This window comes from Vidua chalybeata, chromosome 9, assembly GCF_026979565.1.
Source record: "Vidua chalybeata isolate OUT-0048 chromosome 9, bVidCha1 merged haplotype, whole genome shotgun sequence".
Lineage (NCBI taxonomy): Eukaryota > Metazoa > Chordata > Aves > Passeriformes > Viduidae > Vidua > Vidua chalybeata.
In genome coordinates this window covers 8,175,413-8,318,687 of record NC_071538.1, presented here as the reverse complement: position 1 = coordinate 8,318,687, position 143,275 = coordinate 8,175,413, and the positions used below count along the sequence as shown (strand labels likewise).

General features: G+C 42.2%; 5 protein-coding genes and 1 long non-coding RNA gene across 17 annotated transcripts; 1 reads left to right on the top strand and 5 right to left on the bottom strand.

Moving 5' to 3' along the window:
* Positions 1 to 4,566: 4,566 nt before the first annotated feature.
* OMA1 (OMA1 zinc metallopeptidase) lies at positions 4,567 to 50,083 on the bottom strand. Of its 10 annotated transcripts, none has more exons than XR_008432427.1 (11): positions 49,881 to 50,082; positions 49,345 to 49,481; positions 48,598 to 49,129; positions 47,992 to 48,220; positions 47,354 to 47,527; positions 47,160 to 47,267; positions 45,864 to 45,992; positions 42,399 to 42,473; positions 40,617 to 40,766; positions 29,108 to 29,175; positions 4,567 to 4,625 (listed from the first exon to the last, which is right to left on the bottom strand). XR_008432427.1 is itself a non-coding variant. In XM_053950975.1 (11 exons), the coding sequence occupies exons 3-11, from the start codon at positions 49,107 to 49,109 to the stop codon at positions 4,615 to 4,617; spliced, it is 1,467 nt and encodes a 488-aa protein (XP_053806950.1). In that variant the 5' UTR covers positions 49,110 to 49,129; positions 49,345 to 49,481; positions 49,881 to 50,083; the 3' UTR covers positions 4,567 to 4,614. The 10 variants fall into 10 exon arrangements, 9 of the variants coding, with proteins under 9 accessions (XP_053806950.1, XP_053806956.1, XP_053806955.1 ...); XM_053950975.1 differs by having other exon boundaries at positions 29,108 to 29,186; positions 49,881 to 50,083; XM_053950981.1 differs by lacking the exon at positions 29,108 to 29,175.
* A 7,211-nt stretch (positions 50,084 to 57,294) lies between these two features.
* On the bottom strand, positions 57,295 to 58,663 carry TACSTD2 (tumor associated calcium signal transducer 2). The gene has a single exon (XM_053950910.1). It carries the CDS (start codon positions 58,661 to 58,663, stop codon positions 57,734 to 57,736), a length of 930 nt encoding a protein of 309 aa, XP_053806885.1. The 3' UTR covers positions 57,295 to 57,733.
* Positions 58,664 to 61,366: 2,703 nt separating this feature from the next.
* On the bottom strand, positions 61,367 to 79,497 carry MYSM1 (Myb like, SWIRM and MPN domains 1). The gene is made up of 20 exons (XM_053950003.1): positions 79,435 to 79,497; positions 77,508 to 77,583; positions 77,244 to 77,314; positions 76,899 to 76,976; positions 76,745 to 76,771; positions 76,173 to 76,251; positions 75,583 to 75,681; positions 74,235 to 74,989; positions 73,293 to 73,423; positions 72,357 to 72,460; positions 71,413 to 71,490; positions 70,261 to 70,349; positions 69,886 to 69,940; positions 69,757 to 69,807; positions 68,847 to 68,921; positions 67,668 to 67,856; positions 67,352 to 67,484; positions 65,458 to 65,563; positions 65,281 to 65,338; positions 61,367 to 64,475 (listed from the first exon to the last, which is right to left on the bottom strand). Exons 1-20 carry the CDS (start codon positions 79,491 to 79,493, stop codon positions 64,317 to 64,319), a joined length of 2,472 nt encoding a protein of 823 aa, XP_053805978.1. The 5' UTR covers positions 79,494 to 79,497; the 3' UTR covers positions 61,367 to 64,316.
* LOC128791996 (uncharacterized) lies at positions 79,498 to 116,760 on the top strand. Of its 3 annotated transcripts, XR_008432265.1 has the most exons (7): positions 79,498 to 79,577; positions 106,161 to 106,245; positions 108,714 to 108,848; positions 109,332 to 109,561; positions 110,565 to 112,491; positions 112,599 to 112,864; positions 116,519 to 116,760. It is a non-coding gene; the product is annotated as an uncharacterized LOC128791996 (long non-coding RNA). The 3 variants fall into 3 exon arrangements; XR_008432266.1 differs by having other exon boundaries at positions 110,565 to 112,715; XR_008432264.1 differs by having other exon boundaries at positions 110,565 to 112,864.
* On the bottom strand, positions 81,532 to 83,793 carry LOC128791994 (CARD- and ANK-domain containing inflammasome adapter protein-like). Its single transcript, XM_053950004.1, has one exon. It carries the CDS (start codon positions 83,791 to 83,793, stop codon positions 81,532 to 81,534), a length of 2,262 nt encoding a protein of 753 aa, XP_053805979.1.
* Positions 101,432 to 103,311, bottom strand: JUN (Jun proto-oncogene, AP-1 transcription factor subunit). The gene has a single exon (XM_053950005.1). It carries the CDS (start codon positions 103,051 to 103,053, stop codon positions 102,109 to 102,111), a length of 945 nt encoding a protein of 314 aa, XP_053805980.1. The 5' UTR covers positions 103,054 to 103,311; the 3' UTR covers positions 101,432 to 102,108.
* Positions 116,761 to 143,275: the final 26,515 nt, after the last annotated feature.

Here is a 143,275-nt window from a genome sequence, read left to right as displayed (position 1 = left end):
TTCCAGCCTCTCCAGAAGCACCAGCAAAGGAAGAAGCTGCTATTCCCACAAAAGAGAAAGAATTCCTTGTGGCTGGTGCAGGAGCAGAGGTGAAAGAGGCAAAGCAAGCTGGGTGTTCCCCAGCCACAGCCACACTCATCCCCAGATCCTGCACGGGTCACAAGGCAGAAATTAAGATGTTTTGCACAGACAGGTGCAGGCACTGCTGTGATTAATCAAACCATAATTAGGGACCTGTCGGCAGGCACTAAATATATGTTCTAGGGCTTCAACCCTCTTAGAAATCTGGGGATGGAAAACTTGCCAGGCAGGAAATTTATAAAAACAGTGAGTCTTTGGATGACGAATGCATGCAAGAAAGGAAACTTTCACCAGACTATGATAATGACAAGTCTCTCTATTGCTTCCCATCTATATTTTTTTTCTTTCTATTTCTCTGAGTTTATTCAAGTATTTTAGTATCAATTGATGACATGGTTTAACAGATAAATCCCACTCTCTCTTCAGTAAAACAGGCTCAGTTTTAACACCTGCAGAGGAATGCTGGTTTTAGAGTTTTACCCTGAGCAACCTGTGAGTCTGTGGAACACCAGATACACTCCAAGAACAAAACTTGTCTCCTCCTCCACTGCCCTCACCTGCCATAGGTGTTTGCACCCAGGTAAAGGTAAAATACCTCCATTTTACAGTGGGCAGGGGGTAAAATGTGGCATTTTATAATCTACATATGAATTAGTGCAAAGTCAAGGCTTGAGATATTGTACTTATTTCCATGGAAATGCAATAGGTGATCTCCCTTCACAGAGCACTACATCACCCTGGGGCTGAACTGCTCAGAACCCCACTGAGGAAACTCACGGGGTTTGGGGAAAGAAAGGCAAGTAAATCTTGCTCAGACTTGAGAAGTACCATAAGACAGGAGCAGGGGAAGCCCACCAAATGAAACAAAGTGATTTGAGGAGTCTTAGCCAGCTAATGCTGCCCTATTCAAGATACAGCAGCTGAGGGGCTGATGTCACCAGTTTACAGCCAGCCCTCTCACAGATTTTAAATTTTCCCATGGATATTCTCCTTGCTCTGATCAATAAAACACATTTCTGTCTCCATATGAACCAGCTCCTTTACATTTTAAGACAATTCCTGTGGGCTGCTCTGAGGTACAGACACATCTCAGTCACAGCAGCTCACGGATGAGCTGCCAATAGCACAGAGGTGCCAGATGAGGAAAGTCAGTGCTTAACAAAGTGTCCAGCCATTCAGCTTCTCGGGGGTTTGCAGCAGGTGCTGAATTTACAGTGTTTTATTCTGTGGCTAGTGGTTAAAATATTTTGAGGAAGACAGAGGGTGTCTGGTGGAGCTCAGCATTATTAAATGTGAGGGGAAGTCATCTAATGTTTGTTTAATTGTAGCTGTCTTTGGTGAGTAATATTGATGATTAATCAATTGACCAAAGGGGACAAGCTGAGAGGGGGAACTGGGCTGAATCAATGTGCAGGAGAGGATGGGAAGGAAGATGGACTCTGAATCAATGGTGTTGCTACTTGCTCCGTTGGGCTGGAGATTGGGATGTGCCCCGTGCACGAGCTCAAGAGCAATGCAAAGGGGTTGCTTCACAACAAAGACATTTCACTGCTTTTTATTTATATTGATTTCCCAGTGAAGTGTGTCTTGGCATTAGGGATTCCCACTGAGCAAGGAAGAAAGATCAGCTTCTTTCCTCAGAGGGTCAAGAAATCCTGAGTGATGGATCTTGTCTTCTCAGAAAAAGAGACAGGAGCAGAGGTTTGGCTGTACGTTACCTACTAGAAAGAAAGAATTGAAAGTGTGTCATTAAAAGGGAGGAAAATATGAAAGTATCTGAAACTGAAAAGCTGTGATTAGGAGGGGCAATGTGTAAAAAAAAATTTGAGTGAAAGATAGATTGATGAGGTCAGAGCTGTCAAAGGGATTATTATCTGAGACAGTGAAATTTGATTTTGTATTTATTCAGGGCTGCTGTACTTCAGACAGGCGCTTCAGACACCAAAATATCACAGGCATAAGAGCTTCCTTCCCAGCCTGCTCCCAGCCAAGCAGCAAACCCCGAGCAGAGCTGGAAGAAGTGCTGGCCTCTGCTGGAAGGAATTCCCGCGGCTCAGCTGGGTCGGAGCCCCCGAGTCAATGCTTGAAAACCTCTGCCCGCTGCCAAAGCAGGAGGGAAGGGTGCTCCACTGGGCTGCATTGCACTTCGGGAATATTGGGCACTAACTCTAAAACACTACATGGCTGTGGAGTTGTTTCAAGACCTTCCCCCTTTCTTACTGATGGAGAAATTGGATTAAATACAGAATTAATGGCAAAACTAAGACTGGCCCAGGCATCCAGCTCCTATAAAGTACCCAAACAGCACCAGACTGGGAAGAGCCCCAGTAATTCTGATAAATCACTCAGATGATGCTACAAATGAAGACACTGTTAACACTGAACTCTGCCTTGCTGCTTTCCTGTACTTGCTGTAAGCCTTGGCTGGTTTAAAGGAGGAAATGTTACACTGCAGGTAAAACAGGCCTGTGAGTAACTGTGCTTCCCTGAGGAGCTCATGAGAATAAACAAAACGGGCTTGGGACTTTTCCCAGCCTCTCTTGCCAGGTGATTTTCAACCTCTGGATAATCCTGAGGCCTCACATGTGACTTAAATCTTGCAGAGTTTGCGTGTTCATGCCCTGTGGAATATTTCCCCTGTGGTAATAGATCCTAAACTTCTCCCTTTCACTGCTCCTGAATGTCATTCCACAGCCACCTATCCTACACACCAGAACAAATGAATATGGATATTGCTCTCCCTTTTTTGTTTCCCATCTGCATGAAACATATGCCATGTGCACTGATTCCAAAAGATCAGAACAGGGTCTTTAGTCCACATGCTAAAATTCGTAATAAAATATGCATGACAAAACCTTGCAGAGGAAATCACATTTCAGCCCAGGAAAAGAGCCCTCCTTTTTAATGAGGGTTTAATTAATGTCAGATGGGCTCAGTTGGTAACATTCTTGCCTCTGGTGTAGAAGGTCATGGTTTTGAGCCCTACATTAGGCCCCGGGCTCATAACCAATGCTGACACTGCAATGTTCTTCTGCTACACTGTTGGAGGTTCTGACCTTCAAATGAGGTGTTTAAACTGAGATTCCTCCTGCTACTCTCTGGTGGTTCTTCCAGCTGGAAGCTAAAGATGTCCTGGCACTTTTTAAGCAGCCCAGGGAATAGCCCTCGCATCCTAACTCACCCTTGCTTAATAAAGTAGGTTATTATATACAAAGCTGCAACTCTCAGGCATTGCTGACAGCTGACAGCCCCCACTAATGAGCCTGGTGTGTTTATTTATGTGCTGACTCCACTCGGCACCCAGGGAAAGCTCACTGCTTTGTCACAAAACAGTGAAGGACTTTTGCTCCGTGCTTGAAGAGGAGAAATATAGGGAAGACATTAAAATAACGTTAAAAGGGATGATTTCCAAAATGAGAATGCTCTGTGTGTTTTCCAAGAAAAATGGTGACACTTAGAAAAGGTGAATATTTTTTGGCAAGGAGAGACAGAGGAGGCAAGGGAAAAAACAAGTGAGGCTTGGGAAGTAGGTTACAGCTGTTCCAAGATTTCTTGCAAAGTTGCATTAAAACCAAGACTGACCTTCAGCAGAAATAGGGTTAAAAACCTCAGGAAATTTATTCATGAAACAGCAGTTAGATTGGTGCCAATCTGTGTGATCCTGCTAATCAGCTGTCATCACCAAAGACATCCTAGAAACCCATCTGGAAATTAAGATCTTTATGATCTGTCCATTCTGACCATCACACATGATTTAGAACTGAATACCAGAACTGCATTTCCAGCTTTGCCAACCCTCCTCACCCCTGCCCTCCACCCCTCCTCCCATCACAAAAAATGTTCTGATTTCAGCTCCAATGTGACTTTCTTACCTAAAGCAAGTCTATTACTGCAAAGTATTAAACTAGAAAGAGAGAAAAAGCAACAGCAAAGCCCAGAACTTCATCTTGGTGTTCCCCCTGAGAACATTTGCTAAATCTTTTTTTTTTTAATATTAGATATCAAAGCTATCAAAGGTTTGATTGATGAAACCAAATAGAGGCTTTCTAACATGAACCTCACTGTTTGTGGTACCCTGGTGTCCCTGAGCAGCAGGCACAGAGTGCTGCAGGACAGATAATCTTACCAAAACACCTTTCAGCAACACCAAACCTTCCCTGTTTACTCCAGCTTGGCTTGGGAGGAAAGCAAAATGCGTTATAAAGCCAGATCTTGTACACTGTGCCTCCCACAAAACAACTTGTTGGGAATAATCAAATATACTCCAGCAAGCCAAAGTTTGGATTATCTAGAATCTGGTTTATGTCTGGGTAAATAAAATACAATCAATCCACACACAGAAATTTAATTGGATTTATTTCTAAGACATCCTGCCTCCTGCCTTTTGTTCACTCTGCTGGGCTACTGCCACTTGTGCAGAGAAAAATTGAAATTATGCCATCTACCTTTATGGAATTACATCTAAGATATTTACAGAGGCTCATGTCATGGAGATGGGCTTCTTTTTATTCTTCAGTAAATCATTCCTGGTCTTCAGGTAACACCTGTAATGTTACAAAGGCCAGAAAGTAATTTATTACTCTGAAAACCAGAGAAATTTGAAAAGAACATATATTTTTAAAGCAGATAAGCTATAATCCTACACATCCCAGCTGAGCTCCCCCCAGCCTGCTGTGGGGATTCAGTCCCAAAGCCTTTGTATGGCGGTGTTATTCAGGACTCTGAGCAGTGATCATGTCGTAATGCTGATAGCATCTCTATAATTCCAGGTATAGTTGGTCTTGGTGCAGGAGAAACATTGCTCCCAGCTATATTTCCTGTGATTTTGTACACAATGTAGCGTTGTATCAGCTTCTGAAAAGGCACAAGGTTCAAGCACAAAACTTTACTGCATGAGTAAGGAACTTGATGTCTCAAATTAGAGAAGAAGAATTAATCCTTGACTATCTAAGCTGCATGGGTGGAGTGCAAACAACATTACTGCTGTCAGAGAAAGTGAAAAGCAGCTGGCTGGAGCCACAGTGCCCCTCCGAGCAAGGCATGAACCAACAGCCTGGGGCAGGATGTGGCCCCTGCTGATGAGCTGTGGGCTGGCCAGCTGGCAAGGGCACCCCAGGGGATGTGTCTCACCTCATATTTTAGTCTAAATGAGCTGCCAAGGCTCTTTAGTGAAGAGAGAATAGGGGCCTCCCCAAAGCTCTTCCCTTCTAAAATGAGTGGGGTGAATTGTTCTGTGTAGCTGCCTGTTTCCATCCACTAACTCCCAAGGGAATCCAAAAAGGTGGAAGAGGACCTTAAGGACAAGTCTGACGACAGCACATCCTAAAGATGTGCTAAAGAGAAGCTTGGCCAGGTTGGAGCAACCTGGTTTAGTGGAAGGTGTCCCTGCTCATGGCAGGGGGGTTCGGTTATCTTTAGGTTATCTTTAATTCCCTGCCGACCCAAACCATGCTGTGATTCCAATATAAGGCAGGAAATTTTCCCTAGAAAGTGTTGCCTTTTCCTTGTGCTCTTTCCTGCAGAGTGAACTCAATGCAGAAATGAAAATGCAGTGCAGGAAACTCCAGGATCCCCAGCTTTGGACACCTGCCCCTTTCAGCAGTGCCTCTCAGACTGGTGCAATCACTGGGGGCTCACAGATCTACTTTCATCCTTACAATGAAGTCTCTTTTAAGCAATGGCACATCCTGCTAAACTCCAGCCAGGCTTTCCCATGGCTTTTTTTTTTTTTTTTTCTTTTAGACATGGTAACTACAGCAACAGGAACCCAAACAAGTCTGTTCCCTGCGTGATGTGGCTTTGTTGGGTGTTTCTTACAGCTGTGATCAAATGTCCAGGTGCAGCTCTGCTGAGGAGGTCTAACACACACCCAGCAGGACCTAATAAAGCTGCAAGGAAACCTGAGGAGATCAGAGCAGTGGGAGCTGCAGGAAACACAGACAGATTCCAGAGCACTGCCAGCCCCACACTGCACAGGGAGGAAATCAATCGCTGTGGCACTAAATGAAGATTACAAATAGGAGATTCTTCATCAAAGTGTGTAACATGAATCCTTTTTAGTGCGCTCTTTTATTGAAATGTGCTCTGGCTTTCAATGAAAGTGGCTGCTGTGCTTGTAAGAAGGGCCATGGGGAAATGCCAAGGGCCATTTCTTTGGTGAAAATCTATAAATGGTTGAAGACTCTGTGCCTTGGTGGCTTTTTCTGAAGGCCACTGTCCTTGTCCTGCTGTCATGGCTCACTGGCACTGCCTGCAAGCAGTGAGCAGGGCAGTGCCTTGTGTTCATCTCTTGGGAACAGGAAATTTCAGCAGAAAACGTTGCCTTTTCCTTGTGCTCTTTCCTGCAGGATGAATTCAATGCAGAAATGAAAATGTAGTGCAGAAAACTCCAGGATTCTCAGCTTTGGACACCTGCCCCTTTCAGCAGTGTGTGTTATACAGGTATTGATTGAGCAGGCTGCAGGGCAGGCAGACTGATGGCAGCAAGCTGCTTTTACAGTGTGGCTCACAAGCATGACAGTGAAATCTTCTTTATCCTTGATCATCACTTCTGTCAGTGCATTTTAAAGCAAAGTTACAAGATTTAGCATTTGATCACCAAAGTGTGTTTAACATCCAAACACTGAAATAAAAATACATTCTAAAGCATTTAGAATAAACAAACAAATAGGTAATTATTCAACAATTCACTGGTATCCTCTAACAAACCTACAGGGCCTTTTGCTTGGAAATTCTCCTTAAGAGGAAGCTCTGCAGCTGAGTTGTTCTTCCCAGGCTGTGGGAACACGAAGGCTGAACAGATTCCTCTCTGGAAGATGCAGCCACCTCTAGATAGAATATGGGGCAACCACATCTTTCTTTGGAATTGAGTGGCCACACACTCAAACACCCAGGCCTGGAGTCAGGTGTCAGAAGGGAGACATACAAAATGTAAAAAGATGGAGTCAAATGATCATATTTTTAAGTTCTTTTTTTAGAAATCTAAATCCTGAAGAGTAGGTCAAAAAGGGCTGCAGAACAGGACAGCTTATTGACTACAGAACATCTTTGAATATTTCCAGTCCTTCCCAAATTACAAATAAAGATATATCTGTGTCTGACACTGCTATTGCATAAAAAACTGCCCAAAACTTGGTGCACCCAATCCCACACTTTCAGCTTGATGCCTCCCTGTAGATTCCACAAGCCAGGGGCATGAACCCACTCATTAAGCACAAGCACTACCCAGCCTCAATCTAATGCAGCAAACAATACCAAATTGGCCATAATTGACACGTGAAACTCCTGTTATGGTGTGATTCATTTATTCTGCATTCATGCTTGTAGCTAATAAAAATAACTTCCACTGATAAATAACTCCTCCCAGGTTCACTGCAGTGAGAACAGGTGTAGCCCATGTCCCCTAAATTTTCCTGGAGGTGAGTTTTAATTTGCCATAAATACTTCATGCTGCATCCTTTACTACTGTATTATTAATTTTCTAGCAAAATGTGAGGCGAGTAATTGCACATGGGAAAAGACAGCAGACAGATATTAGCTGGGATTTTTTAACTTTTCCAGTCAGCCTTCAGGGTTTTCTGGAAAGCAGGTAGGACTGCTGCTACTGAGAGAAGTGGCAACATCCCAAAAAATTTGGGAAATATTTCAACGTTTTTTTACTTTTGCTAATCCAGATAACAACAGAAAGTTAAGATGTGAATTATATAAGAGAATAAAGTCCCTCAGCCCTGGGAAACATTTAATTTAGATTTCAAATATTCTTGCTTCAATAAAAACTCCAAAAGGAGTCATCGTTTCACACTAAAAAAACCCTAAAACTATTCATTTTCAAAAGTATGTAACAGTTTTGTGTTTCTCCTCAGAACTTTACCCTAAACCAAACTATGCTCTAATGAACAAAAATTTTCCATAATACTAAATTGTTGTCAATTGTTGTGGAAATATTTTGTTTTGTTGATGCAAATCATTCCTTTAAGAACTCCTAAACTCAACAATTTGGACCTCTTGCTCTATTCTTCCTCAATTAATTTAACCCTAATAATCTAAAGAATTTTAGGCAGCTCACAGTGGAACAGAATTGAGTGGTGAACACAGCCCTGGGCAGGAAAGTGATCTGCTTTTCCAGGAGGAAATTCTTGATTTAATATTCTTTTTTTCCTGACAAGAAGCACATTAGACATAGCTCAAAGAGCACCGAAGCTGTTTAGATTGGTTTTTATCTGATTATCAGGACCTAAATGGATTTCCTGAAAATAAAGTAAAATAAAATAAACCCCTGACGTTTCCTAACAAACAAGGAACCTTCAGTGACGGGGCTCAGAAGATGTACCAAAGTTGAGACCTTACAAAGCACTCTCAAATCTCCTGCTCTTTCCCCTCTCCTGCTCAGATCCCCCTCCTCCCCCTCCTCTGGAAAAACTGTGTGCAGAGCCTCCCCTCAGCAGTGTCACAGAGTCCACCCTTGTCACAGCCCACAAATCTGCACATCTCAGCTGGGCAGCCTTTGGAAGCAGACAGGAAATAAAAGGATCATAAAAACAACAAGAGAAAAAAGGGACTCCAGGATCCTGCTCCAGTCCTGCTGAAATTTGTTCTGTTTGAGCTAAAGGTGCAGGTCCTGTAAGAGCTTTTCAGAATAACTGACAAGAACAAAGCCCACAATTATTAACCTTTCCACTTGTTCCCATAGTTTATTGTGACAAGACAATGCAATAAGCTTGAAGGTAATCAAAAAGCAATTTTGTAGTAGTGAGCTTAAAATGACAAACCTTTCCTTTTCTAAATAAATCATCATTATTCCCACATGGTCCATACTTGACAAGTTTGTTTCCTTAGTAACAGAGTACTTAAACAGGGTTTGTGTGCAAAGATTATACCTTTAGCCACAGAAGTGAAAGAGGAGACAATAGGACAGAAATTGGTCCGCCCACCTGAGTGTGTGATTCCAATGTTTAAGGACAGAATCCAAGGCTGTGCAGAAGCCCAGGGATGCCTCTTCCCTCTGTGCATTTTGTGGACTTTCTGGAGTGTGTGGACTCAGAGGGGTTTTCAACCCCCAGTGCCTAAACTGAATGTAACACTCCCTGATGTTTGTTCAATAGCTCACCTAATGTTGAGGTCAGCTGTCTTATAAATTATTGAGCACATTAACAGTGTTAGGACTACAATATAAATAAAGGGCGTGTGCCAGGCAGAGAAGACAGTCCAGGGTGTCTGGCTCAAAGACAAAAGAGGTAACAGACAGAAGAAAAGACTAATGTGCCCTGGATATGTCCAAGAGCTTTCTGCTTGCTTTCATCAGTAATTAAATGACTGATTGCTTTGTAATAGTGAATGTGTTTGTCTGGGTACACAAAACCTGATGTCATGTACTGAGCTCAGTCCAATGCTGGAGAAAATTCTCCAGTGCCTAATTCCTAACTTTTTGCCATCAAAATGGTGAAATCAAGTAAACACTGCATGGCCAGGCCTTAGAGTAATTGAGCTTGCTCAGTAATTAAAGGAGGACAGCTTTTCTAGCCACAAGTTAAGTCAGTGCAAAAGAGACTGATTTTAAGTCTTTCAGCAATTTTTAATACGTTTTCCCCATTGTTAGATGATGGGTTTCAAATTCCCCTTGATGAGCCCTAAAAGTCTCTACACAGGCAGCATGCTGATAACCCTAAATCAGATCATATGAGGTAAACACACCTACCAAAAATCCCTGCATATTCAAAGTACAATTCCCACTTCCCTCCTCACCCAACCATTTCAGCAGCTGTCCCCAAGAGCCAACTCACAGCAGTTTGTCAAGTGCCAAGTAACTTGATAACCAAAGAACAAGAAAGGGAATATTTCTATTTCCTGCATCAACATCAACACTTGAAAGGCAGTGTTGCTAACTCTAGGTAGCAGAGATTGTTTCTGCAGAGAAATTGTCTGCTTGAGTTTAAGCTGAGATTCAGAACTTAATTTCAGATAAAGCTGGTGAGGTAGTAATGATGATGAATTTTCTCTGTGGTTTATAAGTAAATTTTCTCAGCACATGTAGATGGGTGTTTATAAATGAATATTAAACTTTGATTTATACAAAAGTATGGCAGTAGATATTCTGACAGACACAGCTAATTTTAGATTTCAATCAAAAGCAGCAGACTCCAGCACTCATTATGGCTTGAATTGATGTTCATCAACACTTTGAAATGACCAGGATGAACAGGATTCCCCCACTTTCTTACCCTTCCCAGGAGCTGTACAGCTTACAGGCTTGAACAGGCTCCTCAGGATTGTAAACTGAGTGCTGCCATTCTCAGAATTGTTGTAAATTCTGCTGGCCAAGAGGCAAACAGATGGGTGGGGTTGAAGGTCACCTGCTGGTTACTCTTGAGGAGACAGTTCTGCCCTTCACTAAAGTCATCTGAAGTGTAGAGATGAGAAGGATTTAGGCAATTCCCTTTTATTCAATCAGGAATTTTCTCAAAATGGCCCAGAAAACAACCAAGAGTCACTACTGGAGATATCAGGAGTGCAGAAATGTTAGTCCAACAATCAGAACCTTATTTTCATCTTTCTCCTGCCTCGTGAGCACCCACCCTCCCTCTTGCATCCTTCAGTGTAAACAACATTCAGTACTGAGATACAGGATGAACATCAATCCAGGGTTTTGCTAGTTAAACAATTTACCTCTGTTGATGGGGAATAGTGAGCCCAATTCCTTTAACTCTGGAAATTAGGCTGCCTTATTTTGAAATGTACTGAAACATGAAACTCGCTAAAACTAAATTACTGGCTTAATAATATATTTGCCCAAACATTCTTGGATGAAATATCAGTTTGGAAGAGGCGCCAGATTAGATTCATCAGAAAACATGTTGCAGAGCAATTTACAAAATATTAAAATGTCAACAATCTCTCCAATCCTGCCTCTGAAATGCAAGAGAGGATTTGCTCAGTAATTCTGTAGCTTTGTTTCCTTTTTCCTCTTTCCACATTATGTTCTTTTCTAATTGTCTCCTGTTACAAGAGAGGAGGAAAGTGATCCATTATTAAATGTTTTGCTGAGTGTTTTATCTTTACCCTTTCTGATCAGGAGTGAAGCTTTCCCTCCAAGTACAACTTCTATGTTCTCAAACCACCCACTGAGATTAAATTCTGTTGTTCTACACACTCAGAAAGAACCTAACAAAACCCAAAATGGTTGCACAGTTTTTAAGAAATAAAATGTTGATATTCCATCTGTAACAACAAGATTCGGGAAGTCTTTCAGTAAGAAAGTAGCATTCTGCATTACAGAGCTGAAATTGATAGATGTATTTGCAAAAAAAAAAAATTGCTGTTTGCACAAACTTCAAGCACTGCAGTGCAGATTTATGCATTTCCTACTGGTAATTTGCATTAGCAATAATCAGATGAAAAAAGCAGAGGCTGTAAGAATGACATTTCCTTCTGCACTTAAGAAATCATGTGTGCAAAGCTATTTCCTAACATTTTTAAAAGATGGTTTTAATCCCATCTATGATAGTCAAAGGTACCCTCAAACTACATATTTAACCTGTGGTTTAGAATGCTTTTTCTTTAACCTTGGTTTACTTATTTTATGGAACTGGTAAAGCTGAATCTTGAGCCAAGCAAAGACTCATATTCCCATTTCTCACTTGTTCCACAGTTGTCCTGTGTGATCTTTGGTAGATTACTCCCCTCATCTTTAGACATGAGTATTTCCACCAAGTAACTGTGCAGAGTATTCAGAACCTTTAATCACAGAAAGGACAACCCATGTTCAGATGGTCATCAGGAAGCCTGTGAGTTCTACTGATAGGATTTAACCTCTGATATGGAAATCCTGACACAATTGGGAAAATAATAAACTATTAAAATGGTAGGCCTGAATCTTTGACCCTTTGACTACAGACTATTGATGCCAGTGTCAGGAGAGACAATATTTAAACTGACAAATATTTATTCAATATTTAAATGCAAATATTTAAATATTTAAACTGCAAATATTTAAACTGACACAGGGCAGGTTTAGGATGGACATTAGGAAGCAATTCCTGGCTGTGCAGGTGGTGAGGCCCTGGCACAGGGTGCCCAGAGAAGCTGTGGCTGCCCCTGGATCCCTGGAAGTGCCCAAAGCCAAGTTGGATGGGGATTGGAGCAACCTGGGATGGTGGAAGGTGCTGAAAAGAACTTGCATAGAAGGAAGATTCATCATTTGTGTTTGGGCCTTTGAAGACTCAGTGCCAATTAGGAACTTCAGCATCCCATGGTGGGTTTTGTAGGCCCCTGTGGTAGGAGCCTGTCCCTCTCCAGTCAGTGAGAAATAAACTGCTTTTGGCAGGCATCACTCAATCACTAAACTACTTTGCTTGCTGGCCAGAGAGAGGATAATCTCTTGCAGCTTGAGTGCTCTGCTTCACCTCTTGTAAGATCAAAATCCTCTATTTACACACAGAAACATCTGAAATCTGCAAAGTTGTGTTTTAATCTCAGCCATCATAACTGCACTTCACAGGAACTAAGGTGTGTGGCAGGAACTGAAGTTTATAGACAGATCAGGGGCACCAGGTTATTAATTACCTCCTGTCTGTGAGTCTCTTTGAAATGCAAAGTGTAAGCTCTTAGATTTATTAAAAAATTCCCAGTTACCTCGCTGATGTGCAGTTCAAATGGTTAGAATAAACTGTTACTCTGCTTATTATTCAAATCACTAGGATAAACTGTAAAACCCTGGAATAGCATTACTGAGTGGCTGGCTGGAATCTAATGTGTTTTACAACTTGAAGTCCTGATAATCTGTTCTAAATGCAGCTGCTATGGTGGTGTCCATCTGAATCTGCAGATACCCTGAGACACCAGTTCTGAGAGATGTGAGCATCCACAGCTTCAAGACTTGTTCCTTGGCAGGTTCATCAGGAGGACTGGCACACACACAGAGCACAGTGACATCAGGGCTGCCAGCCCAGTCCAAAGGGACAATTCCTGGGTCTCCCTGAGGCTCAGTGAGCCCAAAGCAGAGGAGGATGCTGCAACCCTGCCTCTGTTAGGGAGCACGGCAGCAGGGAAGGATCAAACAGATGCACAAGGGCTGAATCACTGCAGAGATCTCCAGCCTGTAGAGTCCCTGAAACCCTGAATTGCTTTAGTAATCACTTTAGACCCAACTGCTTTTAGTGAGCACTTCAGCCTCCTGTGCCAGCATTTCTTACGCAGATATACAATTTTAGATTAATTTCTTGATTAGAAGCTCATAGTTATCCAAGTCCTTTGCTCATCAGTAGTGTGACATTCACAATCTGCCAACACACCACTCTGGGAGATTAAGTAGAATAGATTTTAAATAGTATGTTATTGACATTTCAATTATTTGAGTTTCAGAAGAAAGTGACCAGATGAGGTTTAGATTCTATGATTTGTCTCTCAGAACAGTTCTGCTGGAAAGGAGCAGATAAAAAAAATGGGCAAGAGGTAGCTGAGGTACCTATAGATCATGGCTGAGGAGAAGAGGGAGACAAGTTGGAGATTCACTAAGGGGATGGATCCAAAAGTGCTTTATGAAATAGTCAAAGGGATAGAAATGGTTTTCCTAATTACCTCAGCAAGACAAAATACCTCAAAGAAGAAGCGCGAAGCAAAAGGGCACTAGCAGCAAGAATGCAATGAAAGGGCATTATTAGCCCCAAAATTATTGGTATAAATCAGCCACCAGCAAAATGAGGACGTTTGGTTCTGTTCTTCATGAGAAGAGCAAGATTCTGGAATAACTCCAGTGGAGGCAAGACAACCTAACTATTTGTGAATGGATTGCAGCTCATGCTTGCCAAAGGCAGCAACAGGTAGGGCTCAGGAACTCAGGAAATCTTTTCTAACCCCATTTTCCTAAGCATTCCATTAAAACTAATCATCATATTACTGTTAGGAAAGTGTGAGATGTAAAAGTGCAAGTGATGTAAAGGCCTGAGATTCCTGCTGATAAAAATGAACAGGGAATATCTCAGGGTTAGACAATGTTCTGTGTGACAGCACCTGCATTCTGGCTGGAAAACCCCAAGCACAAAATGTCAGAACCACTGAAAATCTGTCATTACATGTAACAATCTGCCTCAGTTTCCTTAAATCCTTCTAATAGCAAATAATATTAATTAATAATAATAATAATAGTAAAATAATAATAATAAATGTCCTGTGTTGTAAAAGATCAAAACACCTGGCCAGCAATATTTGTATTCTTCTTACTAATTACATGTAAGCCAGACAGAATCAGATTGTCCCTCTGAACAGGAATAAAATGCACGAGGTTTCGGATTTTCATCTACTAAAGAACCTTTCTATTCCCAAATAGGCATAGACATGCTAAACCTCTTGATGACAGCTGCAGGGTGGGAAGAAGTAGGGAAGTATTTGGGGGTTCTGTAGTACTAATTATAATAATTAAGACTGTCACTGGTAAGCACATGATGGCCAAAATGTTCAGCCATTAATGACTTCATGCAGACATCTAATTCCAAATCCAGCCATAGGAGCAGGGGACTCCTTTTTTAGCTGAGCATCTCTGGTTCCTCTGGGGCTGATCAAAAGAATCCCAATGATCATCCTATTGCTGAATAACTGCTTAATCACTTGTCTTTTGAGGGAAACACTTCAGCACATGCTTAAGTGCTGATGTAAATTGGGACATTATTTGGGAAATTAACCAGAGTTTGGTGCCTAATTTTAAACACACAAGTTGAAACACTTTGGCATAAATTGTACATTTCTGCAAAGGCACTCTTGCTCAATAAACAACAAATCAGGCTTTTTTTTTTAATGCTGTAAAACCTCTTGCCAAAGTGTGAAGATGAGAATATTCTTTTCAATTTTTAGAGAATATCTGAGGCACATTTACTGCCAGGCTAGGAAGAACACTCTGGCAAGAAAAAGGGGAAGATTTTCCAAATTTTATTCCTGGGGAGAAGGTTTATCATGTTACCTGAAGTCATGAAAAGAAAACAGTAAATATAATGCAGCATTAACACCCATCAGGCAGCATGTTTATAGGCAATTGTCTGCTTCACACACCTTGAGTTGTATAATGAGACACAGTGAGTTTTACTACCTCTGAAGTAGAGCAATCATCCTCAAATGAGCTGCCTGGAAAGTATTATTGCTGTTATGAAGTGGAATTTATATGTAAAAATAACAAAACAGATTCAAGTATTAGGTAGGTCCTTGTTGACACGACTGAAAACAATGAAGCCAACCAAAAATAGCCTGTGATTTATCAAAAAGGAGAGTGAGATCAGGGAAACCACTTTGCACTCTTATACAGACCCTGAAACATTTATTTTTTTATCTTGAATCTTCATTTATATATCACCCTTAGGGCACCATGAAGTTTCCATTAGTAGCTAATTGCAAACTTGTCCCTACCTCAAAATTAGTAAATTCCTCTTTGGTCTTAGCTCCAACTGTATTTTTAGAAGCCTTAAAACAGGTTCATAAAGCAGCCAGTGGGAGAGGCTCAGTCTCCAAGAGGTGCAGCAAGGTCCCCTCCTATCCCCATCTGGAGAGCCTGGAGCAGGTCAAGGGCAGCAGCTCAGCACCAATCCAAAACTGGCAGCATCACAGGCGTGGGTGTAAGACAGATTTTGGCTACAGGACCAGACAGCACTTTCAGAGCTTTCTCCAGAAGGAGGACTGAGATTCAGGGGTGAATAAATGAAGGGGTCTGGGTGTGATGAACCAGCAGCTCAGATGTTGAAACCACTCTTTCCCCCTGGTGTTTCTCTCCTGTTTCTCTCCTGTCACAGAAAGATCAGGCACAGACAACCATAAAATGTTTAACCACTGGTTATTCAGGGTGTAAAGATGGGAAAGCATTTTCCTGCAAAACCTTCCCTTTGTAAGTGCAAAGGAATAAAATCTGGGATTGGACTGCATAACAGATGTCTGATTCCATCTCCTCTGTGGTGAGTGCACTTCAGAGAGAATAACTAAGAAGGGCATCTCTACATGGAGAGCAGCAGGCGAGTAAATATGAAAAAATGTGTAAGTGATGACATTTTGCCCCACATGTGGCACTCTGCACAATTACAGATTTTCTTTATAGGAACAGAAAAGGAACCTGAGCGTTCTGTGAGCTGGGCCAGCTGTCGTATGATCTCATACATGCAGCCCAGAGGATTTGTTCTCCTAAACAAACTTGCAATCATCTGTCTTTTTAAATATAACTTCTGTGACACACAGAGGAAAATCAGAAAGCGATGCTGAACGCTTTCTATGCTCTATTAATTTTATTATGTAAATCCACTCCCCAATTGATATTTTCATTCAAAACCAGCACAAGATCCGTCATTATTCCTGGATGTAAAGGGAAGCAAAACAACTAGTATTCAAACAAGTACTCTCACTCAGATTATTATTTTAATACAGCAGTATTGTCTGTAGGTAATTTTTAAAGCATGTTTGCAGAGCAATTTAAGGCTTCTTCTTCCCAGAGACTATTTAGCTCTGTCAATATTTATTAATATTGCTTTTGTAAATACGATAGAAAGCAGAAGTGTTTGACTTAAACCTAATAAGCAGATTTTGAGAAATGGACAACATTGCTTTTTGAGTTACCTGTCTCCATTCCTAATAAAGCAGCAGCAAAGGGAAAGCAAAGGTCACAAAGACCGAAGCCCCATGGAAACATGTGCAAGGCATCTTCAGTGTTTGAACATCAGGTCTGCTGCCAGAGGTGAGCATTAATAGTTGGTTAAAAAATGCTTTTAATGTAGTTAATACAACACTCTCACCTAGTCTATGGATATTCAGACAAGTGTATGCATTTCCTTTAAACACCACATTCCTTAAGTACTTGTAGGAAGTGTTCCACACGGTCCTGGTCTATGATTGCACTTGGTCTGAAGGCCAAACATGGAGTTTGCTGTGGATACTGGAGCTCAGTTTCTCAAACCAACACAAACATAAAGAAGTTAATTGGAATTGCTAACAAATGAAAGCAAACAGAAACTCTTTTTCCCCTGCAGAAACATATTAGTTGTGTTTTCTCCAAAAACACTATCCAATTGTGATTCATAGAACAGAAGCACCAGCATTTTCAGGCACAGTTTTGACTGAGCGTTCCAAATAGAGAGCAGGAATTAATCCCCAAAGCAAAGAACTTCAAAGCAAAAAAAGACAGTTACAGTGGGGAAATCAAAGCAACAGAAAGGCAACGTGGTGTGCTCCAGCCAGGAACAGACCCACACACCAGTTCTGTGTGCTCTTTCTGACAACTTCGGGAATCAAAGTTGAATCACATTTGATAGTTTCAAACCTTTACAGATTTATTGAAGCACAGTTTACCACGAGGGAGAGCTTTACCATTTCCTGAGGGAATTTACCAGCACCTGGCAGTGGATCTGCCAGGCTGTCCTGTAGGCTCCTTCAGCTATTGGAAGGCTGCAGTTAGATCACTCTGAAGATTTTCTTCCTCACTCCAATGTCCCCGTTTGGCCCTGGGAACTCAACACTATCATATTTTTCATGGTTCTGCTTTCAGCTAGATTCAAATAGAGCTTAGTTGCTTATAGTTGCATTTTGCTTATTCTTAAATGCTAGGAGCATGTTTTGGGTGTCTGGATTTTATGGCTGTTATTTTCCTATGGAAACACTACAATAGGTCCATGTTTTACCAAAGGAATAAAGGCAAGTAAATTTTCCAATTATCGAGGTAATGTAGCACTTGTGCATATCATCATGAAGCTGTTAACAAAAATGCTACATTTTCATTAGCTAAAAAGCTATTTATTCCTAATGGGTTGTTAAAGACTGAGGGCAAAATTCCATTTTTGGTTACACCAGCATAAATCTGTAATCCATTCATATGTCTCTGGATTTATATTGGTGCCAGTGAAAGAAGAATTTGCCCTGAATGTTTTAAATGTTTCTATTTAAGAAAGTTATTATTCACCAGTAAGGACCAATCAATAACAGTAATCAAAGGAACTTCTTCCCCCCACCATTAGATTTAATGGGTCAAAGTATTAAAGAGAAGCTGCAGTGGCAAAGATTTTAAGAATCCATAAAAAGTTCAACTTTCTGATGGTGTGAACACTGTATTCACAATATTTGTTGGGAAGTCTGTTGGCTCTAGAGAAGACTTAAGCCAAGGATATCTGGCCACCCAAGCATTCCAGGTTGCATTTTTGCTCTTTGCAGAGGGCTAAGCAGCCTTTGGTCTCTCAGTCTGACCTTGTGGCAGCAAACCTAACAGGTCTGTTCTGTACAGAAAGTTTTGGAGGCAAAGATAAAGTCTCTTTGCTGTCCTGAATTCTTGTACAGTGACAGAAGTAACCAAAAAGCATCACATTCTTGCTTGCCCCGCTTTTTAAAAGCCAGCAGATTGTTGCTAATACATGTTTTTCCTTCTGTGATTGATTCTTCTATTCATCTATTGATTCATCTATTCCTTTTATCTACTTTCATCTATGGAAGCATTTGCCATCAGTAAACAAATAATATAAATATAATTAAATACAAAAAGGAAGGGAGATGCCTTGCATTGTATGAATTATCACCCAGGAATACATTATAATAAGCATGAATAAAACAATGTTTACTGTGAAAGAAGTAGAAACATGCAGCTGTATAAACACTTCTCAGTAGTAGTAAAAGTAGGATTTCTCACTCTCCTTTTTTTCATTTAGTTGAGTTTAACTCTATAATCCCATAAGCCACTAAGCACTGGAAAGCATAAATAAAAGTAGAGTCACAGAGGGCCAGCATTAATTCACATTACATGGCATGGTAAAATATTAATTTACAATGAAACACAGGGTTTAGGAATCAATGATTCCTAGTCCAGTCTGAATATCTGCATGGAGTAATGGAGCAGATGGGGGAAAAAAGCCTTTTCAAGTATGAGTTAAGAGAGGAGGTCCTTGTGACAATGGCAGTATTTCAAGATGAAATGTCCCAGCATATTCCTCCCAAAATATTTTTAACCTTCTCTTGTTTTGATTGACAAGAACATAAAGTTGCAAGCCAATAGGGACTAATACCATGATAGCACCAAGCACCTTGTGGTCCTTGTCCACAGCAATCAGCTCTACAACATGTGTTTTCCTGTCCTTTAGAGGTAAGGAAACAGTGACATGACTTGCTGTGCTGGACTGGAGCACAACTACAGGAACTCAATTGCCTGGATTTGTCAGTAGGAAACCTGTGACAAAGCAATGAAATTAATCCAGAACTCCTGGGTATAATCCTGGGGCTGTTTCCACTCTCTGGGGTGAAAGGGTGGGAAAGCAAATCTATTTCTTTGATAGTCTCTAAGGAAGCAAAAGGGAACCCAGCACATGAGCTCATGAGGTTTAGGGTTTTGGTCATTTGTGTTACTGGAGGGTTTGCCCACTGCAGAACACGTATTCATCTGTCACACGTTTTCAGTCTTGGCTGAAATTCACCTTTCTTTAGTTTCTACTTGCTCGTTTCTCTTTTTTTTTATCCTTACTCCCTTTGCCATCTGGGGTGCAGCCTTTTTTCTTCCCTTTATTCACTGTTCTCCCTTTTAGCATGTTTATCACATCAAGCCAGTGGAGGAACTGTGCACCTGCTGCTGATGTGTGGTGTACATGGAAGGTAAAATAATCCCACTCTTCTCTGTGTCCTGGATATCTGAGTCAGGGATGAATTAGGAATTGAGCAATTCCTGGCTCCCATAGCTAAATAACTTGTATATTGTGTTTTAGAGTCCTGGGAGAATTTACTTTCTAATTCAATGAGGAAAAAGCAGATTCAGTATTTTCTCATTGAGGAAAATGATGTTTTTAAAGCCACAGGGCATGAAGCTCAAGCCTTTACTATTTCCACATTGTGATGAATACGAATGTCACAGAGAATTAGCAGATACTCTTTGGAAAGCATGAGGGAAAAGATAGCCTTGAAAGACAGCCCATGAAAGTAAGGACCTTGTAAGTGAGCAAAAGTACTTTAAAATCAATATAAAATATCAGTCATAACAAAATTCAGTTTTCAGAACTGCACTTGGGCCTGATGTGAAAAGTGAAGTCTGGAATCAAACCACCAAACTAACTGTAATTTAAAACTTAGAAGAAGATTTGACCCTGGGCCTCTCAAGTCAAAGACTAGTGCAGCAATCTGTCCCTTATATTGTTTGTATTCCTTCCCCATTCACTTTAACTTCCAAGTCTCATGTGACCTTTCAAAAGCATCATTTCTTCATCTCTAATCTTAAAGCACTTGCATGGGCTTCTGAATGCCCTCAGCACTTCATCAGTCAGCCAGGCTTGTTCCAAAGCATCATCCCAAGCCCTTTTAGTTTGTGTCTCTCTACACTTACTTTCCCATTAGTCCATGGGCCAGAATAAAAAGCAGCCTCCACTGAACATACTCCTTGCACAAGTCCATGAAATGCAGCCTATTTCCCACGAGGATCTTAGCACATTTACTTTAAAAGCTGAATCCTATTATTGATATGCCACTGATTTATATCAGGAAGGCTCAACACCCAGATATAATTTATCTTAGCCCAGTGTTTGGAAAATGAAGCATTCAATATTGTGTCCTTTGACAAATGCACATAGGCACTGGATCCCAGAGGTAGCTCTAACAAATGGTCTTATTCTTGCATCATTCTAGAAATGCCTAAACCCAGCAGCTTCTCAGAATTGCTTTTGTAGGTTCACACCAAGTAGTCTCACTGCTGTTGGAGAGAATTAAAATCAAGCCACCAACCCTCAAGCTCAAAAGCTGCAGAGCTCATTCATTTTTAAACAAAATAATTAAAAGAAAAACACTAACCACAAAGACTTCACCTTTAGAGTCAAAGAGCTTGATTGACTTTTTCCCTGGAAATCTTATAGCAGTAGGGAAATAAACACATTAAAGCCAGGGCTTCCTTTCAGAGTGAATGTTCCATCAAGAAGTGAAAATCTCTCTTTGCTTTCGATGCAGTCATGTGTCTAATCTAACCATAAATACTGCATGACTGTGTTAGACTGATTTAATGGCAGCTCTATAAATAAAAAACCCTTTGACCTAAAGTACAGGCTGTGCTGCTGCCATGAAGAGGCTTGCTGGAGCTGAGGGTGTGGGATAAAGTCCCAGAGCTGTGTCCTGGCCTTGGAGACAGGCTGTGGACAGTGGGAACTTGGATCCCTCCTTCCCCAGTGGCTCAGGCTGAGCTGGGAGAGGGTGCTCTAGCACAGTTTTCCACGTGGCAGGACAGCATTTGGGAGTTGTTTGTGAAATGCTGAGTGCACACAGACGTACAGGGATTGCCACTGGGATGCTGACATTTCCAGCTGGCAGTGCTTTGTGTTACTGAGCTATTCAGGGCACACAGGGCACTGCAGGAACTCTGTGTGTGTTTCTCACAGGGCTCAGGGCATCTGCTCACTCATGTCTGCTTGTTCTTGGCTCCAGAACAGCCAGGTGAGAGGACAGAGACACCCACATTCCATGGCATCTAGGGGATGGATTCACACCTCCCTGCAAAATGGGATTTTTGCAGGTAGCTTTGACCATGACAAGACACAACAGCAAATTCTCCACTGGCTCTAGCCATGGAGCAAGAGCTGTTGCAGTAAGGTAGAAAAATTATAAAGAAAAGCCTTATAAAATCAGGCCTGCTCTGGCTGGCCTACCATTTCTTCTAAGTCAAGCAAGCACGTTGCAAGCTCCCATGTGAAAGCAATCCTGTTGTGAGCAGTTTGTTAACATAACAATTTATTTCTGGGTGAAAAAAAAAAACCAGCTTTACACCTTTAGATAGAAAAATGAAAACTCTCTCTCACAAACACCTTTTCTTGCACATACAAACCTAGAGTTTGAGTGACCAAGCAATACAGAATAACAACTTGTTACTAACCAATAAAGTAATTGGCAAGAAAACTACTGACCAACTGGAGTCCCACACGAGGTCTGTAAAACTGTATAAAAAGGAGTTATACAAATAAAGAACGGCCTTTTCCCAGCATGAAGAAAATGGAGTCCTGTGTGATTTATTGCCATAAGAGTGGCATGAGAACCTGCCCTGCCTGTGTCCTGTCCCAGCTACTGCTGACCTGCACATGACCAAAGCAATCACCTTTCCCAGAGGCTGTATTTCCCATACACATTCAGTGTCTGCCAGTGGCAGGGGGAACTGGCTCAAAGGATATAAAAATCCATTTTGTGATCAGTCCAGAGAAAAGGCTGGGTTGGGAAATGGAAGCTGAGCTTGCTGTGCAGCACAGCCATGTGTCAGCTGATGGCCCTGCCTGGGCATTAGCTCTGAATTCTCCAGGCAGCCTCAAAACACCTCTGTGGAGGTGACATCATGATATCAAAATGAAATGAGACTATTTAAATGCAAGACTATCATGGTGCCAGTACAATGTGAAAATGAAACTGAGTCAATGTAACCCCACAGGGAGCAAGTTACAGTTTGAGAGAGAAATAAAACAATGTAAATGGATGTTACACTGGACTTAAAGAGCCCGCTGAGGCCAGGGTCTGTTGCTGAATTTGTTTGGGCATTCAGCTTAATTTGTGCCATATATCTTGAGCTGGATGCATTGTTTTACTGAATAGCTATTAACTAAAATTAACATGCAGCCAAGTATATTAGTGTGCAGGCAGGGTTTGACCTAAACTGTGAAAAGCAAAGACACCATGGAAGTCTGGCATTTCCCTCCTAAGTGGGAAATGTCACTGAAACAACTCAATGATACAGAATCTACACAATTATGAGTATCCTGGCATTGTCAAAGAAAGACGTTTACAAACTCACTGGAAACTAAAATGTGAAAGCATAAATGATATGGGTGTGTTGGGATTCAGTGTGAATCAAGCCTGAATTCAGGGCAGGCAGGGGGAAGGGAAAATGCAGTGTCATCATCAAGTATCTGAAGTGTATGCAAGAGCAAAAAGCAAGTTTTAGTCCTTAGGGGAGCTATTGAGGGGTAATGACACAAAATTGAGGATAAGAACTATCAGTCTGATTACCAGAAGAGTCCTGCATTAGTGGGATCTGCTGGGCTGTGACAGGATCTCCCTTGGAAACAGCAGATTTCATCTGGATGTCTGCAAGGAGTGCTGGGATTCCTAATACAGGCCTGCCTGCTCCTGTGCTGCTGAGAGTAACAGCGCTGACGCACTCGCGAAGCACATCCTGCAGCTGCCCTAAGCAAGGGCTAAGAAATATAAGAAAAACTTGGCTTTTTGGCAGCCATGTTTCAGGAGATGCTCTGGACTCTCCTCCAGACATCTGGAGGTGTTAAGGCCTGCCCAAGCAAAATCTCCAGCTGGAAAAAGGGACATAAGCAGGTAGATGCAGAGGCATGGACATCCTCCCACTGCAATGCACTCATCGCTCACTGTTTTTCTAGATGTGATAGCAACAAAAATGCAATTCCCCAGATGATCACGAACCTTAAATGAATTAATCAGCAACTTGTGTACAAGACACACAAATGTTTCATCATAATTTTTTGAAGAAGAACCTGAGATTTATCAGCAGACTCACAGGAATAAGAAGGGGCACTAAAATTTCCCCTTTGTTTCCTATAGTGACAAAATGGAGGAATGGAGAGATGCATGATTGAAATGTCCTAGGTCACCCTAATTCTTTTATTGACACTCATTACTGCAGTGACAGAATACAAATGCTCCCAAAGAAGTATTATATTCTACCAAGCCTATAATGTCAATAATCTTCAGGGAATCTGTAATCCAAATAACCAGGCTTATTTTAGCTGGTCCTAAAGAGCACTTAGTCTATAGCAACTGGCCTTACTACAAAATCCCTGAGAAATTTTGGCTTAGAACTACATGTAGCAACTACACAATTCCTGCTCTGTAGCAGGAACTTAGTAAGGTCTACAAAAAAATGCAGCTGAAGGCATAGAACAGTGTCAGGAAAGGATGTAAAAGTCTTAGCTTTCTAGTAGGCAGAAATATGGAAGAAAATTATGGGCCACAAAAAACTGCACCTTGTAACTCATGCAGCTTTTTTGGCATCTGAGAGAGCTTGGCAAAAGCTCTGGCACTGGGGCAGGGATTCACTCCAGGTAGTGCAGCTTTCTTAGCACTTCTGCCTGGTTTGCCTACACATCAGCCCGAGTTTGTAACATGAGTTCTATGCCTTTCCTGCAACTCTCCTAAAAAACACAGCAGACTGCTACTTTAGAGAAATAATTCCAAAATCAGTTAGTTGAAGTGAGTGCCACAATTCTTGGATATTGATGGAAAAATAAGGCAAAAACCAGAGCTGCAGGCTGGTGCCTACCCTCCAACTTGGAGAGAGCCAGACTTTCCAACTGCACACCTTGCACCAGGCCCAGCACCCCCGCTCAAAGCAGCAAGGCTGCTCTCAGGTGCAGCAAGCCTGCTTCCAAGGCCTGGATGGATCAGGCTCTGGGAAGATTCTGATCTGGGGGGATGTGACAGTTACAAATGGCCTGTGCAGGCCCTGTGACAGGCTGCTCACTGGGTAACTGATGAGCTGGTGTCCCGCCGAGCAGAGCCCATGTATTTAGCGAATGACAGAAGTGCGATGTTGATCGAATCTATGTGAATAGCAAAGAAAAGCAAATACAGGCTCTGCTCTAAATGCCCATGATGGATAGATTCGTCTTGCTGTGTGCTATTCTGATTCCAATGTATTCATTCAAACTACACATGTAATTCAAAATTTTCCTTGAATTTATTCTTGTTTACAGGAACTCTGAAGCACTGTGCTTCCAAGTGTTTGCAAATGACAAAGTACTCCACTCTGCTCCGGGGAAGGATTTGAGTCCATATCCTGAATTAAGTCTATAGCACACTCTTGCTAGCTGCAATAAATAAAGGGTAGGCTTTGGTTTGTCTACATGACAGTGTAAATCAAAGGAAGTAGAGGGAACAAAGCCCCAACCACATGGCACCTATGAAATGAGAAGAGGAGGGGTGGAGAACTTGGTTCGGCTTCTACCACAAAGATTTGGCCAAAATCTAATTGGCTTTGAAAGAGGAAAAAGCTCAAACCTCCTGCTTGGAGAGACCTCAGACCCTTCACCTTTGTGTTTCACACACAGTGTACAAATCCACATATTTTACTGAAATAATCACAATACTGAGGTTTTTAAAAAATGTTTATACTAAAGGAGAGAATTCTGAAATATTTTAAGTTTCCTAGGTGACTAGTTTTGGGTTTTTGAAGCCCAGCTGTGAGGATGACAGTTACAGATATAGACTCTTTTTTTCCTTTTTTATATTTTATTCTTTCCTTTCTATAAATCACAACAGCTTCATGATGGACCTTTGCACCAAAATGTCTAAAGCATCGGGAAGCTTGTGGAAGCTGTATTTTGCCAAGGATTTGGGAGTTGATTTTTATTTTTGTATTCTCAATGTAGGCAATTCTTGTAGAAGCAAAATACTGTAATTAAATTGTCTTAGTATTGACAGTTTCTTTGTTGCATTTTTCCTATTCCCTTTTCACTAGGTCACCCTGATGGACTGGAGGAGATTAAAAACATGAATTCCAGGAAGTACTGCAATCCAAACCTATCAGCACTAACCTGAGAACGCTCTGCTCCATATTATTCAATACAATTTAAAGAGATGCAGGACTTCCTAGGTTAGGAAACTAACAAAGATACAGAATATCATTGAAAACATGAAATCACTCCTCTCTGCTTCCAAGACTGGCTTCAGAATTGGGATTTGCACAGGCCAAGTTGCTCATCAGTCCGTGTGACCTAGCAAAGGTCATCCTCTTGGTGGAGGAATTTTCTGACCTCCTAAAGATGGGGGAATCAGGTTCACTAAGCAGCTCCAACACAAGCCTTTCATCCCTGACCTCCAGGCTGGATTCCTGCAACTCATTAGACAGTTACAGTGAAAGATGCTAATAGATTGCACATTCAGAGTCACTGATGCCTCAGCACCTGGGGTGAAAGTCTCTGCAGGCACAGTTCAAGATGCCACACATTACTTGCAGCCACTGCCACATGCCATAGGTTAAGTCACCTCAGCTCACCTGGGCTCTCAGCTCTCAAAGCTTTTCTTGTTATTTGGAAACAGAGGCAGAACAGAGTATCAGACAGACTAATAATCTGGATTTATCTTTACAGTTTTCACAAGCAGCCAAGTTTTAAGTACAAAAGCAGGGTATAAGAAAAAAGGTTAGGAGGAAGAAGCTTCAGAGGAAGGCAGAGATCACAAAGCAGCTCTGCCTAGTGGTAGAGAGGAAGAGCTGTGCCTGCAGCTCCTGCAGTAGATGAGTAAATATTTGTGTTTTATTCCAGGAGACAGAATTGTGTACACACTCTATAAAAATGACACCAAGTCCAAATTACTATAAGGAACATTTTTTTGACATATGAAAATTTGTATACTATTAGAGCAGAGTGTTTCTACGCAAAGTTATATATGGCAAAATGTATTATTAGTGGAATAAAATAAGCAAAACTGGTATAAATATTGTGTTGGGGTGTTTTTCCTCTAAAAATAACTATGCTTTTATTATGGCATCTTGGTCTGACCCTTCTGCTTATCAGCACCCAAATCCCTCCACACCCATGCCTGACTGATGCTGGCAACCAGTTACAGCCTGACTCCACCTCAGTGGGAATAAAAGGGAAAGTTTAAAGACACACAAATCTGTTATTGTTCAGGAAAATGATAAGTGTTATCAGTTATCAATGCATGAAAACCTTCTGAATATTTCTCTCTGCTAATGCTGTGCTCATTTTACAGGCTGTCTTTTTTTATCCCTATCAAATTCAAGGTCCTCCTTCTAAAGTCCTAGATGGATCAGGTCATGAAGGCCATTCAGAAACATCCTCCAAGATGTGATGCCTCTTGACATACATGTCCCACAGGCACCATGAAACATTAAAGTGACAAAACTGCAAGTATAAAGTTAAGATGGAGATTTCTTCAGGGATAGCCTGACAGACTGGGACCTACTCACAGAGAAAATCCAGAGCTCTGCAGGTGTCAGTGGCTTCCACAGCCACATGGAAAAGTTATTTCAGGGGATCCTCACTCGCATAATACTGACAACAAAGAAAGAGAGGTCAGCATGTCAGAAGTTACTAACAAATCAGTTTGCCAGAACAGCAAGAGAGACCAAACAGCCACGAGGAGTTGAAGCACATTTAAGTTCTACACCCCAAGACAACCATGAGAAGTTCTCTAATTGAATACAGGGACATATGTGATGTGCGTGATGTTTGCTATGCCTACAAACACCTCTGGTCCCTGAAGCTGCAGCTGAGGCAGAACAGAGCTGTAACAGGTGTGGGAGTGATGATGCAGAACCATTCCTGCCATTCACTGCTGAAGATGGGCAGCACTCAGCATAGCTCCAAGACACACTTCAGCTACAGCACAATGTGTCTTTTCATGACAGAGATCACAACTCACTACAGCATCCAAAACTGTGTCCATCACAGTTACTCACAATAATAAAGATTTCAGAGAAAGCACTTAAAGCCTTGCACTTATCCAAACTCTGCCTTAAGGGTTATGTGTGACCAAATTGTGCCATCATGAATCACATCCTGAAGGAGCACACATGAGGAATGCCTGATATCCGTGACTCTGACACACATCACCAACAGTGTGCAGCTACCTCATCTGGGTTCAAAAATAATACACATCATTTGGGGACGTGCTAGTTTCCTTGTCACCAAATCAACATAATTAATTTAACCACTATCATTATAGCTGAACTTTCCAGCCCAGTCAAATTGAAATAAGTCAATTCCATCTGTGTACTTTTTTTTGGATGTTTTCCTTCCTCAGTGGCTAATTATTGAAGATTTTCTTCTAAGCCCTAATTCATGCCTCCTTCCTGCTGACTGCAGATAAAATGTCATCTGTGCAGGAGCTCATAATCAGCTGATTCTGACAAGCAGAGGATAAAGCACAAAAGGAAGAATATTGTTTTAAGGAGGGAGAAATCCAGATCTAACTACTGGGACTTTTGCCAGCGATCTCAATTTGAACAGAATAGAGGCCTCATTTAGACAGTGGAAATTAGACCCTGTTGCTTCTCAAGGGTTTTGTTTCCTTCTAGCTTTTTGGATGAAAAGATGATGAAACAGAGCAGTGTAGCCTCATCAGCATGATCAAAGCAAAGGGAAGGTGATAAAGCTAAAGGATACAGCAATGGAGAGGGTAAAACCCCACCAGACAGGGTCTGAGGTCTTGAGCACTTTGAGGATCGTCTGCCATTTTGTTCAAGCGCTTAAAAAAAACATAGAAACCTTCTCCAGGCTCAGAATTTCAAGATGCTCTTCATATATCTGGCAGTCTCTGAAATCTAAGAGATACATGTTCAACTCCTTGAAACACCAAGATCAGTTACTGCCCTTCAGATTCTTAGTTCAAGAAATACCTCACATGCAATGGGGAGGGGGGAGGGTGGAAAGCGAGAACACCGAGCTTTGAAATCAGAGAACAAAATCAGAGTCCTCCCATTTCATCCCTCCTGAACATGTAAGTCTGGCTGACCTCTTATTCTCTCCATTATCCTTCATCCTCTAAGAAGAGAAATCTAGAGAAGAAAACAAGAACAACCCAGCCTAATACGTTCGTTTTCTCCTCCTGATGTTTCGAGTTCTCTCCAGGGAGGAGTCACTGCCGTTAACACTGAGGGAAGACCGGCAGGATAATTTACTGAATCCGGGCTGAAGCCGCAGGTGTTGCATCCATCGGCCGGAGCCCGGCTCGGGCAGCCCAGCCGCCACCTGGTGACTGAAAACTCACACTGCGTTATTCCCTCAGCACTTACTCCTCCGTTACTTATTCCAGATATGCATGGAATAAATCTGACAATTTATCCCAAGGAGTACGGAGCTCCGATTCTCTAGAGCTCAAATATACAATATAGATCCATTTTAGAAGGGAAAAAAAAAAGGATAAATTTAATAAACTCAAGCCTTAGATTGCAGAGAGTGGTCGGAGGAGGAGTGGCTGGGTTGAATCTAAATTCAGGTACTACTCAAGAGCTTCCTCACATCTGTGCCTCTACTGACTTTCCACAGGAAGGAAGCAGCAAAATGACCACATTCCAAAGATCCATTACCTTTCTCTTTGCTTGTCCCCTGCTGTCCCAGCTGGCACCACTGTCCTGAACTGTCACACAGACTTGCTCTGAAACAAGACTTCAGTAAAAAGATTTGCAAGCTGAAAGCAGGAAAAGCAGGAAAATAGATTTCTATAACATGGACTATGGTGGTATGACCAAAAAGTGCTTTCAGTCAATATTTTAATAAGCTGTAACAAAATGTTTAGGACCATCATTTTTAGAAGGCAATATATATTAACAAACAGAAGACTGCTTGAAAAATGTTTATGCTTAAAATATAATGACTACTGCACATATTCTTTTCAACTTTTATGCTCTAGTCAATGTATTATAATTGAGCTCTACTGAATTACTTTTCTAGTGGATAAATACTGTACACGCTGTACTGTGAAGAGACATCATGTAATGTATACTAATTAAGCCATTATATCTGTAGAGAAGATAGTATCTGAAATATCAAATTAGCAGGAATTAAACATCTCAGAGGATTAATGAAATGTTATGGAGCCATTCACTTCCAGGTCAACAGGTTCAATTTCAGCTTAGTTTAATAGTTATAATGAATTTATGTGCTGGAGATAACAATTCTCTGCATATGTCCATAAATCAGGGTTAGAGCCCCTAGCTCATACCAAGAGCAGCAGGCTTGAACCAGCACAGGCAGAACAAGGGAGCCAGGAATATTCTGCTAGGCCTGGGTTTGGCACACAGCCTGGGGCTTCAGGAGATCAAAGAGCACATTTCCTGCATGGCTGCAATGTGTGTAGGCAGCAGCGAGCGACACCAGAGACACTCAGTCAGTTCTCTTTACAGACCTGCCAACAATTGTCAGCCCCAGCAATAAAGTTATCACAGGAACAACATCCAGCCCCATCTCTTCTTTGACTCAGTGAGGAGCCTCTTCTGCTTATCCTGATTTCTCTCTCAGCAGCCCTTGCTCTTTCCAGCAGAGACACCTGCAGCTCTAGGAAAAGGTGGAGATGGGGCATGGGGCATAAACTTCTACAAGGCTTTATCTTATTTTTATTTACAATAAATATACAAAACAATCCCTGGTTTTGTTGTGGAAACACAAATTTGAGACCAAACTTATTTGAGATTAAATAACCAGCATGTCAAGATATGTAGGCATCAGCTCCTTAGTGATGATGGGCAGTGAGCAAACAACAACCAGTTTATGCATAAGAGAAAGTAGCTCAGAAATAACCACATTAAGAACAAATAACTGTAACCTAGCAGAGTATGAACAAAGAGGCACCTCGAAACTCTGCAGACAAACATTGAAAGGAGACAAACTTAAAAATGCAGAGATCATCCAAAGCCCATCACTTCAATTTGCTATGAGGACACAAACATTTTAAGCTAAGGTCCTGCTCCAGATTTTTTTCTGGAGTTTCTGTGGAGCTTGGCTAAAATCTTCATCTTACTGACTCCAATATCTCCAACAGAACTGCTAGAAGGATCATCTATGCAGATATTATGGAAAAACTGTATTTAGGAGATACTTCAGGTGATTTAGAAATGCCAGTTCTTAACATCAGTTCTTCCTGTGAGTGTTTAGCCCACACTCTGCAATATGGACAGGAAACCTCATGAAAAAACCCTGTACTGCTGACAGAAAAGTTATCCTGTCACCTCTACCATCACCACACTTTGGGATCATCTTGCTTCCCTTTCAAATGCTCCCAAGATCTGGAGAAACAAAGATCTTCACCAGAGAGTAACTGGATGGATGTAAAATAGCTTACATGACTATTACAGAGAAAGCAGTTTTTCAACCAAGGGTATTGAGATACAAACATCACACCAGGAAAAAAAAAGCTCTGGCAGCCTACATAATATGAGGAAAAAGCATCAAGCTTGCAGGATTGGTCTCTTTTAGAGACTACAAACAGAACTGAAGAACAAAGAGCATTCTAACAGCTGTTTGCTTTGCTTTCCTGGCACTTCTGTATTTCAAGTTTAAAGAAAAAAAAACTGAAAAAAAACATACCTAACCAAAACAAAAGAGTAAACTTGATAAACCAAAGGTAAAAAGAGCCATTTTTATTGCAGGACTGCCTTCAATGCACCTCCCCTGCTCACAAAATCTCTCAATATTTTCACTACAGTAGATGCATTAAGAGTGAAATTTGTACCATGTATTTACTCTTCCAGCAGGAGGCTGTGAAGCGCAGCACAAAGTACAGGAGGTGGAAATCCAGATGAATTTTTACTGGGCTATCTTAGCTTTTTTCACTTTAGCCACTATTCTCCCTCTTACATACTGTGTTTTCCAAGCACTGAATTCCTTCAACAGAACTTCTAGATCTGCTCTTCCTGTGCCATAGTGAGTTACAATTGCAATGGGAAGTTTCTACAGATAATCAGAAGCTTGCAATCACAGCATTTTTTTAAGGGATATAGCTTGAAATTCTATTTTAATGATTAATAACATAATAATATATTACAATTTATCTATTGATATATTATGTATATTATTATATATGCCCACACAAAATCATTGTATGTTCTTTGAATTTAAAAGTGAAATGTTTACTATGGAAGGCAACAATTTTTTCTGTTCAAGAAAGAAAAAAGAAAATGCTTTAGCAATATAGGCAGATCCACAATAGAGTATTCAGCAAGAATTTAAGAAAAAAGTGCCCTCCAAGAGGCAGATGAACATAAGGCATTTTCTGTGTTGGACACAAGCAAAGTAGAAAGGAGAAACCCTTTCCAAAGCACTTGAGAAAAGTATTAGGGATGAATTAAAATGTAAATTAAAACCTGAATTTTTCAGCATCCCATCTTGTATGTAAAACTATACATTTGAAACAATTGAAACAGTATTTAAATACACAGTGTTCTAGTGTTGAGGCCTAACTCTTGTGTGTCTTGTGTGTGCACTTTATATTTGTGTGTATATGTTTGGAAAAAGAGGGGTGTGTTTTATTAGATGAGTATAGTTGGAAAAAATACATAATCCCCTTGTCAGTCTAATATAAGCTATTACCCCTCCCTTGAAACCTTTTCTCTCACATCACCATGATCACGGTTACAAGACTATTTACTTACAAATTTTAAAAAAGCTCCCTTGGTGAACTTGAAAATTTTATCTCCTGCCTTCAACTGCAGTACTTCAGTCACTTAAAACAGACAGCAGAAATATGAAATTTGTGTGGTTTCATACTTCATCCTGAATGCTATAAAAACTCTTGTTTGTTCTCCTTAGTCCTACCAGACACAAGCATCAAGTTGCATGTCAAGCAGCAGCCCTGGATAACAAAACAAGCTGTGACACTGGAGGAGAGAGAGGCAGCAGCATTGGGGTTTTGGTGCTGCAGGATAAACTCTTGAGGTCCACAGGGAAATCTAAATGGTGTATTTTTCTGTTTCCCTTCAGGTGACAATGTCCAAATGCTGCAACACATCACTGAGCATCTGTTACAAAAACTCCTGTCACCAAGAATAAAAATGGATGGATGAATAATGGTCAGGCTGGACCTTCTGCCTCCTGCCAGCAGGATTGAGCAGATATTTAAAAACAGCTTGTAAGCAATATGCAGCCAATCTAGACCTATATAATCAGACCTAGAATCATCAGCATTACACACACATCAACTTACCTCTGAACAGAGACAAGGGACTTGCTAGTGTTTCTCAAAGGACCCAGCTTCATTGACTGAAGTCATTGAAAGCATTACTTGTTTCACAATCTGTTTTTCCAACTAAAGTCACTGACAGCACTGAATAGGTTATTTTTTCCTTCTTAAAAGTTTGCATTCTGATGTAACTGAAGAAATATGATTAAGCCTACCCTTCTTCATATAGAAAAAGAATGTTTCAAAATAGGATAACCTGTAAATATTTTGGATGTTTTCTTCAAGTAAGACATTACCATTTATGAAAGAGATGTTTGTTTTGATCAAATGAGTAACAAAAAGCATAACAGCAAATACATCTTAACAGATGAAGGAACAGGATTTCCCTTTTTTATTTTCATTCACTGCCAGCTCTTTCTACATCTTCCTGCAAGATCAACATTTCAGTATTTCCATCAACTGCGAAGCAAGGACAATTCAAACATGTGCAAACAGAGATTAACATGCTGGGTACAGTGGGTCACCCATCCTGAAAGGCAGAGCTTTACCTACATTGCCCATATTTGTCTCCAGGGTATAAAAAGTGTGGCTTCAAGGGGAGGGAGGGAGGGATGCTCAGCTTTAGATGCCAGTTTCCTGACGAGAAGTCACTTTCATGATAAAGTCATCTGCAAAAGCTGTGCAGTCAAAAAACCTTGTATTTGTCTCCTATGTAATACACTACACATCAGCAATCATTTCTATCCAAATGGATATATCCAAATCAAATGTTGGGGCAGCAAACCTGCCCCCTGATGAGGCACCCTGGTCATTTAAAAAAGACAAGAGGCATCTTTGTAAAGCATTTGGTGTTACCACGATTCTTTCAGTGCTTCTTCCAGAAGGAAGACTCCCCTGAAAGTTATTTCTCTCTATATTTTAAACTGAACTTGGTGCAACCCTTTCAGGTTACTTTGAAGAAAAATGTTGAATCAATCCACATTCTAAAATGCCTCAGAAAGAAGCAAAATCCCAGCAGTAAATCCACCTAATTAAGTGAGGGTGTATCTAGCCCATAGCTATTATCCCTTCCCAGCTTAATATTTTTAAACACCCTGTATGTGGAGCAGGCAGTAAGCTCTTCTCATTATTTCTCAAATGAAGCTGAGTAGATCTAACCCAAATTATGGCAAGATAAACCAGACAACTTAAGTGATGAAAATTGTACTTTTCCCTCTGCTTTAGGGACGCTTCTGGCTCATCTGTCCTCTGATCAAGGTGAGCCTGATAAAGCTGAAAATTACACTGTGTGACTGGATTGTATGAGATTATCTTTCCCCTGAGAAGTGATTTATTTTAGTAACTCTTAATGAATAAGGAACTTTCTGCTCCAGCACGCTGCTCTTCTTGTGTGGGCATGGTTCCTTATTGCTTTGAGTGAGAGATCACATAAAAGAAATGGAGAATCTGAGTGGCTACATCTTCTTCATGGTTCAAAGACAATTTTGTGTTGTAAGATAGACCTTCAGGGACCACCAGTTCCATAAAAAGTGAAAATTAAAGTCATCAGTTCGTGGGTTTAACTGCAAAAGTCACTGGCATATCTTCCACTTTTTGAGTGTGAGGAAAGTCTAGCTTTGGTTTTGAGGGATCTTGCTTGGTAGAATTTGGGGGTCCGCGACCTTTAGATGATTCCAGGAGATGTTGCATGTTAAGTTTGAAAATAAGGCGAGGATCTGGTCCAGAAAGAGATGGGCAATTGCAGCTCTCTCTTATTTTAAGAGCCTGTGAACACATAGGAAAACAAACCAAATAGGAAAAACAAGAAAGGTTTCAGTCAGTGACTTTGGCCTTCCAGTCAGGTTTGCATTTGCACATTGGTTAGAGTAATGAGCCTAAATTCTTACTGAACAACTTCTCAACAGAAACCAAGAATTCCTGTGACAAAATGGAGCAATATGGTAAAACAATGAGAAAAATGAAGAGTGAAATTATATTCTCACACCACGGTCTCCAAGGATGGATACTCTAAAAGGTACAACATAATTAGATAGGCAGTTCTCCAGTGTTTTCTGTGATACTTGTGCAGATCAGTACCTTTAATTTACATTCACATATAAACTAAACTTTTTGTAGCCCTTTCAGGGTACTTTGAAGAAAAATGTTGAATCAATCCATATTATAAAATGCCTCAGAAAGAAGAAAAATCCCAGCAGGGAATCCACTTAATTAAGTGGGGGTGTATCCAGCCCACAGCCCACACTGCACTCATATATTTATATTTACATTCAAATGTAAATGAAAATTACTGCATCAAGAAAAAAGAAAGGGCTCTGAATAATTTACTTCCTCAGACATGTTCTATTATTGAAGTAACAATACACAGACATCTGACTCAAGAAAGGAGAGAAAATCTCCAATAACATAATGGACTTTTAACTGTTTGGCACAGAGATCCAGATTCATCAGTATAGTTAAACTCCTGTTACACAAGTGATCTCATCTCCAAGAAGCATTTGGAGTATTCCAAGTTTCCAAGTATTATGAGAAAATAATGTCACAAGAAAATAATTTTCTCTAGAATGTAACAATTTCTATGGGTAAAAAGATCAGCAGTAAGAGACCAAACTTTAAGTTAGTCCTGCTCACTGAGTAAGTGTCATTGCTTGCATTTTACAAGTAAGAAAGTAGGGGCACAAAGGAGCCAGAGAATCTCCCAGAGAACCAAAATTCATTAGCACAAGCACATTCCCCCAGACCATCCTGTCTGCCTGGCAATCTGAGAAAGGAATGGCAGTGGGTGAATCTCACACCTCAAAGGCTCTGTGGAGATACTGATACTAACCTGTTCAAAGTTAAGTGTTTTAAAGGATGCTTAAGTTGTGTTCACTGCCACAAAGCTGAACTTACCTTAATCAGACCACACAAACTGGCAGCTCCTGTGTTTGGCACACAACTCATGCAGTGCTTTTTAAGCAGCTGTACACAGAACTACTGGGATCCATGGAACCTCCTATAACTCATTTCAACCAATTAAGAAAAGTAGACCCTATGTATCATATAGCAAAATATTACATGTAGAACTCTAGAGGGTTCTACATCACCACTGAGAACTACTTTTCGAGATCTGCCAAATGAAACACCAAGACCAAAACAAGTCTGATGGTTACCATTAATCAACGGTCACTGTGGGATTGTCACATTTGTTCAATATTGTCCTGGCCTCAATTAACAGCATAAACCATGGCCAGATTTACATCCAGTTCTGGTTTTTATCCTTTCATAGAAAAACCAGTTCAAAAGTGCATTTTATTCCACTTCACAATCATGGATTCCTGAAAAGCAATGGCCAGAGCTGTCCTGAGTTGTAGCCAGGTGCAGTATTTGTAGTACAGGCCAGTATTTGGGGCTGTCAGCAGAAAACACATGCTGATTAATTTGTTATAGATGGATTCATGAGGAGGAAGAAAATAACACAGTTTTCACAGCAGTCCTAGTATTGCATTGTAGAAAGAACAGAAATTTTAAATCTGCTTTATATCCACTAGCTTTGTCTGAAATATCAAATCAAATATTCCAGTACAGCTCTGCATAAGCCTTTACCCATCATTTTGAAACACTTTGATATTCTTCCACAGGAGGCACTGGAAACATCTTCCTGCAGCAGATTTTGAAATAGAAGAGCAGAGCTTAACTCATTTTTTTGTGTAAGGAGGTTCCAAAACATATTTCTCCTCTAACTTTACTACAGTGAACTGATAAGAGTTTGCTGTAAATGGCTAGAAACAAACAGAATTCAAAATTAACAAATGGTTTTGGAAAAAGACACATTTGAAAAATGTAGCAAGAGTTACTCCAGTTGTTTCTTGCTGAAATGTAAAATTGAAATTACTGGAGACACAAGTCTGGATTAGGCATGCAAATATTGTTCCTGTCTAAGTTCTTAAAAATATAACTAAAGCTTTCAGAGCTTGTTTTTCTACAGCATGATCGTCCATGTAGTCACCAAATGTAACTGTACTGCTGAACACTCTTCTGCTTCAGTGACCAATACATTTCTAAGCTGGCATTTATGATAAACCAAGTGTTTTCTGTTGTTGTCTTCTAGAACATAAGCTGCTACAAGACTGCATTAATGTCAAGCAGTGTTATTCAAGGCAAATGGGAATACAGAGATTTAGGTTGTATCCTGGAAAAGGCAACATAATCCTCTTTTAAACTAAATTAGCAAATTTGTATCTCTGCGTTTTCCTGGCTATACAGTGCCTGACCTATTTCCATGGTTTCATTGAAGTCCCAACAGCAAAGATAAAAACCAGTACTTCAGGTGAACATTTTTACCCTGTGGATATCTGAGTTCTTGCTAGACATAAAGCTGTGCAAGGGGGTAGAAGGCAGCGATTCAACATCATCACCTCACATGCCACTGAAAAACTCCAGATATGGAAAGGAAAGCCAAGTTAACTTGTCACCTCTCTGCTCAGGACAGCTGGAACTACACATTCCAGCGAGGGCAGCCACCTGCCTGCTTACTGGTTCATGAGATCCCAAATAAACCATCCAAACTCTTGCTTGTAAGTCACAAAGGTGAAGCTGTTTTTCTTATGAATACAATCACAGTCACCTCCTGCAATGTTTGGGAGCAGGGAAGGCAGAAGAAAGGTCTCCCTCATCCTATCACCTTCATGTAAAACTACCAGCAGAGAGAAATAGAGAAATATGTAATTTTTAGTTCCCAATATTAATCCTTCACACTGTCACAGACACCAGACTACCTGCTGGTCTCAAGCCCTTACAGTCTTAATGAAGTAGCAGTAAAAAGATGATTAAAGGAATTGATAGACTTTACTGGATAGAAAAGAAAAGCAGCTTATATATAATGTTAATACTTCCAACCTTCCACTGATGTTGGCATAGGAAAGAAAAATTGTGACAAAATATTTAATAACTTTATAAGGAGGATAGAAATGCAGATAGAAATGTGGTTTTTATTCTTGTTTCCACCTTGATAGGGATTAATTAACATATTCTAGTACTAGAATTATCTGAAGTAATGTTCACATCGTAAGCAAAGGGCAAATATACCAACCCACTTTTGAAAAGGAAGGAAAATAAATGTATCTCCTGTATCAAAAGGCAGCAGAGGAAAAAGTATTAACTGCACAAAAATTAATAAAAAATAATAAGTAGCCAATGTGGATTTGACAAAAACATGTGCTTCCAAAAGTAAATGAATTAACTTTTTTTGACAAGTTGACTATCTAGCAAACAAGACAAGCAGTGCAATTGATATATCCCAACTTATAATTTATCTCCAAATGATCTCACCGTGGCATTTCCACAAGAAAGTGGAAACTGGACTTACAGTGAATCAAAAACGGAATCTGAGCCAACAACATGATGCTAAAAAAGCAAATGTCACATCAAGATGAACTTTTGTACCACAGGCAAGGCTCAGGAGATAACCTTCTGCTTTATTCAGTTTAGCTGAGGCTGCCACTGATGTACAGTGATGCATTTCAACAGCACACTTGGAAACAGACACTGCCCCAAGTCAGAGAACACAAAAATAAACTACTGAGATGAACTAGAACATCCTGTAGCTTCTCTCTAGCACTACACTCCCACAGTCTCTCTGTCTCCAGAACAATGATCATCCTCACCCTTATACAGAATCATTTCAAGATTTCATTTTCTGAAAATAAAACAATCTCTCCAGCCTCCAAGCAGGAATTCCAAGAGATTTCTGTTTCCTATTTAGGAGTATACTCTATTTTCTTCGTTTACTATCCTAACACCTCCCTTTCTGAGGGGAATTACTTTTAAAACACAGCAAAACTTTTTTATTTGTTTTATTTCATTTCCAGGACAGCACTACTTTTTAAATGCTTATAGCTCTCTTGTTTACTGATTCCTCAGCACGGCTGTAGCTTCCAACTTGCTCAGAAAACCAGATGTAACATCTTTAACCCTCATTTGATTTGCTCTCAGTCTTTTAATGACTTGAAAGGGATCCCTGTGATAGTTCCCCTTTAATTTACACTTCCTGAGACTGTTCAGTCACCTCATTGAGATGTGACATTTCATTACCTGAAGAAAAATTCTCACTTTATATGATTGCATCTTATTGTGAACCTGCTTAGAAGTCGGTAGAGAAAGATTAGAGAAGTCCAAAATCTTGTCCCTATTTGTTCCAGCTATAGCAGCTGGTCTAATAAGAGATGTATTGTCCTGAAAACCATTTCAGCTCCAAAACCAGCAGCACATGACACCCAATAATAGTCATGATGGATCTGCCACTGAGTCTTAAGAAGTACCAGTTTCTTCACAGAGAGGTACTAAAGATAAAAAGGTCTTTTCTGATAACCTGGCTTCTCTCCTGGGCTCTGAGTATCTAATGGCAATTAATAAAAAATAATGGTATTAATAAAAAATGGTATTAATAAAATAATGGTATTAATAAAAACTTAATGGTATTAATAAAAATATGGTCAACATTCTGTTCTAAAAAGCTCAAAGAATGTGAACAATGAAACAAAAAGGAGCTGATATTGAGCAACAATATCATGAGATTCCCTTTCCATGCCTGAAATCCAGCCTGAAGGCAGCAGCTCCCACAAGAAGGGGAGTCAATGTTTCAGACAAGAAGCCTCCTCTACCCATTTTCTTTCATCTTTATTCCAGTTTTGTAGTGCCAACCTCACTTATCTTGTGAACTTGCTAAAAACAGGAAGCCTTCACCCCCTGTTTTCTCATCCTACTCCAAAGAACATTTAATGTAAAAGGCAAACAAAAACATCTCCCCTCAATTATCTTCTGGAAGATCTTCCCAGCCTTCACTGCTCTTGGAAGTTGAGAGGAGCTGTAAAAAGATGAGGGCTGCTCCACCTGCTAAACTATGAGAGATGAGACAGAAATAACAGTTCTACACAGTTGCTCAGTTATTTATTTGCTCAGGCCTGGGGTAGAACATAAGAAGTAATTTATTTCATTACCTCTTTATAAGCCAGTCAACAACTCTATGAAAATAAACGATTCTGAACCCTTTATGTTCAATCTAGCTAAAACTGAGGCTCCACAACAAAAATCATTTTCTATTCAGCTGCTCAAATGTGTTCGAAAATCCATCAAAAACATTTTCCCAGCCTGCTTTTGCAAAGTACAAACTTTGTGTATATTAATTTGAAATATCCAGTCTAGCCACTCTCCAGCCTCCTATCCCTAATGCTGACTTTGATTTATGCCACCATTTGGAATATTTACTGTATTCATTCTCATCAAAGGATTCATGAAACTCTTTTTTTTCTCCTTTGAAGTCAGCAAACACCTCAATATTTTAGTGCTCCCTCTGCCAATAAATCTTCAAGTGTCTTTACAGTTTGGAACTGACAAAAGACTTAAAGTGACAGAGAGTTAAAAAAAAAAAAAAAAAGAATAGTTGGTGATAAAAAAGAACATTTCCAAACACAGTTCAGCTTGCTGAAAAAGAGTGTCGCAGTGGAGTGCTTTAACACTCTATTTTATTTTTTCATTTGCTACAAAAGCAAGAGAAGTCAAGAAAATTTAGGGCTCCAACTTAAAAACTGCCTTTCCAAAATGGCAAAAAAATAGAAAGAGTGGATGAGACCTGTGGCACTGTCACATCTATATCAAAAGGCCATTCAAAGAAAAAAAATTACACTTTGATCAGAAAAAAAAACCCAAACCACTTGGAATATGATTACAGTTTATCTCTGCTATCTTACTTTTTCCTCATTTAATAAAACCTTTAAGGTTGAAAGCTTTGCAATGGAGAATTTCTGTAAGGATAAAGAGAAAGGTAAGCATGGTGCTATGAGAGTAAATTGTGAATCAATACCAAAGCAGCTAATTAATCAATTAATACCAAACTACTTCTGGCAAGTTTCCTAAGAGGAAAAGCCATTTCCCTGAGCCCTGCTCACCTCTGGGATGAGGCGGTCCAAGTGCTCAGCTCTGTTTTCATGGGAAGGGTGTGTGGAGAGCCACTCCGGCAGCTTGGGCTGCCCCTGGATGGTTTCTGCCAATTCCATCTGCTGCCAAAAGACGCTGCTGGCTCTGACATCCACACAAGCCTGAGAACAGAAGGGAAATGGAAACACCACTGGATGCTTAAAGTAATAAATGCACAGTCTGATACTGAATTACAAAAGACGTCTTAAATTTTAAGTTTCTAAAGACTGTTTAGATGGTCCTTATATCTGACAGTAAAAAGCTGTTCCAAAATATCTAAAAGTGAGAAAAAACTCATGCATTCCTTTTAACACCTATGCCTTAAAAAAATTACACCTGAATTAAGAAAATCGAGGAAGGAAAGGTTTACAATTTCTGGCATATACTTGTTCTTTAAAAAAAAGCTCAGCTGCAAATTCAAGTTATATTTACTAGGATAAATTAATCATCTCCACAGTTTTAGGCAAAGTTACAGGAAGAAGCTGAGAGTCAAAAATACAAGGTGATAATAGTTCATACATAAATATACCTAAACAGTAACTGGAAATGCTTTCTGTAATTGATTACACGGCCTTTCATGGGTGATCTGTGGAGTCCATGACACAATAAAACAGTAATTCTGTAGAATTCCTGACTCTCTTCAAGAAGCATATGTTTAACTATAGAAAGTCATAGAACAGTAACTTTTAGAATTGCTTTTGTGTATCACCACAGACTTCTCTGTTTTTACATTTAAGTATAGAAGAAAAATAAAGAAGATTTCTTACACTGACCTTTATTTGCTAAGAAAAAAAGAGGGACAAGTAGTCAGAAGATAAGAAAATTACTTCTTTCCATTCCCTCACCCAGGAATAGATGTGGTGCTTTATCCTTTGAATTTATTTATTTAAATTATTATTATAAAAAGGTTATCTGCACAAGCAGAGAAATGCTCATATGTCACTTCACTTATTTCTTTTTTGATATGGCCATACTTTTTCAGTATTAGAAAGCAGTGAGCACAAACACAGCAATTACATTCTTTAATGGATTGTATTATTCTTGACAACTACAAATTACAAATGCAGTTTTAATCTCACAATCAAAGTTAATTTTAAAAACCCTTCCTTAAAGAAACATTAGTAAGTATTAAAAGGAAATTTGGCTAATGAAATATTAACACTAGATGGTGCTGCTCTCACTAGTATCTCACACATAAGTCTATGGCACTTGGCCAGAAATCAAAGAGTTGGTTCAGTTCCTTTAATATAGACTTAAATTCCCCAGCAGGAAAAAAAAAAGTAATTGAAAAATAAACTATGAAAAAATGCTGCGTAGCTTCTGACCAAATTTTTGCATTACTTTAGCAAAGCTGTTTTGTTGTTATGGCTGTATTTTACTTAAATCTTTAAATCTTCACATATAATTAAATCCTACTTATGGAAGATCCCTATTTAGAGTTCTCCTCTTTACAAATACATGGAGTTTTCTTCCAATAGCAACAAACTACACAGAAAGGAGACTGTGCAGGTAATGCACAGCTTTACACACTTCAGTGTATTACACACAATTAGCCACAATGACTTTGTCTTTCCCTAAAAAGTATTTTATTTCCCACCACTTCATAAAACTACGTATCTTCAAAAACTTACAGTTTACCTCCATGTGAAGAAGGAAACTCCCTCTGATTATAACAGAAACTGAAAGATGTCTGGTACTTTTTTTTTTTGCTAATTTCTTTTTTATTGCTAATAAAACCAATCAGTTGTAGTTACCTTTGCAGCAAACTGAAGTCCCACTTTATCAGCTTCAGCCTCCAGGGTTCTGCTGTAGGGTCTATCAAACATGAACTGCAATGAAACACATCAAACCTCTGTTCCTGGGTCTGGAATGTGTACAAAGATGGAGCCTCATAGCTGTCTTTTAACCTTCTCATAAGAAGTGGGGTTTATCTATCATGCTCACATTGCATGTGATCAGTATTAATTTTCTTAATGTAATCTCTAATTCCATTATGTGTAACTCATTGATCCTGTATTCAGTTGAAATTAATTCAAATTAGTTATATTTTCATGGGCACTATCAGCAGCCAATCTCATTTTGCAGAAACTGAAAGCTAAATACCAACTTTTCACCAGAATATTTTCATTTCACTCTTCCATTGACATCAAGATTTTCTTGCAGCAGCTGTATATAAAAAATCCCAGTGGTTCCCTAAACTTTTATGATGCTTTTAAGCATGGTATCATCTATTTCATATGGCAAACTGCCCACAATAAGGAATGTAGCTATAAATATTTGCATGCAGAAATCACTCCTTTGCCATGACTATCCCTAACACAATCTGCAAATTGCCCTTGAGAAATCAAACTAGAAGACATAAAGCTGACCAAACTTCTCTCCCATTTTTCTAGAGCATTACCACACCCTAAGAGGCAGTGGTGGTTTTCTCAAATGTAATTCGTGTAGATTTGGGCAGTCTCTCATGTTATAGTAAATGCAAATCAGGACTTGTTTAAACAGCCTGCTCCTGCAGAGATAAGGAACCTGTCACAACATCCTGGTTTAGTCATCCATTAGGAAATGTGGACTGAGCAATGGCAAATGTGCAAGGTTAGAGAAGAGGGAAAGGTCTATCAGCTCAAAAAGGTTCTATCAGCTCTTTATCTGGCTATAGAAATTTGTCCTCCTTAGAAGTTTCAGGGGAAAAAACACCAAAAACCAACCAACAAACCACAAAGCAGTTTGAAATGAAGAGCACCAAGGAAGTGCTCCAGTCCCTTGAATACATAAAGGTAACTGTAACTTTTTGCTACTTTCCCAAGTCAAAAATAGAAGCCAACCAAAGCCAGCTTTAAAAGACAAACATGCTGGTTTAGAAGTCAGCAGAGATGAGGGCACTTTCTAAATTCTTCGTTTCCACACAGACCATAAACATTGCAATTATAAAAATATTTTTTAAATCCTCTGATGATAAAGTAATTCCTTGAAGTGGAATTCATGTTTTTATTGCCCTGAAAAGTCCTCCAGGTCTGTTGGTGCACATATATTCACTAAACAGCAAAGAAACCCCTGGCTAGTCTGTCAGATATTCCTGAAGCACCATTTCCTAGTTAGCCATATAAACTATTTGATTAATTATTACACATTTTTTAGACAGAGATAAAATTTGTAACCTACAAAAGAGTCCTGAGGTATCTAGCATACAGTGGTATTCATCAGCTACAGAAAAATGGAATTGTTTAAAAAATCTTTTGTGAATGTGCTACAGTGAAAAATTAGAACTTCAAACTCTGATCTAAAATCCTTGTCAGAAATTGGACACAAAAAAAGATTAATTTGATTTTTCAGTTTGATTATCAGAGCTACCTGTGTATGTTGAAGAAAAGGGAGTTCCAAGGATGCTGAATGCCCAAAATCACCAGTTTTCACATGAAATACAAATCCTATGGCATGAGGTGGACAAGAAAGAAATATGAAGTACTGTATCTGTACCTACTGGTGTGTGGGGCACGAGTAAAACTCAGAGCCATGCTTGGTGTTAATTCCAAGAATAATTCCTAGGCTTTAGTTCCCATAAGAAATAACTGCTGCTCTATAACAAAGCCAATATGCTCCAGTCCAGAAATACATGCTTAAGGAAAAACCCCAAATAAATGTAATAAGAAAAGTTAACAATTTATTAAGGAAAGAAAATCCATTATCTTTGGGGGAAAGGCAGAACTGGAGCTCACATGCCCGAAGCCCTACAAAGAATCACTGGAAAACACTTAGAGTCAATAATAAAAAATACACAGTAGTCACCAGGTCAAAAAGTCAAGCCTCTAAGGACTTAAGAGAAAAACAAATATTGAAACAGAAGCAAGTACCACAGCATGGCTTAAATAACCCTTTCACAGAATGGGATGCTAAAGCTTTGAAAAGCAAAATACCATTATGGAAGAAGAGGAAGAGAAACATCCTGAGAAAATGTGCAGAAAAATTCACTTTCATGTAAGCACAGCAGGCAAATACTGAATGAGAGAAACACACACTGCACTCCTGGGTGACTATAAAAACTAAGTTTCCTATTCAGCTTCTTTTGTCTATGGGATGAAAGCTTTGCAAGTATTTATCACTTCAACATTATTGGAGCTTGATCAGCCTTTTAAACCAGGACAGTATCCCATAGATGATGTTTCCTTTGCACAGGACTTGGAGCTTAAACCCAGATTTCCTTTCCAACCTAAAGTACAACTCCAACCCATGATGCCAAAGTACCCATTCTCTGTGGAGAGGAGAAGAGATGCTGACAGGGAGTTGAATTTTGCTGTCTAAATTATGAGTAGTCTCAAGATTCATTCACACTTTGTTTTTGCCAAATTCAGCTCTTCAAAATGCTGGCTAGAATTCATCAATGTATTGGTTTCTTAGCTACTTGTGCAAATATCCAAGCTCTTAAGAGATAATTTATGTTCAGAATCCACACATCTACCCATTAGCATAAGAACTACCAAAACAGATTGGTTATGTTTAACTTCATGTTTTTGAGGAACTGAGGAAAAGCATCAAGTCAAAGAAACCAAAGAGATCTTTCACTTCAATTCAGATTCCAGTTTTATGATCTAAGCAAATTTCTATTTAAAAATATACTTTTTAAAAAAAATAAATGGATCAGTAATTGTCCAAGGAGTAAATTAAACTGCTGAAGAAAACTGGCACCAGAAAGCCTCTGAATTTTACTTTGCTGAAATATTTGCTGGCTGAAAAGATTATTTTAGTAACTTGTACTATAGCATGGTTTATATAAAGGGTGTTTAGATTCTCAATTTTTTAATCTTGGAAACCATTCTTACCACCAACAATATATTTAAAGAATTCCATATATTTTACTTGATTTAGGATGAATTTAACAACTACTTAAAATAAAAACATGCCATTTTACTACATACAACTTTAAAGGGCAAGTTACCTTTCTAAAAGACAATCATCTGTCTTAACTGGCAAGCAGGTTCCTGCAGCCTGTGCAACTAAATCCAGTCATTTAGGGAAACCTAAAGTTCTTCAACATGACAAATGAAAATCAGCATCAACTAAAGCAGAATCCAATTTATAAAAACATATTACATAACACTCAAATATTAATTTTTGTTACATTTCTCCTCTTGCCTTTCTCCCCAAACTTATTATTTAGTGTAGCAAAAAATTAACATTATCTTTTCAAGGAAATCAGGAAGGACAGTAGAAAACATCAGTCTTACCTCCTGCAACTTGCTCTGAATCCACTGGCCAACAACTGCCAAACTATCACGAGGACAGATGGCCCAAATCATAGTGAGAAAGATGAGTGAGAGAAAATCCAAGAAATGAACCAGGCTGGCTTTCTCTGCCTGCAAACAGAAATTTTCATTCCTTACTGTCTGACATTTCTTTAGAACATAAAACAGAATTTGGAAACACTTTAAAAGTCACTGATTTTTTTTTTTCCTGTGGAGCCACAGGAAGAGGGGCAAGCACAACATTCCCTGCTTGTATCAAAACAAACAAACAAAAAATCCAGTTGGATACAAGGTACTTTCAGGCCAGAATTCACGTAAGCTGCATACAGCTGGAACAAATACATTCTGTCTCTCAGACTCTGAGAGATTCAAAGGTTGAGGTAGGATGGAGGCAACAAGCAGAAAAAGTTCTTCAGTAAAAAGGCCAGGAAACACCTCAGTGTGAATAAAAAGTCTATAAAAATAACTCAAAGACTGTTCTTTACATTAATTTGAAAAGAGATAACACATCACTGAAACAGGATCACTAATGGCATAAGGGGACAGTACACAGAATGTATTTATCTTTTATTTTCTGCTGCTTTCCTTTAAATTTAGAATCCAAGAGATTATTCTGTTTTCCAGAGCTCTATTTGACATTGATCAGAGCATTTACAAACAGGATCATGCAATACTTCTCTCTGTGCCAGCTGGGAGACACTGATTCCATACAAACAAGATAAGTTCTTTATTGTCAGAAATATTTTTTTAGGAGTTTAAAGGGTTGTTTGGCTGAACCGAGCCCAAGAAACCATGATGTGAACTGTTGCTCACCCAAAATCATACAAGAACCAAGCTCTGGGTATTCTAGAATTTGACATTTTAAAACTGTGTGCTCCAATAATAACAGCATCAAGTATTTTGAGATGCACTTCTGCAGGTATTAACAGTTATAGGAGTAACAGAGCTGCTGAGTACCTCCAGTTCTTTATGTCTGTGCTATAAGAGAGGGATCTGCAGACCAAGCTCTAAATGACTCTTGAAAGTGAGTCATAATTTACCTGTACAACTGTGAATAAAGCCCTGGCAACCTTTGTGTTAACAGGTCTTCTGACAGTTATTAAGTGCCACACAAATAATGAGGATCTACTGTAGCAGGCTACTCATTTCAAACTCAATTTTGCATTAATTAGATAGAGTCACACTGAAAACTTGCTTGGTAATGATAGGAAAAATCATAACTAGAGTAATTAGAATTAATAATTTAAGAACATTAGACAGCTTTCTTTAAAGACTTACTGCATGTTCCAGCACAGCATGAGCTATTTCATGTCCTAAAATAAATGACAGCTGATGAATATCAGAAACTGCATCCAGTAACCCAGTAAAAACAAACACTTGACCATTCTGTAAACAAAGAGAACAAAAATTAAGTGGGAGACATATCAAGCGCTATTTCGATATCTTTTGTGTGTGTGTGGTGTACGACTTACTGGAAGCACAAAAGCATTTACACCTGGTTCATCCACCACGTGGATAACCCACTTGAGAGCTGAGACTTGGGGGACGTCCTTGTTGCTTTCAGACAAATGCCCAACAACTCTCTCCACAACCTGGTAGCGTGCATCTGTCTCAGGTAACATCTGATTTTTGAACTGCTCCATCCACTGAAAAAAAATTCATTGGTCCTAATTTTTAAGGTGGACAAAATGTATACAAAACATGTAATTTGAAAATATCCTGTACTTGTTCTGTTCTTATCTCGTGTCTCTGACAGACGGGAATATGGATACATTTGGATATGGCTTATCAAGTTTCACTTTACAACAGGAAATCACAGAACTCAAAATTACAGGGACTAGTTCAATGGACAAGAAATAGTTAAGAATGTTTGCTACATGCATGTTATATGCTTTGTAGCCATTATGTGCTTCTCCTGGAAAGGGAATTCTAAAAAACGATGGGGACAAGATCAGGAGGTAACAGGGGACCCTGCAGGGTTCTGAGCATGAAGTTCAAAACTCATCAAGGACACTACTCGGTTTGTTTGCCCATTTCATTAACAGGACTATCTCATCACTAAAACAGCAACAATTTTTGAGTACTTTCAATTTCTTGTCTAGAATCTTACCATATCATACTCCATCTGTGACAGCTCCCTAAAATGCTCTTTGCCAAACACCAACAGTCGAGCACGCCCAGTGATGGGTGTCTCCTCCAAGTGGGTAAAATAAAACATGACAAATACAACTCCCAAGCTGCTGAGACCCAGCAGGATCTTCCATTTGTTTTTTCTTGCACTTTCTTTGAAGAGTTCGCGTTTATTAGGAGGAAGTGCCTTCCACCACTTTCTTATGCTCCTGTAAGATACAAACAGTGTTAACTTAGGGCATATTTGAAAAGGAATTTGTTACTGTATTCTCTATTACAGCCTCATGTCATGTAGGAGCTTATGGGGGGGGTTATACTTTAACTGGCTTCCACTCCACTGCCTTTCTTCCCTCCCACAGAAGAAGGAATGTCCCTGAGTGTCTTGGCTCATCTCCCTCTACAACATGTAAATTAGAAGGAAAAGAGCAAAAAAATACATCGAACACCTCTGATAATGGAAAAAAAACACCTCTTGCTGAGCAAACTGTCAGTCAAACAACACTACAAACATACCTGCCATCCCTCCCCACACTCACACTTTGCACGATGGGTCTTGTGCTGGGAAGAAAGTAACACAGTATTTTACCTGCCAAGAATGATGGCAAATAATTTCTGAGCTGGCTTCACAATAATCCAGAAAAGAGGAACTGGTGCAGCCTGAAGTGCTGGTGATGCGTGAAAAGACCTGTTGATCTGAATGTTCCAAGCAGGAAAGTGACGTGGGGGTTGCCCTACAGAACTGATCAGGAGGGATGGGATCTTCTCCCCCAGTGACTGCGAAGACTGGGAGAAAAACCTTCCCAAACTATGGTTTGCATTCCTGTACACTTCCTGCCCACTTGTATGTGGGGCATCCAAAAGACATCTCAGTCCTTTACCAACCAAGTTTCTATAGGAGTCAGGATTTCCAGTCAAAAAACAGTTTATAGTATTTCCACTCAAATTCAACCTTTGGCATCTACTTCTGTCACCCTGACTTTGGCACCATCCTGTGTAAGACCGAGAGAGATTACTGCACTTCCCCTGCTTGCACAAAGAAGCCAAATGAGACAAAATACAGTTTCTACCCGACAGCTTTAGACCACAGATGATATTCATAACTTCTTTGGTTGGTTACCCTGAAAAAAAAAGGAAAAAAAAAAAAATAGCAGACTGGTATTAAGAAGCCCACCCAAAAAAGAAACTCTGCTTCGTTATTTCATTTTCCCCTGAACGGATACTATGTATTAGTTTGACAACATGTGCATTGCACAAAAAAAGGTCACAGTCACAACTACATCCGGTTACAGTTGTAAGACATCCATCTGCTTCCCACTGTGAAAGATATCCGTACCTTGCATCACTGAAAATAAAACAAGGCGTGATTTCTTTTTCTCCTTTCACTTTTATTACCACCAGATCAGAGTGACCGCAGATGTCCCTTGTGGGTCATCACCTTTCCGTGCGGGGCTCCTGCCCCCAGTGTCATTCCTATACATGAGGAAAACCAGGATCTGTGAGCACACTGCTCGTACTTTACTGGCCTAGAAACAAAACACTGCCAAAACAAGTCTCCCCCAGCCGGGAGCCTCTAGCTCACGGACGTGGAAATGCCTTGGCACGGAACAGACCCAGGCCCTACTGCCTGAGGGGCCCCTCTCTGGCTCCAATCGCGGCCTCTGCTTCTCCCCCAGCCCCGCCACCCTCGGGTGTAACCGCGATTATCCTGACATGGGCTGCTGCGAGGAGCCGGGAATGAGGCAGACGAGTCACTCTGAGGCGCCCGCCCTGGTAATGGCGGGCGGGGAGGCGGGGGACAGCTCCGGCCGCCTCCCAGCTGCGCGTCCCAGGGGCCGGGAACGACCTCCTCCACCGGGCTCCCCTACTCACCACCGCAGGAGGCGGCGGCGGAGGGGCCGGACCGCGGAGCCGGTGTCGATACGGAGCCGGGTGGAGAGCGGGAGGAGGGACGGGCGCAGCGGCCGCCGGGGTCCCGCGTCCCTTCCCTCTGGCGGGGCCGCCGCCGCTCCCGCCGCTCCCCTCAGGCGCCGCCCGCCATTTTGTGGCGGCGCGGGGAGCAGGGGCGTCCCTCTTCAGGCGCAGAGCCCATTCTCCTGAGTGCCGTAACTCTGGCTTTGCCCGCGCTGTTTCCGTGTCACCTGGCTGCAAAATGTGGAATACGTCAGGGTTATTTTAAATCAGGGTGTTCTTTGATGTAAGATCTTTGTATGCTTTCAAGCCTAAGTCAGCTTCCCCCAGTCAAGGACATCCAGGAACTGAGAAGGTTTAAGGATGTAGCAAATCGAGGTGTTGATGTATATCTGTGTATACATTGCTAACTCGTCAGAGTAATGTGTATGTAAATTAGTAATCAATCATAATAGAAGGGCTGTGCTTGGAAAATTACTAACTCTGAATTCCTGCCTATAAGTAATGGTGGGAAAAGTCTGGTGGTCCTGCTTGATTTGTGGACTCCCAGAACCGGAGTGCAGCTCTGAAATAAAAAGTACCTCAGGTGTGCAGTTATTGCCTTGTTGCACACCAGGTTACAATCCCATTTTGCGGGCAACAACCTGATGGCTGAGAGCAGCCCTGAGTCGGGACCTTCTCACTTGGCAGCCAGGTGGAGGTCAGTCTTTCTCCCAAGTCACAAGTGTCAGGACAAGACAGAATGGCCTCAGGTTGTGACAGAGGAAGTTCAGGTTGGACATGAAGATTAATTTCTTCACAGAAAAGGTGACTAAACATCGGAGTGGGCTGCCCAAGGAGGGGTTCAAGGAAGGACTGGATGTGGCACTCAGTGCTCTGGGCTGGTTGACAAGGTGGCATCTGTCACAGGTTGAACTCGATTTCTGAGATCTTTTTCCAACCTGATTGATTCTGCAATTCTGTTTTGGGGCCTGAAATGAGAAGTGGCTCCTGCTGCCAAAGGGCTGGTGGCGCTCCCCGGCAGGGAGCAGTCAGATCTGCTGCCGTGGTAGGAGCAGAGGTGATGTTTTTCCCAAGAAAATAGCAAGCTGCTAACTTAATGTGTAGCTCTTGTCCTGCTCCTCTGGCTGACAAATACATCTTGATCGATGTGATGCAAAAAACAAGTAATTTTCTGAGGGAGGGTGAGGCTGGGATGTGTGGTAATGACAGGGCAGCCCAGGCTGCACATAAGCCCTGGTGCCTTGAATGTAAACAGAATCCCTGTTGTTGTGGGAGGTAAAGAAACACAAATCTTTGCCTTCCAGAGCCACATCCTCTGTGTATGAGCACAGCTGAGTATTGTTCAGTGTTTGTTGAGGTACTCCTTATTCCACCTTTTTTTTATTACCAGAGCCCTCGTGACAGTTCTTAAGCATCGATGGTCATTGCCAAGGGAAATTCATAGTGACCACTTGTTGCAGCCCAGGCCAAGAAAAAACTTTATTTAGTGCTAATCCTAAAATTTCCTCTGACACAGTCAGTCAGTCACACAGCATTAATTTTTGTGACTGTCTGCTCCAGTCACAAAACCAGCTGAGCTGTAGCAGCAGAAAAGCACTTTGTCTAACCCAAGGCTTGTGTGTGTCCCAGCTGTCAGGAAATGAAGAACTGAGATGAAAGCTCTCATTAATGTCCTAACTAGACTTGATATTTGCTTACTTTTCTTGTTTTCTCCATCTAGAATTCTCCATTCCTAAGCCATTCAGGCCTTCTACCATTTTTTCTACAATTTTTCCACCTTAGTGTCTCCACTTTTTATTGAGTCTGCTGAAAACACACTGGTTTGGGGTTTTTTCTTTGTGTGTTTCTTTTTGCAATTATTTGTTTCTCCAATGCATTGTTTAACTCTGTCTGCATACAGGATATAGGAGCTTTTCCTGCATTCCTACTTTGCTAAATTCTTCTTAAAATCAATGGGTGCTTTGAGTGTGCAAGAATGGGGCTAAAAGTTGTGCTCTACATTCTGCACTTCTAAAGTTTCCCTAAGCATCACTGCTTGCAATTAAAACTCCAAAGCAGACAAGCAGCAAATACAGCACAGGTAATTATAGGATCTATCAAATACCAGCACTAAATATATCTCTAGATGAAAATCTGGTAAACAGTTGAGCAATTGGAAAGTCGTAGAGTGAGGTTTTTTTCCTCTAAATAGATGAGTAGTGGAAAAAACATTGTAACTTGTAATTTATATTATTGCTTCCCTTGAATTTTAATGAAGATGTGTGCATGCAACTTTTTTTTTCTTTGTGGAAATAAAATATTCTATGGTAAAGAGAGGTATGTTAAGACAGTTTTGTAGCTGAGTTTTTGCTGACAAGCCTCATCTTTTCTACCAAAAAAACCTATACTTCTCATTGCAGAAGAAGACCAGAAAGCAAATTTAAAAATTTTAAGACTGTAGAAGACCTATTTAGAGGTCATAAGTGATTTCCTAAGTCCAATTAAACAATTAACACCTTAACAGGTACAATTTTCCTATGTGGGTGTGTCCATTAGTATTTGTGTTTCTCTTTATATAAGTAGTTGTTCTGAACTAAATGAGGTTTTGTATATGTATGAAATTACTCACACAAGCAAATGCCAAATCCAATAAAAGTAATGAAAAGTAGTTTAACTCTGAATATAAAAAATATTTTTCTGTGTTTGGTATACAGATACTTCAGTATTTGGTACTGTATTTGGTAAAGTCTCTCTGCTACCAATTTTGATCATCACAATTAAAAAGTTGTCAGTTACAATATACAGTCTTCAGCTTCAAATGAAAAAACTCACTATAAAATAGTAAAATATTTGGGTTTTATATTAATCCAAGGAAAAACTAATTATTAATTGATAGTATTGTAATTCAACTTTCAGTGTAATTCACTTCTGTTCATGAATGCTGGGCTAAAATCCTGGCTGAAAAAATGCACTCCATCACCTTCAGCAAGTCAGAAATTGGAATAAATTCCATTTAGTCTGTTTGGCCAGTTGAAATATCAGGAGTTCACATTGATTTAAAAGATCAGACAATGCTTTTTATTAATGTTGAGTTTTTTTCCAAATGTTGTGCACTAGAGTATCCTGCCTTGATCCACTGAGTGTGTTGTGTTATGTACTAACTGTCCTTTTCCCTCCCCTTCCCCACTGGGATACAAGTTAGAGCATACTCTTTAAGAATTTAATAGTTGTTGACTATTGTTGCATATTATCTCTGTCGTTGATATTTTTTAAAAAGTAGATTTAAAATCCAGAAAATGAAGTTACTGAACCAAGCAGAAATTTACTGTAAAACTGTTCCTCTAAAAGTTGTTATAAAATTCAATGCCAAATTGAATTCCAAAACACATGTGAAGAGGCTGGAAATAAGGAGTGCTCTTTTCACTGCCTTCTAATTGTTCCAAGCAGCTTTTCTGGGTGCAACCAGAGCAGCAAAAGTGCTAAGATTTCTCACTTCAAGCCTTACAAGGACAGGCATTGATCTCAAAAGATAAATTTGTCAAAAATTAGTCTCAAAAGAACCACCTGAAAAAGGTTGGGTGCATATACCACCAGTACTGCTGGGCCCACATGTAGAAACCTCAGTGGAAAATTAGCAGTGCACATTTCCATAATTCAGTCTTTCATTTAGATAATGCAAAGTCTCCCTAATTGTTTCTGTGGCGCTTGATTGGAGCTGGAGTGGGGCTGTAGGAGTGTTATCCCTCAGGGACCAGAGATCATCTTGCAAATGAGATGTGGATCTTGTCAGGCTGCCTGGCATGGATGAAATTTTAACTAGGTGCAGCCTGGTACAAGAGATTTGGTTAGAACTGCTGAAAAATAATAGTAAAAGTTCTGGAAGCTCATTTTTCCTGCTTTGATAGCAATGGTAATGACTAAAGATTAATTTTAGCATTGACAAAAAAAAAAAAAAAAAAAAAGTAATTGCAGTATTTAAAACCCTGAGGCAAATCAGTGGAAATGCTTTGGAAAGGATAATTATACCTGCACAAGGAAGATCTGCTTAATACCATTAACTGGCCCAATTAAGGAGAAGTGGAGGAAGGGCCAATCTGTTACTTCTTTAAATGTTCACTGAAAAAGTGGTTTCAATATTTGAGCAGTAAATATTGGTTTGGCTTTTTCCAGGGTGATTCCCCAAGGTTTAAACATTTTAAGAAGTATTGAAGAGATCTTGTCTCCAGTTGTCAATAACATCCCAGAGGTGCAGTGTTTCAAGAGGGACCTCGGTGTATTTACACGGCAGTTGTTAAGATTCTCATCAGTAACCTCATCTGGCATAATCCCAGTCTAAACATCCCTAAAAGGTTATTCTTAAGTGGGAGAAGATGGGACAAAAAGAGGATTCTTTGCTGTTCCACAACAGCAGCAGATTTGACTGTTTTGCCACTGCTAAGAACTAAGTGGTGAGTGGCTAAAAGCAGAGTGGTGAGTACGGAGGAGGATCTGCTGCCCCGACTTTGCCCGAGGGCTTCCCTGCTCTGACAGACAGTGATGTGTGTGTTTTTAATGCAGGTGTGGAACACACAGGTGTGTGCACACACCAACACCTACAGACCAACACGGGCATTTTGTGTCAGAGAATTCCAGGGCACATACTCAGAGATGCAGGCGGACACGGGTTTTACCAGGGGGAGTAGAGAGAACAGAGTTTAAGAGGGTTTTAATCCTAATCTTTCATTTCCTTGCTGTAGTGCTGCCATTGCTTCTGGCACTGTCTTCAGATCGTGAGTGGTACAAAAGTTGTAGTTGAAAGTGAAGGCCAGAGCTCACTTTGTGCAGTTGCCCAGGGGTAGTGGCACTGTGTGCAAAGGGCAGCACTGGCCTCTTCAGAGTTGCAGTGCAGAGAGGGGATTTTTTTTTCTCTGCACGTGTTTAATTTGAGCTTTCCAAGGCAGCCAGTTGGAACTGCAGAACATAATTTAGGCAACAGCCAGCTCTGGCATTGTTAAAGCAAGCACACCTCCCTTTATAAGCCAAGTAGGCAGCAGCACAAAGGCACTCTCTGCTATCACCCACAGAACCCAGAACTGCAGAGAGCACAGGGCCTATTTACTTAAATAAAATGAGCAAACATTCCATTAAAACAGGATGATATAATCAGGAAAGGGATAGCTAGAAATTTTAGAGTTAACAGCCTCAAAATCTGAATAATAAAAAGCATTTTCATTTTGCAAAGTTTAGAGCTGAAAAGAGCTCATTGTCTCTTTTTCAGTGAGAACATCAGGGGTGGTAAGAAGGTCAAACAGGCAGAATGTGATGGACTGTTACAGTAAAATAGAAGATCTTCCATGTGCAAAAAAGATTTGGTGTGAGAGGTGGCAGGAGAGAAATGAGTACTCAGCAGGGGCAGTGGGTCTGTTTGGTTTATTCAAGTCCACATCCTACAGTTGCTCTACACAGTTTTATTCAAGTAGAATGATCTAGTCCAAGGAGAGGCTCTCTGCGCTTCAATTAATCTCATTTTCTTGATTAACTGCAGATACCTCATCCCTCCTATTAACCAACCCTAGTGCATTTCCAGTCCCTGACCAGTGTGCAGTGCACTGTGCTGAAGGACTAGCAAAGAAATAACCAACCACAACTTAGGGCTTTCATGGGGCACTGCTGTAATGAATAATAAAAATTTGAATGGCACCACAACAGCCTCTCTTCTCAATCTCAGCTACTAAAAAGAAAAGCAGGAGCCAAGGAAAGATGCTGACACTGTTACCTGTTAAGATTTTTTTCAACAATTAGTCACTTTTGCCTTTCCTACTGAATGTTATGTCTAAATGTTTATATTATAATATAAAATCTCATAATTCACCTTGAAAATAATATTTTTTCCTATGATGGAAAAGAGAAAAATGCAGGGATTTTAAAAGACTGGTGAAAGCCACTGTAGATGTCCAGAAAAGGCTGTGCATCTCATGATCCCTGATCGAAGGACAGCACCAGCCTCTCAAACACATGGCTTTGATCTGCTCTGCATAAGTTAAGAAATTGGTTAAGCAATGTACTTGGAAAATTTTTATTCTCATCCTAGATTTCTTCAGCTGGGGGCTGCTCAGCTCTAGATTTTTAATTTAGTCTGTTTTATAAATGGCTGCTTGCAAAATTGTGTGGAGTTAGGCTAAGTCCTGAGTTTTCCTATGACATGGAAAGATCCAGCCTAGATCTCAAATTCTCACTTCATCTTCTCTCAGACAAGTGTGTATTCCTGACTTGACAAACAACCAGCTTTGATGTGTCGCTGTAAGGCACACAATGAATTATAGACCCTGCTCCAAAACTGTGAGTGTATTAATGCTGCTGCTGCAATTGCATAAAAATCTTATTTTGGGAAAATATGATGCATCTGCCCCAAAGTATGTACCCAGAATTTTCCAGCAGGTAAGTGAACAAGTGAGGTGAAATGGAAATGGTGTATGTTGAACCAAATGTTATTACCCAACAGCGTCTATAAACAAAGGCAGAATCAGAATCAAAGCCTCTTTTTCCCCTCATATCCTTTCCATTCAGTAGAACTTAGCTGCATTTTGGTGGTTTGCTGTGGAAGCAGCACATTCCTGACTGTTGTTAGAATTACAAATGAGCAACACTGAAACTAATTCAGAGAAGAAAAGAGCTGCTGGCCCTGTAGCAGTGCCCTGGTGGAGCAGGTGCTGCTGCAGGAAACAGAGGAGAGTGATGGACTTAGACATCCACATGCAGCACAGAGAATGGAACCGACAATATCCCAACATTCAACAACCAGCATTATTTTCTTTAAAATGTCCTTCACGGTGAGTATGACTCTCCAAACCTGGAATGCAGCAGATGAGTAGGTAGCAAAGCAGTCCAGTTGTGTGTCGGCCAAATTCCAAGTTCAGTAATTACACTCTGCTCTTAAATCCCCCCCCCCCCCAGCTCAATTGGAATAAAGCTCTTTTTCTGCCTGTCCCAGAGCATTGTGCAGTGTTTCTGTGAAGCTGTACAACACTGAAAAATATCTCATCCCATTAAAATTGCCCAGGGAATTTAGGTAGACAGGAAGCTGTTACCAGAGTTGGAATGTGGACAAAGCACCAAGGTTAACTTACACTTGCATGGGGATCAAGGGATCTTTGCTGACAAGGAGTGTCAGACCCTTACTAAAGAGCACAAGTGGGAATAGCTCACTGTGCTGCCTGGATACAAACCTGGGAACTGGGGATCTCTGCACCTGGAAGAGACCCAACACCTGGGATGTTTCCTAACAAATCACTCTATAAAAGCCTCTGATGTTGCAAAACATCTTATCATTATATTATATGGTTATTTAGTAATATTCATGAAATTATTTGCTGATAAAAAAAGTTCCAGAAACTTTTATTTTTCAAAGCCCCCATGAACTAAAAACACACTGCATTTTAAAACAGTCTACCATGAGAAAAGCAGCAATATAGCCCAAATATGCTGAGGCAAGTGTTTTAATTTCAGTAAATAGATACACCAAGAACCCCACAGAGTATTTAAGTATTTAAGCAATCTGAGCCAGGCCTGTAGCAGGAGTGAAAGCCTTCTGTGTTATGTTAAATAGACAGCTGTAACAGTTTTCTTACCCTCCAAAGCAGGAGTCATTTAAAATATTTAGGTAACTGACTCCCAAATTCATTTATATGCCAAAAATTTATTCTTACTAAACAAGAATAATTTAGAACATTCACTGTACAAATTCCTGTAGGAAGGAAAAAACTACAAATCCATCACATATACAGAGTCTGTTCTTTGTATTTTACACCTTGTTTTTTTCCTTTTCTTCCTGTAGTTGCCGTTCTTCTTTCAGCTCAGGGCAGTTCTAAGCTTGGGGCTTTAATTTCCTTCATTTCTTTACACTCAAATTTTTTGTATGTCCTTGTGCGCAGCCACCTGAGGAGGAGCAGCGCGGCGATGCCAATGCCAGCAGTGAGGACCACCACGGTGACCACAGCACTAATGCCAGCTGCCAGCTGCCTCATGCAGAACTCTGGGGGCTTTTCATCCACATAGTAAATCCAGAGCTTTTCAATAGCCAGAGCATCTCCATTGACTGACACAGTTAATTTACTGTTGGAAGGAAACACGGAGTCATTGTACACGTCTTTTTCAAAGTAATAGGCCACGTCAGCTATATCTACATCCCACCTGGGTTTCTTGTTCTGGTCCAGGCGGATTTGGATAAGGGGGGGGTCGTACTTGATGGCTGCGATGTACTTGGGGTGCAGCTTGTACCTGCTCTCAAACAGCTGGGTCAGGGCCTTTGCCACATCGGGAACGCCAAAGGCCCTGGAGCTCCTCTTGTGTGTCAGCTCAATGTAGATCCACCTTGTCCGCACCAGCTCACTGCAGCTCAGGCTCCTGCCTCCCTTCTCTGTCCTCCGCACGCCCGCGGTGTTCACGCACCAGCAGGTGCTGGACTGATTGCACTGCCTGGCTTTAAAGTCACCGCTGTCCTCACAGTCAGGGTTGTAAATGCCGTCGCTGTCTGACACCCCGTGGGGAGGTCTCCAGAGGCGCTTCTCCTTCAGGGGGATCATTTCTGCCTTCATCAGGAAGCACTTAGAAGTCAGGGTTGAGCAGTCTACAGGGTGATCTGAACCTGCCAGCCTGCAGGTGCAGTTCCCTGGGCCGTCCTGGGCACACACTGCCCACTTGTTGGTCGCACAGGTACAGGTGTCGTGGGCTGGTGAAGCGACTGCCAGAATCAAACCCAGCACAACCCCAAACAGAGGCTCCATAGTGCAGGAGAAAAGCACAGATAAAGTCCTGAGCGACAGCAGGTAGCATCCAAAGCTTTAATCTACTGATGGAGGCTGCTCATTCCTACACACTGGCGTGCTGCTCCCTTTATTGATTCAAATCAGACCCACCAAACAGGTTCTTCTTCCAAAACAACTGGCATCTCCTTCCCAAATCCCAGTCAACAGCTTCCCAGCTCCCTGTTACTTCTCAGGGAGTGGCACCTGCCTCCAGCTGCCTCCCTCGCTCCTGCTTGGTGAGGAAACAACAAGGAAGAAAGAGACAGCAGCCAAGCTCCTGCCATGGGCTTCCGTTATGGATTAAAGACAAGCAGCTGGCCCTTTTCCTTCTTTAGACTTTGCATGGACTGTATGCAAATGGCTGTTTAAGGAGTTTCTTCCACTTCTGCAGGAAATCCTACTCCTCCACTTCCATCATGGTTGTTCCTGTGTCTTTCACTGCACAGCATCTCTATCATTCCACTATCTAGATTCTTATCAGTTATGGACTTTCTACTTTCATAGCTTTATTAAATAAAGCCTTTGGGAGTTTGATGGTTGCTGCCTGGAGCAGCTGCTGTTTCAGAGGAACCACAGCTGACCAGGTTGATGGCTGCAGTCCTGCAGAGAGCAGCCTCATTTTCCAGCATCGAAAGCTTCTCTTCAACCTTCCCTTTGGCACATGCTCATCCTAAGGCAGCACTAATAATACTGATTTTCATGCTTATGTTACCCTGAAAAAGTTGTTTGTTATTTCTTAAGAAATTTTTCAATCTGAACTGTAATAATGCCTTTCACAGAACACTCCAGTGGCTCCCAAGCCTCCCAGTGATCTACAAACCTGTATTACCATTTCCATGTGCTTTGGCAGCAGCTGACAAAGATTTTCCAGTTTGCATTAAGTCAGTCCCATTCATCTGATTTGTCAAACCCTGTCAGACTCTTTATAAATCATTATTTTGAGACCAGTAATGACCACAGAGCAGTGTGTGCACTGCACTCCCAGCCATGTGCCTTGCAGTCAGCTCCTACCTGTGTGCTGCTCACCTGAGCACTGCCCCACTTCCAGTGCCTGCCAGCTCCTGCACTTGTGGCTCTGTGCACACTGGGAAGGACCCTGCCTGCCAGGGAATAGGTGTAAAATCAGAGCTCCACATGGAAATGGGATGTAAATACCCTCTGCCAAAGCAGGACACAATCTGGATATTCCTTCAGGTAATAATAACTCCAGTTAGCTTTCTTGGAAAATAATTGAGAACTACAGCTAAAACGATTATTAAAACTGCCAGGTAAGTCAATTTGTCATGTTGATGATTCTATAATAGTTTAGCAACTCTTTTCCCATTTCTAAGTCATTCATTTACCCACACTACAATAATGTCCTTTTTTCTTTTAATTTTCACATCCCTCCTTCAAAGTCAAAATCCATTTAGCTATCACCTAGCTCCTCATATCTTGTCTATATTTTATTTCACATTATTTAAATGCCAAATGTGAAATATAGTTCAAAATAAAAGTGCACTTCTTCACTGACTTTTTCTTTTACTGGTGGATTTTCCCCTTTCTAAATAAGGAAGGAATGGACTTACTTTAAAGACAAGTTTTTCCAACTATATATAGATCCAACTATTTATATATATTAAAAAATGTAATGCCTCTATGACACCAAAAAACGTATTATTTCTTTTAATCCATGCTAAGCTGCAACAGTACTACAAGAGTTAATTATTTAGAACAGCAGGCTGTAAAAGGAATAATCCTGTAGGAAATGTGGAGTGCATTATTTCTTTAGTGATCTCTGCTTCCATGGAAACAATTTCTCAGCACAATTCTAAACCTTGTAAAAGTAGGGCAGTAGGTCTATGTAAAGCAGCAATTAAACAACCCGAATACTTTTATCTAGGCCATTAAATACTTTGTCCAGCATCACATGTGATTACAGTGTTCACTGGGATGTTAAACCACTGGCTGCTTCCCGTGGGGATGGATGAAGTCTTTATCCCTCACTTCCTCGGGGGTGCACAGCACCAGCACCAGCACAGCGCCTCTCCCTCCCCGTGCAGACACTTGGGGTGCTCAGCTGTGCCACACCGTCCTTTTGGGGGGCACTGCTGGGCCACACCCTCCTTTTGGGGGGCACTGTCCTCTCCACAGCCTCTCTTCCCCCTGCAGCCCTCACGGCTCAGCCCTGCCCAGCAGAGTGAATCCTCTCCAGCACAGCAGGAAGGGCTCTGGTAGCAGGGCTGGAACCAGCACACTTGGATCGGATCGGCTCGGGGGAAGGGAATGTGGCTGATGGAGAGGGATCTGCTGGGCACCTCCAGGATGAGCCTCTGCAAACCCCTCACACTGCAGATTCAGGACTGTGACGGGTGTGCCAAACACGGGGTACCATCCCAGCATCCCTGCCCCCAGCACCACCGGATCATCGTCTGAGGGAGACTAAAGCAGAGCGCGTGTAAAATAATGAGGGAAACACCTCCCTGGCGAGGCACTCCTGCCCTGGACGCGCCCCTGGCCGCAGGTTTACACACACTCGTAAGAACAGTTTTGCTCCGAGTCCCGAACCTCTCCCGCAGCGCTGTGACAAAGCTCCCTCTGCTGGAACCGAGCTTCACTCTGTCACTCGGTCCGTGCCACCGACACGGAACAAAGACATTCAGACTCGGCTCGGAGACAAGCTGTTACAAATACAGACACATCTTTCTGGGTATTGCATGTACAGCCTTTATTAGTAGACTCTTGTCTATCACCAGGCAAAAATAGCAGAGAAGCAAGCAAAGAAAAAAGTACTGAATGAGTATCAACAGCGTTGACTTTTTACTTGGTTTTATTTATTTCAACTGAATTGTTTTTGGTAACTTGGTTAGTTCAAAAAAAGTAAAATTAGGGATGTTCCCTCTCCTTGAACACAAGATCTGCATCCCTGTGAGGCAGCACTGCTGGTACCTGGAAGAGCAAAACATGATTCAGCCAACAAATGCCCATAGGGATATTTACCAGAAGTGATACCTTGGGAGGGGTTGTTTGGGTTTATTTTGTGGTTTTTTATTAATTTATCTTTTCTCTTCTAACATGCTGAATTCCAGTTTTAATTGCATCATATTACTCACTCCTCAACAATTTCTCATGTCCTGAGCAACAACTTGGTAAGGTGTAACACTGGTCCTATGGAAAGGAACAGCAGGTTAGTCTGCACAGGTCCACAGAAACAAAGCCTGGATGGGGGGAAAAAAAAGCTTTTTCATTAAAAAAAATGGCATGCCGAAAATGTGTTTGGTAGAACTGGTCTATTAAACAGATTTTTATTTCCTGGGAAGCATGCAACTTCCAAACTTGTATCATTAACAACTCAGTGAAACTAAATGATGAAAAGTAGGTTATGTTCTTTTCTTCCCCTGCCTCCTGTCAACAAAATCATTGCTCAGCATCACAGCTGTGCTCTTTCCAATTCCTGTAGGATTCTGTGTGCTATACTGGATCCTGATGGTACAAGCATTGTATTTTCTCCACACCACCCTGCAACAAACACTTGGAACTCCGGAGCCTTTATGTGCATGTCAAAGGCTCAATCCTGCCCCATGTCCTCAGAAAAATCGCTTCAAGTGTCTGGGTTACTCAAAAATTTCCTTACATAACACCACTGTTAAATACAACAATACAACTGTGTGGCTTTACCTCAGTGGTCATTAAAGAGGGAAGCAGCCAGGACATTGTTACCACTACCTGGGTAATCCTGACTCATCCCTAAAGGGCTGGGAATAGGGTGTGGATAAGGAGCAGTATCTACTTCATGGTGCTGTGACAATAGAGATTCAAAATCTTCCTCCTAGCAGCTCTAACTAGAACTGTCAGCACATTGGCACTGGGGGATTTTCCAGAAAACTGCAAAACTGCAACCCAACACCCCATCACTGATAAGCAGGAATGCCCTCCCACCTGCAGTGTAGTTCAGCCAGGAATCCATGCAAGAGTGGTGGTCAGGAAACCCCAGAGATGAGAGTTTAGAGTAAATGCAGACTGAGCCAAGAGACCAGAGGGAGATGGATACACCAAGTGGTAAATTACACACAGCAATGGGACCTACAGCTGTGCACCAGCACATCTGAACATAGAGAGAGCACACAACACCCACCAGAACTTTTGAGTCCACAGCTCTTAAATGTGGGAAAATCACTGAGTTTAAAGGCCTCACATTTTCACCTGATTGGGTTCTGCTCCTTCCCCTTAGTGACAGAGAGACTCATGAGGCCTGATAAAAATAGAACATCAACTTCCGCGAAGGAGTTCCCTCCTTGGGATGCAACTCTATGATTTTAAAGCTTTTCAAACTCTTTATACAAACAAAAAGTTAAAACATACAAAATCTCAAAATTCCATTTATGTTATGTAGAACTATATATATACACACATTTTCTTAAAATAAAAATTGGGTCCATTGTCTCCCCTCTAGATATAAACTCCAAGTCTTGCTTGAAACTTTCAAATATATTTTAGACCTCTCTGAGAAACTCTGCCCAAGATAAACATGTGTAAATAGTAATACTTGTAGACAAGTCAAGTTCCCTTAGTATTTAGAAAGCAACATTTAAAGCACATTTTTTTCTAAAAATATTCACAGTGATACAGCTCATGAAACATTTCCAAGTTGCAATCAGGAAACTTCTCAATCAAGATCAATCTGTGACTGATTTATCTAAATATATAACTGTATGAAATCATAATTGAGGAACTGATATAAACAAGTGTTTTTCTATTGAACTGTACATTATAGAGAAGACTCTGAATATAAAAGTGGGGATTTTTTTTTTCTTCACAAATCCTTTTCTGCTCGTTGCACTCCGTTTGCCATCAATCAGGAACTCTGGTTTCCACAGGAAACAGTGGCAATTACAAGTGGACAAACCACAATGATCTGGAGAACAACATAAAACCTCCCTGTAGAATGGAAGGTCAGAAAGAGGTAACCTGTGGTAGGACAGGAGTTATCATTTCCACTGGAAACAAGCACAGCCACTACTGAGAAATCATGAAACTTGTCATTTTTTTCTCCCCAATATTAGAAGCAAGATGGCAAAGAATGTGCCAAAAAGCTACTTGACCATCAGAATCAATGGGGAAAAGTAATATGAGAAATAATAGTAAAAAATGAAATTGGGTGATGTATTTTGCTACAACTGGATGAAACTTCTTACTGGACACCAGGAAAGTTTGAGCTACAAAACTCTCATTTCAGTTAAGTTTCCCTTTTGTGAACTCATTCAAAGTTACACTCCCTAAGGCAAAGGAACAAATCCATCCTGAGTTAGAGCTGCACTTGTAGATAAAAACATTAGAGAAATCCCCAAACTGAAAGACTTGAGAGAGGACAAGCTCTCCTTGCAGACTGATGCACAGCATTCTTGACAGGGTGTCCTCCTTCCCAAACATCAGGCTGCTCAATCATTAACTCCATGGCACTCATTAGCATTAAGCATTCCTTGGGCACACAGGTCACACACATCAGGAGATTTCAAAGTGTTTTCAAACCACAACAATGAGATGACACTGGATTCTTAACAGTCACTATTAAAAGGGATAACAATTCTGAAAAAGTTGACATAAAGGAGAGGAGGGGAAGAAATAAAAAAATGAAATCAAAATTCCAAAGCCATCACACTGGCAACTTGAGTGAATGTTCATTCTCACTTCCTTCAGCATTTTTTTCACTCTTGTATGTGGAAAGGAATAAGTTTTCTATCTGAGTCAAGAACTCTTCAGCAATGAGGCAGTTTGTTACCTTGCCCAAAGTCTTCCTCATGCACTCCAAAAGCTAGGCAAAAGAAAAGGAAATCTGTTTTAAATTGTCATTTCCTCCTTCTTTTATGTGACAAGTACTGCAAAGAGATTTTAATTTATTTATTTAGGATGAACACTACAAAAAGTGTTTGTACATTATAAATTTAAAAGGAACAGGGTGATGTAAACCCAACTCTTTAAAACCAATTACCCAACAACTAAATTTCAGAGCATTCTACCAACTCAAGTTTAGATTTACACTTTATAAGCAAAGATGTATTGAGAGGGAACAAAAAAAAAAAAATCAATGTGTGCAATTACTGTGTGCAAGTTTTCTGTTTATGTCTTTTGCTTTGGGCAGAGTTTCTGTCTTGTTTGTGCAATAATGGTACAGCTGCCATTAGTCAGAGCTCCAGAGCAGTGACTACACTGACTGGAAAATTAAAGTTCCTACTTATCCATGAGAAACATGGCACAGCATTATTTTACTGATGGAACAAAGGACTAGGAATGAAGCCAAATCTGCTCTTGAGACGTGTGCAGGTCTTGACACTGAAAGCATACAAAATGCTGTGGAGAGACCTGAGTAATTAATTGCCATTAATTCCTCTCCAAACTGAGAGTCAAACTTGGTGTCTGCACACCCCCAACTTCTCTGAGAGGAAGATCTTTATTCTCACTGTGTTGTAAGTAAATAAGCTGTGCCACAAAAATAATTTATTATCGTTAATTTACATCTCTTATTTGTAAAAGTGTAACACCAGGTGACTTCTGACATGAAACAGATTTGCGTTTAAAAAAATAATCTAACATAAAAAAATTAAGATAAGAAAACTTACTTTCTGCAAGCAAGTCAGGTCAGAATCTCTATGAAAAATTTTATCCATGGGGACACTGCTGTTGGAAGAAAAACAAACAGGAGTGCTGGAGAAAGCAGCCATGGGTCTTGACTGAAAAGTAACAATAAATGTATAAAAATTCCAGCCTGGCTGTTCGTAACAGAAGTGGACACAAACCTGTGGCAAAATCTGTATTTCTCAATTATCCACCTTGTTTTTTCAAATATTAATTCCCACTGAGGCTCCTCCAACATCTGTTCCATTTCAAATTTGTAGGGCAGGCCTGCAATCAATTGAAGATCATTATTCAGTGTTTCTGCTACACTCCACTGTTTTTTTTCCTGTTTAGTTTAGGTGCAATCCCTTCCTTCCCCATACTGTTCCTCATTTATTACTGACTGCAGAAGCCTGTAATTCTGTTACTTGACAACATTAAGGAGGTTAAAGGATGACGTGTTTTGGATTCCAAATTTAATTCTGGTGGGAGTAGGAACAAATCTGTTCTGCTCCCTGCTCTTGCCAATTCCCATTCCATAAGGAAGGACAGAAATCTACAACAAACCCAGAAATGAAAAAATGAACTGAGTGTTTCTAACTTAGTTGCACTTTTGTAGTCTAAGAGTGATAAGGTTATTAAATTAATATAAAAGGTTTGGTTTTTCAGTATGAATGGGCTGATGGTGAAGTGCTGACTATTGTTTTCAATTTCAAAGGAAGTTTGCTCAGAAATGAAGAAATTCTTCTAGTTCACTGCAGGTGGGGGAAGAGAATTCTAGAAAATATTTTAAAAGAACCATCAGAAAGTTATTTGCAGGACACGATTAGTTTACCAAAAATCAGGGAGAAAGAAAGAGACTGTACATTTCAGTAAATCATTTCCAAAGAGCCAGAGGAGATGGCATTTTGTAAAACCTTGATTTCAGGAGCTAAACAGAAATCTGAAATCATCTGACAGAAAATGCACATGACTACAAAAATGTCTACTTCTCAGGGCAATAGAGTTTGTCAGTATTTTAACTGCCCCCCACAAGGGTGGGATGTGTGGGAGAGGAGGATAAAAGTGCAGGAGTCTCAGGGTGATAAACAGGAACTGGGGCACAGATGTGGCCACTGCTGCCTCTGGCCCAGGACCATGCAGTGAGGCTCCAGGCAGATGGGCTCCCGTGTCTGCTTCCACTGGAAAAAACAGAGGCAACTGTGGGCTCACAAGGCCTCAGCTACAGCTGTGCCAAGAGAACTGGAAACCTTGGAATGTGCATGCAAATACCAGGACTTCATAAATAGAGGGAGGAGAAGAGAGAAAGGGCAGCTACCAGAACCATCTACTGTTATCAGGGGAGTTTCCTCAAATCCATGTCAGGAAAAGAGCAGAAGATCTTGATCATCACTTGCAATACAGCAAATTTTATGTGCTATGTCCTTAACTGTTCAAGAAAAGAAAAGATCATGCTTTCATAAAATGCCAATGGGATTTTTAATCAGGAATTTGTTCCCTTAGGTGGGGGCTCATGCCAGCACCATTACAGCTTTCGTGTCTTGTATTCCTCTGGACAGCTGGCACATTTCTTTGATCCTCTGACCTGCTGAATGCCACATCATTCAAAAATTAAGGATTTTTGGGCACTGTAGCAGCCAATTCTTTACTATTTACTTCTGTCTCCTCAAGTAGAGAATCTGTTCAGAATATTGTAACACAGGCCAAGTAAGACATGGGAAACAGTTTCTAAGCTGTTCACATGGATTCTGTATGTAAGTAACAGGGACCTGTGTCCCAACCCTTTCACTTCTTTCAGGAATTGTGGGAACTACTAACACAGAAGATCGATCTCGTGCATATTTATACTTGTGTATTCCTATCCTGACAGCACAGACAACCCACAGTGTCTCAGTGAAATGACTGGGTTTATCCAGCCCATGTTACCATTATAAATGACACCATTTATATAATGCCTTCATATTACCAATATAAATATATAAATACTGATTTCTCAGGTTCAAAACCAGACATCTTCCCCTTAACACTCAAAAGGAAAAGGAGAATTAAGACACTGGATTAAACAGGGGTACTTACGATAGGAACCATCAGAACTGATCTCATCACTAATGACCAGACAGGTGATCTGGGAATAGGGAAGAGGATTATTCCTGTTGTAAGGGCTTATGATCATCCCGATGAACATGGCACCACCCCTGGAGAAATAGCTCTAAAAAACACCAAAAACACCACGTACAAAAATCCAGTCTTATTCAGAACAGCAAAGCCAAAACCTAAAGAACAGCTTTTATGTCAATTCACGCTGAGCTGATGTAAGATACATTGGTGCAGCAGGGTGAAGGCCCAGGGAGGCTTTGGGGCTGCTGGATGTTTTGGAGTGCCTTTGCTGTACCTGGTACTTGGCCTGCGTGTCGATGTCGCGGATGGAGGGGCTGGGCTCGAAGGCGGGGTGGGAGTGGTACCAGCCGATGACCTGGAAGCCCCTGGCCGCCAGCGACTCCGAGGCCTGAGTCTGGGACACCGGGTCCATCTCGCACTGCAGGCCTGTGCTCAGGCTGTTGCACGGCTCTGCTGCACGCACCTGGGGAAAGAACCTCCAGCTGCACCAGTGCAAGAACCTCCCTCAGGTTGCAGGGGGTTGTTGTGCCCGAGTCCTGCATCTTGGCCACAATAACCTCCTGCAGTGTTATAGGCTGGGGTCAGTGTGGCTGGACAGTGCCCAGGCAGAAAGGGACCTGCGGGTACTGGTCAACAGCAGACTGAACATGAGCCAGCAGTGTGCCCTAGTGGCCAAGAAGGCCAATGGCTCCTGGCCTGGACCAGGAATAGTGTGGCCAGCAGGAGCAGGGAGGTCATTCTGCCCCTGTTGTTGACACTGGTGAGGGCACACCTCAAGTGCTGTGTCCAGTTCTGGCCCCTCAGTTTGGGAAGGACGTTGAGACACTCAAGTGCATCCAGAGGAGGCAACGAGGCTGGAGAGGGGCTGGGAACACAAACCCTGTAAGGAACCACTGAGGGAACTGGGGTTGTTTAGCCTGGAGCTGACCTCATCACTCTCTACAACTCACTGAAAGGTGGCTGTAGTCTGACAGAACCAGAGGACACAGTCTCAAGGTGCACCAAGGGAAATACAGGCTGGATATTAGGAAAAAGTTTTTCACAGAAACAGTCATAAAGTTCTGGAATGGCCTGGCCGGGGAGGTGGTGGAGTCACCATCCCTGGATGTGTTTAAAAAAAGACTGGATGTGGCACTGGGTGCCAGGGTTCAGTTGTGTTAGGGCACGGCTTGGACTTGATGATCTTGAAAGTCTCTTCCAACCTGGTGGTTCTGTGAATAAGTTACAGAAAACTTACAGAATTTTAAGAGGCATTTACCAGATCTTCCTCATGATGCAGCTGACATAAGCTCAACCCTCATATTTCAAGACTACAGTAATGAACTTCAACTTAACTTCAATTTAATATATTAAATTAGTTGCCTTTTAGAAATAAGTTACATCTATTCAAATTGTACCTATGATCATTTCAGTTTTAATATTATAGAGAAAATGTGAAAAGACAAACACTTACTTCCACAACTTTATCAGCTTCAGAGTACTTTCCACCAAGCAGCCCAATCACTTCTGCCAGAGACACGTGAGAGTGCTGGAATGAGATCAAACAAGTAGTAAAGTCCAAATTGTGGGATTTCTCACAAGGCAGTGACTTCTCAAGGATACATAGAAGGAAAATTCAAGACAACTCAAGACTCTCAAATAGCCAGTACTTCCATTTAAAGCAAACAGAAAAGATTAAATTTGCTTATTATATACACACACCACAGATGTAGTGTAAGGGTGCAAGACTTCCATACACAAGGCAACGTTGGCTTCAAAAACTGCAGCCTGGGCAGTGCTGAACAACTGCACTCATTTTGGTACAGCCTGTTATTCTTGAAAAAACCTACACATTGCTTTGCAAACACAAAATCAATTCCCAGACTGGGAGAAAATGAAGCCATAAATTTCAGAAGGGCAGTCTGTTTCAGAAAGTACCTTTAAGCAAATTAGATTTAAAGTATGACAGAGAGTAGTAAGTAGTAGAGCTCTCAGTAAAGTAGCAATGCTCTTATTAGTTTTTCTAGAAAGTCAATAGTTGTATATTAAGCACAATACAAAACCCATTCATTTTAGGGGATTTATTTAATACTAGATTCTCACACTTCTCGGTCTGACTGGAAAAAAAAATCACAGAATGGTTTGGGTTGAAAGGAACCTTAATGATTATCTCATTATCCCCCCTGTCATGAGCAGGGACACCTTTCATTAGAACAGGTTGTTCAGAGCTCCACCCATCCTGGCCTTGAACACTTCCCGGGATGGGGCAGCCACAGCTTCTCTGTTTTATTTTCTTGGTCTTGTTATGTTGCTCATTAAAAAAAAACAACCAAACCCACAGCATACACATCACAGCTTTTTGAAAGATAAAACTTCATGCTCACCAAATCCATTATTAAAAGTGCTTCGGAAGACACTTTCACCTGAAAGGGTTCCTGAAATGATAAACACAATAGTAAGAAAAGTAACTCCAGCAATGGAGCCTTCTCAGTAATCCACTCAGAGGTACATACCTGCTTTTCTTCCGTGAACAAACAGCATGGTATCAGCTGAAAGGGATCAAAGGAACTATAAAATGAAAGAAAATTTCTCTAAAGATGTAGGACAGTCAGGAAACTTTTCAAGTTTCCCACTGTCTCCATGGCAGAGGAGGAATAACCTTGTTTTCTTCACTGGATTTTCTCATCCCACATTAGCATGGCTTCCACCAAATACAGAAATGTCACTTCCCACACTCCTGAATTTCCAACATGGAACATCTGAAAAGCATCCCTGCTATTTCAGACCAGGATACATATTAATGCTGCGCAGGGCTCCAGCCTGACACTACACAGGACATTTGTTCCATTTCTAGTAGATCTATGTCTGAACACAATGTGATCAAATACCTTTTGATTTGTCTTGAACTTTTAGAAGATTTTGCAGGTTTCAGTTTTTCTTCCTCTCTCCTTCTTGCTAATTCTTCAGCTGAGAGATGCTGAAAATATTTTTTAAAAAATTGAATGTTTCAATGTCTGAAGTGCTTTTCAGCCCTGATTGCAAAACCAGCCCAGAATAAATTCTTGATATCCCTGCCCTCTTAATATAATTTGTGTGTTACAAGACTACTCAGGATAGAGGCAAGAGTCATGGCAGAACCAAGCAGTGTCATTCCAAGGAAGGAATGACAATCTGAGATCAAGTCCACAAGGTGCCTGATAAGAGAATTCTCTCAGTCTCCAAATCCTTCAAATTCAGTAAAATCACAGCCCACATCACAAACCGGGTGTAAATCCAGGTGTGACAATCTGCTATTACAAACCACGGCCAGAATTTATCATGCCCCCTCCTTAGGGATGAATGTTTTCAATGTTTATTTCCATCCAAATATGTATTTTACAGGAAGTGTTAGAATTATTAACCCCAAGTTACACAAAAATAGGGATGGCATGATACCATTATGGAAGTACTTGCTACAGGCAATTACTGAAAGGTTGAAAATTAAGAAGGCTTTGTATACAGGAAAATTGGATGTCTACAGTTCTTCACTTTTCATGTAATTTATAATTGTAGGAACAGACATGTATTTTCTTTCCAATTCTCCCATAAAATATTTAACCTTGCATGAATTTTTAAAGCACTTAATAAACCACAGTATTACTGGGGATATTGCTAGTAGCAGAATTAATATTAGGAACTCATTATCACCTGCATAATGAGCACAAGGAAACCATACGGGACTGAAAAAATAACATTTAAATGTTATTCTCCCATCTCCTACCCTTACCCTAAAGGCAGTTAACTGAAAGCAACGGGTCATGAAAATCTCCTACAAGACAAGGCAAGGAGTTCTATGGGCATAAAACCCCTGTGCAAACCCCAAATGCAGCTGTATTTATCAGCATGATGATGTACCAGCTGCTGCAGTACTTTCAAATTACACTTCCACAAGGGAGGTTAAATCCCTGTGACACAACTGTTCCCTTGTCTGTTTGATGCAACAGCACCTGCCAGCAATTAGCAAGAATTGATGATTTAAGGTTAAAACACAGGAGAGTTACCTCAAATGTCTGTCCTTCCAAATCCTTTGCATCACACCAGTTTCCCCAAGGGTCCCGCACTCGCCGTCTTCTCGTGCGCTGAGGTGAGAAACCACCATGAGTCAAAGCTGTTACCCTGAAAAAACTGCATTTCCTTCATCCAGGCAGCCAAAAAGGTCACTGCCCCAGGAAAGGTACTGACACTCCAACATGTTCCCAGAAAATAAAGAACACCCCAGATTTCTGTAGAATTAAGTAGTTCACAATCTATCCTGAATTATCATCTGTAAAGTTTTTGGTGTTTAAGGCTGTAACGCCTGTTAGTGTTCCATGGAATATCAGCACCCCTGACAACATCAGGGCACTGATATCCAGCTCTGAATTAATGCTCAGACAACACACAAAGCCATAAACTCAGTGTGTTTGCATTTAGTGTATGCTACAGTTCTTTACGTTTCAATTTATTATTTTTAAAGTGGGATTGATTTCGTTTTGTTCTCATCAACTGGTTTGCTGTGAAGTACTAAAAAATGCTACATTAAGTGTGAATATAAAAATTAACTCTGGCAAGCCTTGGTAATTCATGCAGTTATAAATGAGTTACTGCTGCATTTAATTGTGTGCATAGGGCTCTCAGGAAGCCATAACATATACCTACTGTATTTAACAGTTGAAATGCAAGCAACTCAATCACACACTGCAATGCACTTCACTGTTTTGTGGCTAATAAATTATGGGAAGGTGGGGTTCAGCCTGCAGGGGAAAGCCTGCAAGACAGCTGGAGTGAAGTACCTGAACATGTGAGTGGGTGTGAGACACCTGTACCAAGATTGCCACCCGAATCACAGGGCACCCTAGGGAAACTGCAACCTGAGTGAGAGGAGACATTCCCTGAGGTGCCCTGGCTTGCAAATAAATGCAAGCTGGGAGGATTGTCCCCCTGTTCTGCTGCCCCCAGGCTGTACCATGGACTGCAGGCGCTGGGCCAGCTGATAGGCTTCCACCGTGTCCTTGCCCTCCCTGCAGCGGCTCCTGTCGGCGGGCTGGGGCCGGTTGTACACGGCCTGTTCTGCAGGACACACAGGGGACAATTCCCGTGTCAGCAGAGCTCAGCGCTGCTCAGCACTGCCACACACACGGGAATGACATGGGTGACAACAGCAAATGGCACGGGGAGAAAGCAAACAAAACCCTCACAGCAAAGACATCTCTTGATAGACATAATTCTGAGTGGTGATGTAGCCCTCTCCCATTACGCTTTTAAAACAACAAAACCTCCTTCTTGTTAATTAATTCTTAATAACTTTACTTTGGACAAAATGTAATTGCGGGACATTGCTCCTCTCCTAGGTGACTGTCATTCAGCTTTGGACCAAAATTCATTCTGAGCCTCTAAATCAACATCAAGTTACAGGTGCACATTCACTTTTAACAGGTCACCTAATTTTAACACTTAAATTATTTAAAAACTAGCCCTGAGGAAGAAGGCATCAGTGTTTATTTAGAAAACAGTTATAATTTAGTGTGGGAAAAGAAACAATTACTTGAATTCTGCCTAATAAGAAGGAAGGCAGAATTTCAGACACAGCTGGTATCAGGACACACAGAAAAGCATGAAACAAAACAGACATCCCACCAACTGGTGTGTGATTAAACATGAGGAAAAGGAAAAATAAAAAGTAAAAATAAAAGGTTTTGTGTAAGCCCAAAATTCCTAATCCTGTTAATAGGTTACAAGTTCCTCTAGATTTCCAAGGTTATGAGAGAATCTTCTTGGAAGGTCCTTCCTAGCAAGGATGAATGTGCATCCTGTGTGAGCAGCACACTCTAATGCTGGGCAGTCCTTCAGCACTGCACCAGAAGAGGCTCTTTACTGACCATTCTAACAGAAATATCTTTACCACAGCCAAAGTTGATTGCTCCTATCAGCTCCAGGTACGTGTGGATCCGCCCGATGCAGTTGACGTCCCCGCAGTTCTTCAGGCCTGGCCGCACCGAGGTCTTGTTCAGGTATTTGGGCTTACATCTCTCCCTAAAACAAAGCACAGCACTGGTCAAAGAGCAGAACAAACCACAGGGGGACAAAGGAATTGGGGGACTTTAACTGAGGTTCTGTTTTCGCTCTCTGTGCATTTATCCCTTCCTTTAAACTGATACTGAATCTTCTCAGTTCAACACTTCTCTGGTGTCAAATGGAATTTTAGTCTCTCTTTGCAATTAGAAGCTGTCAGAGCACAAGATAACTGAATGAGGACAGAGTTAAACTCAGTAATTCTTTATACTTCAAAGCAAGCACAAACCAAAACTGGCAACCAAATTATCTTGAGCCTCCTACCACACCTGTTTCCTTACACCAATCCTTTGCAGATGGAATATAAAATATTTAAGTGTACAAGCACCACTCCAAATTGATTCTTAATTTGAGCCAGTCCTTTGGTCAACATTATTTGCTCTAGCACTTCTTGCTACCCATCTGTAAAGGCAGAGCTACAAAATTAATGCCACTGGTAATTTTAAGGAACCATTTGTTAAAACCATTCTTATGCATAGGATGGCAAAAATGGCAAGTAAATAGCACAGCCAAAGTAAATGCAGCCTGTTCTAGTCCAGAACATTTATTTTCTTAATGCTAAAGTATTTTCATTGCTCAGCTTCCAGAATGCCAGAGAAAAAAATCAGGAAGATGCAAAAGAAGCATTAATAATGCTCTTCACTGGCAAGCTACCATACAATTAATTTCACTCTATTCAGAAGTAAGCTATTAGTGCTAAGTAGTGTTTTAGCTACATCAGACCAGGACATCTTAATCACTTATTTCAGTAAAAGAAATTAATGCATCTCACCACTGATCCAAAATATAATTCCTGATTTTCAAATAACGCTCTGGTGTTTTGGCCTGGCGCCCCTCAAAGAATTCGGGAATAGCCTGCTTCTCTTCTTCCAGAATGATGCTTCTGTCAACCTCCACTTCTTGATCAGGTGGCTTCAGCTCCTCTGCTTCCTCTTGATGATCTTCATCCACTTGGCAGGGAGAAGGAAAAAGCAATCCACTATCAGCCAGGTCTCTTTGCACCTCACCGAGCTCCTGATCGGTTCCTTGTGCAGTCCCATGACATGTGACTGGTCTACCTTGTTCAGCTTTCTCAACAAAATTGTTGTACTGCTGGTAATCCAAAGTCACAGATTTATCCCCATTCAGGTGCTGGGAACATGTTGCTGCCACAGCAGGAAATACCAACGCATCCACTGTCTCTGACCTGGTGTGCTGAGGATCTTCTTTAGGCAAAGCAGTCGCAGAACTGTGGCCAGCAGATGAAAAACCTTGTTCCACTGCTTTTGTTTCTTCAACTGGACTTTTTGGGATAACAGATAATTCAGATTTTCCTGTTTCTTGCTGGAAGGCAGGAGTGAGTAGTTCATCCATGTCATCAGTTATGTCCACTTCCTCATCATCTGACAGCTTTTCAATTTTCACTGCGTTCAGGTTGGGGTCTGCACGGCCTCTCAAGTTTCCAGCTTCCACCTTTGTCCCATCTTCAGTGGGAAGGCTGCTCCCACACTGACTTTGCTCTTCTTTTTCTGAATCACCATTTTTTGCCTTAGGAGAATATAAAACACATTTAGGAGGGAAAAAGCAAACCAAAACCATGTGCCTCCCAAATAATCAGGACTGTTTTATTTGAACAGCAGATATTCTGAAGTGTTTCTTCTTCAATTTATCATTTTAATTTACTTCAATCCATTGCAACTGACTTTTACACAGCATTATAATTATACTTTAGGCCAAGTACAAATTGACATGTATTTCCAGTCAAAAAGCCCTAGAAAGTAGTTATTTCCTCTTAAAGCCCATGAAATCTCAAATGAGGCTGAAGCAAAAACTACAACACACAGCAAAAAGAGCTGTGTAGTAGAAAACCAGTATTTTCAGACTAACAACTCACAGTGTAAGGGACCACAACTATACTGCATTTATTGTGTAGTTACCAGCAATAAAAACAGTGGTCACTCTAGGAATTTGAAATCAGGTCTGACTTCACATTTAAATCTGGAAATAATGATATTCCGCTTCTCTGAATATGGGAATGATTAAAGTACCTGCTTTGACAGCAGTGCCCTGAAAAGACAGATTAAAACCAAGCTACCCAAGGGCCAACACCTCTTTGCCAGCTCCAGGGATGCCCCACTTACCTTGTTCCTGAAGTAGTGCCGAGCATAGCTCTTGACTTGCAGAACCGTTCGAGTGCTGATCAGTTTGGCAATTTTCGTCCACCTGCGGCCAAATTTCACCTGAAACAACAAAGGACATGGAAGTGACCCCAACTCTGATATCCCAGACATGGCACTGCATGTGTCAAATGATTCAAAACCTCATTATTCATTAAATGCACAAACACTAAAGCAAACCCAGGGTGAAGAACCTCACTATTTATGCTCTACCAAGAAGGGAACTGCTTCCAGTAGTAAGAATTATTGTTATTCTTAACTGAAGGATCTTCTTTACCCATTTCAGGCACCCAGCTGCCTTCTATCCCAAGGAATCCTTGTGCCTGGCAAAGCAAACCCTTTTACAATTGGCACAACCATTAATCTTTGCAGACCTTACAACAGTAAAGGATTTTACTTTATTACCTGATTTGTCTTCAGAACACACTACACTTCTCATAGTTAATGCAGCATTGTGATTATACAACATACTTATTCATGTCCACTACTTTACTGTTCAAGATCAACTCATTAATTAAATTTAAAATCTTTTATATAGATATAAACAAACTCACCAGTCCTTGTTCAAACAGCTCTTTTTCCTCTGATGTCCACTTCAAGGAACAGCCAGGAGATTTTGTAGGTGAACGCACCCTGGGAATGCAGGAAGCAGAAATCAGTGCTTTCCCAAATCCAGATATTCTCCAATCCCAGTCACTCAAGGCACCCTCTGACAAGAGGAGTACTCCCCATCTTTGGCAAAACTCGAAGTATTGCTCTAAACATGAATGTGACTCATAAACAAAATACTGAGAATCACATCAGCTTCTCCATCATGATGGAAGGTTCAAGTCAACTCAATATTCATCAGTGACCAATGGCACAGAAATACATCAAAGCAGGCAACAGAAAAGTTCAGGTAAAAAGGCAACATAAAGACCACTGTGCTACCAAAAAACTCCCCAAAACCTGGTTCACTCTAGCCTCTTGTTACACACAATAATATTTCTTCCTGTTGAAAGGTCTCTTAAATAAATTTTTACAGCCAAACAAAACAAACTTTAATTTTTAAAAAATAGTATCTGGTAACTTAACAAAATTAGACACCACACTTAAAAATGCAATTCAATTGTTAAAATGTACATACATGACTTTTCCAGCCTTCTTATGTGGGCTGCAAATGCAAGAGTGAAAATAAAAATTAGTAATTGTGCTGCTGGTGCATACCCAGCAAATAAGAAGGATTTTAGAAGGACTTTTCACTTCTACTCAGCTAAGAATTTTTCCCAGACAGATCTTACCTTTTCATAGATTTTTTCTCCACTTCCTTTTGGTTGAGCCATATTTTTTCAGAAAGTGATTTATTAGATAAATAGTATCTGAAATAGTAATTAAGTAAATTTCCAAAGCATCAGAGATATTTGTACATGTGAGAGTTTTAACAATCAGATAAATTACACTGCTTCAGAATTACCCAGCCATAGAAACAAATACTGCAGTTTCTACAGCAGGATTTCTGCAATCTACCTAGAAGTTTGCAGCGCTTCAGTCACCTTAACAGGGAAAGATTTGTCCAGTTCTTTTGGAAATAGGAGGCCTTTTAGCATTCTAAAGGAAAACATAAAACCAAATCAGCAAAAGGATACTCTTCCTCCAGCAACATCTTCTCAATGACAGCCCTGTTTTCTTCACTAATGCTGCTGTCCAACGTCCAGGGCTGCAAACAACAAAAGCACATTTTAATATCTGAATTCTGTCACAATGTACTTGAGTACTGAGAAGAAACAGTTTGTAAAAGTAAGGAAGAAGCACTGGTTAAAAACCTAAAAGAGCGTGTATGTGGAGGGAAGAGAGAACAGAGAAGCTCTGATAACCTTGCTACAAGCAGCTTTGATTAAAAAAATACTTACAAGACTGTTGCCAGTTCTCCAAGATGAATCAAGATAGTGATCCTGCAGCAGGCTTGATGCTGTGTTTTCATGATCTCTGAAAGAGATTCCAGTGTTCAGAAACATTGTATTTTTAATATTGAATGGCATTGAGTTGTATTATCTCCACTTAACATTTCTACAGCTTACCCCCGACAAGGTAAAAGCATTTTCTTGTAAAGGCAAACTGCTTTTCCTGCTGAGGAGACCTCCTACTTGCACAAGGTTTAATAGAATCCTGTCATACAGGGTTGCTAGAACCATAGAATAAAATCCAGGAATGGGTTGGCTGGAAGATCATTTCATTCCAACCCTCTGCCATGGACAGGGACATCTCCCATCAGACCAGGTTGGTCCAGCCTGGCTAGGGCTCACCACCCTTACAGGGAAGAGTTTCCTCCCAGTATTTAATCTCATGCTCATACAGACTTCATCCAGTTTATATTTAATCTTTTCTGTAAATAACTACTCATTAGAGATCTGTCACTGATTAACATCATTGACCAATTTCCTTTTATTTTCATACAGCATAAGATCTCCTTAGGAATTTGTGTAATTACTTGTTTTCAAAAATCTTTACTTCCAGAACATTCAGTCTTGTCTAAAGACTAATTAGCCCTATATTCCCTGCAGTGCTACTAAATTAAACTCACCTTCTGCTCTGAACTGCTTTGTGCAGCACTTCAAACATCTCTTTATAGGATAAAGGATCAGGATGAGTCTCCATGTCCAAAGATCAATACAACTTCAGCTTCTTTTTGAGCATACCCAGGAGAAGGTGGGATCAGCCTGTCTGCAGCAGTGCCAGGGGCTACTTGAGGGCGGTGTCTCTGCTACAAACCTCTCCCAGCACCTGCAAGTGCTCGATTTGAGGCACTGCAGTCACTGCCTACTCACTTCAGCATCCCTTATCTGTGAATTTGCTGAAGCCCAGAAAGCCAGTGGAATGCTGGGCTGCGTCAAAACAGCACAGCCAGCAGGTCTTTGCTCTGGTGAGACCTCACCTGGAGTGAGGTGCTGCAACCAGCTCTGGGGTCCCCAACATAAGGTGGCCATGGAAGTGATGGAGCAAGTCCAGAGGAAGCCACGATGTTGATAAGAGCACTGGAGCACCTCCCCTGCAAAGACAGGCTGGGAGAGCTGGGGCTGCTCAGCCTGGAGAAGAAAAGGTTGTGTGGAGACCTGATAGCAAACTTCTACTATCTGAAAGGGCTGCAGGGGAGCTGGAGAGGAACTCTTATCGAGAACTGTAGTGATAGGACAAGGACTAATGGGTACAAACTGAGAGAAGGAAAAATCAGATATTAGGAAGAAATTCTTGAGGGTGGTGATGCCCTGGCACAGGTTACCCAGGGAGATTGTGCCCTGGCAGTGTTCAAAGCTAGAATGAATAACGCCTTGAGCAACCTGCTCTAGTGGGAGACATCGCTGTTCATGGCAGGGGGGTTGGGATTAGAAGATCTTTAAGGTCCCTTCCAATCCTTAACATTCCATGATTCTATGAACCCGTTTTCTGCACCTCCCTCCCAGCGTTCAGCTTCCTGAGCCTCCCTCGCTAACACAGTTACACAACCCGGCATCTTATCCGTGGGTATTTTAAGGATTCTCCCAGCAGCCCCGCAGCGCTGTTCCGGGCTCTGGGGGCTCCCATGACGGCGGCTCCGCGTTCTCCTCACACCAGCGCTATCACAGCCCCGTTCCCAGTGCCCTTCCCGACGATGCCCCACACCGGCGCTGCCCCCTCTCCACGGGCACTCCGTGACACTCCAAGGTCTCTCCCGGAGCGGCGGGAAGCGCCCGGCCTGGGCCGCTCCCTCAGGAGGGGCTCTCCCCTCACGACCCCCGCCCGCCGCGGGGGGACGGGGCGCGCTGGCCGAGCCGCAGCGGGGCCCTGGCGGCTCTCACTCACCCCGGCGCGGCCGCAGGGTCCCCCTCGATGTCCACCTCGGGCTCCTCCGCCGCCGCCATGACAGCGGGCCCGGCGCTATCGCGGGAAGGGGCGGGAGCAGCGCCCCGAGGAGCGGCCAAGGCGGAGGCGGAGATGGCGCTGGGGTAGGCGGAGCGCGGAGCGGCTCGGGCGGGCGGAGAGCTGAGGGACAGGGCCCGGCAGTGAGGGGACATGGCCAGGAACTGGCGGGACATGGCCGGACTGAGGGGTGACGGCCGGACTGAGGGGATATGGCCGGGAACTGGCGGGACATGGCCGGGAACTGGCGGGACATGGCCGGACTGAGGGGTGACGGCCGGACTGAGGGGACATGGCCGGGAACTGGCGGGACATGGCCGGACTGAGGGGTGACGGCCGGACGCTGAGGGGACATGGCCGGGAACTGGGGGTACATGGCCGGACCGAGGGGACATGGCTGAGAGCTGAGGGGTCACGGCCGGACTGAGGGGTCACAGCCGGGAACTGGGGGTACATGGCCGGGAACTGGGGGTACATGGCCGGACTGAGGGGTCACGGCCGGACTGATGAGACATGGTGGGGCGCTGAGGGGACATGGCTGGGCTGAGAGCGAAAGGGAAAGGGGTGACAGGCGGGGCGTGAGGGGGGTGCGGGAGGCGGCGATGGGAAGCTGGAGCACGCACTGGTGAGGGGCGCCCTCAGAGATGTGTGCGGCTCTGGGCCCCTCACTGCGAGAAGGACGTGGAGGGGCTGGAGGTGTCCAGAGCTGGGCAAGGGCCTCAGCACAAGTGTGAGGAGTGGCTCGGGGGCTCAGCCTGGATGGAGAAAAGGAGACTCAAAGGGGACTTTTCTCTCTCCACAGCTCCCTGTCAGGAGGGTGAGCCGGGTGGGGGGGGGGTCGGGCCCAGCTCCCAGGGAACAAGGGACAGAACAAGAGGAAACCGCCCCAGGTTGCACCAGGGGAGGTTTAGATTGGATATTATGAGAAAATTCTTCACAGAAGAGGTGATTGAACATTAGAATACCCTGCCCAAGTTGGGGGTGGGGTCCCCATCCCTGGAGGTGTGGTATGGTAGACTGGACCATACTGGACGTGGTACTCAGCGCTCTGATTGACAGGGTGATGATTGGTCACAGGTTGGACTCGATCTTGGAGGTCTTTTCCATCCTAAATGGTTCTGTGATCCTCTGAGCCCACACGGGCTGTGTACTCCTATGTCCTTCAAGTACGTGGTCATGTTTGTTCCTTCACCAGGCATTGCAAGGGTCAGGTTAAAGTGTTGTTTTATCGATAAAAAAGTCAGTTTTAGTCTCATGCATTCTTAAATCCGTGTTTCATTTCTCAAAGGATGTTTGGGTGTTTGTGGTAACGTGGCTTGTAATCTGAAGGGAAGTGTAAGGGTTGATTATCATTATTAGGGAAATAACCCCAGAGAGCTTTCTGTTGATTCAGAAAGTGTTTCTGTTTATATTTGTGTTGTCGTCTCAATACAAATATTTTGAACCAAGAAACTCTCTTGCAACCTTTTTATTCTACCTATTTTATCTTTGTGCTGGAATGAAAGTGAAATTAATAAATGGCAAATGTGGTGGTTTTTGTTTTCTCTATTTAAAAATGCAAAATCTAGATAATGGTATGACAAAAGATAGAAAGAAAAAAAATTATTAATAATTATTGTAGTCTCAGGAATACCTTGAGGAAATACAGACATATTCCTATTCATAATAGATGTTTTTTGAACTTGTGATTTTGCCAAACAGTGCCTAACTAAGCTATCTATACAGGCTAATATTCACAGATATATGAAAATATATTTTCTATCTCTGTCTTGATTTATACTAGAAGAGGTCAAACACAATGTATTTAAGGTTAGAGCATATTAAGTAGATTCCAAATATGTGATTCATGAGATAAGCAGAAGACTAATCAATACTTAAAAGTTTAACAGTGTCTTTAAGATACTTTTTTCCAAAGATCACCTTTGCTAACTTAATTCTGCCAGCTCAAGCATAATTCTCAATCATATTCCACTTTAGGACTATCCAAATTACCTTAAAGAGAATTCTGCGCTTAAATGTAAAGTTTTTTTCTTTACATCTTCATTTTGTTATAAACATTTTCTTTCTCAACAGTGCTAAAATTTGAGCCTGGTTTTTTGTCTTATTAAACTCCGCTACTTGCAGTGGAGTTTTCCTGAGGCCGTTGACAGCCAGTAAATTTGCTTTTTCCCCTCGTGCCCAGCCAAGGAGGGCACTGACAGCGCTGAGGTGCCCGGCCCTGCAGGCGCAGTGCAGGGCAGTGTCCCTGCTGCTGTCCGAGGCATTGATGGCAGCCCCGTGGCTCAGGAGGAGATTTATCAGCTCTCCATGTCCATACTCTGCTGCAATATGCAGGGCTGTCTTCCTCCAAACGTTTCTGTCGTTGATATTTTTATTTTTCCCCGAGGCCAGGAGGATTTTTAGGATGTCTGCGTTTCCTTTCATGGTGGCATAGTGCAGCGGGGTGCATCCATCCATGTCCTTAGCTCCAGCTCTGCCTTTCTTAGCCAACAGCACTTCCACGATGCTGAGGTGTCCTCTCAGAGCTGCAGCGTGCAGGGGAGTCTTCTTCTCCTTGTCCTGTGCATTGGGATCAGCTCTGGCCTTCAGGAGCATCTCTGCGAGTGTTTGGTGTCCCTGCTCAGCAGCCAAATGTAAAGGGGACTTTGCCTGCTTGTCCTGAGCGTTAACAGGAGCTTTATGGTGCAGCAGCTGTCGGGCAACATCAGCGTGACCTCTCTGACTTGCGATGTGCAGGGGAGTAGCAAAGTCCTCAGTGACAGCGTTCATTCTGGCCCCAGCACCGAGTACAAGGCCAACGAGAGCTCCGTGATTCTGGCGGGCAGCAATGTGGAGCGGGGTTTCCTCAGCTTGGTTCCTCAGGTTTGTGTCCATCCCCTTGCTCAGGAGCAGACCTGCGATGGAAGCAGCCCCAGCCTGCACTGCCAAGTGCAAAGCTGTGTCTGCAGCAGGAGTCCTTATTCCCAAGTTTGCTCCTTTTTCCATTAGAACTTCTGCTGACTCCACTTTGCCCATCTCACAGGCCAGCAGCAAAGGAGTGTAATGCTTTTTGTTGTGGGCATTGATATCTGTGCCTCTGTCAATTAAAGCTGCTACAACACTGTGCTGATTCTTCTGTACAGCTCTAAAGAGAGCTAACTCCATGATGTCAGCAGACAAATCTTTAGAATATTCCAGGAGTATTTTGAAGATGGATGGGTGGTCACTATTGAAGGCTCTTTCAACTGTGTTGGAATCAACAGTGGCTCCAGCTTCTAGAAGTACTTTTGCAGTGTTTTCAGATCCCTGAGAAACAGCATAACTGAGAGCAGTCTGTCCTCTCTCATCCTTTCCTTCAGTGGAGGCACCAGCCTCTAAAAGCATTTTGGCCAGGCTGCTCTCATCTCTAAGAGCTGCCATGTGTAAAAAGTTGTGCTGATTCCTGCAGCTCCTTGCCTCTTCTTTCAGGAGCATCTTCAGTATGTGGCTGTGGTTTTTCTCTGCAGCCCAGTGCAGCGGTGTCTTGCCTTCCATATCCAGAGTGTGCAAGGAAGCACCACCTCGGAGAAGCAGCTTGACTGCACCTCCATGGCCTTTCTCAGCAGCCCTGTGCAGGGCTGTTCTCCCTTTCCTGTCCTTCACACTTGTCCTTGCACCTTTGCTGAGCAAATATGCCATGATGGATAGATGGCCATGAGCAGCTGCAACATGCAGAAGTGTTCCACTGGAAGGGTTTAGCACATTGAGATCATTATCCTTCAGTGTTTTCTCTAACTCAGGAAGGGAGCCTTTAGCTACTGCAGCAAAGATGTCGACAGCAGCAGGATCTTTTCTAGGCTTTGTTGCCCTTGAAAGTGGAGTTACTTTTCCTTTCTTCTTAATAACCCCTTGGTGCTTTTTTTCCCCAGGTCTGTCTTTTTTCCCCTGGTGCTGTTCGCTGCTATTTTCAAACCAAACTTTATCTTTTTCAAGTAAATACCCAACCAGCTGTCTTCTGGCATCTCCAATGCTTTCATTTACTTCACTGACGTATTTTCTTATCTTGCTGTAAAGTTTTGGCTCCACTTGCTTTAAACATGGATAAAAAAAGAGCCTGCAGGCTCGTTCACCTTGAGAAATGAGTATGTCTAAAACCCGAGAGTTCTTTGCTGTTCGTGTCCTGTAGAAACTCAGGACCAGCTTTTTTTCTGGGGTAAAAATACCATTTTCTATCAGCCAGTGCAGGAGCTGGTCTGGGTCATTTATGCCTTGTACAAGTTCTTCTTTTTTAGTCCTTAGGACTTCAATTGCATATGGATTTGTAAACAGGCTGCTTGAATTCATGATCATGTTGCTAATCAAAAAGTGAATTGAGGTATTGTTTGACGGCAATAAATAGGAAATAGCAAAGCAGGCTCACATAATTCCAGTATTTTCATAGAACTATGAACTAACAACCACTGTAGATTAGTGAAAAATCTTTAAAGAAATCAAAACTCCCTCACCTTTGAGTTTCTGGTTGTTAGAAGTCCTTTGATCTTCTCTGTTCTTCCTTAGCAACGAGTACAGCTTAATAGCAAAACAAAAGTCTGTGATATGTAAAGATATTTCACTTGGAAGTCTTCTTCCAGATTTTTAATGCATAATTAGGAATTTAAAAAATGCTTTTGTGAATCTGATGTTTGAATAAAAGATAGCTGTTAGTCGAGTTTCTCTGTTCCTCTGGCCAAGCTGGTTCCTAAATGACCAGTCAATTAAACATGACAAAAGAAAATTCACAGCATAGTTACTGTTGCCATGATCACACACCTTGTATGATCTGAAATGAAAGAGTGCACCCTACCAGCTATGCAGGTGAAAACCCTATAATGTAATGAAATAAAAGCATAAAGACCTAGATAAAAATAAACTGTATAAGCAGCTGGTTATAAAAATGATCCAGCCTTTCTAATACGAGCTACAACTCCAGTCAGGGGTGTATTTAAGGCCATTTAGCTTGTCATTCCTGCTCTAACCCAGAGTCTGTCTGGAAGTTAATTCTTTTCCATGAGGTGGATCAAGGCATGTGATTCAGTGTGCAATATTTAAAGTATAATTAGAGCTTCAAATCTGTGTAGTCTTCCATATGGATGTAGGACCTTGGGATCTAGCTGTAATTAATTTAACTTATTGGTGTTTAAATTCCCTATGGAAGAGAAGGAAATAAAATAGTAATTATCCACACATTTTGAAACCAATTGAGAGAGAAATTGAGATTACAGAGTTTGGGAAAAGCTGGAGGTAAAATGAGCTGAAAAGCCAAAAGCTTGATCTTATTTAAGCAAATGGGAAATTTTGCCATCAGTTTCTTAGTTCAGTGCCCTTTCTGCTGGGTCCTGCTCCCTTTGCATGTATTTTCTTTAATAGAATGTACAAGGTGACTGATAAGAATTTTAATTTTTTGCTGTTGACTTTAACTTTATAAGTAAGATCGCAAAATTTATTCTCCTTTAAAAAAAAAAGTTTTATTGAAGAAATAGCTGGGAAAGCCAGGACTTTTAATATATATTTTGAAAGCAAGCCAGTTACCAAGTCAGCGAATTTGACAGCCAATTTAAGAACCCAAGTAATTCGTCTGAAATGCAAAGACGGGCACGACACCAAGAATAGTAAAACTTTTGTCATTTAGTTAATGATTGTTAACTCATAGCATGGTTTAATGTGGACTGAATGGTGTTCCCAAATCTGCCACTGACTCAGTTTGTAAGCTGCAAATTATTCAGTCTCGGATTTGACTGAATGAAGTCCTGAAGATTTCTCTGTGTCTTGAGTAAATCAGTCCTTACTCAGTTTGGGGCAATGGGATCTTTATGTTGTCATTATTATTCTTCCCATGCTAAACCGAGGTAACAATCCTTGATCACCTTCACAGGAATGTTTGTGAGCTCTGGCAGTGGAAACTGTTATGTGGGTGCTGAGCAGAGTTATTATAGATGGCACAGGAATTTTTTGAACTCCTGAAAAAATAGAAAAAGAAATGGTGATATTCTTTAAGATTGCATTAGTATGGCAGTAATTTCCCAGCATTGTGAATACAGGAATTTCCTTGGTAAGCAGGTCCTAGTAGAGATGGAAGGGTGCAGTTCTCCTCCCTGGCCTTGAGGAGGAACATTTGAACAATATTTGCAGGCAGCATCTCTTTCAGAGCCACTTCACTTTATTTTGAAAAGTAACAAGCAGCAAATGACGTGCTATGAGATGCAAATCAGAGTCCTCAAAATATAATTATGCATTAAAAAAAAAAATCTCATTATAAATGTGTGACTTCTGTGGAAATTCTGTCTTAAAACACTAATCATATTTGGCAAGAAAGTTTTGGAAGCTTGTTGTATAGATTTGTTTTAAGAAATTAAGCTTTAAAAGCTCCTATTTTTTAATTATTATTTTAACCACTTTTAGAATCAAGCCTTTGTTCCAACAATGACTTCACAAAGAGATTCAGAATTGGCTATTTCAAGCTTGCTTTTTTGTTTATATCTTTTTCACTTACTAACTTGCTTTATTTGACATGTAAATGTTTTAGAGAAGGGAAAAATATTAAGGCTCAACACCTCTTCTCTTTTAATTAAGTGCATGAGACCACAAATATGTTGGATCAGCAGTAAACTCCACATTAAAAATAAAATTGGCAGTATTCAATATTACCAGAGATCTAAGAAAGGAAGTAAGTTGGAGAGAAGGAAGAGGCAAATCTTTGGGCTGCTTTGTTATCTTTTATATTTATTTGTTGTCAGAGGGGCATAAGGTACTTCACAGACCACTTTTATTTCTGCTGTCTTCTTTAGCTCCATGTAGCCAAGGACTGAATTATTAGGTTATTTTAAAAGGCTATTTATTAAGTTATTTTAAAAAGAAAGTTGCAAGCTTTACTAAATTTATAGATCTGAAGGGCAGGTGATGCCCTTGATAGGAAAGACATTAATTTTGGCCTCTGCTGCATAAGTGTCTGTGCAGGGAACTGTTTAAATCTGGCTGTAGCTGGGACACTTGAGTCAGTTATTTCTGACATGCAATCTCAGTTTTGCTCCTAACTTGTGTCCTTGGGCAAATCCCTTAATCCCTGTTCCCTGTTTACACAAGCATTAAAAAAGGAAAATTTTTTTCTACCTCACAGACACGTCCTAAGTGTTTATTACTGTTGGTGCAGTGCTTTGAAGTTACAGAGTGCTTTGAAGTTTTGTCCTTTGAAGTATTGTTTTCTGACTTCTCAGCGATGAACATTTATTTCTTAAATTAACGCATGCCCGTGTTCTCGAGCTGATTTGATGTTGCCATGTCATCATCAAATAAACATTTAATTTTCTCTATTTTAATTTCCCAAGGATGAAAGCGACCCAAAGTACACCTTGAGTGTGGTGGAAGGAGCCTGTGAGGGGATGTGGCTGTGGGACTGAGGCACCTGCAGAGGTCACCATTCCTCCACCGAGGCTCTTGCTGGGCTGGCTCTTGGGAATGGATCTCGCTGTGGAATAACCAGCCTGTAAGAGATAATGCAGCCAACATCATTATCTAAACATCGTGAGGGGTGCAGAAATATCTCTGGGTAATCAAGGCATTTTCCTTAATAAACAGGGCTCATGAATAGAGCTCTGCTTTGGATAACCAGCAATCTGAGTGTGGCCGAGCTGGTTGAGGTGGAACTATATTTAGGCAGAGCTGGAATGAGAAACAGCAGAGCTGGAAGAGTTCATGGTGATGATTACAGTGAGCTTCACTTGTTAGAGCGTTGGGAGAGCTGAGCAGACAGGATGTCTGCAAGAGGCCAAGTGCAGAGCTTGGTTTTGCCTAAAGATGAGCTGCAGTAAATGAGGGGAATCCAAAGGGGAGCTTTGGTGCTGAGTGATGAGTTTGTGTCATATTTCTGTGGAGCAGGCTCGGGGCCTTCCTGGCTGGTGTTGAGATGGGAACTGTTCCCTAGGGAAGTGCCACCCCCAGTGGCACACACAGAACAGGGATCAGGGGCCTGAGCGGGGCCTGCGGAGGGCAGGGAAAGCTCATTTGGGCAGTCTGACAGTGTTCTGTGCCTGACTCAGGCTCCCATCCCATCCCATCCCATCCCATCCCATCCCATCCCATCCCACCCCACCCCACACACCTCTTGGTAGCACAGAGCCACCCCTGTGGAGCCTGGGGCAGGCACAGTGCTTGAAAGAGAGACTTGCAGAAGCCACAGCTTCCCACATTTGTCCACTCTCATGGATGCTTTCAAAATACCAATAATGCAGCAGCTGGTATAATACCCCAGGTATTTTATTCTGTTTCCAAAACAAGCCACAGTCTTATCTCAGCCCTGTAGGGCTGTTTCCTCAGGCATAAACAAATGAAGGTCACACTAAGCCCTGCACCCATGCAATGCAAACTGTTCTTTTTCCCAAAGATTAATGAGTTCTTCCATGAAGTTCCCAAGCCAGGGTAACTGTGAGTGGACAGTGCACATCTGCAAAGTGCCACTGAAGGCTGTAAATGCCAGCAGAGCAGGCTGGCTGCATCCAGCTCCAGGAATGAGGCTTAACAAACACATAGCTCAGCCTAAGTGAGGATTAGGACTGTTTTCCAGTTTATCATGCATTTAGAAGTGAATTTAAGAAGAATGACCAAACTACTTAGGAAGCATTTTTTTGTGCCATTCAGGTTTTTAATAATGAAAGTATTTTTCCTAAGTTCTTCATGGCATTACTTGCCAGGTTGTTTTCTAAAAGGCTACATAGTGGAAGTTGAAGGAAAAAAAAGTTGCTAGTTTAGCTTCACAGAGGTAAAGAAAAGAAACATTCTTGTTTCAGAACATAATAAATAAAAGAGAAGATGGCTTGAAAGAAACGGAAAAAGTATTCTGATTTGATGAATGATATATTTAGCTACTGCAACTTTCATAGTGCAAAGTTTAAAAAAAAATAATTTTTGTGTCTGATGATTGTCCTATCATTAGGATAAAATGTAAATGATGTAAAAGTATTGAGTTACTAAATGCTGAGGCAGCTTCCAGGATCAGGAAAACCAAATGAAGAGAGGGACGGGATTTTTCTCCATAATGGGCAGATTTTTTTTGCATTGTAAACCAAACAAGCCCTTGTGATTTTGAGTCAGGAACATGCACTTTGTCAGTGAAATCTTACAGAAGAAAATACTTTATAGAAGTTCTGTAACTGGTGAAGACACTGAGGACCTTCCTCACAGCCCCAGCATTGCACCCAGAAGGGTGTGGTGCTGTCACTGCATCTCCCAGAGAAGCCTTTTGGCCAAATTTGCTTTGTAGAGGTACTTAGTGAAAACTATTCTGAAATTACACCAGTACCAAGCAGCATTTTGTTCTTAGTGATCATAAAAATCTGTCAGCAGTACATCTTCACTGTTCTCTCTAAATCTCTCTATCTATAGCACTTTCCTAGTCTTCGGACAATTGAAATTACTCAAGGGGCTAGCTTGTAACCACATCTTTTTAAAATTTGGTATTTTCCTTTCTTCTTCTGGAAAAAAAATATATGGAAGCAATTGCTTGTTCATTTATTTATTCCATTTGCCTTTATTATCATTTAGTTGTACTCCAGCCTGATCAACTGCTTGAAATCATCTTGGATTTTTAGTTGCATTTGGTTTATGTTTGTTATACATCAAAATTAAGTTTAACTTTCCTGCTGTAGCAGAAAATCACAGGCATGTAATTGTTTCTTTGTTATTGATGTTTTAGTCTGTCTCAGTTCTATAATTTGGTATCTTTTGCTCAGTCTCTGTATTTCTCATTCAGAGGGATATAGAGTTGATTCTTTCATATTATCTCCCCTTCCCAGTTCTGGCAGCTTCCCCTATCCTCTGTTTGAATCCTCTGCCTTTAACTGACTATTTTGGTTCCCCCAGAAAGTGTCTTCTTGTATGTCAGGGTCTGGATTCCTGCACCTCACCTCAGCTCCAGGTCAGCAGAGGATATGGTTACACACCCAGCTCCAGAGAGGTGCCTCAGAGGAGTGCCAGTTTGACTCTCAGGAACATCAGTAGGACATTAGCAACTCCTGTCTTTTTTCTGAGTTCTGAACAAAGCTCCAGCACTGAGGACCTCATTCATTGGAGCACTGGCTCAGGACCTCAGCTGTCCTCTGGTCTGTTTGACTCTGTGAGAAACACCCTTGTTGATTTGGAGAGCTCCCTAAATCACAAAGTCCTGACAACTCCTCCAGATTCATGGTGTTTGCTTTCCTTGGCATGTCCCAAAACACCCTTCTGTGTTGGGCTGCACCTGTGATATTCCAGCAGCTCCCTTTGTTCCCAAGCCATTATGTCTTCCTACTCAAATTTCCATTCAAAGAGTGATTCATGCAGCAGGGGAAAGCCATGACCTGGCTGCCCCCTCAGTTTCCATCGCTGTGCAGATCATGTGCAGTCCCATCTGAACTGGAGCTTTCATTTCAGACTTCTCTATTCCCATGCCTGGAACTAAGTCTTTTATTCCTTACTCCTCTAGTCTGCACTGGGAGCAGAGAATTATTTGCTGCATAAGGAGGCTTTTGGGAAGAAAAAAAAAAAAAAAAACCTAGATTTGGTCACAGGAGTAATGCAAACACAGCAGAATGGATTTTCTATTCCCTAGGAATGCCTTTTCTCACAGGATTGGTACCTGTGCCACAGCTGCTCTGTGGACAAAGCACAAGTTTGACTCATTATTTCAGCATCCTTTTGATTTAATAAATAATAGCTTCCATAACTTGAATGTTTGGTTCTGATGTCCAGCTGGAGAGAACTGCACACCTCCACCAGCAATCTTTGCAAGAGCTGCATCTCTTCAGGCATCCTTCCTAAAGCTTTTGATGTCTTCCATAGTTCCTGCACTACTTTCCTTTTCATCCTTTGAATTGCTACCTTATGGCTTTTTGAGTCTCTTCCACACTGTTTCTCTAACCTCAACACACTCATTTGTAAATTCAGTTTCCTTTACTGAGCAGTTGAAGCATTCCCTGTTTGAGAAAGTTTTTAAAGCTTTTTTGGTTTGTGCTTTTTTTTAATTTTTTTTTTTTTTGGCTGGTTTGTGGGGTTTTTTTTCCCCTATCCTTGCCTAAATAGCAATTCTGGGTTTACAAGACTCTGAGGTTTAAATTGAGTTCTCTGAGACTTGTGGGGCTCCTGTCAGGTGATGTGGTAGATGCTGAACAGGCATCTAGACCCACTGTAATTTACCTGTAAATGTATTTATATATCATATGGTTCCCAGCGAAGCAAAATCCTTGGCTCAATAATAGAACAGTAATATGCTCACTAGGGATTTTAGAAGACTCAGATTAAGGAAGGAATAGTGATTTTTAATAGCTGGAATCAACCTTCTTTTTCCTTTGTGTCACAAGACACAGGGAAGTCTCAGTTTATTTAATTAAAAGTTAATATTGCATCATGAAAATGGGATAAACGTGACATTAAGAAGTTAATAGAAGGGATATTGTAATGACAGCTCAAGTGCTTTTAGTGACTTCATGTTTAATTCCATAAAATATCTCTATTTAAACATTATCTAAGTAGGCAGAGCTTTCAATAGAATTCGGAGCAAACCTGCTGGAGACTGTACATGGCCATAGCAGATTTGCTAGAAATATTAGCAAATTTAATTTAATTGTAACAGATTACATCTCAAGTTTGCATTTTTCATTTTGGTTTACTTTCTGTATTACTTTGTTTCTGAAGCTTTCAAATCAAAAACATCCTTTGTGCTCCCTAGGCTTGGTTTTGTCAGTTTATTTTACAACAGGATACATCAGTATCATCTAGATGTGACTTTCAGTTTTGCTTGAATTGACACCAAAACCAAGGTGGTGGTTTGTTCCCCCTTCCCCTCTTTTACTCACTGGCATAATTTCCATCCAGCAAAGCTTTTGAAAAATAAGGAAGGAAAAGGCCTTCCTGTACAAACTACCTGTGAATCCCATCCAAATATAAAAGACTTGTGTAAAAGCTTGGCAGGCAATCCCAGCATATGCCACTCGGTGACTTCCTTATTTTATGCTATCATTCCCCATACAGAAAATGAATCTGAAAATCACAGTAATTTCCATTCACTTTTGAATACAAAATTGTAAATGGTAAATTTCCTATCTGTGTATAACACCCACATTTTAAATCAAAAGTCTTGAATGCTGACAGCATTAGTCAGAGGAAATCCTGTATGAACATCCAGCACTTGAGTTGGACCTTCCCCTGGATCACACCATAGAAGGAGTTTGCAGGAAAACATTCTGTTGCTCTCAAATCCTGTTGATTTTAACCCTTTACCTGCCATTTACTCTGGTATGACAGTGCCTTTTTTTTTTTCTAAAGGCCATTTGCCATTTTCTTGTGATCAAAGTGGTATTTAAAAACAATATATTTCAATGCTAAAACTGTCTGTATTTTAATAATACACCAGTGGCATTCTGTAGTACAGATGTGCACTTCAACACCCTCCCTTATGAGCACAAATAATCTTCAGTGAATGCTGTAATTTGAATAAAAATGTCTATTTAGCATATTATATTGTTATGTTAATATTCATATATTAATTACCAGCATGAAACAAAGTGCACAGGTCAATAAAAACGGAAAGCTAAAAAAGCCAACATAACTTTGTACATTAACCCATGACATGGCCAATGCAATACCAGCAACAAACCCAGCTGTGTTGCACGGGATCATTTTCACATTACGTGGCTGAACCAACAGTGACAATTTCTTAGCCTTTATTTAAAGGAGCCATCTCTCAATGGGTGTAATATATCTTTAAAAATAAAAAAAAATTCCTGCTTATCATTTTCATCTAGTGGGAAAATCCCACACATGCTGAGTTATTGTGGAACAGCTGGCTTAAATTAAAGCTTCGGACTTAGGGAAGGAATCTTAGAACATAAAGTATCAAATAATGGCTAAATTCCAGATTAGGATGAGGCTTGTAATGTCAGGCATGGCAAGCATATATTAGGCAAATGGACTTGAAGAATCTTAGTTTTTTTTGTAATGTGGTGAATCTTAATACTCCAGTTTTAGAACTAGAACCAGCAATGTTTAATCATAGTTTAACCTAGTTTGATAAATAAATCAAAACACATTTTAATATATTGTTGTTCATATGGGACAGGCTTTGGACTATGAAATACTGATGGACATGCCCAAAAGAAACAGAAAGTCATTAAAAATTCTCAGTAATGGAAAGCTCTGCTTTTATTCTGACTCTTCTCATGAATTTGAAGAGCCTTTCATAAATTTTTGGAGCATCATCGTTTAATGATAATTTTTAGTTGTAAGGTAAAAGTGGTCATTTTTACTACATGGAGAGTCTGTTTGTTTTGAACCTGTTCTTATAAAACTTTTCTTTTTGAACTCATAGGCTCGTGGAGTCATTTAAATCAGAGAGTAGATCTCTGTGAAGTCAGTATCATTTTGAAGATCCAAGCAGAAGGAGGATTTAGACCAAGACCAACTTGTTTGGTTTGGGGTTTTTCAGCTTTGTTTTTTAAGCCAAGACCTGGCCTGCCTAGAAAAAGGAGAATTAAGCTCAGTATTTCTACACTGCAGATCTCAATCAGCAGTTATGGAAAACTCTGGAACTCTGTGTGTAACCATAAAGGAGCTCCTGATGTACAGCTGTAGCTGGAATTAGAACTCAAATTCATTACTGATTGTGCTCTTGGCTGGTGTGGTATCAGCTGAACCCCAGAAACACGGAGGAATCTGGGTTTATTATTGTGTGTTAATGGTGAGGTCTTGCTTGTTCCTGTTTCTGTACAGTTGTAAAGACAAGCAGTTTTATTTCTTCTTAATTGCCGTAGATCACCACTGCCAGCAGAGGAGTGAGACTCTCCTGGAGAGGCAGGAAGGGGTGAGATGGTTGGCAGGGCCGTCCTGGATTGATGGGCAGTGTGTTAAAAAGGGGATAATGGGAGCTTTTCTCTCTTAGATTGGGTTGTGCAAGTGTCAAAACACCTAGAAGTAAATTCCAGAAGGAAGCACCATTAGAAAGGCTACAGAAAATCAGGTGGCACCGAGGTGCTGGTGCTCCTCATTTGCAACTGGTTTGAGAATTGGGCTGTTGGTAACAGAAAAAAAAGAGTAATTTTAGAAGATCTTTCCTTCCGCGAGCTCGTTACTTTGTTGCTTTTGTCCCTATTTTGTCATTGTTACCTTTAGAGTTTGATTAGAACCGTAACTTGCGTTGCCAGTAGCAAATAGGAGTTGCAGATCCCAAATGTGAGAGCTTTTCATTGTTGCCACATTCAAACCACAGCAACAACCATTAACATTTAGTTAAAATCCGAGCCTTTCTCATGCTGCCAGCCTGGCATTTCCTGTGCAGTGAAAAACACAGGAGCAGTTTCTGCATGTGAGGATGATAATGCAGCAAACGGAGGGGGCCAAGGAAATAGCTTGAAATTAATTTTGGGTGTGGTAGTGTACTTTGTAAGTAAATTCAAAACAGGCATGGAAGCCAATATCAGGAACATGTGCAAGAAATTCCATTTATAAGACTTGGAATAATAACCTCACTGCCCTCTTAAATAATTTTAAGCATATATGCATAAAGTTAGTCATCTAACAAAAACAGTTTCATAAGCAGGTACAGTAATGTCTCACAGTTCTCGTTCAAGTTAATGGCTGCATGAAAAATGTTCCCTGGGAAAGTCAAACCATATTTTATAGGTTTGTCCATATGGGAAGCTGAGCTTGTTTAACCAAAAGTGTGAACTTAAATTAAGTTAGCAAAACTGGTGCAAAATCTGTCTGGCCATTTTTGTACTGTAAGTTCCATTGAGAAGAATGAATTTAGGAGTTCTGGCTCCATCTGTGGCAATCTGGATATTGCTGTGAGCGTTTCTTTCAGGAGATGCCACATCCTCACTGCCTGTACCTGCATTTGTGCTCCACCTCCCCAGTTGCTCCCTGTCATTTCAGGTGCTTGTAGAGCTCTGTGGGTAACAGAATAAAAGGAGCAATGCAGGGTAGAATATTCCCAAAAGCACTACCAGCACAAAAGAGAGAGTGGAAAAGAAAAGGAGAAGGAAAAAGGTGGTTGCTTAGGCTGACACCGAGGTAGAAAAAATGCTTATACACATCAAAGCTGAGCTCCCTACGTGCAGGAGGTGCCTCTGTTGGTGTTTGCCAGTCACAAACTGGCACAGAAACCTGAACAGCTTCCTTGGTGCCTTCATCAAACACCAGCTAAAGCTACCTGAAGTCTTTCAGTGAGGCCCCAGGTTGCACAAAAAGACAGATGTGCACACTTGGACCAGTTTGAAAACATCCATTTGAAAGAGATAGATAAGTGTGACTTTCTTACGAAATGAAAATTTAGTCTAAGATAAGAAAAAACCCAGCTCCTGGTACAGAGTGTTTTTCCCTTCCCTTCCCTTCCCTTCCCTTCCCTTCCCTTCCCTTCCCTTCCCTTCCCTTCCCTTCCCTTCCCTTCCCTTCCCTTCCCTTCCCTTCCCTTCCCTTCCCTTCCCTTCCCTTCCCTTCCCTTCCCTTCCCTTCCCTTCCCTTCCCTTCCCTTCCCTTCCCTTCCCTTCCCTTCCCTTCCCTTCCCTTCCCTTCCCTTCCCTTCCCTTCCCTTCCCTTCCCTTCCCTTCCCTTCCCTTCCCTTCCCTTCCCTTCCCTTCCCTTCATCCATCACTGGCCCCTGATTTTCAAAACTGGGATATTTAGCATCTTCAGGACCTGTGCTACTTTGTTGATAACTGACAGTATTTTGAGAAACAGCCAAACTGGTCAATTTTATTCGTACTTCTTCAAAATTACACAGAGCCTAAACTGACAGTAGTTTGAAGTGTAGTGAGGGGCACTTCCTTAAATATACTGAGCTGAGGTGGTTTTTGGAGTGCAAAAGTGGGAAATAAAATCCAGAAGTCTTTAACCATGCTGATGTATTAAAAGCACAGATACAGCTGCCTAGAGAAAAGCTGCCTGCTTTTCCATAGGTCACACTCCTGAGAACTGGAAATTGTGCTGTACCAGAAAGATACTGGTTTGAAATCTCTGCTTCAAAGAGGAGCAACCTGGACACAGAACATTAAATTCTGCTTACAATTCATCACTTAAAGAACATTAAATTCTGCTTACAATTCATCATTTAAAGAAGGAAATTTGATGTTGACTTTCCAGGGGTTGGTTTTGGTCAGTAACCTTTTTGGAGACTAACTGCAAATCAGTTCTGGAGTCAGCTGCACTTAATGTATATTTTTACATAGTTTTTTGTAGTTTTGCATATTAAAGCACTTGCTTAAGTAATTAAAATATATGTACTTATAAATACTTTATCTTGTTCAGTCAGGAAGCAGGGAGAACAGACAATCTGTATGATTGAGAGCAGAGCCAAACAAGAAAATTGGGGATGGATTTTGCCTGAAGAATTCAGGTTCTTTTTTCCCCCTTCAGGTATTTAGGTCAGACACTTGGTGATTATTAACAAGATAAAGATCATATCTTGACTGGGGCCCTGAGACACCACTGGAGGGTTCATTGGAAGTCTTGTTTTTAATTACTTCTTGCAAGGAGTTTTGCACAGTTAATATTTGGGGATAATATTTGGATAGGGAAAAAAAAGGTGTACATTATGTATAGGCTGCAGCAGAGTACAGCTTTGCATATGGAAATTTGTTCATCACTAACACGTGGTGGATGTTTGCAAAATGTTCTGTGTAGTGAATGTCTCCTGATTCTAATCAGGTAATTGTTGCTCCCTGGTTTCATCCTATCTGACTGGAGGCTCCTAAGTTAAAAAAAAACCTCGTTGCTGAGGCACAGGCAATTCAAGCAGCAATTTAATTTGTCCAGATCACTTTCTGAAGGGGCCAGTGCTTTTCTGTCAACTATAAGGAGAACCAGTGGTGCCTCCTACCCCAGCTTTGTTAGGTGTCAGAAGTGAAACTGAACAAATCCTGAGCTGTATCTCTAAAGTGTTATGGATTTTTGAGTCTGATTTCTCCAGGTGGAAATAAAACAACCTCTAGAGCTTGCAAGGTGTGTGCAGCAGCTTACAAGTTTTGCTGCTGTTGAAAGTTCTAAAACTGCTTTTGGACACAAATTAAAATGAACTTTTCATAGTGGCCAAGGTGGTTTGATTTGCCATCACACAAAGCCCATCAGCTTTGAGAATCACATCACTTGAAATAGGTAGGCCCCAATTTTGGTAGTGCTTGGCTGTGCTTTCAAACTTACCAGTGGTCCATTCAGTGGAGATTCAAAACTTGTTCAGTTTTCTTTTTTCAGTACAGTGCTGTGTGAGAGAGAGGCTTTGTGAGTTTGGATAGCAAGGTTATTGGATGGTCCCTGTGTGGTGTGTGTTTTCATGACTTGTTATCTGAGGCAGAAAGGTGTGCTAACAGCAGCCATCTAAAAGCCATGCCAGCTAAGCCATCACTGGGGAGAATTCACAAAACCAGCCATGGACACTCAGTTTGAACTCTTACTGTCCTCTGATGTAACTGTAGTTATTCTGTGACTAAAATAATACAGGATCTCCCTCTTCATTGCAGTGGTTATTTTAAGAATTCAGGAAAGCTGTTAAAATTATTCTGTTTTTAGCGCACTTGTATGATAACAGGTTTTATCTGAAGTCTTTTTTGGCTACTACACCACCTAAGCAGAGGCTCCTATTCCAGGCATCTGTGCAGCTGGTTCCAGGACTATTTGCTTTTGAGCTCCATCTGCTGGAATTCTATCCTGTTTCCCACATCTTTGGTGTTATTATGCTGCCAGGTCTCACAGGAATTGGTTTTAATAAAAAAGAGAATAAGGAATGAAATTCACAGTTCAGAGGAATTTTCAGCAAGTTGCTCATTCTTTTGTTTAAGGGTTCAACTTAGAGATTGCTTGGACAATATAAGACTCAAAACCAGAAAATAATTGTGAGACTGAGGGAAACAAATACTAAGTTTTCCTCTGCTTCTGTTCACAGTTTCTAGGTATTTTATAGAGATTTGGATTCATCAGGTCAGTCATGACCAATCAAATTCTGTATGAGATTTCAAAAACAGATTACTTGCTCATTTTTCTGAATTAGTTTTTTTTTTGTTTTCCCCTGATGCATGTTGTTACGCTATAACTAAGAAAATTAGCAGTGTTTTCAATATTTAATTAACTTTTTTAAAAGCCATTCTTCCCCATTGTAACTGTGCTTCTAGTGTTTCGGATATTTAAGGACAGAAGGGACCATGATGAAAATCTAATTTGATTTTTGTAGTTGCATTGTTTCTTAACAAAAAAGTACTGCAAAGAATGATGTGCAGAACTGGAAAAGAGGGCCCTGCTGTGCAAAACCCCTCTAAAAGTGTTTCAGTAGTCAGAGGCTTTCACGGTAAATTATATGATGACTTTCTACAAGTTTCCTTTGTAAGGAGCACATTTTCTGCTCAGAGGATACATTATCCTGTTCATGTCAACAGTAATGGATCTGTGGAGAATTAGGATGGCCACCAGCCCTTGGGTGCAGGCTCTGGTGTTGGCAGTGCATGTAATTCCAAGGAACAAGCACTTCTCTGGAAGAATTACCTTCCCAAAAAGCAAAACCATCTGCATTTTGAAGTTTCCCTTTCTTTACTTGTAAGACTAACACCTCCTTCCTTTCGCTGTCCCTCAGCTGGTGCCAGATGTTCCTAAGGTATCTTCTGTTTCATAATGGGTTTGTGTATATGGTAATTTCAAATATTTCCTTGCTGTCCATCTGCCTGTTAGCAATATTTTGTGTTCACTCATGGTGTTTGCAACTTTTATTTTCTACACAGCTAACTTTGCCTGAACTGGTTTTAGTTCTTGATGTGGGTAAGTCCATGTTGTTATACAGGAGTCTTGGGAATAAGGGGAGGGAAGAAGAGGTAGAGAACAGAGAAAGTGCTAGGCTTGATTTTAAAGATAAGTGGACTTTTTTCAGTTCTGCCTTGTGCTTCTCCTGGACACGGCACAGCCCACGCCATGGTGCTCTCCAGCAGTGCCTGAGCTTGTTCCAGCCTGAGCTGCTTTTCAGAAAGTAATTATTGTAATGGATTTCTTAGACTTCTGCATGGGACAGAACTGTCAGCCATTTTTCATATAGATTGGAGGGATATTATCTGGATTTCCAGACAGCTCCCTGTAAAATAGAGATAGCTGAGGAATCTCTGGTCCTTAGACTTCATTGTTAAATGGGTATGTGCTGCCTTAGGCTGGTATTTAAAGTCCTCTGTTTGAGGCTGGTATTTTTTAGACCTACAGATACACAGGGGTCTGTACAAACTTCCACTGTGTTCTGAGGCTGAAAGTGGCTGGTAACTCTAACTCTGTCCAACTGGAGAATAAGTCAAATTGTTACTGGTCGTCCTATCATGAAAAGTACTTTGGATTTAAAATTATTCAGTGAGTAATGATGGTCAAACCCCTCTATGTAGCTCACTTCTGTTCATGGGATAGAAGTGTGAGACTTCTATTGGTTTCAATAGAGACCTACATTCTAATTAATATTCCTGTGTCCCAAACATGTTGTTCTGATTAGAGGCTCTTTGCCCAGGCATTTCTGTGTAGCCTGCCCTGTTTGAAACCCTGCCTTTTTCTGACTTCACTTCCTGAATCCGTTGACAACACTCACAGCCAAACAAAATACATGTTCACAATGCTGTTATTTGCAAAATATTCCCTTGTGAATACAGCTGGGGCAACAAAAAGTTTCTCTCTGAATCTCAGAGAGGACTGACTATTCCTTGTAGCAGTAAGGCCCATAGTGCATTAGGCAATTTTAGTCTTGGCAGTTAAGTAAGTGTTAAAACTTTGCATTTCACCACATATAAGAGCACACAGTTCTCACAGGTTTTTCATTACCCATGTGTGTATTGATCACACAGTGATCTATTAAGAAATAAACTGAGAGTGCTGAATTTTAATCTAGGCTGAGGTGGACCAGATAGCAACAGGCTCCCGGCCCACCGCACTGTTTACAAAACAGATGGAGGAGGAAAGAATAGAAACTTACTTTGCCCTCTTTTAGGCCTAATCCTCAAATGTGATGAGGGACCAATGAAAAGGTTCATCTTGAAGTGCTCCTCCTCTCCCTGTGAAGCTCCCTGGCACTACACCCACCTTGCCTGGCAGATTCTGTGAGTGGACACCAGTGAAATATTGGTGTGGCAGGAACAGCCCAACCCGTGGTGCCCCCTGAGCCAGCAGTGCCATCGCTCAGGAGCTCTCACCCATGCCACAGAATGTCACCCTGAGAGAGAGTTCACAACTGCACTTCTGAATGTCTGTGTGTGCACATGAGGCTAGGGTGGAGCAGACTGTCACTCAGCTGGGTTTAATTAACATAGTATTTTATGTAATGTATTTATTTTTTACGTAATTAGGTGATTAAGCAAAATGCTTGCTAGTAACGTCTCTTCCATAACCCAGCGCTGCTGAGAGTTAAACATGCACCTTTGCAGGTAATTAATCTCCTTGCCCTGCTTATTTTGCTAGTTGGCACTTGCTAAATCCCTGTAAAACCACACCCAGCAGTGCTGTGTATTATCCCTCTGCTGTCTATTCCTACATATGGTCAAAATCAACTTACCTTCCGGGTTGCTGACATCAGCAAAATGTACTCTTGGCAAACTTGGGAATCCTCCTAGTAACCCTTTGTTTGGTTGGTGTTGTTACAGTTCTATTCCTCTGACAGCAGCAAACACCCTCCAAACGGTGCCTACCTTGACACGTGCTTGGGATGTGGAAGGACACTACCAAATGAGCACCTTTAAAACATTAAAACAACCCCTTGTGTGATAAAATGTGTGACAGGATGGGGGAAGAAGTTAGAGGAAGATACTTCTCTGCTTCCTATAAGGAACTGACCCACAGTAGTTGCAAGTTTCAGAGTATTATTTTGATAACAGTAAAAATGTGTATATAAATATATATCTAACTATCTAGTAATTTTCTGAAGTGACCTTAACCAATGCTGTCACTTCAATTAAAATTAAGCATATTCCAATTTAAGGAAAAAAAGACTTTAAAAAAAAAAAAAAAACCTGCCTGCTTGAGAATAATGATTTTCTAATATTTTCTGGCAGTCTTTTGATATCATCTATTTTTTCTTAGCTGTTTGGCTCCAAACAGCAAGCAGGAAAACATCTGGTCTCCTTCAAATAGGTTTATTAAACAAAATTAATTGGGTGCAGTGTTTAAAATCCTGGTAATAAAGCTGTTTCCCACCCCCCTCAAGTAAAGTAGCACGTTTCTGAGAGATACCTGTATACTGTCATTGTACTAAAAATCAGGATTGTTTTGTGAAAAATACCTGAGAAGTGCCTGAGAAGTTGCTGTTTTCAGCAAATTGCTAGAAACAAGCAACAGGAGTTGCTGTTTTTCAACAAGTTGCTATCTTCATTTCCCACTAGATTCAGTTTTCCCAGCTTTTCTATTGCCAAGGTTAGAACCCAGAGTAATACCTAAAAGGGAAAGGATTTAGAGAAAGGGGAATTGTTACAAACTTATTTTACTGTTGACAGCAGCATTGTCATAAATATTAACAGACAAGAATCACCTCCTACCTGAGAAAACACAGGGATAAAGGTGAATATTTTTATTTTTGAAGCCTACAGCGTAATTCTCTTAATACAACCACCTGCCTTATCTTCTTGAGGGCATTAATTTAATAAAAAACATGTCAGATCAAGTAGCCAGTTGCTCCAGTTATGGAACAATTTCGTTCCCTGCCTTTCCACCCCTCCACAACCCTGCCTGAAGTCAGATGTCTAAACTGGGCCCCAAGAAGGAGGCAGGCAGGCTGCAGCTGGGGAATCCAACTTCAGGGGAACCCCAAAAGTGGTAGGAGTTTAGTGAGGACAATCTGGCTTCTCCCTCCCCTCCTCACACCTTCTCCAGGACATGTCTGGAGTTACAGAGTAAGTTCAGCATAATCCCTACCCTACAGAGTACAGCCCAAAGGGCATTTTCCCAGCTAAGGTACTAGCCAAAAAAAAAAAAAAGTGTGAGGGGAAAATACATTTTAATTATTTTATTTTTCTTAAATATAATAGAACTTCTAGAATTTTTTCCAGAAACAGAAACATTAAAAAATTATACTTTATTACAAATGGTAAACTCAGAGTGCTAAAAAAAAGCCTCTTATTTACAAACAATACTGGGCAGTGCCCAAATAAACAACATAAAAATAACTTACAAAGTCATGAAGTAGTTTATTGACATTAATCAACTTTCATAAAATAAAATAAAAAAAGATATGTACATACACAATTTACTTGAAGGCAGGCAGAACAGTTCTTTTTTTTTTGTTTGTTTATCAGCCTCCCACAAACCTCCCTCCCACTTTTTTTTTTTTTCTTAAGGAATACTACATAAAGCAATCTACAGTTTCTATTGCAGTTTAACCTTTAATACTGAATGATCATCGAATGTTAGGTCCATGCAGGTCTTGGTCAATGTTAAACGAAGATCTGACATCTCATCCGAGCAGGAACAGCACTTCCCGGAGCAGCGCTGGCCGCTGCACTCCCGGCTCCAGCCGAAGGCTTTGCCAGTCTTTCCACACATGCGCTTTGCGGAGCACAGGCAGGACTCAGCCTCTCAGCTTTTTGCCATTAGCTTTACGCCTCTGCCACTTTGGATTTTTCCTGTTTTACTTGTACCACAACACACAGTTCTCGCTGAAGAGTCTCTTCAAAACGTCTGCAACTGCTGTGTGAGCATGAGCTGGCACCCGCTGTTGACGTGGTTCATGACCTTCTGCTTAAGCTGTGCAACCTGTTCTCTGAGCATGTTGGCAGTGGATGCCAGCTCTGAGTTCTGGGCTTTCAAAGTTTTCACTTTTTCTTCCAACCGGGCAATCCTTTCCAACTTCCTTTTCCGGCATTTGGACGCCGCGATTCTGTTCCTCATGCGCTTTCTCTCGGCTTTGATTCTCTCCTGTGACTCCATGTCAATGGGGGACAGGGGAGGAGTTTCCCCCGGCATTTCAGGTACAGTCTGCGGCTCCTCTTTCAGAGCCTGGAGCCGGGGATGCTGCACGGGCATCTGGGGGTTTATGTGATGCTGGGGCGCGTATCCCATGCTGTTGGCGTTGTAGCTGGGCGCGGAGCTGAGCGCGTTGGGGTTGAAGTTGCTGAGGTTGGCGTACACCGGGGGCTCGCTGTGCAAACTGGTGTTGAAGCTGGTGCTGCCGGCCATGGAGGACACAGGTGCCATCCCGCTGGTGACAGGCTGGGCGGCCGAGGTGACGCTGGGCAGCGTGTTCTGGTTGTGCAGCTCCGCCAAAGCTCTCACGAAGCCCTCGGCGAACCCCTCCTGCTCGTCGGTGACATTCTTGGGGCACAGGAACTGCGTCGGGGTCGGCGTGGTGGTGATCAGCCCGTTGCTGGACTGGATGATGAGCCGCTCCAGCTCGGGCGAGGCCAGTTTGAGGAGCCCCACGTCGGGCGAGGTGAGGATGTCGGCGTTCTTGTTCCTCAGGTGCGGCTTCAGGTTGCTGGAGGGGTCGGACAGGTTCAGCGTCATGTTCTGCTTCAGCACCTTGGCGTTATTGTATCCGTACCCGCCGCTCTCCGGCGGCGCGAAGCCGGCGCTCAGCGCATCCTCGTAGAAAGTAGGCTCCATCTTTGCACTCATAGAACACAGTCCGGGGAAGGGAAGCTGCCCGGCCGCCGCTCAGCTCCCCGCGGGCACCCCGACCCTCCCGGGGAAGGGGAACGCGGAGCCGAGGAAGGAGAAACGCGGAGCCTTACTGGATCGCCGCTGCCGCCGCCGCGCTGAGAACCCGCCCGGCCTGGCGGGGCGCCTCGCCGCCCTCCTCCTCCTCCTCCTCGTGCCGGTGGTGCCGGGACGCCGCTCCGCCGCCACAAGTACTTTCCCTGCCCGGCTCCGCGCTACTCCCGCTCCACCGTCCCGGCGGCCGCGCTCGGTCGCGCTCACTCGCTCCCGCCCGCCCCGCGCTCTGCGCCCGCTCCCGCCGTGCAGCCCTTCACTTATCAGCGGCCGCGAGCCCGCTAAAAATAGCGCATGATGTCACCCCGCGCGCTCCCCATTGGCTGCCGCCGCCCCGTCCCCGGGGGGGGCGGGGCCAGGGCCCGGCGCGCGGGCCCGGCCCGGGTCGCCATGGCCACCCCCCCCGTTCAGAAGCTTCTTGAGCGCGCGGGGCACTGTGGGATGACGTAATGCCGGGGGGGGCGCGCGCGGGGCACTGTGGGCTGACGTCTTTGTTTTTGAACGATCCGGTTACCGCGGCCCGCGCGCGGGCTGGCCCGCCCGGCCGCCCCCTCAGCGGGCACCGAGCCCCCCGACCGCGGGCAACCGCGCCCGGCCGCGGCTCCGCTCCGGGTGCGCTGTGCCTCCGCTTGTTTGTTTGTTTGTTTGTTTGTGCGTTTGTTTGCTTGGCGGCCGCTGCCTCCGCCGGGTTTCGGGCCGCGTTTCCCTCCCCCGGCGGTGGTTCGGCCCTTCAGGTGGCGCTCCCGGGGAGCCCCACGTGGTTTCCCCGTCCCGCCGCCCCCGCCGCTTCCAGGCAGCGCCGGGGGCGGCACCGGGGGCTCCCCGCGCTTCCCCGCCCCGGGCTGAGCCCCCGCGGGGCCGGTGGAGTCCCCGCTCGCCCGCCCAGCCCCGCGGGAGCCGCGGGTTTCGGCTCGGCCGTTCGCGTACGCCCGCGCACCTCCGCCCCCCGGCACGGCTCTGCCTCTGCAGAGAGCCGGGACGTCAATTCCCGGCCTCGGGAATAACCGGGAGAATACGGAGGGGAAATAAAAGCCGACAGGAAAAAGCCGGGTTGCGGATGGGTTTCTCTGAACTCGTCCGCCAAGGGGAGGGGACAGCGACGGCCTAATTTTAGACAGTGTCCCAGTGTTGCTGTGGAATTGCAGGTTAGTCGGGAGGGAGAATAAGGGCTGGAGCCGAAGGATCGCGGTGGAGGAGAAAAGTCCCTGCTGGCATGTTCCCCTCGGAGCAACAGATGGGAGCTGTCTGCCTCGCTGGAGCTGCTCTGTGGAGCGGCGTTCCGGGGCAGAGCGCTGATAACAGGGATTCGCTTTCCTTACCTTGCCCCGCACACACCCTTCTCTCGGGGTGGCGGGGATTTGGGATTGCTGCCAGGCAGCTACCTCTGGAGTAAAGTGCAGCAGGTATTTGAGGACAGACGGTGACAATACGGGGTGGCACAGGGACCGCAGGGCTGTTCTGGTGTGTTTGATTGCCAGCAGTGCAACAAGTGCTCCTCGTGCTTCCAACACGAAGCTGTTGCCTGCTGCTGTTCAGCTTTTTGTCAATGCAGAACTTGGTCTGTCAGCCTTAACCCCTTCTCATGACACGTGAAGCTAACAAACTTAGGTCCAGTTTTGAAAACACAATTTCAAATTCCCCAGTTCTATTTTTTTCCTGGATATAATAACATAATTACCAGTTACCGTATAGGAAGGAGCAGTGAAGCAAACAGAAACATCAGCAGCTATGACAGAAAAGTGAAGGTCCAGATCCCCTCTTGGAAGCCGTTGGGGATTTTTCCTTCTGTGTTTTTCCCTGGTGTTCCCACCTGACTTTGGCCACATGGTGAGCACTGGTGTTAACTGGAATGATGGAAATAATACATGCAGTGTGTTAACAGTCTGTGGCATAAAATAAAAAGTTTTGGACTGGATGTGGGGGCTCACTGTGTGCTGCTGGTGTCTGCACAGCCTTCACAGAGGCAGCATCTCTCTGGGCTGCAGGTAGCTCAAACTTCAGTTGCATAAACTGTTCAGCCAAACAGCACTAAGTTACTGCACATGCATAAGAAAATCTCGGGAATCCATTAATGCAGTGAGCACTCAAATTAATTCATTTAATGTTTACATACAAGATGAATAGAGACCAGCGGCTGACTCTTCTGGCCCCAGAGCCAAGGGGCATCAAATGAAACTGGCAGGTTCGGAATAAACCAAAGAACTGTGGTTCATTGCTGGAACTCCCTGGCGAGGAGGGATTTTAACGTGATTGGATGAGTTCACAGAAGAGAAATCACTTAAGGTCTGTGAATCACGGAGCATCTACACTGGCTCTGGAAATCCTAGAGCTGCAAATGACTTGTGCCTGGGGGGCATCCCTGGCTTCGTGTGCCTCCCTAGGGACCCACTCCTGGCCCCTGTCAGAGATGGGTATCTCGTCGGACCTCACGTGGCCGTCCTTGAAGTGTTACAGCCCCCGGAGATAGCCCATAAATGATCTCCTCTGTGTCACCCCGCAGATTTCATGTTTATAAAGGGCAAGGAAGAAAATCTGAAGAAATGTAAGACTTGAATTCGAAGTCGTTTATTGTGTGGAGATTTTTATTTTGAAATAAAAGATTTTAAATATTTCCAAATGAAGCTAAAAAAGGGGGGGGGGTATCTGGTACATAGGAATCCATGCAATTAATTTGCTGTATTGACAAATACCAATAATAAAATTTATTCTGATTAGCTTTATGTATTTAATTGGTTGTGTTGTTCTGTTTTATCTTTTGGGGTTATCTTCTGCATGTTTCTTCTGTCCTAGAAAGCAAAATTCAGACTATGAGGAACATGTTCAGCGTGGCTTAAACCACTCTATTTATTACAGATTTGTATAACCTGAAAAACTGCATTTGGAGCCCACTGATATCAATGCAAGGTTTTGATTAACTTCAGTGAGGGCTGGATCGGGCTGGCGGGATTAATTTAATTTAATTTTTTTTTTCCCTCCACCCATTTCAGCTCTGTACTTCCTTCCTCTTGCAGAGGCGGGGTTTCAGGAGCAGACATTCCAGTTCGCTGGGGACGTGTAGGAGCTGGTGCCCCGTGGCTCTGGGGGACACCCATTACGGTAATTGCTGCTCACTGCAGGTTATTCGGCCCAGCCTGCAACAGAGAGCCAAGGTGCTTGTGAAGGTTGTGGGGAGCAGGAGAGCGCTGAAATCAAAGACAAGAGCTCTTGGCTGCTCCCAGGGGATTTCCTGCCTAACTGGGGACCTTAGGGAGGGCTTGGCTGAGATTTCAGTCCCAAGTTCAGCACTGAGACCTTCAGAGTGGAGCAGATCCAGATCCAGAAGTGGGACCCATGGATAGTGATCCTTCGTGGCCATTAGCCAAGGAGCTGCTGGCTATGCCCTGATTTATTAAACACCTTTTAATTCCGGGCTTTTATTCCTCCTTTCCTGACATCCTTAAGAAAATATTCCTTTAGTAGGATGAAGGAACACTTCCTGACCCAGGTACAAACCAGAGCCATTTACATGGCTCAATAAACAAACTTGTGGCTAGGAATTGCCAATCCCTGCCCTGTATTTCTGAGAGGCCGATGCGTTGAGCAACAGTAATGCACATTTTGATTTATAAACTTCTCTAATCAATCAATAGAAGCTTGAGTGAGGCAATCAGATAATCTGAATAATTAAATGGCTTTTCAGGGACAAATTAAAATTTGTTACACACACCACATCCATCTAAATTATATTTGGTGTCCAGGAATAAATGGGTTCGCTGTTTTGTTTCACTCCTGCATCTCAAATGCTTTTGACTTATTTTAAAATCATTTGGGAAAAAAAAAAAGAAAGAAAAAAGGATAAATGTTAGTTTCTGATTTTTTTTACATTGGAAAGAGTGCTTACAGAGAAAAAAAAAAACTTTTTTCCATATAGTTTTGTTACATGTATATTAAATATTTCAATATATAATTTTCTTTAGACATGTCAGACTATTTTGCTTTTTCTTCTCTTCAGAGAAGTTTCCATAACATCTTTATTGTGTAGAAAAATTATTATGTAGATTTTTTGTCTTTTTAAAAAAAAAAAACAGGACTTAAATGTGATATCCTTCTTCACATATTAAAGTGAATAAAACTGGGAATTCCTGTATTTTCACACACTGCTTTCCACTTGCTTAAGGAATTACTATAGACCAGTTTTCTCCTACTGGGGGAGACAAGAGTCAGAAGAGTCAGAACGCACAAGTATTTTTCTCTTATTTACTCCATCAAGGCACACTGAAAGAAGGTGGGAGTGAGAGGGTAAAAGGAACAGAGCTTCCTTAGGCCAAGTGGAAGTAAAATCATTCCCAGGTTCTGCTGGTCCCCGTCCCTTGCCGGTTCCTCAGGGCGTGTTTGCGTCCTGGGTTCAAGTGGGTCCAAGTCTGCAGCACAGCACAGGCGTGGCAGAGCTGCCACCTCATCCACCCCCGGCTTCCGTGGCCTCTCCTCCTGCTCTTTGCTCCCAGCAGGACTCCTGTGGCCAGGTGGAGATCCAGGAACTGTGGCTGAAATAAAAACAAATCAATACATTTGGGGACACAGGGGAAAGGTGGGAATGGATAGGCTGGGGGAAGAGTGGGGCTCGCAGCTTGATGTGGAGGACTCTGGAACCAAAACTGTAAAAAAAAAAACCAGCCAGTCTTGAGTGAGTCTTCATTTTGCACATGAAAAATGCTCTTCAGAACCACAGGCACTTGTAAATGAATATCGTGTCCATCTCCTCCACCCTCCATTAGTCATCGCATAACCAAGCCATACGCACTTAGTCCTTTTCATCTTTCTTCTTGTCAAGCCCTTTAGCCTGTCCCCCTCACCTACTCATCCCACCAATCATTTTAATTAATCTCTGAATTTCTTTGAAACTAATAGTTTGTGGAATGGGGGAAAATGAGTAGGTTACAGAGACAAGATTGTGAATGATGGAGGTGGGGCGAAGTTAGGAGGCTTTGCAAGACCTGTTGGGTTACCTCTGGGGCAGGACAGCAGTGCTGTAAACACACAGAAAGGCTGCAGAAGTGAGGGAGGAACCACTAAAAACATCTTCCATTTTCCTAGGAATGCTGCCTGAGCAATTCAAACCCTGGATGTTGATGTGCAGCAACATCTGAATGAAAGATGTGATATGATTGTCTCTAAAGTGGATGGGGTGACCTCTTCACTCTAGTTATACTAAATTTCTCACTATTGTGCTATAGAGGATTTCAGTGCTCACTGCAAGTGCTCAGAAATATATTTTCAAATAAGTAATTAACTTTATGTTTTTTACCCAAACACTTGTATGTATTTTTTAATTTTTGCTCAAAACCCTGAGCAAGTGGAAGTTAACCACATTGTCTAGAGATGAGTCTGAAAGGAACCCTGGGGCTTTGCTTCCCATGCTTTTCAGAATCCTGCAATGGCTGGGGTTGGAAGGGAACTTAAAGATCATCTTGTCCCAACCCCCTTGCCCTGGGCAGGGACACCTTCCTCTAGAAGGATGTTTGGGGTGTTACAAATCTAAATGTCACACCAATAATGTCTCTGTGCTCATTATTTCTACACCACAGCTTAGCTGGTGCTCGGGAAATAGAGAGTTGGGCAGAGTTCCCATCCTGGGGAGCTTGCAGTTGGAAAAATCCTCTACACACCAAGAAGGCTGGCAGAGTAGCAGTTGATCCACAGTGGGAGCCCAGAGGGGGAAGGTAAGCAGGACAGGAGGCACTGGAGGACGGGTGGCATATGGGAAGCAGACGGCTCTGCTTGGCATTGGGAGCTGGCAGCAGGAAAAACGTACCATACAAATAGAAGCATATTGATGCTGAGTGCTGGGGAGGCAGGTGAACGCCTTTGAAAAGATATTTACTGTGTTCAGGGGGAAAGATCCTGCTCGAAGTGTGCATATGTTCCCATATTACTGAGGTGGGGTTTCGCTGTGGAGAACTGAAGCTAGCTTTGTGGTCTTTGGGTATTTCAATAAACAGACAGTAGTGTCAACAAAATGGATTTATTTGTAGTTGCCAGTTGTGACTGAAAGCCTCAGAATAACTGGCTTTAACCATTCAGATCCCTGGGTAAAATAGCTCAGTTTTGATTAGGGGCTCAGGACAGATACAGACTGCTTAAATTTTTAATTAATAAACAATCTGGCATCCTGCCAAAGTTGACACCTTGCTCTGTTTTAGCAGCTGTTGGCACAGTAGGCTCCTGGCAACGTGGGATAAAGCAGTACTTGCAACAGGAGAAGGGGAGGAAGCGAGTCTGCATGAGACCAGAGCTGCCCAGTGAAAAGCAGCCCAGAGCTCAGGGATTTCCAGGGAGCAGTCAGAGCTTTCCTGCTCTGTGCCGTGGGCTCGGGCTTGGACACAGACAGCGAGTTCCTGTCCTGAATGTCAGCAGTGGCTGCTGGGTGACAGATGTAAGGACACCTGTCTGAATTCGGGTAATGGCTCTGACAGGAGCAGCAACAAACAGAGAAAGCATTCAGCAGTGAAAGTAGGTCCTGCAGGTTGCTCCTTCCCAGGGATTAGTGTGGTGGAGCCTGTGGGGAAGTTTACAGAGGGCCTGCTCACGTAATTCAAATGGAAACATTCACTGTGGATGACAGTCATTGTGTTGGAGTCATGGTGTGGGAGCAGTTAGGGTTGCCAAAGAGCCAAGGAAGGCAATGGAGGGAGGAAAGGGCATGGCCTGGGAAGGACAGTGCCTGGAAGCACAAGCAGAGTTCAAGGCTTCTGTTTTGGAGAAGGTGCTGCTGAACTGCTTCTCTTCCTCCGTCCCACCCGATTAATAAACAACAACCTGATCTCTGATCCCAGCTGAGCTGTCACACAGTGACACAGCTGCTCCTCCCTGTCTGGGCAGCCCTGTCCCCTCACGGCTGGGAATGTCCCAGCCTCACCCACAGCAGACCCTCAGCACTTCCACAAGAGAAGAACCAGGATGCTCAACCTCTCAAAATTGCTGTTCTGTGGTAAAAATTATATGCAGCTGCCAACACTGCAGCAGTAGTGCTGGCACTCTCTATGTTCCCTTGTTTCAGAAGGAAGAAGAGATGGGAAATTTAGCCCAGAATCATAAGGGTCACTACCTGAGATCTTGTGCTTTTACAATGGGCTCAGGAGCACTGTTCCCATGTGTGCTAGAACAAGTCCATGAGCAGCTGGCAGTGCCTTTGGCAGATGGGTTGCTCAGCTCACAGGACTGTTTATAGTGTGTTGACAACATATGAAACATATGAAAAGCCATAACATTTGAATATGTTAAAAACACGTTCATAAGATCAAGGAGAATTTTCAGAATAAAAGGACAATGCTAAAGCAAAGGCCTAAAGGCTGTGATGGCAAATTGAAATTCAGATTGGTTAAAATTTTCCTTTTTTTTTTTTTTTTTTTTTTTTTTTTTTTTTTTTTTTTTAATAGGAAAGAACCAGAAAGCCATTCCAGAAGTGCTGTGTGGTATTTGGAGAGCTGGGTACCAGCTGCAGCACAGATTTCCAGAGGTTTCAGTTGAGTGAGGAGAGGGCTGTGGGCTCAGGTAAATCATGTGAAGGAGGTGAAGCACGTGTGTTGTAAGAGTTAATGGTACAACGTAGCCCTGCTCTACATAAGCACGTTTTGTGCTGATGTTTCCCAGTTCCTGAAGCCAGTGTAGGAAAAGGTGTGTGGCTGGCAGAACTGCAAGCCCAGACAAGGCACTTCTGGGTGTGGATGCTCCCAGCCTATTGCCAGGTGCTTCAAATAGGCATTTATGTCAGAGATCTGAGGTCAGTTCAATGATAGCCAATTTCAGCCCTGGATTATTACATAAATATTAATAAGAACAGGGGAATATTTCACATTTATGTTATTGGTCAGCAGAGTTTTCACCTAACCCTTAAGCAGTACTGGTGTGGAATATATTTCCCTTCAAGACAACTAAGAAAACTTTAAAAGTTTGGCCAAAGAAAACCTGTTCACCTCTTTAATAACCTTGTGAGTTTAATGAAAAGTAATCTTATTTTCTGCATACCTGACAAGGAAAAACAGGAGAAGAGAGTCAACTCAAATGGGAATTGTATTCTTCCCTGCTTTTGTACCCTTAATCACCTTTAGCATCTTTGTTGCTTGATTTCCCTCCTTGTAAAATAGGCATAATGAGACTGAAGTCCTAGTAAAGCAGGCAGATCTGAAGGGAATAGATGCTGGACAAGTGGTATGTACTATTTTTATTTTTTAAAATGAAGTAAGGAGAAGCAATGGATTTTCATCTGGAAGAAGATCTAGTATTAACTTGTTGGTATAAAATATTCGTTACTGCCCCCATTTGCTTTTAGGATATCAATCAATGGCATTTTTATTGGTTCATGAGCCTTGTAATGCATTTTGAATCTGACCCAGGACTGTGTGGAGCATATACTGGCGCTTAGATTTATGCCAGTTTAACTCCCTGGTCATTCTTTGACCTTTTTGACCAAATATCTCCCAGTTGCTAAGGGCTTGCTTTTTGTGGGGGTTGTTTTGTTTTCTTTACTTTCAGAGTCTCTGCTTCGAGGGGCTCTGACAGTGATTTGGAGTTGTTCGTGTAGGAGGAATTATCACACGGCAGCTTCCCAGAGGGGGGGATGCTGAGACACAGCCACCAGCACCTCTCCACCTTCCCACTGGTGGTTTCCGAAAGAATCAGCCCAGTTTCTCCGTCCTTTGGCAAGAAGATGGCCACGTGAAACACGAGAATTCTGCTCTGTACCCCACTCAGGGAAGAGGATGGGTGCTGCAGACGCAGGAGCGGGGAGGTGAAGCTGAGGCCACCTTTGGTCACTTCCACCCCTAAATCAGCCCCTGGGCTTCCCTGCCTGCTTCTCCACCTGTGTGACGTTGTGCACTGTTCCCCACGGTGCAATGCTTTTTAAGGGAAAGCGAGGAGCGCTGGAGCGCAGGTGGGAACCAGCGGCGCCGGGGATGACGCCGGCTGACACAGAGCCCGTCCTGCCTCCTTCCGGCTCCCACGCTGTCCCCTCCCTGGGCTGGCACGGCCTTGGGAAACGCGTCCCGCTCCGTCCAGCCCGGCAAAAACCGGAATGGCTGGCCGGAGAGGAGTTTGCTTCTTTTCAGGGTGTCACCGCGTACCGAGGATTAAAGTCCTCGCGGAACTGGCGTGTGCGTGGCAGCCGCTGCTCCCGGTGAAAGCCAGGAGCTTCCCTGGTTTGTCCTGGCTAAAAGGGAATTGTGCTGCGGCTGGAAACGCGACCAAGCGAGTCTCAAAGCGTTTCTTTCATCCTCACTTGATGCTTAGTACACGTTTACTCCGGCTTCCTAAGCCTCGTCAACATCGCAGCCGAACACATGCCCGTCTCAGGAGCGGTGTTGTGTAAATAAATCCTGTGCCTTGCAGGGTGTCACGGAGTTGATGGGAAGCCTGGAGAGGGGAGGGCGTGGGAGCAGCATGCCAGTGTTAATGTTCTGCTTTCTGCGCAGGATTGCGACAGGATTGCAACAGCCCGGCCTGTCTGAGCTGCTGCACGTCCCGGCAGCGCGGCTCTGCTCCTGAGTTTGATGGGGTGCTGATAGAACAATGCACCTTTCTGGGAAATGGTAATGCACGGCAGGACTTCTGACAAGGAAATTGGGAACAAACCATAGCTGCTTTCTTCTCGGAGTGCTGATGATTTTCGGGTGGCCCACCAGGCAGCCAAGCAAAAAATATACATGACAGTGTTCACTCAAAGGGTAAAAGTTTTTGGGTAAGGAGGGGGAATGTTGAAAATCCCATGAACTTCAATAGTTGTATTTCTAGCTTTGTGGTAGCTCTGACTCCTTCACTTGCTTCTCACAGATCGGTAATCAGGGGACAACTGACAGGAATAACCCCCCAGGTAAAAATATGCAACTGCCTCCGAAACAAACAGCATTTCATATGCAAAGCTGTGTGATAAAGGGCGTGCTCAGGGTGCTTTTTCAGGCCCCATGGGAAGTTTTACAGAGCAAAGTACCTTTTAGCAGGTCCTTTTCTGTTAGTTTCAAAATCCTCTCTTGTTTTTCTCTAGAATGATTTTCCCACAAAAGGTGACAGAAACCATAAGAAAGGTCTCAGCAGAGTTTACTGCTCCCTTTCTTTCCCTCCCTCCTCTCCCAAACACTGGGAGCGCTCAAAAAATATTTCAGTATCCTGGAGATTAAAAACAATTTGTATTTGTCTTGTAATAGCTCTGACTTTCACCGCCTTGTCCTCCCCTTTATTGGGAATACACGTGTGAGCACTCCCTCTAATGTTGCTTATACGCCTGCTGTCAGGTTCAATAAGCAGTTTCTTAGCAGGGCACCTTCCCACATGAAGGAAATGTTTTCAGTTCTTGTCCCAGCTCCTGCTTCCTCCACGGGCAGCGTCCTGACGTGGAACAACAGAAATGAGTATCAGTGATAGCAGTAATTCTTAGCTGATAAATGGAAATTAACTCTAGAACCTCATTGATCTACTGGCAGCTTGGACGAGGGGGGGCAGCTGTTTGCTGGACATTTCATAGGTGTTCCATTTATGTGAGTTTTATGTGGTGCCTGTTATAAATTGAGTCATTTTGTTAATAGTGGATCAGGAAAATTTTTGAACTATAGGACACCAATGGACTTCTTAGGTAAAACTGAAAAGAATGTAGTAATCCACTGAAGGATTCTCTATGTAAATAGGAATGTTGCTAAAGAGAATCAAGATAAAATGTAAATAATTGCTCCTATGACAAAGAAATATTGGCAAGCAGCCACGTGGAAATTGGAAATTTAAATTTAACTGGTTTTATGCCAGTAAATCATACTGGCAAAGTCTCAGGTCTAGTCAAGCGAATGGTAAACCCACAGGTAACTCGCAGGACCAAGGATTTCCCCTTCATGAATGGGTGTAGAGAAGTAAAATTTCCCAGAGCAGAAAAACACTTTGTAGAAGCAGCCGGATTTTCAGCTTTGAAGTAGAAGAGATACTTTCATTTTCAGTATCTCCATTAGAGCTTCTTTTTGCGAGACCAGGAGTGTGAAATCTTGTGTCTGAGCCAAAATTCCAACCTAAGCAGAATGTACTCATCTAAATTTCCCTTTTGGTTTCATTTGGCCAAGGTATTCCTTGGTGTAGAGTTGCTGTGTACTGTTACAGCAGTTGCTGTGTTGGGAGCTTGGGAAGAGGTTACATAAAACCCAAACCATAATAAGCTCGCAGAAACCCCTGAGTGTGATGATTAAAAAGAGAAAACGATTAGGGAAAACACATCAAAGAGGCTCAGTGAGAGTCCTAAGAGGAAAAATACTGATTATATTTGTTTTGCTTTTGTCTTACATGAGGTAAAAAGGCGTGTGGTGTGTCCTGGGTCGCCACCCTAAGGGGTGTGTACTTAAAGACAACAGAAGCAGACTCCAAGGCTTCTATGGGGTTTATTTTGGTTGCAGGGCTGGGGAGATAAGATATAATTGTGCCATATACATAGTGGTGCTATCACTCTGATGGATTACCCTTCCCATACACCCTGAGCACCTTGCCTACCCTCTGCTGCTAATCTGTGTCTACCAGGAGAACTCGCTTTCTGACCTTTCAAGAAACTTTCAACTGTGATTTTTTTAAACAATCACAAAAATGTTTTCTTTCTCCAAACGTGCAGTTCCTCTCTCTGGTGAAAGCACTCAGAGGCATCAGATGGGTAACATTGATTGCTAAAACTGGTGTGCCAGTTCAGTTCAATAAATTGTGAATCTTAGGGGCTAAAAATTGTTTAAATTCCACTCTGGGTCTGGGAATAAGAGTAGACATTTATTGATAGTCCTGTTGTTCACACTCCACTGGATTCTGTTATTTTAGAACAAAGATTCACTTTTTAAAGCTTTTTTAGACTTGGTCTGACCTGGGAACCAGGTTAGAAAAGGTTTGAACTAATAAAATATGCAAAATGTGGTTTTAAGGCTCTCCTTTAATGTGGAAAGAGGAAGAAAAGTTTTAGTCAGTTGTTACAAATCCAGCAAGGGAACTGTTTACTTAACTCTCACAGTTATTTATCTTAATTTAACTTCTCAGAACTTTTCAGCTGGGTTTAGTTAATGTGGACTCACATATTAAATAATGGGTTTTATTGATATGTGTTTTTCAGTTTTAACACTGACTTCAGTCTTTTTCTTTTGGACATTCTGATACAGTAGATCCCAAAAGCAAAAGGAAAATAACTGAAAAGGGCTTTGGAAAAAGGGAAATATAAAATATAATCCTTATAGACTTAGAATTAGGCAGGAAGATAGCCTATAGCCTAGATAGTTTGTTTTCCCATTAATATAGCTAGCATAAATAAATTTCTGAGGCAATAGTGCATATTATTTTCCTATGTCAACAAAAATAATGGTAAAAAATGCAAGGAATGGGAACACACTTTGTTGGGGCCAGTTGGGTGATGCACAGACTTTGCTGGTTTATGCATATTTAACTTTGGCCTTGTTAGAGCCTTCCTGAATTTGGGTCCAAGCTGCTGGACAAATTGTCTCGTACTTTATGCTTTTGCACATAAAAAAGAGGCTGCTTGGAACAAAACATTCCAGGTGAAAGATCCTTGCATTGTCCTTACATCCTCCTGCCATCTTGGTTTGCTGACACACTGGAAAATCCACCTGGCTCCTCTGGGACTCTGCAGAGCAGGAGGTGAACGGGCCAAAGGAGAGACAGAACGGACAAAGGTCCTGGGGCAACAATTTCCCTCACACCCCACAGGCCCAGAGAACTTTCCTCTGTCTGGGATGGCCTGTCCTGGTCCATTGGCTACACTGACTTTTTGTTCAGCCCAGGAGTCTAACCTTTTTTCCCTTCTTGAAAGAACTGATACAAAACCACTCTGTTTGTGTTACCAGTGGAGCTGTATTCATTTAGTTTTGATCTGATCCTCACAAAACATCAGAGCTGTTTGCAAAGCTAATAGCAGCATAATGACAAAAACAGCAGCGCCGAATCTCTTTGGTCTTGCCCATTTTCTTCTCCTTAATATCAAAGCTAAAAACATGGTCTTGATTTATATGCAGGATTACTGATGTTAAAGCTATATAATAATACATCTAAAGCCTAGCACTGTTTATAAATACACCAAACATGTAACTAAATAGTTATTTGTGCTGAATCTTTTATTTTCCTGCATGCTCTGTCCTACCTTTGTTACTGAGGGCACTAATGCTGCATTAATGTAAGCAGAAGCAGCTGCATTTATCTTAATTTTATTCTCCCAAGTCACAGCAACATGCTGGAACTAGAGCCATTGTCTGGAGCAAACCTTCTGAAAGTCTTTTAAGGGCATCCATCTGGGCAGACTTTGTGGTTATAGAAGGGCTGATGCACTAAGTATTCATCCCACTAATGGTCTCATTGATTTTATTTACGCTCTTTGTAGGTTGCCCAGAGTAAGAACTGCAGAAGATGTGCTGAATTCAAGAACTGCAGGCGTGTATTCAACTAAACCCAGGTTTCTGTATCTGTTTTTGGGGTCCTTGATCAGAGTGGGGCCTCCAGAGCAGCCTGTTCTCTCTGCAGAGAAGCAGAGAAGTGCAGTTGGTGATGGTGAGCAGTGTTAAAACACAGGTGCATAAGTTTGAAAATGTTGATCCAAATCACATTATTGTAAGTAGTAGGGAAATGTCATGACTTACTGAGATTAAACAAAGACCTGCTTAGAATCTTGTGACTTCAGCTCATAAATGGATTTCATCACTCATTACAGCTGCATAAACAAATGCATGCGGTACATATGCATGTTTTGTTTTGGGAAGTTGTTGTTTTTAAAGTCCCCTCAGAATTCTTTTTTTAATTGCTCCTAATGAGCCAAGGCTCCCTGGTTCTGGAGCGATGCCTGGTGTACCTGAGCAGCACAGCCCACTCATTGCTTTTAAAAGGGAATAAAGTTCCCCAGCCTCTCTCCCCTTCTGGCAGCTGAACTGCTTGGGCAAGCAGGTTACTTTAAAGGAGAAATTCACAATATGAAACCTGGTGTCAAAACCTTTATTCCTTTTATGAAAGTGGCCTTGCCCTGGTGCTCCTTTGGAGCTATGGAAATGTAATCCCAGCCCAGTCAACAACTGGAGAAAGTCCCACACAAGTCTGAGCTCAGACTAAGTTTGTCACATATTTAATGTATTTAATTTGTGTAATTTTTCTTGTTGTCCATGACCTCGTTTCTGCTGATGGGCCTCTCGCAAGGAATCCTAGAAATGGAGGCCCTGTGATTACCCAGGGGAAATTAGTGCTTCCCCCATGTTTTCTTGGCAGTGTGTTGCAAGTGGGATGTGGCAAGAGGAATACAAGTTTTGGTCTTCCTGCTGTGGTTGTTGCCTGAAGGTACAAATGGCGCAGTAGTTTGGGATGCAGAGCAGTCACTTCTCTGTGGATTTGAAACGCTGTACAGATGAAAACTGTCAAACCATTCTCATATGTTTAAGTTTAAAGTAGCTGCTTTCAGCTAAACCCACACTTTTCAGCATCTCCAGGCAGGCAGTTATCAAAGTTTAGCCTCAAAAAACTTAAGATGGCAAAATATGTTGGTAATTCTTTGAATTTCAATGTGCCATTTCTTAATCACAACTGAGAAGCTGGATTAATCTTGGGTGGGTAGTGTCCTATTTTAGCTTTACACTGCAAATTATTATTTTATTATTTTTTTAACTATACCTAAAGGAAAATTACTTTTTTTTTTATTTCCCCAAAGAAAAATACTCAATGATACTCCATTTTTGTGGCCATTTTTTTGATAAAGATTCAAAAATCAAATTTTAAAATGGATATTGCTGAGGGAAAGGGGATACTTTTTTTCTGTTTTAGTCTCAGCCTCTTCTTTTTACTTATAAAAATCAGAGTCAGGAAAGCAAAAAGAGCAACAATATGGGCGAGTTCATGCTCAGGGCTGTTCAAATGTATCTCCTGTATAGATGGATTTGTCCTGAAGTGCTTTAGTTTGTTTCACTCCCTGGAAAAACAAAACAGATAATAACAAGAAATCTCACTTAAACTGAATGAAACTAAAACCTTTTGGCTTTTCTGTCAAGTGGCCTTAATTTTTAGGCAGCTGGGGAGGAGTCTTAATTATGTGTGTTCCTAAAGATTGCTTAAACCAATTGCTGAGTGTCTGAGGCTTTGGGTGTCAAAGCCCTTGGAGAATCCAGTTGCTCCTCACCTCTGGAAACCTTCCCTCTTACGTAGGTAGCTAAAAAGACGCCTGACATTAGAGACTTGCGCTGCTAAATGTTGCTGTGAATGCCTTAAAATGTCACATTAATATCAAGAACGGTTCACCCACAAACCATCTGGCTTTGCAGATCTCACAATGATCTTTCAATTAGTTAATTAAGCTTCCCTGTTTCCTAATAAGGCCTATTTGAAATGCTCTGAGGCTGGGGACAGCGGGGCTGTGGGTCTGCACTGTGCAGGTGTGGCAGGGGCCAAGGGTCTCTCTGGGCAGCTGGAGATCCCGGGAAGCTCTGCCGGGCCTCACCTGGATGTGCTGCCTGGGAAAATACCTGACTTTGTCCTTATAAGGCCAGGGAACTGCTGCCAGAGCCCTGATCCTGCCCCAGCTCTTCCCAGCCCGCTCAGCCACAGTCCTAAAAAGGCAGTTCCTTGCTCCTGCTTCCCACAGCGGAGCTCCCCAGGGAGGACAGCACTGCCGAGTCAGTGCTCACAGGGAGAGCCGTCCTTACAGGCAGATGTTGTGTTCAGGGGCACTGCTGGGCTTCTTCCTCTTGTTGAGTGATTAATGAAAATATAACAGAGCGCGGCGTCCGACGCGCCGCGTGGTTTGGGAGCGGGGTAGATCCCTGTAGGATCCGCGCAGGGAAGGAGACTCATGGTGGGAAGCAGCTCAGAGTCAGAGTCTTGAAAGCAGATTAGGTTATGGTTCTATTATAGAAAGTGCTCAGCAGCAATATGAGCCCAAAGCAATCCGTGTCCTTTTTCCTCCCTGCCCTGGCTGCCAGTCCCGCTCTTTGCTTGTGCTCGCTCAGTCCTTTGTGGGGCCGTGCTGGGCTCCTGGTTCCATCCGTGCTGAAAGCCAGGAAAGGGTTTTCTGCTCAGATTCACAGAGTGGCATCACTAAACACTGTGCTCGTGTAACTGAGCGAGTGGTGAGTAGGAAAGAGGGGGAAAACAGTTATTAATGCCCCATGCTCTTCCTAATGTGAAACCTTTAGGTGCTATGCTCTCCTTCTGAATAAAAACTCTTCAATTGCTGGGTATTTTATGAGACAGTTTTAGAGGTTTAATTGAAATTTTCTGAAGGATCTGATTATTGGCTTATTTATTTCACGTGCCAAGTGACAAGCTTAGTTACAGTCTGATAGATTTTTAAGGACAAGTTTTTTACTGGAGCTGGATTTTGGAAAGGCTTGAATATGCTAATTCAGAAGGGGTATTGTAGGAGACTTTTTTATTAAATCAACAAATCATCCTATCTTAATTTGAAATAACAAAGAGGAGTGTTTTTTGAAATTTAAGATCTGTGAAATTCTGGCACTGAACAGTTACATGCTCATTTCAAAAAGGGGCTGTTTGGGAAGAGTCCCTGGATAGTGTGTGCTCTGTGGAGTGTGGGAGACATTGGGATGCAGCTCCAGCTCTGAGCATGTTGTGCTCGGGTGCAGCAGTTTGTCTGCCCAGAGCCACATGCTTCCTTCCTTTATCAGGCTGCTCCTGGCAATCCTGCTCAACCTTTGGACTTTATGGCCTCTCTCAGGATGTAGCACTGGTTCCCTAATATCTCTTCTCTTGTCTTTTGCCAAGTTTCCAGCAGGCAATGAGGCCACGACAAGCAGGGTCACAGGTGGTGAAGGAAGTCAGCAGCACAAACAATTATTATAAAACTGGATTCTGTAGCTGAAGGGATGAAATGCTGCTCTTTATGAATCTGAAGCACCGTCTCAATCTGTTTTTCTGAGTTTGTAACAAGTTTTCTAGCTCCTTTTATATCACTGCTAGGTGTGTGCTGTGGATTTAGTAGGTGGGGTTAAGAATACTGATGGTATAGATTAAAAAAGAAAAGAAAAAGGAGATTGCCATACACTCATTTAATGCACATTGTTAGCTGAGATCTGGTCTAGGATTCTGACATTGTTTTATAGTGCTGGTTTCTGAAATTTCTGTCATGTAAAACGTTAAAACAAGTTATTCCCATGTGTGAATGGTAGTAAAGGAAATATTTAGACAATAAGGAAGAGGGTGATTAGAGGGGATCGTTGATCAGGCAATAAGGAAGAGGGTGATAGACACTCTGGTACCACGAGGCAGGAGGTGACACACACCTATGGAATTTGATAATTTAGGAGAACCATTTACAGCTGTAGACTTAAGACAACTAACCATTGCAAAGAAAAGTTTAAGAAAACCATGGCAAAGGGATGCTCCTGCTTCTGCCAAACAAGGTAGTGGTTAGCCAGAAAAGGTTGTGTTGGAATTTAGGAAATACCACTCAATAAAGAAGTTCTTCCCCTTGGCATTTCTGTTTGGCTATTGGTTGTGTCATGTTTTGTGACCCAGAGTTTTGGAAGATGTGTGGTTTTGGGCAGGCAAACACATGAAATGACAGTGGGAGGACTGCCAGAAGCACACTATGTATTCTGAATTCAGAAAGTGCCCTCATATAGCTTTTAAAGTGAAAAATGTTGCCTGTCTTCATACTCTGTCATTAAGGCAGAGCACCTTTAGTGATGTTGGTATTTTTTCTAGATTATTCCATTTGCAGTTCTTTGTCTGAATGCAGTTATAGTGAAATCAAAGACAGTCACCTTCCAGTACATGAATTAAGTTAAACGGTAGAATTCAGAAAATATAAACGTACCTACCTCAGAAGGTTTCACTGTTTCAACCATACTGATAAAACAGGGAAAAGTTGTGATTTGAAGGTGAAATTTAGAAAACTTGGGGCCCTTTCCACCGCAGAGGTGGTCTGAAGTCCCATGGCATAATGGTTACCCTCGTGTTAGCCCTCTGTGCAGGCTCAACCCTTTGTTCATTGTGTGATCATCAATCTTCAGTTAATTCAGTGAAACTGGTGGTGGAAAAAGGTGACTAAAGGTATCTGAATTTGCCCTTTTGCATAGGAGGAATTCAGCTACTGTTCTGATAACCCAGGGTAAAGCACACTGTTGAACAAGCCAGTGCTGTTCAACCCCTGCATAGGAACTGTAATCTGTGTTTATAAATGGGACCATTATCAGAAACGTCACTAAGAATCTAAGGAATCTTTAATCAATAGCTTATTGCTTCAAGGATCGACTCTGGAGGCAGCTTATAAAGAGCCAACATTTTACTGTTCGTGTGTTTGGCCAGGAAGCAAATACACTTTGCTGGTAAGGGTGTTTCTGTGTAAACTGTACAAACCCATGTGCTCAGGGCTGGCAATGGCATTGCCACTTGTGGAGAGCAAACTTACAGAATTTAGAGAGTCAACCACTAGGGCTCAGTTTATTCACTGCTTTAGCAGAGCAGATTGGAAATCAGAGGAATTAGTACCGGGGAGTCTTTTGCTCTTAATGCTCTCCTGTGGACCATATTCATTGATATTTCAAAGGCTGTTATAATTTCTTTTTCACTAAGTTCAAATTCTTCTGTTTTAATGCAAAACCCAAACTCATCAATGTTTGCAACAGGCATCCTAATGGCAAATGGACCAGAGTGACCAGGTATGCCCTCATAGCTGACTCTGCTTTGAGCAGGAGGTTGAACTACATGTCTTTCTGGGGTTCCTTTAAACATGAGTTATCTTGTGATCTGGTGCTTTGTAAAAATGGTGAATGTATCTCCTAACTGTACCTCCTTTTGGGGTATCATACTTCAAACCTTTTTTGAGATGATTTCTTTCCAGAAAAGACTTCAGCACTGAGCCCTTCCACCTGCCTGACCCTAATCTCACAGTCAGTCCCACTGGAGTGAAATGTCATGTTATCCTTTGAACACAGGGGTTGAGTAACCACTCAACCCCTTTGCAGAGAGCACAGTGCCAGCCACAGGTCCCAGTGCTCAGTACATCACAGGAGCCAGACCATGGATGTATTGTCCATTTGTAAAATGGGGGCTTAATAAAACTCACAGGGCCTGAGGTTTTTTTTTTTTTTTTTTTTTTTTCATGAGCCCCAAGAGCAATGTGTGGTGATCCTGAAGGAGTTTACCAAAAGGAAGGTGGTATTTCCCAGGGCTCTCCTCACACGTGGGTGCATCCCAGCTTTAAAGGTAGTGACCAGAAACACCTTGAAGTGCTGGGCTATAAAATACAGCAGCCCAGCTGCTGTTGTGCAAGCTGTGTGATGCTTGTGGTGAGGATGGGAACCTTAAAAATTGTGTAGGTAAAGAGCAGGAAATGGGAGCCATTACCTCTGTCCCAAGGGAAGTGGTTCCCCCTGTGAATCACAGCCCTGGTTTCGCTGTGCTGCATGGGAGTGGCGTCCTGTCCCAGGAGGATATTCCCAGCTCCTGGGGCCTGCCAGGTCTGACTGCTGCAGGGGAAAGGAGCAGGACAGTCCTGGTCCCATCAGCACCACTCCTGTGCAGCCTCCCCCCATCATCTGTGGAGCAGGGAGGGTGAGGATGTGTCAAGCCCTGTGTGCTGCATGAATTGATGTGGTTCTTTGCTGTTAGGAATGGCCAGAGAGGGACAAGAGCTGCAGCCCTTTGCTCAGGAGCTTGGCCTTGTGCCACACAGTCACTGGGTTATCCCTTGGAGAACAAAACCTGCTGCTGTGTGAGACAGCCCAGGTTGCCAAGTCTTGCCTTCCCCCCGCCATGAGTCACCTGGCCCTGGCAGAGGCTGGAGCCCGGCTCCCAGTGGCACAGGAATCTCCTGTCCTGGCTCACACTGCAGCCTGTCCTGGTGGAAACCCCTGTCAGCTCCTGTGCCCGCTCTGCCCGTGCCAAAGGGCTGCCACACCCCGGCTCTTGAGGCCCTCTTACTCATAACGGAGACAGACACGAAACCAAGCAGTCCCTCCTCGGCTCCACAGCCTTTTCCAGTGCCCCTCCTTTGCTCTGTCTAGCCCAAAGCTCCTGCACAGGGGCTGTTTCATCTGTTCTCAAGAAGAGAAGGCAGAGATGAGACAGATCCTGGCTGTCGAGTGTTGGTGGTATTTATCCTTCCTAAGCCAAAAAATGGGATAAAGCCCCAGACCTCTGCTCAGCCAAGGCTGTGTGTGTTTCCTGGAGCAGTACAATTAATGGCACAAGCCATGAGTGTGTACAGCGTGAAGGGACAGAGCTGTGTCTTCATCTTCCCTGTCTTTCTGCTCTGATTAAGTGCACCTCTGATGCTGAGGTGCTCAGAGCTGCCCCCCAGCTCACTCACGATCAGCAGATCATTTAGAGGTTTGTATTGTTTGTAAATCAAACAATACATGGAGAGAAAGCAGCATCCCCAAGTCTTCTAGAAACATTGTGGTTCACCAAAGATCTTTCTCCTCAGCCCTTGTTTCTTACTAAGAACTTATCCTCATCATAGAGCTAGAGGTGCAGCAGAACCAATAATTTTGGGAATTTAGGTCTTTGATATAAATTGAAGTTAATTTTATGATATTAGCAAGCTGATGCAATGGAATTTTTGTGTCATGAGATGTCTTCACAGCAACAAAGTCTGTCATTAAATCTTGATGGCAATCCATGAAAGTGCTTGCAGTTTTGGACAAAAGGTGGCATTTATCTAGTAAAGTTAACAAGGGAGTGAAAGCCTCTAGGCCTGATAAGAGTGACCCCGGGCAGGTCTGTTGGTCTTTTGTGGATAGACTTCAGCTTTATCTGCTCATATGCCAAGACAGTCGGGTGTAAACTATTTATATTAGAGAAGTTAAGCGTTCACGGTAAAGCAGCTTGTGGCCTGAAACAATAACCCTTGCTAAGGGCCTGAATTTATTAAGTCAATAATTAGCTTATTAGGCATATAGCTGTGCCTGTGTAGGTGTCTGAAGTTTATGTTCCATCTGGTTTACATCCAGTGAGTTCAGGTAATTTGTAAAAGGTAGTCCGCGTGTACAGTGAGGAATGGCAAAAAAGATTTGTGGAAGAAACAAAGGGAGAAACCACACGTAGAAAGTCTCAGGCTGTGTGGGAGGGGAGAGGAACTGAATGTATCTTTTCCACAGAAGTCAGGTTTAGCCAAAGGGCCAGTCATGAAGGTCAACAAAAGGCCCCTGGACGAAACAATTTCACTCTTATTCTCAGGAAGGAACACTGGAAAGAGGATCCACATGTGTGCTTAGAAAAGCCAAAGGAGGTTGTGCTTGGACTCACACACTGTAACATGTGGGTTCAGAAGCTGATGACATGTTCATCTAGAGAAGGATGGTTGGATCTGTTGTCAGAGCCAGTGAACATCTCTGGTTTCACTGGCACCTCAAGAAAGGTGCTGGCAGGTGAATTCCCCTCCTGCCTGTAAGCTTAGGTAAGAAAAAATAGGCACACAGCAAGGTCTTAATGAGAGAAAGGTTCTTACAGGGAACTGGAAAGCATGGAAGGGATTTCAGGGATGGGAGTGCAATACATTCTAAAAGGCAGAAAAATACTTGTAAATATTGCATCTATTCAGATGGAAACAAGTTCTTTTAGGAACATCTGATAATAATTTTTACAGTCAAATACAATTTTTACTTTAGAAGTGTGAAGAGGTACTTCTGCTTTAGATAGACTGAAAACAGCCTGAAATCAACCCCCTGATACCCCTCAGAAAATGTCATTTCCTTAGGTAACTATAGCATCTTGGAAGTTTGGAGGTTTGTCCTTCATGATAAAAGGAGGACACCTTTTATTTCTGAATAATAAAAATGTCCCAAAATTGTGATAAGGTTGTACAGTAAGTTGAATCAAACTGAACACAGTCCCCACCAATCTCACAAGGTATTTTTATTTGTTATTTTATAGGTTTGGTAAAGACAAAATAGTCAGTAAAGTCAGGAGGGGAAGTGAAATTGCTGTCTACCAAGTTTTAGTTGTTATTTTTAATGTAACAGTACCCCATTCCTGGATGGGGAATAGGCATGGGGTGACAGGTGGATGCAGATGGAGCACCAGGAAACTGGGAGGTCAGGTCAGGCCACTGACACCAGGAATTGAACAAGAGCTAGGGCTGAGATTCCCAGTAAACCTACAATTAGATATTCAAGTTAATGAAGGAGAGGCTTAGCCTTAAGGACATCCTCTTCCTGGTGGTTTCTTGTATTCCTGGGTGCCAAGGCTTGTGGTGTTGTGAGCACAGATCGGCAACAGTGACCTTAATGAGAGAAGTTTATACATCTCTATCCATCCAGTATCACTGCAGCTTTACAGGCTGAATTAGCAATGCTGATCAGCCTCTGCTTTCTGTGCAAATGTTCCCAGGTGTTAATCCTTGCCTTAGTGTAATGAGCTGGAAAAGCTTTAGGTTGAAATCCAAGCAGCATCTTAAAAAACAACTCGTGTTTTTGTCATTGTTTTGACCTGTACTGGTCTGATTATTTTTCAAGTACAAAACGTGTTCAGACTGATGGCTTGTACCTTGTGTTTTATCTTCCAGAAGAATTTTTACAGACTCTAGTTATCAGCTTTAAACCCAGTGTAGGTTTATAGCTGAAAAACTGGCAGATGTTTAGCTGTTGTGGGGAAGTTTAAATACAGCTGTTAATTTTACATGCTGGTATCATGTGAAGCAGTGCCCAAGACCTCTGTGTTATAAGCTGTGTTGGTTTTCAAAGATCCTGGTACCTTAAGAAATTATTTGTGTGTCTCTTGCCTGTTCTTTGTACCTCTTTGTAATGCTTCCAGTGACTACAATCCTATACTTAGATAGAAGAGCTGATCTACTCGAGCCTTACCCTGGGAATGAACTCCACTAATCAACTGCTCATGACTCCAACAGATGTTTCTGCTTATCAGACAATTGGAACCTCATGTTCTACTACATTTCTTAATTTTTTTTTTCCTTCTTTTGATACTGGCAGCAAATGCCCCATTACACATGTGAGCTTCAAAAACTTGTCACATGATAGCAGGAACAAATTGCTAAGCCAGTCAGCAAAGTTCAGGTTTGAAGTGGTGGTCCACTGAAGGCAACTGGGTCTTAGAAGTTCAAGGAATCATTTATAGAATTACCATGCCGTGGTTTTGTTGTAGATGCCAATATTTTATTCCAGGGTCTTGTATGAAATTTGGATATGTAAGAAGAACTCAGATCACAACTCTTTTTTTCAAAGACTGAATCACTTTAGGATGTGGAGATAAAGTTAAGTGATTCTTGTGAGGATATGAGTATTATCCTCTTGAAACCACAGAAAGGGGATGTGAATGGTTTACATGATTTTGTTATATACAGACTTATCTCCCATGGCAGGTCAAAATCTGTGAATTTTCAGACATGGTGGAAATGCAGATGTGAAGAATTTTCTTTTTTCTTCAATATGTTTAGTCTATTGCATTTAACTTTCCAGTTCTAATTGATAAATTATTGATGGATTCTTAATCAATCAGTATCTTTGTATGAATTGAGCAAAAGGGAAAATAATATGTGTAGGAAAGATTACAGATTATCACTCCACTGAGATGCAGCTTATTGCACTGCCAGCAAACCCAGAACTGCTTCATGGAAGTGAAACACCTGTTACAAGAGTACAATGGGACCATACAAATTGTAGGCACTGGAGACACTCCTTGGGGATTAAAGCAACTCATTTGCAAACCATTCTTCTGTTAGCAGTGAGCAGTTAATCATGAACCTTCCCCTACCCACAGCTCACCCACGCTGCTGATTCAGGAGCCATGGCAGGGCATGGCTAAAAGGCACAGCCAGGAGGTTTATCACTTTGCTAGCCAAGCAGGAGCCTCACCACATGTGGGAGACCATAACCAGAACTTGTTCCTTTCACCCCTTCCCATAGTAAATATCTGAGCTTGCTGCTGTTGCTGGGCTTGGCTGAGATGGCAAACACAAGTACAAAGAGCAGTGGGAGCTGGAAGCTCTTCTGTTACTGGGAGAGGTGAGAGTGAGGGTAGAGAGGGTCAGTGGCTGCCTCTGCAGCCCCTCTTCAGATACTCAGTACCTCTGAAAATTTCTCAGCTGCTAAAGATGTTAAGAATCAGTTAAGAACATGGCCAATAATACCCACTGGGCATGTTGGGAGTTGTTTTCAAGCTGCTGATACACTCTTCTTTAAACGTCACATTTCTTCCCCTTGTTTTAAAGCCAAACTCCAACCTGGTGCCATTTGCAAGTGTTTGGTGGAACCCAAATTTGGGTGGAAGGTCTGGAGTGAAGAAGGATTTCTCTCTGGATAGAGACACTGTAGATTTTGTGACTGTGGATGAGATTTCTTCTTTGCTTCTTGTGCTTTCTGTGTCGAGTAGGAAACTGAGGAGCCCATAAAATATGGGGAACAGAAAGCTGGTGGATGATCCTCATCAGAACATGTGCAGGCGTGGTGGGAGTGGGAGAAGAGGAATCATTAGGGGAAAGAATCATCTAAGCCAAGGGAGGAGAGCTTAATTAGTAATGCTGAAGTTGGCTGACAAGCTGTGGAGAGAAAAAATTTGGTATTGATTTGAAACTTTGCTAAGTGCTATTGGAAACTGAGAGAAGAATGATGTTGGTGGAATGACCTTCAAAAGGATCCAGAGAAGACAGCCTGATTCCATGTATCCATAAGGTTAAGAACAGACCTGGGTATGTAGATAGATCAGAAATCTGATGGCCAGTGAGGATAATTTCAAGTGGTCCATCAGACTCAGGAGAGCTTGGTTCAAATAGTTCCCAGACACACAGAGATGAGAGTGAAGATACCTGGTGGCCCTGGAGCAGCATTTCCCCTCCCCGTTCTGGAGCAAGAGGAGTCAGTAAACCAAAACCAGCTTTGCCTGTAACCCTAAGGAACTCCGGGAGATTTTTGGTGGGGTGTAAGAAAGCTTTGTTTCCCTCTGTCCTGCTTCCAGCCTTGTGGCCAGGGAGATGGAGACATTCCTCCTTCCAGGAAGGATTTCCAGCAGTCTAAATTCTGCTGTCGGGCTGACTCGTAATCTCGTGTGTGTGTCCAAAGCACATGACCGGGATGAAGGGCTGCCCGGGGAGGACGGTGATGGGAGATGTGCTCAGGTCAGAGCGGGGGTTCCGGGGCTTAACTGGGACAGTTCAGTCCCGGGGGGGCCGGGCTGGCTCCTGTCCCTGCGGTTCCTGCGCTCACTCACACGCACGGATCCATCGATGAGCTGTCATGTGCCGCCTGCACGCCCACAGCAGGAAGGAAACGGCTGGTCCCTCAAAGTCAGGAGTAGTGAAAAAAAAAAAAAAAAAAAAAAAAAAAAAGGCAGCAAACAGCAGGCAGGCTGTGTATTGTCCCGATTCCTCCCGGACTGAAGGAATCCTTTGCCCCATGATTCATGCTGAGCTGTCTGCTCCATCCGGCAGGCACGGAGCATCCGGCAGCCGTGTCGGGCAGCCTCCCACTGCAACTGGGTGCTGCTGGCACCGCAGCCTGCAGCACTTCAGGATTCTTTTGTTAGTCAGGGCACTGGCACTTCCTTTGGCATTTGGCTCCAGGAAGGCTTGTGTGTGAGGAGGGGCGCTTTTTTTTTTTTTTTCTCTTTTTTTTTTTTTTTTTTAATTATTATTATTTCTGTTGCTGTTTTGTTCAGTTTCACATTTGGAACGCGAAGTTTTGGTCCAGACATCTCCCTTGGTCCCAGCTCTCTGTAGGTCGAAGTGTCTGTTTTCTGATGATTAGCCAATACCAGCTGTTCTGGCAATGAAGATGTCTCAAATCAATCCTATCCTGTCTGGCTTTCCAGGAAGAGCCAGCCCTCCCCTCGCTCTCCACAGCCCCTGTCATCCAGGATTGAAATTTATCAGAGCTGCTGCAAGCAGGAAATTAGCTCCTTTACAACTTGTTCTCCACTGCTTCTTATACATATTATTGTTTTAACACTTTCCAGAAAATAAGGCAGAAAACAAACCTGCTTCCTCTTTAGAAGAGTTGTGCTGTTAACCTGTGAAATGTTTATTTCCTTGGCAGGCTACAGCTTATCTTTATAGCAGAACCACAAGATTAAAATCAGTTAAAGTTGAACTCAGATAATGAGTAAAACACTGGAAAACATTTAGTCATCCTTTAGGATCCTGAAGATAAGGATTTCTACATATAGGCATCAAAGCTGTGATGAACACCAAGGGAGGGATGGGCTCAGGAAAAATGGAGTTTGGGGTGCTGCCCACAGACTCAGGAATGTGCCTGTGAGGAACTTATTTGGGGGTCTGGGTCTTCAACACCTATATTAAATTGACTTTCCTGAAGAGCTGAGCACCTGCCACTTCCATGTATGATAAAATCATCTTACAATTGCATTCAGGTAAAGTGTTTTTCACTTGCTTTATATCTGACTTTAGATGGAGATATATTTATGTTTTAATGTTTTCTGTGTGTCTTTCCAACAGCCACATTGGAAAATTATTTTTCTTTGAGATCTTTCAGAAGGAAGACACTCTCTTAATTAGTGTCAGACGGTTTTGGTGTTGTTTAGCATTAAAAATAAATCTCTGCCTTTGCCAGAAGTAAGTTTGGCAAGTGTGTGTTCCCTGCTGCAGGAAAACAATGTCTCTCTTCAGAGCTCTGAACCAAGCTTTGGCAATGAAATGGGGCCCAATGTCCATTGATCTCAATGGAAAACCTATTACTAGAAGGATCACTGTGACCACATCCTGCCATCATTTTGTACCCAGAACCACCACTGAGGTCAGCAGGATTTTTGTGCAAATATTTATGGCAGGATACGGCCCACTTCAGGGCATTCTGAGGGCTGACAAGCCCTCAGCTGAATTGTTCCTTCTTCTAGGTTTGATCCTATCAGGCTGCTAAAATCTGAGCCATGGACAAGTCAAAAACCCCACCAGCCAAGATGGTGTTGACTGAAACCCAGTAATGCAGTTTAGGCAACTTGAACTCAGACATGAGGCAAGACTCTGGCATTGCACAATGTCCTAGTGGATTATGCCATGCCTTGGACACTGGATGGGTTGTATCCTTCTAATTCCTCAAGAAAGCAGCAAGAAACAACTTTGATAGGTCTGTGGCTTGGGCAAGTGAAAACTGTTGATAATTGAGTAATTTAAGGTTTTTGTTTTCAGCACATGCTTTGCATGTGTGACTAGTGCAGTGAATTTCCTGCTTGCCAAATTCAGTTCTATCAGCACTTATTGGAACCATGAGCTGGGCTAGAGGGAAAGCTCTATCCTTTATCCTTTTGATATGGGGAATAAATGAATTCTTTTCAGCTTACTGTACATCTGTGTTTTCACTGGACAGCAGAAAACTGTGTCAGTGACTCACTGCTTGATCTTGGGTAAATCATCTAATCTTGTCTATCCCAGTACCCTCATGTGCATAAATAATGTAATGACTCTCATCTGTCTTTAGAAGCTGTTACAATAACTTGGTTTATGTAGTTTTAGCTTTACTTTAGTTTTTCCCCACAATGTTTTATTGGTGAAAGAAGGAGGCTCTTACTCATGTCAAAGTCAAAAAGTTTCTTATCCCTGCTGGGTGCTGAAATATTCACTATTCACAGGTTTAGATAATTTGCATAAATGACAGCATTTTATCTGAAGTGGTTTTCATACCTGTAGGGCCAGACTCGAAGTTGATATGGATTTGACACTACAGAAATTTCTCTGCTGAAATGACAACCTGGAATTTTCAGCAGTAGCTGCTGCAGCCCAGCTGGGTGGCTGGAAGGTGGGAACATCCTTCCACACTCTGTACATGGATTCCCTGTAAAAGGTAAAAGAGGCACAACAACAAATTGATCCTCACCTGAAACTGGAGTTCACATGAAGAGTATAGTAGAGGTTGAAGCCAAAAAACAAATTTAACGCTTAATCATTTTCCTGTGTATCAACATCTATAAAGAGAAACAAAAATCCAAACCAAACCCAACAAAAACCCAAACCCAAAGCATGGCTTGGCAACACAAATGGACCATTCCACAATACCAAGCCTGGAGGACATTTTCAGCTATAGACTGCACAAAATGATTAATCTGTATCTTGAGACCCAGGACTAACATGGTCTATGGCTTCTTCCTCCTGCATTTTATGTTTTAAGAAAATGCTAATCTCTGGGAAAAAAATGACTTGCTAATACCAGAACTTTAGGTAGAAATGTAATAGTTTCAAAGGAACTGGTCTGTTGGAAACCTTCTTTACTCAGAGGTAAAACTTGTGGAGGGAAGAGACTGCAGGATGTGAAGATCTGAGAGTACAGGGGATGGATCATATTCTCACTAAGAGCCCTTCTAAGGGACAGGAGGGAAAAAGGTTTGTGTCTGTGGTTTGATTAAAAAAAGGTCTACTTTTCTATTGCAAGAATAAAACTAAATGCAGAATCTCAGAAACGGTTGCAAAATTTAATTCTTGTTTTTCCAGCCAGTTCTGGGCCAGAACGATTCTGGAAGGAGAAGTTCCCTCTGAAGCAGGAAAGGTGTGATCCTGCTCCTGCCCCTTAGGCAGAGGTGTCTGGCTCCCCAGTGAAGCTGCAGTGGAGCAGTTTCCATCTGATCCCACACAGCATCCCAAGCACAGACAGCAAGTGCCTCATGGACACAGCTCTGTGGTTAAAGAGCTGAGTCAGGACTCAGAGTGGCTTCAGTTCTGGCTTGCCCTGAGATTTCTTACTTAATCTTGAGCAATGCCCTTCATGTCTGTGCTTCCTATCCGTGAGGGTTTGCCTGCATGAGGCATCAGGGACCTGCTTTAAGTACAGATATTTTCATTTAGTGCAACCTGTGACCATTGTAAGGTTAATTTAAGCTTTTTTTTTTTTTTTACATAGATTTGAGCTAAGTGGAAGTAGCAAATTTTCAATTCAAGGTACATGTTTTGTGGAGGTGCATCTAAAAATCTGATTTAATCAAGGCAGTAAAACTCAAAGGTCCATTAAAAAAAATTTAGGCAATCCTGAAGGTGTGAGTTTACCAACATCTGTGTTAGCTGGGGTCCCATGGGCTTCCCCACCTGAAATGGGGAATGAATCTATATTCATATAGGTTTTGGAGGGAGAATGGGATATTCAGACTTCAGGAAGGGCACAAAACCTTAAGATTGAAGTTTCTCACAGGGGTCTAATAAAAAATTTAATCTTTACATTAGTACCCACCATTGCAGAGGCTAAAAGAGTAGGAAACTCCAAATTCAGTGATTTTATGGCTGCCCTTTGAATGAAAATGTGCAGGTTTAGGCTATGTGCAGAAGCTGCATCACTGAAACAAAAGGGAATCTTTTTACTGGTTCCTTCTATTGTCTTCTCTTACTATCTGCTTTGCCACTCATGTTCTTTTTCTCTTGGAATTAACACCGTGGTTTTTCTGTTTCCCAGGAATAATAATAGAAATAATAGAAAATTACCGCTTTGAAAATAACTGTGGAAGATACACACGGAAATCTTTAGGAGTGAAAATAGCTGCAGTGAATGACAGTTGCTACTAGCAATGGAAATGTTTGGCTTAAGGTATAAGAAAAAAAGGCATGAAAAAGCATGTCAGAGCTGCTGAAAATTCATGTGGAGGACTAAGTGCATGATCTTCTCAGGCACAGGAAGAATAGAGGGGAGATTGTCAATACCCCAAAGTCCTGACCCGCCTTTGTAAAGTTCTCCTTACCACAGGCACTAAGTGTTCTTTAATGCAAGTCAAGCACTGCAAATGAGGAAAGAGAGAGAAATTAGTCTGAACAGGAAGCTTCAAATATTCTAAGACTAATTGAGTTTAGATAATTAAGGGGTTTTTAAGCAGTAATTCAGAGGAGAATGGGAGGGGAGGACAGTTTAATTGAGATTGCCTGTCCATCTGTGAATTCTCCACGCATCCTTCTGTGGCATGTCCCTCTTGTCATTCCTTCTGACCTGACGGGGCTGGTGTCATTTGTATTGACTTTATTAGCTGGCAGCACTGCAGGTTCCCCTTGCATTTCAGAGCTGTTTGTGCCCTGCCTCTGGTGCCTGTGCTGTCCCGCACTTCTAAATGCCCTGCCCTGGCACCTTTTGGGTGTTTCTGGGGTCATGCTGGGAGCTGGGGGATGAGGAGCAGGGTTTGAAAGCTGCTTAGTACTTCAGTAGAGGCCATTCCATGTGTGTTGGAGCTAAGTCTTCATCTCTGCTGCAGCAAGGCAGCCAAAATTGGAGTCAAGACCCCAGCCTTTGCTGCTAGGAGTGGGTTGACAGTGGTGATTAGCCTGGCTGGCTCAGGGAGAAGGTTCCCAACAGGCTTGCACTGACTACTGCTAAGAAAACAGCTTTTTTAATGGATGTCAAAGTGTGTTCTGCACCTTGGGAGTGCCTGTGCTATGCCAGCTGTGTTTGCACCGTGGATCCCTCCTATCTGCAGCTCCCTGTGTGGATGTCTCACAGACCCACTGCCTTTAGCTGCAGAGAGTGTGACAGAGGCAGATCCACGTGGCACTGTGGGCACCGGAGGTTTGGATACAGTGAGTATGAAATGGGTGAGTGAGACTGACCTGTGGTGCAGGAGATTCCCTGCCTGTTGAGGATGATTCCCAAGGACTCCCAGCCATTGACTCAGCCCCTCTCTGACAGCGTGGGCAAACCTGGAGCGCTGCAAGCACAGTGGTGACATCTCAGTTTTGATTTAAGTGTTGAATAAATGAGAAACATGATGCTGGAGCCTTGTCCTGTTCCACCATCCCTCTCTGAGGCTGTCCACCCTGCAGGTGAGTGCCATGAATTCCAATTTTACACTGACTGATGCCCATAGAAACCCCAGTGATTTAAAGAAGGCTGGCCCAGCACCATGCCAAATGTAATCGAGCTCAAAATGCTGTTAAAGCTGCAGCAGGACATGTTTCTTAATTTAGAAAGCTGCTAGCAGATAGTGAGAGGAAAGGCCTTGGAGCCTCTACGAGCCCTAACCAATTGTAATGCACTTCTTGGGCTGTGATTGTTACAAGTGGCTTGGCTCAGTGCCATAAGGACCTCTGAAAAAGTGATAAAGGCACCTGGAAGTGGATTGACTGTGGTTTTCTTCTTGTCTCCTGCTCTTTTACAAGTGCTGCAATGGAGGAATTGCAGCAAAGCATGAGAGCCCTTTCCTGACAGACCATCCAACTTGCAGCAGGAATCTGCTCGTCAAAAATGAGGAAACAAACTCCAGGATGTTTTCATGGGGAGAGCCAGGCAAATGCTCTGTACTAACCTGCTATCAGCAGGTGTTTTCCTAGTGATTGTCATTGTTACTGTCCCTCTGGGGCTATTCGGATATGGAAAGTGGAATAAATAATCAAAGAGGATGTTCCTAGCTGCTAATTTTCAGTCAGATTTGATACTGGTCCAAGATTTAACACTTCCTTTCTCTGCCAGCCACATACTAAAAATAACATATTTTCAGGATATTGGAGACCACTGGAAACCTGTAGTATTTGGCACTTGAACATTGCCTTTCCTCTAGAGATCTCAAAGCAAAAACATGGAGCCTCATGCCGTCTCCTTGGAATTGGGAGAATTTGAGACATTTTTGGAGCTACTTTTGATGTAGGTAAACAGGAGACAAATCTCAGAATGGCTCAAAAGGTCTGAATTTCCTTTTTGAACGACATCTATTTAAAAAATGGAAAAGCACATTTACTTTGGCTTGTCTCACAGATCTTCTGGCTGTGCCCCAGGGCTGTGTTGGCCCTTGCTGGGGCCAGGGGAGATGCTCTTGGTGGATGTAATGGGGAGACACCACCTGGGAGGATGGTTCCCTCTGCACAGATTTCTGCCCTCAATAAAGTATGGAGAGTAGTTATTATTGTTAGGAGTTTTTGTTTTCGTGGGTTTTTTTCCCTAGTTAATCAGGACTTTAGACTGCCTTCCAATAATCAGACTCATTGACTAATACTTCTGGCATGTTTTTTAGATGGAGGGTTTTTTTGTTTTGTTTTGTTTTTTGCTTTCTTTCTCTGTGCTTTGTTTTTCTCTTTGGTCTTAGTCATTGTTTAACATAGAGATGGTGGAAGCAAGTAAAAAAATGGAAGCTCTGGCTGGCTGGCAGGGATGCAGCAGATTGGGTCTGTTTGTGTGGATGGGTTGCAGTGTCCCAGAGCCAGGAGGCTTCCCTGCCTGCTCTGCCCTGAGCATGACGTGTCAGATGTGTCATCTCAGGCCTTGGGAAAGCAGCTGCTTTTGCACTGCTGGGAAAACAACACATAGGTGGGCTTCAGCCAAAAGTCCAGTGAAAGAGATGAAATAGAAACTGATCCAACAGGCGGGCTGAGAGCAAGGCGGGAGTTCCCCAAGGAAAGAGGATTCATTTGGATTCTCTCTTCAAGTAATTGAGTGCTTTTCTCCCAAGACTCAAAGTTGCTGCAGAGCCTCATCCTTCTGAAGGACAACCAATGATTTCTTGTGTGTGATAGTTTTGGTTGCTCTGCTCATCGTGATAATTCATTTAAGTCTCTCAAAGTAGCTGTAATTTAATCAAACTGCCTGGAGAACAGCAGGACTGTTCATGCCACGGCGGGGTGTGCACAGCTGCCCATGGAGGCCCCATGAAGCCACGTGATTTTCATCTTGTGGTGATTTTCATCTTGTGCCACCTCTCACAAAACAGAGGTGGCTCAGGCCTTGAATTCCTACAGGTACTGGGGTGTTTTCCTTACTGGAAAGGGGCTGTTCTTACTCTTTGATGTTGGTGATGTGATGACTTGGAGATAACTACGAGAGTCTCCTTATGGTGAGCAAGCGCTTGGATTGTTTATTTGGCAGAGAGAATGAAGTCACCTGCCTGATGAGAGATCTAAATGTTAGTGAAATGTCAAAACTGCCCACATCTGTTTGATCTGCCAAATCTCAGGGAAGCTGTCATTCCCACCCTGCTTGGGGAAGCTGTTTTTGTTATGTTAAGCAGAATGGCTGTGCTGCACTGTCTACCTGACTACAATAAACCAATCTGTTGTTTTCTCCTTGCCTTTTCTCACCCCATCCTGACAGATGTGAAGGAGTACAGGTGCATCATAGATTTTTTTCTTTTTTTCCCCAGTCTTGATGATAAAGCACCAGGTCTAGTGAGAGATATTTCATGCCTGTTTGTTGCATCATGCTTAGTGACCTTCAGACTCGCTTGTGTGGAGACTGTGGGGACCTTTTGATTTACAGCACTACTGAAGCAGCTGCACACCTTGGCAAGGGCCAAATGACTATTTCAGTTCAACTCTGTGGGTGATGAGTGAAGACACACATTTTGCACTCCTCTCACACTGCTGAGAGATTTATTTATTTCTGAATGTTACAGATTTCATTTGAAGTTTGAAAAAAGATTTTTTTTTTTTTAAACCTAAAGGAGAAAATGCCTTAATGAAACATTTCTGTGTCTGTTCTCACTACTCAGGGGTTGCTTCCTCAAGGAATGTCTATCCCAGCTTTTCCTTCAACTCCTGATCTGGGCTTTTTCCTCCATGTTAGTAATTTTTGGCTCCTGCTTGGGTTTGTTCCAGTGCCCTTCGCTTCATCTCCACTTGAAAAAAAAATCTTTCCTTCGCATCTTGCCTCTCTTTTCCCTCAGCAGGAGACAAAAGGGAGGCACTGCTTGTGGAAAAGTAACCCCTTTCAGACCCGTGAACACAAAGTGAGGCTGAGCGGATCCATTGCTCTGCAGACCCAGAGATGCTGTGCCCGGTGCAGAGCTGAAGAGATGAAGAGATGTTTGGGGCATTCCTGGGCTGGGGCTGGAGGAGCAGAAGTGAAAGACAAGACAGCTGTGGTGGGGAGCAGGATTCATTCCCCGGCTCCCTGTCTGCTCTCCGTGGCCTGCTCGGGCGCCGCCAAGCAGGTGCCTGTGGGCTGAATTGCAGTGGGTGTTGCACAAGGAGCTGCAGGCTGGTGGAAAGGCTCCAGGGAGCCAGCTCCAGCCTACGGACTGGAGGTTTGACTCCCTTAGTCTAGACACTCTCACGGGGATTACCTCAGCAATAATTTGTCAGCCTCTATTTATTTTCCAGCGGCACAGCTAGTATTTACTGGTGCTGAGATTCTCCTCAAACTCTTCCATAGTTTATCATCCAAGAGGCACTTTGGGCAGAGCAGCTTCCTAGGGCACCATTTCCATGGTTTTTGAATAATAGTAGTGGTACTCATGCTTAGGAGAAGGAAATGTACCTAAACATTCATATCCCTCTGAGGGGCAAGAACAACTCTTGTGTGTACTTTGATGCAGCTGATTTTCCGAAAGCATCCAATATTTTAGTGAGAATTGCACATAATTATATGTGTTCATCAAGCTTGAGAATAATGTCTGAGCACACTATGCTGTCACTTTAGGAAATAATTATTTCAGTCTCAAAACCATTTATTTGTCACAATCCTAGTTTTTTACACAACAAACCTACCACTTTCAGGTACAGTAAATTTACACACAATCCATGGGGAATGTATCCATAGCCCAACTTTAAACATGGATGTTGGTGCCCAACATGAGCACTGTCTTGGGTTCTCTGGGTTCCTAATGAGCAGATGCCTTTGAGTTGCCTTTTGCAGAAGCTTTTCAAGTAAACTGCTGCTCTGACACCTTCTGGAAGAGCCTTCCTCTTCCTGTGGACTGGAGAGAAGGACTACTATAGTCCTATTTTATACTAAAAATGTTATAGTATAAAAGTAATTTTACAGTATGAAAATTATTTTATATTAAAATACAATTTTAAAACAAAGCTGTGAATAACCACCTTTGAACTTCTTCCCTTCTTTTCACAACTGGGATTAAAGTTCAAGTGCTGGCGACATTTTATACCTCAACTTCTGGACTCTGCTCCTTCCATGATGTTTTGTCAAGACTCCATAATTCAGAGGGGGTAATTGAAGATTGTGAATATTAAATATCTGATATGAAATATTCCAAGTCTACAAAATGTGAACTTCCTTGAATGTGTTTAGTGGAAAGCTTGGCTTATGCAGCAGGACAATACAAATTTCGCAAGACTTGTCTTTCATGTTTTGGATTTCCCCCCAAAGTACTGAAAGGGCATTAAACCACAGTTTAATAAATAAAAAATAAACCAGTTTAACTCATTGGTTGTTGGGGAAAGTGGAAACCCATAGAAAGGTAAATCTTTAACTCAAAACAAAAATCAAGGAACTGTTTCAAACTCCGAGGATCAATGTTGTTTTATTATTAAGCCACTGTGCTGTTGTTCCCCTGGAAACAAAGAAACAAATATTTGAAGCTGTGTCACACCTTCCACCAAAACTGCAGTGAAGAATGTTTTGGAAAGTGTTTGTGTCAGTGACAGCCCTCCTGTGCTCTGAATGACGGCTTTGTGCAGCCCTGGGCTCCTGCACAGGCTGCAAGGTGAACTCCCCACTCGGCCTCCTGGACATGCCTTGTCTTTACGACTCTCTGCAAGGAATTACTTGCCCCAGGAGCTCTGTACCCAGCACAAACCACGAGTCTGAGCCTGCAGCAGTGACCCAGATGAGATGTGTGACAGCGGCTCGCTGTTGGTTTGGGTGGGCTTTTTTTAGTCCGTAATTTTCTACAGATCAAGCCTATTAACATGCCAGATGATTTCACCTTGAACCCAGTGAGATCTGTACAGAAATGGAAGGAAAAAAACCCCATGAAATATAACTGAGATTTTTGGCTTAAAATAATATTTACTTTAGTGAGATAATATGATCCATCTCCTCATTACCAGTGGGAAGAGCTCTTTCCATGCTGCCAGATATGTTTTACCTGAGGCACCCCATCTGTTTACATTTGCAGGCCAGGGGGAGTGGAGGAAATCTGATCAAAGTTAGCAGGTGCTCCTTTTAAATTTTTTTTTTCTTTTAATTAAAATGCTGCTCTTGTTTTCTCTTTGCCCATTTCTTTCACCTCCAGATGGACCATCACATTTTAACTATTTTAACCAGAAAATTCTCTTGTTACCCTGTTTTACAAACAAGGAGTTTAACCCAAAGAAGGAGAAGTAAAATACATTGACTCTGGTATTCTGGGTTGAGTTTTTTAGTGAATATAAGGTCAAAACTGTAATTAAATATCTCACCACTGGGAAAAGCATCACATTTCTCATTTCCAGCATGGAAAATAGCCGATGATGTCTCATTAAGGACAAGCCCATTTTGCAACCTTTCCCTTGCTGGAAGCACTAATCACCTTTTTCTTGCCTGCACACATAGCTATTTTCACGCAGTTCACAGAAGTTTCCTATCTTATAAATCTCTTCTGCGCCGTTAAATGTCTTTGAAATCTTCTAGTTGGTTCAAAAGCTATTAAAGCTGGAAGAGGGGAAGGACATTTGCATTAAGTTTTTGCACATTAGGCTGAAATGTACTTTTCTGACGTGTGAGGAGACATCACAATGAATTCAACTCTATAAAAACTGAGCTGAGCTCCTCTTCTGAGCCAGAAGGTTGGATGGAGCTCTGAGCAACCTGCTCTAGTGGAAGGTGTCCCTGCACATGGCAGAGGGTGGAATGAGATGATCTTTAAGGTCCCTTCCAACCCAAACCATTCTGGGATTCCATGAACTAGAGCTCCTTATGATGCATTTACTTTGGGTAGTGCCATGTGTACAAGGATGCTGGAGCTCTCTGAATGTGAAATAAAACAAATAGTTGTCTAAAATTTTCTAAATTTTAATGGATTTTTTTCTCATATTTCCCTCCCTCATGAATGTTGGCATTATAGTCCAAAACCTGCTCAGCGTTGGAAGGTTTAAATTGTAACCAGCTCTAAAAATCATCCTTTTCAAATTACAGGCTAGCTAAAAGATTCTAGCATGGGAAACCTTCCTTCGCTGTGGGGTGAGTGAGCAGCTCAGATGCCTTTGATGGACCACACACTGCAATACCTTCCAGTATTATCAAATAATAACTTGGAAACCCTGGGCCATGTGTTGTTTGAGGTGAAGTCAGAGGCCCTGTTTGGCTTGTGGCTCCTGGTATATATCGTGACAGGTGGAATATACTGAAATGAGGGGCTGGGGAGCAGTGCTTTTATTTGTAAACCCTGCTTAAGATAATTACAGTGGTGCAGAGCAGAGGAAGCCTTGTGCCTGGGCTGGTGGTTATCTGTGTATCATGGCCCAGCACGTCTCCTGTGTAAAGGAATATGTAATTCAAGAAGTGTCCCCAGGAAAGGGAGAAGCAGCTTTTGTTCTCAAACCCAGCATTGTCCTGATTGAGGCCACATGTTCCCTTGCAGCCCCTAATCAGTGTGGGGCTGATTCCTATTTAGTTCCTTTCAACCACTGTTATTCAAGCTTTATGCTGTTGGAAATCTGCTCATTCTCATCAACTTGTACTGCAGGGATTCTCTGTGCCAGCTCTGGAGATCCTGATATTCTTTCTAATGCACTTTCTCCGCCTTATTCAGGGGGATATTTTTCTACATAATGATTCACAGCAGCTGTGCCTCAGGCAGTGGCTTGAGGTAGGAGGTTGTGCAGCAAAGCTACTTTGAAACACTAATTTTGGTTTTTAAAAGATGTATGAAAGGGGAGGAGGTTCTTGGGCTGAGGATGGACGACAGAATTTGAGTGTGTTGGAGTACAGTGAAAGGTAACCCATCAGCTTAGGGACATTGTGAAAAGTCCTGTCTTCTGTACACTCAAATCAAGGTAGCAGTGCATTCATATCTTATGGTGATAGCTTATTTTTTGTAATTTTGCTAGAAAAGGCCGTTATCACTGTTCCCAGTTAGTTTTATCTTTAATTTATCTGCTAACCATAATATTTTCTTTGTTGTGAATCCATTGCTATCTTATCATATATTCATAATTAGATTTAAAATAAATAGAATTTAAAATCTCAAGTCTAATGAAGGGAACTGTTACCCAGGCCACAGGAAAGCTGAGTTCTAGTCCCTTTTCTCCAGAGGGCCTGGAACCTCTATCTCCAGCTTTCAGGAATGGTCTTAACTACAATAACACACACCACAACAGCTGCTCTTGAACCTGGCATTTCAGCCAACACAGTTGTGTTTAAACCAGTCAACTAATGACCAAATTCACAGCTTCTAATTGCAGCCAGTACATGGTGTAAACACCATGCAGATGGCCTTGCTACCCTGTTAGCTTCAAATGGGAAAAAAAAAAAAAATGCTGGTCACTTAATTCTCTGTGTGTAAGTCTCAGCCTGAGATCATTAAGGGGCATTTGTTGACTGGGGAAAGGCACTAGAGTTTCCCTTATTGCACTTTTACTTTTTCTTCTGTTAATGTGATCATTTGGAATTTAATGTTGGCTGCAGAATTTGCAGAACTTAAACATGTAATTTTTAGAAAAAAACAGAGTTGCTATGCAGTAGTAAAAACGATTATTCCTTCTGTAGCCCAAGTTACTCACTTAGCAACAGTCCTAAACTAGATCTGCTGAGCCTGAATGGATGTTTCTGTGTAGCTGTTTGCCTGTAAAAACATGAGAAAATCTTTATTTTTTCATGAATGCCAGTAGTACCTTCAGTTCTTGAGTTTGTTGGAGACAAAATTTGTCCCAGCTAATGCCTTTCCTTGATTAATACACTTAAGTAAGGAAGCACATGCCCAACTACAGCAGCCTGAGCAATATGACTAACTAGGGTGTGATTCCTCTTGCATTTAAGATACTGTGAATATTTGGGTGAGTTCATGTTTTAAAGTGGTTTTTGTAAGGGTAAATTAACTACATAATTTTTGTGTCTATTTTTTACAAATTATCAGGACTTGGGTAAGTTCTGTAAAAGAGGAAGGGAACACTTTTCAGGGGCCAGCTAGGAATCAAGCTTTTTCTTCTGAAATAAAGTGTTTTGAACCCTGTGACCAGTCTGCAACAAGCTCTGGGAGACAGCAGATTTCTTGGCTGAACATGTTCCCACCTATGGCCCATCTTTCCCCACACACAGTCCAGTAGTGCTGCTCTCTCTCCCAAAGCAGATTCTGGAACAAAAGAAGCAAACAGGGGCACGTAGGAGGAAAAGTGATGTTCAGAGGGAGCACTGGGGTCTCTGGCCACCTACAGAGGGGTCAGAACTGCTGTGGGAGTGCAAGGAAGATGATGCAACATCAGCTGTAATTGTCGGAGTGAAATATCTCCCCATCAAATGTAAAGAGCTTTGAGACCTTGAAAGTCTGGTTTCGTTTTTTGTTTAGGCAGCACCTCAAACACCAGAGCCTCTGACTCAGTGCTGCTGCGATATGACAAGTGAAAAATACTGTGAAAAATGCTACTGGGACAAAACGTGAGATTCTCTGTGTTCCTGATGTTGCAAGACACAGGGATCTAAGAATGTTTGACAGTCTGTCATTGTAACCACTGAAACCTTAGAGGTCCAATTAAAACCTCATAAAGAGTAATTTGGTGATGTTTGCATACGTAAAATAAAATGCTTTCATAGCTCAGCTTTATGAGCATGTATAGACTCTAAGAATTCTGAAAACATTAATGTATTTTTATGAATGTCATGAACTCAAAATTATTTAGCTAATTTTGACACTTTTCTTTTTTTTCTCTGCAGGCTTTCACCATTTCTTATAGCCCAAACCACAAATAAAGCATTAAAATTATTGATGTGAGCTGAACAGGAGGGCTATTGCCAAAAATAGCAGTATTCACTCAGGCTCATTCTGTGTAGCTCTGGAAAAATTATTCCCATGCTACAGCAAAGATCACATTTTTTCTTTTCTTCACTAATAGCAAAAATATTACCTTTCAAGTGGTCTGTTATTCCTGCAGCTGGGGGATAAGCAGGTTGGATGAAATTTAAGGTAGCTAAATGAGCAAGGCTTGCCGACCCAGCCTCCTGCTAATCCAGTGAATGATTTATGATGCTTTTCTCTCCTGGTGCCTTCCCACCCCCTATTTTTCCCTTCAGGATGACAGCAAAATGAGGCAAACGGGCAAATGAAACCTTGTATTTGACCTAACTGAGCTGCAGGAGCTTTGCTCTTTTTTCTTCCCACGTTAATGGAGAGCACAGGAGCAGTTTCAGGGCATGGTTGGGCTCCCAGGGAGGATGTTCAGAAGGGGTGTTCACAGTCCTGGCTTTGCTCTGACCAAAGAGACACTTTAACACCAGAAGAAAACACAAAAGGAATTTTGGAGTTTGAACAGAATACAGGTGTGTACATGCACAGGCTTGTGTAGCATGTCACAGAATTCACGGAATTCTGTGTCAGAATCTGTGTCCACAGCCTCGGAGAGATTTGGCAGTGATGG

Bases quoted from the DNA above. Each gene is read 5' to 3' on its own strand.
- OMA1 (XM_053950973.1), bottom strand. From the start codon at position 49,109: ATGAATATCATCTGTGGTCTAAAGCTGTCGGGTAGAAACTGTATTTTG. The intron at 47,268-47,353 runs GTAAGTCGTACA...CTTTGTTTACAG, and splicing joins TAAATGCTTTTGTGCTTCCA to AATGGTCAAGTGTTTGTTTT. The intron at 34,459-40,616 runs GTGAGCAGGGCT...ATGTGTTCACAG, and splicing joins TGGACCGCCTCATCCCAGAG to GCTCTTAAAATAAGAGAGAG.
- TACSTD2 (XM_053950910.1), bottom strand. From the start codon at position 58,663: ATGGAGCCTCTGTTTGGGGTTGTGCTGGGTTTGATTCTGGCAGTCGCT.
- MYSM1 (XM_053950003.1), bottom strand. From the start codon at position 79,493: ATGGCGGCGGCGGAGGAGCCCGAGGTGGACATCGAGGGGGACCCTGCG. The intron at 77,315-77,507 runs GTAAGTATTTTT...TGTTGTTTGCAG, and splicing joins GGAGAACTGGCAACAGTCTT to CCCTGGACGTTGGACAGCAG. The intron at 75,682-76,172 runs GTGAGTTTGTTT...TTGTTGTTTCAG, and splicing joins AGCTGTTTGAACAAGGACTG to GTGAAATTTGGCCGCAGGTG.
- LOC128791994 (XM_053950004.1), bottom strand. From the start codon at position 83,793: ATGAATTCAAGCAGCCTGTTTACAAATCCATATGCAATTGAAGTCCTA.
- JUN (XM_053950005.1), bottom strand. From the start codon at position 103,053: ATGAGTGCAAAGATGGAGCCTACTTTCTACGAGGATGCGCTGAGCGCC.